Genomic DNA, 121,947 nt, shown 5'->3' on the forward strand with positions numbered 1-121,947 from the left:
ATTCCATCCGTAATTTTAGACGACTCTTGGAAATATGTCTCACCCTCAATATTCTTCCGGTGTTTATTTGAATGAAAAAAATTCCAACTCGCAATAGATTCAAATTTGAAAAAGTTTAATATCGAATGAAAAATTTTGAATTTGCAAGAATTTCGATCTGACCCAAAATTTATAAAAGCTTTATTTATAGTTGAACAGACATAATAGACATTAATAATTAATATAATTTTATTATATTATTTAAAATAAAAATAAATTATAATTGTTTATTTTATGAAAATGTGTTTATAAGCATTAGATGTTAAAATTTTATTATTTAATATTTTATTAATAACAAACGTAATTAATAATAAATTTTATGTTAAATTATAAAATGAAATAAATTTTTAAAACATAAATTGAATATAAAATATTTTAATATTATAATTATATATTTATAATAAACATATTATAAAATTTAAATTTACTAATAATATAAAATATATAATCACATAATATATTAATTTAATAATACGATAACTAATGTTATACTTATCACAGATGATTATATAATTTATTATACAATATTAATAACATTACTAATAAATTTAATTTTAATGATTTAAGAATTTACATTTTAATTTTAGTTTTTATTGATTAATGTTTAATATTTTATTAATATTATTTATCTTTATATTAATTTTAATTTGGAAAGGGCTTATTTTTATTTAAGTTAGGCTTTCAATAAAGTTTTAATTGGGATTAGATTTTGGTTTGGTTGGATTTGGGATTAAATATATATATATTATATATAAAGGTTAGTATTCGATGCATTAGTAGTATATTTGTTTAATTCCACACTCAGGTTTAAAATTTTGCTATGTGTCTCGCTTTATATATATATATATATATAATATTTTATTATATTTTATAAGACATTTTCATCACACCAACCTTACTTGTGGAGTTTTTACTATATATTATATATTCCCTATATAGGATAACCGCAATTATGGTTAATTTGGTTTAAACGGTTTTGAATTTCAAAATCGAAACCAAAATGACAACATCAAGTCACTGATTACTTAACCCGACCATATATATAAACTATTAATATATTAATCAATTATATTTAATCATTAATTCATATACATATATACTATTAGTATATTGTATATTATATGATATAGCATTATATAGTATAGTAGGAGGGTTAGCTTTCAATGTACAATGTGTACATAGAGGATATTTCATTCAATATAATAATAAATAGATTATGTACTAATATTATAGTATGTGATATAGTAATACATAATGTAATAATATATTTTAAAACTATTAATACATATATATAACAATTAATTGGTCCAAAATCAGAACTAAATTTACCAACCGATTTGCTTGGATTGGCTCGGTTTGGTTGGAATCGGTTTTAGTTGCTAATTATAATAGATTATATACAATTGCATAATATGTACTATTACGTAATTTATTAAAATATTATATGAGGAGGGATCCATTTACCCCTGTGTAAAACTAAAATAATTTACACCATTTTGTAACTCTTTGTACGATAAATATTTTAACAATCCAACCGTTGAATTAATTGATATTGTTGTACTTGTCATGCATATAAATTTTCTAATGATTCGATATCTCTATCAATTGATCTAAAATACTATATATTTTTAATATTTATTGAACAGTTGAATTTTTTTATGTTAAACAAGTAGTTAGACATTTTTAATTTACATCAAATTTGACATGCATTATCTATATAAATGAAATATAAAATGTGATGATTGGTTTATTAAAATATTAATCATACAAAGATATACAAAAGGATGTAAACTACTTTAGTTTTACACATGTCTAAGTGGATCCTTCCTTGTAGTATATAATTATTACCAAAACTACTAATACATATATAACTATTATTATATTATAAATTATAATAATATATATAATATTGCATAATATTATAATATAATGACATTGAAAATCTTTGGGGCGTTATAACTTCTTCCCTTTTAAAAAATTTCATCCTTGAAATTTACGTAAGTTGAAAAGCCAAGGATGTTATTGTCTCATCGCCTTCTTACTCTCCCAAGCGACATCTTCAACCTTATTGTTTCTCCATAATGCTTTCTTCAATTATATGTGTTAGATCTTGAGTTCTTTAATCTCTCGGGCTAAAATTTTGATATGTTCTTCTTCATAAGTCAAAACATATAGAATCTCAATTGTCTCAAGAGTAATGACATGATAAGGGTCTAGCCGATACTTTCTCAACATCGACACATGAAGAACATTATGAATCCTCTCCAAGTTGGGTGATAAAAGTCAATCAATATGCCATAGGGCATATATGCTCAATTATCTCATATGGTTCAATGAATTTTAGGCTTAATTTTCCTTTCATGCCAAACAGGAGGACCTTCTTCAATGAAAACACTTTTAAGAATGCATTTTCACTACCTTTGTAGCCTGTCCTTTCTTTTCAAGTTTGCATAAGACTTTTACTTGTTAGAAATTGCTTTCAAATTATCCCTGATTTTCTTCACTTTTTCTTCAATCTCTCAGATCAAGTTTGGGCCAACTACCTTGATTTTACTCAACTTTGTCCAACACAAGGGAGCCCACACTTTCTACCATATTTGCTTCATAAAGCGCTACTTGAATTCTCGTCTAGTAGTTGTTATTATAAGCAAATCTCATAGATGGTAGATACTTTTTTTCAACTCCTTACAAATTCAATAATAAAACTTCTCAACATGTCTTCCCGTATCTGAATAATTCACTCTAATTAACCACCCATTCGAGGGTGAAAAGTTACGCTAAGATTGAATCACATACACAAAGCTTCGTGAAGTTTCCCCCAAAGTCTAGAAATAAAACATGGATCTCTATTAGAAATAATAAATTTACAGTTTTGGTCATAATTTTAAATTTAAAAAATCACCTAAAATTTATTTACACTAAATTTTATTGACATGTAATATTTAAAATGAACATAAATTCATAATTTGATCATTTATTTTAAATGTGTTCCTGGTCATATCTTAATGACCTTTGACACCTAAAATGATAATTAAGTTGACAGAAAAAACTTGACTATATGTGTTTTAAAGTTTAAAAATCAATTAAAGGTATGAACAATAATTTTAAAATGATAACTTTTAAAACGTTTGATTAAATTTACCCTTAACAAATATATACTAAATTGATTTTTCGAAACTATTTTTTTCACGAAAAACTGATATTATATAAACAATTTTAATAAGGGTAAATTACATCAACAGTCACTCAATTTTGATGCAGCTGACAAAATAGTTACTCTAGTTTCAATTCAGTCACTCAACTTTTAAAAAATAACAAAACAATCACTAACGTTATCAAAAAGTGACAAATCAGTCACCCATTAACATTTCTCGTCACTGTCTTAATAAGACTACTGACGTGGCCAGTTAACTTGCCACGTTGGAGGAGCAGTCAAAGGGTCAAACTTTACATTGGTTTAGGGAAAAAATAAAATAGGTGGGTTGGTTTAGGGTAAAAAAAAACACAAATTGATTGTGATTAAGGAGAGGAAAAGATTGGTATTTTTCATCTGCAATTTATTTGGTTAGAAATCGATTAACAGGGTTAAGGGTTATAAATCAATTGGTATTTTTCATCTGCAATTTGTTTGGTTAGAAATCGATTAACAAGGTTAAGGGTTAAGAATCGATTGGTATTTTTCATTTACAATTTGCATTTCACTTTGTTGTGAGGTTTCCCACTTCAAGATTTCATCTTTTCCTCTTTCTATTTTTGAGTTTTATTCAAAAATAAAAAATTATTTGTCCTTTCATGAGGAAGATCTGATTTTTTTTTTCCGTTTCCTGTAAGACCCAATCCTAATATGTCATTTTTTTTTGTGCTGAAACCCCTCTTCTCTATTTGGGATACCAAAATCTACTGAACCTGAAATAGGTCTAAATCCAATACATATTTATTCAAGATCCATACTCTTTTTTTTAACATTTATCGTCCCTCCAATGTGATTGTTCTCATGAAGAGGTCACTCAAACCCTTGATAAGCATTCTAATGCTTGTTGCATTGACTGCAACCTTAAGCTTTCGGATTGCCGGTCCTCACTGCGATGTCTTTACTATTCCAATTGGGTTGGAGTCAACCAGGGTCATAATCCAACCCCCACAAACCCAAATTTTTAACTCCATTTTACTCAAGTTTGCATCTATTGATATAGGTGAAGCAAAATCCAAGCTTGAAATAAAGTAGTTGTTGGAAAGCCACTTTCCTAATCAAGGAAGGCAAAGGAACTTTGCAACTTCGAGGAGCTTCAATTATCATGATGCCAAATCCAAAAATTCTAATGGATTACCGGTATTATTGAGGTCCCCAAAATTTTATAGTATTGGTTAAGATTTTAGGAGGAATCTACAACTTTGGGCAAGAAAAAAGATGAGATCTTAAAGTGGGAAATCTCACGACAAAGTGAAATGCAAATTGCAGATGAAAGTTAAAATAAGAATCATGGTCAAATCTCCATTTTTTTCTATTCTTCTTCTCCTCCTCTTCTTCTTCTTTTTTTCCCTTTTTCTTCTTCTACTGTCTAAACCCTAAACTGGTGCTAAAAGATGTCGTTTAAATTGGTGCTTAACGTCCAGCTAACTGGTTAATGACAGCAAGGAGCCGTCAACTGCCATGTCATTTTTCTGTTACGTCTGTAACAGAAAATAGTTAAAAGGATTATTTTGTTATTTTTCAAAAGTTGAGTGACTAAATTGAAATTAAAGTGGCTGTTTTGTCAACTGCATTAAAATTGAGTGACTGTTGGTGTAATTTACCCTTTTAATAAAAACAAGAAATGGTAAAATGAAGCTTTAGAATTGAGAGTATACCGCGCACAAGTGCTGTTATTGAGAAGAATGGTGGCAGTAGGAAAACAAGCGTAGAAGACACTACTCAGGGCTAAAGGATTCCACAAGCATTTAACATGTGATTAGTTGGGTACAAAAGTTAAAAGAATAGAGGAAATAGAAAAAATAAAAAAATTTTGAGTATGTCTGAGAGAATAGAAAACAGTAAAAAATGAGTATTTTTTATCTTAAGCATAAAAGTTAATCTTTTCAAATTTAAATGATTAAAAAAACAAAGAAAATGAAAAAAATGTATATGTTAATTCAAAATTTTACATTTTTCACATTATTTATTTTCTTTCATTTTCCATCTTTACAATCAAACAAGATAAAATTATATATATATATATATATATATATATATATTATCTCTTCAATTTTCTTTCTACTCTATTTAAGTTGAGTTGAAAACAGAAAAGCAGGTTTACAGGCTGTACAGCAATATATATATATATATATATATGTATGTATGTATGTATAGGACCCCACTCCCCTGCCCCTACAACACGGAAAAGGAGCGCGGCAGTGTATATCCAAAATATTCCAAGAAGCAATAAGTCATTTATCAACAAAACAATCCTTCTATTGAAAATCAGAGATGCTGTGGTTTAGAGGGTCAGTTTAGCCCACCACTTCTCTTCTTTCTTCATCTCCACCACATTTTATTTCCCACAATTCACCACTTACCTCTTTTACATTAACCCTTTTAAAAGTGTTCAATGATCATAAAAATTAACTTAACATGAAATAATGAAATGAGAGGAAAAATATGCCAATGCTCAATCTCCTTTGTCTCAGACGGAAACGAGCTTTCATACAATAAATTAGTAAAAGCAAATTAGAACATTATCCATCCACTGAATTTTCTATCATCAAGTTGAAATAAAATAAAAAGGCAAGCCAAGACCGTTTCACCCGCCCCCCATCCACATCCACAATGGTAGATACACCATACAAAAATGATTAAATAAATCGCTGGCACCGAATTCCACAGTACCAAACCAGTAATGCAGTTAATCTACTTTTCCAGAAATGATACCAAACCGGTAAAGAGATGCTTAATATAGAATACATTAATAGCTTTGAACATCTATAAATTAAAATTCACATGCTTGGTGTCGACGTGGTAAGCTCTAAGCACCACTAAACAAAACAAAAAGCATACATGAAAGATGTACCAAGGCTTGGAGTTAGAAAATCCCATCATTTTTAGTATCTTCTAGATGCAAAATAGTGAAGATTCATTTTAGCATTGCCTAAATTCCAATCACAACCTAAAAAATTACAATGAACATTGATTAATCACGATAAACTCAGTTTTAAAACAGAAATCATATAGATAACATAAATGAACACAAATCCACAAAATCTACTACCTTCAGGGGAAGGTTACACATCATTCCAGAACACAACACCTGTTGCTGAACATTAGAGGAGAAACAAGCTCCTTTTGTTTCTCAATCTTCTTTTCTGAATCAACATGGGGAAAATCCCAACTCCATACCACCTCCGGGAAACTGCACATGATATCATTCTTGTTCATAGCATGGAATCAGTTCTTGCAGGCAACCTCCTGAAGAAATTGAGAGGCACTGAAGGAAGCTTATGGCGGAACCTTGGATGCCTCAAAATGTAAAATCCTGCTAGAAGAGCCACAACCTGGAAAGGTGTGACATACAAAACTATAGCAGCAACCAAACAGAAAATTACGAATAAAGCGGTGGCTCTTGGGTCTCTCCAGCTTAAAAGAGATTGCAGCCTCTCACCCTGTGTGGCTAAATCACCAACCACCGTCTGAATTCTCCCAGCAATACTTCTCAGTCGATCATATCTCATCCTGACAATATCTGATGGGCGGGAAGTAGGAAATGTGTCAAACTCTTCATCCAGTTCATCAGGATGTGCCGAATCTGCATGAGAAAGGCGTGTGTCCATGTGAGGAGGATGTCTTGGTCGCCATCTATAATACCAAACCCCAATCAAGAACAGGTAGAGGAAAATTGTAGGCAAAATAAGCTCTGGATAGAGGACCAGTATGATAAACAAGATGTGAATCAATACTGTCGTAATTGGGTTTTTCCAATTACAGATCTGATCAAACCATTTTCCAACAGCAATTAACCCGCCCAAAACATTCATAATTCTGAAGAAGTTGGCTTTGCTTCTCCTCATGCTCCACATGTGAGAACCAACATCTAGCATATACTCCACCACCTCTTTTCTCAATGGCGGCTCTGCTCGTCCTAGCCTCATTGACACAATCTGTGTGGCCTGGTGCCTCAAGCTATCAAGCTGGCTAACAGTCAATGGATGAAGGTAATGCATTTTTGGCAAGAGAGGATGCGAGTACATATGCATCATATTAAGCAAGGAAGAGCAAGAGAACCTCACAGCCAAGTGAATTTCACCCATCTTTTTTACCCCATTTGGATGTAGCACCAGAAGTGGATATGAGTGAGTATAAACCCGATCAGTTTCAAGAGTGGAGAGTCGAATTCTCACCTTCCCGATCTTAGTATCCTTTGCTCCTGCAGCCTTATCTCCTCCATGTAAATGGCAATTATCAAACACCCCAATAGTTATGACAGTACAAGGATCAAAAACCTCCCATGTATACTGCTCATTCCACTTGGGTGCAAAGCTATCGATGATTGTCCTTGTTCGTACCCATTTTTGACCATATTTTGCAACACAATAAGCATCAGTCGTACCTCTTCCGTCTTTATTCTTCATTGGCATTAGGCCATGTGCATTAAGAATCCCCAATTCCAGAACCCCGATGCTAGACTTCCACAACTGTTTTGCAGTTGGCCTAAGATCACTACTGTAATGGGTAGACTCATCCAGAACATGATAGCCACCTTCCAAACAAATCCTCATATGAATTCTGCTAGCAAACTTGGTCTCTTTCTTCTTCTCTCCTTCTATAATAACATGCTTCTCAAGATTAAACCACCTACTATTCACGGCTTTATGATCAAGCCTCCTGTCTACATATTGTAAAGGAATTGCACACTTACCCAAAACTTCATCCTTATTAGGAGCAACCCTGTCTTCTACACTCAAAATTAGAGGCTCCTCAAAAGGTTCTGCTGCCACGAACATTAGATCCTCATTCCACATTGGATTAATACCCCTGGCCTGAGAAATCCTAGTCCTTAAAGCCTGATTTCCCAAAATAGCCTTCACAAAAACTTCAGGATACCGACCCTTGTCACCTGGCTGCAAATCCTGAGCCTCAATCACATTGACCCTCAAATACCAAAGCTTTGGAGAGAGATATACTTTAGATCGAATATTGGCCAGACCATCAGCTCCGCTAACAAAAGCAGCATCAGAATGCCACGCTTCAGGAAATGCTTCATCAGCTTGAGTTCCCATCCAAACAGCCAACATCAACTCCCCCTTAACCTTATGTCCCTGCCTATCCTCCAACCTATACCACTGCGGTGCCAGTGGACTATCTGGTGGAACCCTTTTGGGAATCTCATTGAGATCAAAGAAAACCTTCCCAATGAAGTCATCCTTCACAAAATCCTTGTCTTTAACTGTAACCTCAAGCAATGAAGCCTGAAGCCTATCTTTCGAAAATGCGAACACCTGATTCCACTCAGGATTCGACTTTTTCTCAAAAAAGCGAGTTTTACCCAAGTAGTTTCCAAGCTTAACCTCAACATAAGGATCGCAACTGCCTGTAACATCTTTCCCTGGCAAATCCTTCGCCTTTACAACCCGTACATACAAGTATTGCATCTGCTCTACCAAGTCATAAGTACTAGTAAGCTTGTCGCCACTGACCTTTCCACCACCAAGGTGGGGATTGGTCTCTTTGAGGGCGAAATCTTCAGGTGGAGGACGGGGCATCATCTTTGGAAACAAACAAAGAGACCCAAGAAAAACCTGGAAATAAAGTCCGATGGTTAACCACGTATCCCCCCCAATAAAAGTTCAATATCACCCGTTAAATAACGAAAGAAGGAAAAATCAGTTCAAAAATTCAAATGTTTTGAAAGAACCTAAAAGATCGGAACAAATTCGTCATTAAAAAAAGGGGGGAAAACCCTGAGTTTCCCTAAATGCCATGGAAACTAAAAAAGAAGTAAAAAAGAAAGAGAATATCCAAAGATTCAACATTTAAAGCGACACCAAATATTATAAATGAAGTTACATCCATTTAATTATATGAACTCAAAACGACAATAGATTATACATAAAACGCAAAAACCAGTCATAGAAGGTAAGCATGGAAGACAGACATGCACGAAACTTACACCAGTTTTTTTAAGTGAGAAGCGTAAACAGACTGACTCCCTTTAAGCTTTCAGATCTGCCAACTTTGATTCCTGAAAAAGCATGAAAATATGAGAAATGAAGCTTTTAGATCCAACTACCAAGAGATGTTAAAAACAGAGCAACTACAACTAATCCCTGTTTGGTTACTGAAAAAATGCATGGAAAATATGTAGATGTCTAACTTGTTTTTTACTCTAAACTAACAGGTTAAAACAACCATCCTAAGTCATGGATCTGATCTCCACTTCCATAACCAAACCTTGTTCCATATTTGTGTCTATAACAACAAAGTAATCATCATTTACTTCTTACATCGACCCTTGCACAACAACAAAAACACTCCCCTTAAGAATATACCACACTCACCAACAAAATCAAAACAAGAAAAAACAAACACCAAAAAATAAAAGATTCGCATATTCGGCTTGAGGATTTTATTTTTTAAAAAGATACCTACGATAAAACAAAGTTAATCGGAGAAGAAAAACATACTGAAATTTAGGGATGATCCAACGGTAGACGACGGCCGGCCTTTAAGTTTCGGGCTTAAGTTGTAAATTTAGAAATATCTAGTTTTTTTTTCTTTTTTTGGAGAAATGGAGACCAAAACTGTAAAGTGGATGTCCAAAACAAGGGCTAGTGATAAGAGAACAAGATTGGGCGGCGACCGACGGTACGCGCGGTGGCTGACGGTAGTAAATAACAGCGCTGGAATTTGGAGAGTTCTGAGCTACTGATTTTTTCAGTTAGAAGGGTATAGAGAAAAAAGGAGAGTTAGAAAGAGAAAAATGAAAATACAGGACAACAAAAAAATATTTTTTGATTTTATAGTTAGGTTTAAAAAAAAAAAAAAGGCAGCAAACTTGATGGCGAACCCGAGGAAAAACGACCCGAGACCCGGGTCCATATGTAACAGCAAGAAAGAGAGAAGAGACAGGGAAGGTAGCGAAAAGAAAAAGGGCTACATGGGAAAAAAACAAACGTCAAAATTCTACTCTTCTAAAGACGTGAATGAGCGGTAAAAATTTTGGTGGGTTTTAAATAAAATTTTGATACGAAAGAAAGAAATTTATTTTTCTTTAAAATTCAATTTAAAAAAACAAATAAATGGAAAGGGCTCCCACAGGCAGCAGCATTGGCAATGAAGTTGCGACCACCACTACGACTCCAACTGCTGCACAATTGACGAGAGAGAAGGCAACAAAAACAAAAGAGTGAGAAGAAGAAAGCAAGTTTACAGGCTGTAAAGCAAGAAAAAATAATATAAAGAGACACAGAAAAGAAAAAGAAAAGGTCCCCACTGCCCCTAGATTACAGTAATGGGGCAAAAGGGTAAGGGCACCATATCCAGAGAATTCCAAGAAGCTATGCCAATGACCCATTTTTCTACTCACATAGTGTCCTAGCGGTCAATTTTGGCTGTTAAATATCAGACAGGCTCCGGCTTAGAAGGCACTTTTTTAACCCATTCATTTCTTCTTTGCCTGCCCTGCCCATCCCCCACATCTTCTATCTCATTTTATTTTATTTTTGTCAATATAAATATAAATATCTGAATATTTATAAATATAAATAATATATTGATTTTTATGAATAAAAATAAAAGAGACAAGAGTCGAGCACAAGGAATATACGTACATGTCCTTGTCACTCGCTCCCCGAACACATCCACATCTACAATCTCATTAGCAAATGGGAAATATACCATAGAAGAACAAATCGCTATCACCATGGCATATTCCAAAACCACCAATACAACATATAATTCATCTGATTTATCTTTGAAGATCGCTTTCGTAATGAATCTAAATGGAAGCGTTTAAACTATTCGGGAAAAAAAAAGCAAATCGAGCTCAATTACATCGACGATAGTCTCATCAGCGGATGATTGAAATTAAAAAAAAAATCTCTTCTTTCAAAACATTTTAAAGCTAAAAAAAACAAAGAAAGAAAGAAAAAAGGGATAAGAACAAGAAAGCAAGAGAGAGAGAGAGAGAGAGAGAATTTGCTTTTGCTTTTGGTTGTCTTGGTTGGTTGGGATCTAATGAATCTGCTAGAGAATTTCACTCCCTCTCTATTTTTCTTTTATCTCTGTATCTGTTTGGGTACAATAAAAGTGGGGCCACATTATTTTACGCCTTTTGTTTAAGGTGAATTGTCAGAATCAACCCCGTTGTGGAGAGTGGGAGTGGGACACGGATAAAAGTGATGTCATCTCAAACCATTTTTTTTTTCTTCGCCTCATATAATATTGGATCTCCTCGGATACTTTGTTTGGTTTAGGGGCAATGTTGGGAGTTCGCTACTTTTATACTCTTTGACGTGTTTTTTCTCGAGAATGGAATGTTTGAACTTTGAAGGTGGTTGTTTAAGCCATAATAATATATGTTTTTTTGTTTAACCTATAATATAATCCCCTCATTATGCGACTTCATGTGAATGTTTTGAAATATAAAATATCTATAGGCAGGGAGTGTTGGTTTAGTGCGCCTACCGTATGCTTTTCTTCTCTTTCCTTTTTAAACTTCTACCTAAAAAATTATTTATATATTTAGATAAATATATTGAAGGATTTCAAATTCTGTAAGTAATTTCACAATAGGGTTTTAACAACTCAATTTTCTTTTTAAATTTCATTTAAGAGTTGATTTTTAAAATTCTTCCTAATTTTAAGATAAAAGACTTAAACTTTAAATATTATTTTTGTATATTTTAAAATTTTATTTTATTAAAACTACTTAGTATTTTTTATAAATATAATAATATTCATATTGAATTTTTATATTAATTATTTTATTTTATAATCTTTTAAATTGTAGATTTTTAATAATCCAACTTTTCTTAAATTAATTATTTATTCAAACAAAGTAATTACAAATGAGTATTTTGAATTATTGGATTCTAAAATGTTGATATTTTGAAAATCTTAAAATTTCAAAATTCTCTATGCAAACACGCTCTGAAAGCATGAACTTGGGAAATTCTTTTAAATTAACAATAATATTTCTTTATTTTCATCGTATTATTAAATTGATATTTAAAAATTATTATAATATTTAATGATTAATTATTAATATAAAATAAAATTTGTGATAATTATAATTTAATAACATTTATTAGAGTCGGGTGAATGTATGGTTTTTCTCCACTCCGCACCACCACCATCGTCTTCTTCACACTGCACCACCACCATAATCATTCAACCCATTCAAGAACTCAAGATTTTTTTTTCTTTATTTGTATTTTTCCAAAGGTGCTAATTTTATCAGGAAAAAAATAAAGAAAGCAATAGTCAACAAATAAACACTTAAGCCGAGTCGAAACAACATCAGTCAAGCAAGTACACGGCAGCAACATACAAATCAGCAATACACAGAGAAACACTCAAGACTAGGAAAAAAAAAAACAAATTTTGGCACAACAGAGAAAAGAGACGAGATGCAACAGAAGCAACAACCAAAGGATAGCAGGAACAGAATTTGGGGTATCAGGTTCTTAAATCTTTTGAGTCTTCGTTCGAGAACCCCAACAGTGGGAAGGCAGGGAGGACCGAGGGAAAGCCATAACTGAATTTCCAAGCCTATCTAACAGCCAATGGCATAAATCGAGTTTAAGGTAGTTTGAGACTTGGGTGTTGGTTTCATGGAGTTCGAGGTTATGCTTGTGAAATCTAAACTGGAGAAGAGACAGAGGAGGCTTGGAGCTTTCTTTTGATCGGTAGTCCGAAGCCGGAGTGTGGCGGTGTGGCAGTGGAGAGGCTGAGAAGCTGCTGGGGTTCGAAAGAGAAAGAAAGAAAGCTTTTTAATTTTCTAGGAGAAGGTGCAAAAATTAATTATTTAAAAGTTTTATTTTTAATTAATAAGAATTAAAAGGAAATTAAAAAAGAATTTAAATGTTTTTAAATTTACAAAATTTTTAAAATTAAAATTTGTCCTTTTGTCAATAGTGAGAACTAATTTAATTGAATTTTATAAAATTTTAATTAAAATAATAAATTTTGTGAATATTAAAGTCTAAATTTCTTGATTTTTTATATTTATGATCAAATTGATAGAATATGTAAAAATTAAAAGCTACATTTGTAATTATACCAATAAAATTTTACATCAACACTTTCATTAATATTCAAACAACTATTAATGTTTAGTGACAGAGAATATTCAAATTTATATAATTTAATAATTAAAATAGGAAAAATTAAAAATTTAGTAACTAAAATAGCGACCATTTTACCATTAAAGGCCCATTTCTAACTTTATTTACGGAAATTCGCCAATTTTTTCATTATTTACCAGAAATGGCTGATTTTAGAAAAACGCATCCACATAGGAGCATTTTTGGGAGAAATTTCAGCAAAACGCATCCTTGGGGGAGCGATTTTGCCATGTCAGCACAAAACGCGCCTACGTGGACGCGCTTTGTTGATGTAGCAAAATCGCTCCCCTAGGGACACATCTTAGCCTGTGTTTTTCTAGGCTTAGGGCTTTTTGCATGTTTAGTCCCTTTAGTTTTTTGGTTTAGGGTTTTTAGGGTTTTGTTAAAATAATTTAAGGTTTTTTGGTATGTTTAGGGTTTAGGTTTTTTTTAAATTAATTAAATTAGGTTTTTGGGTTTTAAATAAATTAATTAAATTAGGATTTAGGGGTTTTTAAAAAATTAATTAAATTATGGTTTAGTTTTTTTAATAATTTTATGTTTAGGGTTTAGGGAAAATTTGACAATATAAAAACTTTGGTTTTTTTTCTACAATAGTTTCTGAAAAAATAATTTTGAGAAGACGGTTCTGAAAAGATAATGTAAAAAACGCTTCAAGCAGTATGCACTTTCAGCAAAATTACTGAAAAAAGCTCCCACGTGTACGCTTTTTTTCTAAAATAGTTATTGAAAAAGTAATTTTGAGAAGACAGTTCTGAACAAATATTGTAAAAAATGCCTCAACCAGGATGCACTGTCAGCAAAATTACTGAAAAAATCACCCACGTGGATGCTCTTTTTCTACAGTAGTTCCCGAAAAAATAATTTTGAAAAGATGGTTCTGAACAAATAATGTCAATAACTCTTTAAGCAGGATGCACTTTCAACAAAATTACTGAAAAAAGCTCCCATGTGGACGCTCTTTTTTTACAGTAGTTCTTGTTTGGCCTTAGATTATAAATGAGTCAAATTTCATTCTCAGGTTGCGTAAGTTACAGCAAGAAAAATTGAGGCTAAGTAGAATAGAAATTGAAGATGAGTGAACGTATTAGTGATGTTATTTACTATGATGGTGAGGTCTGTGACACTAAAAACGGAGTTATCTTTTATCGGAGAACACAGCGCGACCGGTTTTTAACCAGAACATAGATTTGACAGAACTTCGTAAAAGAATTAGGCGTAAAATCTTCGGAACGACGCCAATGAGAATTTCATCTATTAAGTATCGATTTTGTGCTTCGGTTGATCCCGTGACATATGACTTATTTGATATCAAAGGTGGACGTAGCTTGGAGACGATAGTGCAGACTCATCTCGCTAGTGGATCACCCTATCTTGAGTTATATGTACAATTTTCATCGCCAGATGAAGCATTTGCGACTTCAACATCTACTGCTGTTTGAGAGCAATACACAACCCCTGCCTGAAACTCTGTTAGTGGAAGGCAGAACACGGAAGCTCCAGTGTTTAGTAGCAGTATAGAATACACAACCCCTGCACGATACTCGGTTAGTGGATGGGACATGCACCTCGGTGGGTCGATGTCCGATGCTGAAAATACGTACTGGGAATGACATCAACTTCTAGTAGTTGGCAATCCACATCTGATTAGGGATGTTATGAAACGTCTATAAGAAGGGATGATGTACTCCCTGTGACATCCACCGGCGAGGGGACCTCGTACGTTGCAGATGATTGTAGGTTGGATGATGAGTCCGATGTGGATCCACCTCGAGAGCTCGGCCCCGATAGTGCCAAAGTTGCATTATTTTTTGAATTGAAGCTTGTTCCAACCGAACCTGAAGATGTTGAAGGGGGTTCAGATGAAGAAGAAGAATATCTGCGATTCAAGGCGTACTTGTCTCCAGCCCACATGCATAATGTTGATCTATCGATAGATGATGCGTTGGAGTTTCTAGATCTACCATACAAAAGGCGTGAGCGTACAAGTTCGTCATTAGATTCGGGTAAATTGGAAGTTGGTAAGGAGTTTTCCAGTAAGGATAATTTTCTTGGTGCATTGAAACAAGATAGCATCATGAACGGGGTTAACTACAACGTAGTTAAATCCAAATCCGAAGAGTTCGAGGCCAAGTGTGCAGTGCAATACAGTACATGTTCATGGAAAATCATGGCTTCGGTTAGGAAAAAGACAGGCTTGTGGGAGATAAAAAAGTACAAAGGTCCACATACATGTTGTAAAGCTCAAAATCTGCCCGGGCCCAACACATTCAAAACAGTCCAATTACAAAATAAAACCCAAAATGTTAACAGTTCACTTACAAACCAAAAAAAACCAGACCCAAAATTAAATAAACCCAACTGGCCCAAAAGAAAAAAAAACTAACTCACAACAAAAACTTTCAGCAGCAAAGGATGAGAGAACCCTAGCAGCATGCACGCCTTCAGTAGTGCACGCCGCTCTAGCTCCTCGTCGCCTCTGCCTATGTGTGTCGTTCCATCTCCTCGCACGCCATCGTCACGCATCTAACACCTGCAGAGAGCAATAAACACGCAAGCACAAGAAGACAACAGAAGTATACAACAGAAAAAAACAAGAAAGTAGAAACAAAAAGTTGTAAAATGGCTATAAAAAGCCACAATGAACAATAGTTCTCTCTTCTGGACTTTTGACGAAAAAAATCAGAAAACAAATAAAAAGGTTGTTGTTCTTGTTTTTTTTTTCTTGTCGATCCATTTGTTTATTTATTTTTTTTTTTACAAATTGTTTTTTTAAACTATTAATAAATATAAGATAACAGGGAGAAGAGGGGTTACCTGAACCGACCGGTAGCCCCGCCGTTGGTGTCTCTTCACCACCGTGGGATCCGAACACAGGGGAGGGCTAAGGACCCCTTTTTCTCCAATTTTTGGCTTCAAGGACTCGGCCTTTGAAGGCGCTTCAAAGTGCTAGTCGATGAAGCGTCTTCGCGCGATGCCGGCCACCGGACACAGTGGCACTACGGCGGCGGATGTGGCCTGTTTCTGGAAATGATGAGAGAGGGGGAGGGAGATTTCTGATTTTTTTTTAAATGAAAGAGGAGAAATGAAGTTTTTTTAAAAAAAAAAATTGGTTTAAATAGCAACAAGGAAACGACGCCGTTTTGGAGTGTGGGTTCAGGAGCCAAAACGACGTCATTTTGGCCCTGACCCGAAGACCCGACCCAGTGGCGTTAAGGATCCGTGCGTTTCTGTTAAATGGGCTATTTATGCCCTTGGTCCCTCCTCATTATTAATTTGTTTTGATTTCATCCTTCTGCTTGTTTATTTATTTTTTTATTTTGCCCCGCAAATTTTCTGCTCGTCTCAGTTTAGTCCTGCGCAAAACGACGCACATAAGGGACGGGGATATTGCCCAGTCAGTCCCTTGTTCTTTGAGCGCATCCTATTTTGGTCCCTGGCAACCCTTTATTTATTTGCAATTTAAACCCCGAATTCGGGATTCGATTTCAATCTCGTCTGTAGTTCTTTTTTATTTTTCCTTTTTTAAAATTAATTTATTTAAAAAAAAGGAGCTCTCCTATTATTATTATTATTTATTTTAAGTTTTAAACATGTTATTTATTTTAAAATGTTTTACTTAAATTTTATTTACATTATTTGTTTTAAAATATTTCGTAAATAATCTTTTAATTTTTTTGTATTATTTTAACAAAGAAAAGAATATTGTTTTATATTTCTTTATTTTTTGGTATTATTCATTCTTTTAAACTGGCTCGTTTATTTTATGTTGCATCCTTATAATTTTTATCTCTCATCATTTATTTATTTACTACTTTTCATGTACTTTCAAATTTTAGTTTTATTATTTATTGTCATTGTTATCGTTGCTATTATACTATCATTTACATTATCATGAGTGTTATCGTTCAAGCATGTTAACTTTACGATTCATTAATATTAATGCCATGTTTATTATATCTCATTATGTAAATTATGTCATAATCATTTCAATTGTATTGTAATATCGTTATTAGCCGTATGATTCCTCCGTTTTTTTTAAACGATTGCTCAAGGAATAACCGAATAAACCATGCGCTTATTAATAAATATTTTATCAACTTTCCCCATTTATTAAAAAGGAATCTTTTAAAAATAAAGGCAGTATTTCGCGTTTTAGGAAATTCGATGAATTGTGTCCTAACGTACTGGGTCTCGATTTTCTCGTTAAACCTAAATAGCAAAATATCCTTTTAAATTTCCAAACACATAAAATTTCAAAAAAAAAGGTAATATTCTATATTTAGAAAATTCGAGAAATCGTGCCCGAACTTACTGGGCTTCAATTTTTCTCGTTGATTCTAAGTAACTAAATATCCTTTTAAAATTAAAATAAATGAGGTTTAAACAAAAAATATAGGCAAGCTTACTCTCGAAAATACGAGGTGTCGTGTCCTAACTTACTAGATGAGACATCTTGTTACTTCGAGATAAGGAGGCATTTTCCATTTTGATTTATTCTAGTAATTTTAAAATAACGCAATATAAAGAAGGATCGTATTTTTAAATTCTTTTCGAGTTTTTAATTTTCGACACCAAGACATTAAATAGTCAACTAGGTACCAATTTTGGGCGTATCAAGGGTACTAATCCTTCCTCGTGCGTAACCAACTCCCGAACCTGTTTCTTTGAATTTCGCAGACCAAAAGCATTGTTTTAATAAATTAAATCGTTTATTAAAAACAACCACTTTTCGAGGTAACCCAATCACACCTCATCAAAAAAGATTGGTGGCGACTCCCATTTTCGTTTTCATTTAAAATCCAAGTCGACCCCGTTTAATCAAAAAAATAATGTCAACACATGTGTTGTCAGTACTGTATCACTGGGTGTTTAGGGTTTTTGAATAATACTGTTATTACATAATGTTGCATTATTTAACGTGTTTCGTTGACAGGTGTTTCACAAGATCATCCCAAGATGGATTCAGATATGTTAGCTAGCTTAATACTACCGACGGTGAAGGTGGATCTCAGGATTTCAGTGTCGGTCTTAATTTCCAATATTCGTAGCCAATTGAGGTACACACCCTCTCACTGCAAGGCTTGGATAGCTAAGCAGAAGGCGTTAGAAAATATGCATAGTGGGTGGGACGCTTCATATAATGAAGTGTGACAATGGTGTCAGGTGCAGGAGAGGTACGTCCCAGGTTGCATAATAGACCTTGAAACGACACCTGCGTACTACAACGATCGGTTGCTCCGTGGATGCCAAGTGTTCAAGTGTCTGTTCTGGAGCTTTAAGCAATACCGAGATGCGTTTGTGTACTGCAAGCCATTAGTACAAATTGATGATACCTTTATGTATAGTAGATAGACCCATCGGCTATTGCTAGTTGTGATACAAGATGGCGGTGGGAGAATCCTTCCAATTGCGTTTGCAATAACACCGGGGGAGTTAGGTGATGATTGAGATTTATTTCCTTCTAGGTTAAGGAGGCATGTCTGCCCCCAACCTGATATTTGCGTTATATTGGATCGGGGCACTGGAATACTAGTTGCAATGAGTGACAAGCAAGCCTATAGGATCGCACACACTATTGGTATTGTTTAAGGCACGTTGCATCCAACTACTATGGACAATATCGGTCTACCACTAAACGACTGCAAGTGACCAACATAGGTATTTAATCTCTATTAATATAATTTTATTTGTAATATTTAATTTATTCTGAATAGAAGAGTGGTATGTAATTTTCACTATCAACTTATATTGACAGGGTACGATATCAGTAAGGATCGTTTTCATGAGATGTTGGCAATTTTATGTTCAGTTAACGAACAAGGCATAGACCACCTCTGTAACATACATTTCGAACAGTGGACACAAACATACGACGATGGCCTACGATATGATCATATGACATCAAACCTGGCTGAATGCAGGGAGGCCATGTATGGTGCAGAAAGGTATTGCCAGAAATTAACAAGGCAAAGGCGCGGGCCAACACCATGCACACAGTGTGTCACAATCACAACAACCTATGATTTCGTGTGACGGAGCTTGACAGACCAAACCAAGGTATTACAGGTAGGCAATATCGTATACACCTAAGAAATAGAACTTGCAACTGTGGGACATTTGACGCCATTTGTTATCCATGCACTTATGCAATTGCAGCTTGTCAGAATCTCCGTTTGGATCCCATGAGATATGTCGACGAATTGTACAAAATATAATACATGTACAATGTGTGGAAACACGTATTCCCACCGGTCCTAGATGAATATAAGTAGTCGTCTGTATCGCTTGCTCCGTTTAAGTTGTTACCGGATAGACAATTGCATTACAAACCAAAAGGTCAACCTTGCTCGAGTAGAATACGTAACAATATGGATATCCGGGAAAGAACGAACCAACAGAAGTTGTGCGTATGGTGAAGGAACCCAGATCATACAATTCGATCATGTCCAAATCGAAATAGTTGATAGTTGTTGTAATAAAACTATGTTGCATTGTTTCTATTTTATTAAAAATATTAAAATATTGTCTTATTCAAAAGAACTTCTATTTTATTAAAAATATAAAAATAAATTACTATTAAAATATTTAAAATAACTTTTATTTTATTAAATGAAACAATATAAAAATAGTTTGTACAAATATATTAAATATATAAAAAATTACTATTAAAATATTAAAAATAACTTTTATTTTATTAAATGAAACAATATAAAAACAGTTTGTACAAATATATTAAAAAATCAATGTTGGTGCTGGTCAAAATCAGTGCCATATGGGGGTCGTCGATGGTTACGCGTTGGATTCCTCACTAGCTTAGCTTCCGGCGGGGGTTGTGGTTACTCCAGCGGGGGTTGTGGTTATGGGTGTTGGGAGGATGACCCACATTGATAGAATAAAGAATGCGGAGGTGTTTGCATCACCCACGGTGGAGGTGTTTGAATCTCATAAAGCGATGAGGATTGGTAATGAGAAGAGTTCCTCGACGGTGCCTCGTGCGATCCCTCCTGCTACGGTGGCCTATATATCGTCGGTTGAGTCAGAGTCATCAAGAAAGGATATGTATCGAGCTATGCATTCCAACTTGGCATAGGACTGGGAAAAGGAAACATATAAGGGTTAGGATACATATAAGAGCTAGGATACGCACCTGACATAATCTGAAGAGGCTGTGATGTAGGTGTCGTCGGTTGAGGAGTTGGGCCCGGTAATTGTGTGGGCGCTGTTGATGGGCCCGTGCCATCATTCATTCTCCTTAAATTTAAAGGGCCCCGTCGTTCCCTTCCGACACGAATTTTTCGACACCACTGCTCTTCTAACAATAAATATGGCTTGCCATGGATCCTAAACTATGGCATGTAATCCAGCGTGCACGTAACTCTGGAACGATGATCGATTCTCGAGTAGGTATATGATCATACCGATTTTTTCATATTTCGATATATTTCGACCAGAATATCGGCCAATTCGTATTCGATTACCGTAAGTCGATTTTGTGCTCATCATCGAGCACCTCAGGTGCCACGGGAATCGGTTGTTAAAATCTAAATTACTGCAACACTCTATCCATCTGGTGCATCTCTACAGTAGCACAGTTGACCAATGAGACCTTTACATGCCAAATGTTCAGATTTTGAAATAATTCATCCGGAATTACTACCCTAATTTCTGAATCCTCATATGCTGTCTATTGAAACTATATGAACATGATAATAATATTAGTTATATACATAATACTAAATCTTAAATATGAAACAACTATTTTATGTATATATATTATTTAATACTTACTTGCGCTTTAGACCGTTGGTCTAATAGAAGCCGTATATCTTCAAAAGTGGTAGGTATTCCAACATAACTCGCCGAATGGTTCCACTTAATTAAATAAAATTTTAGCATACAATTATATTTTAAATCTATGTAATAGTTGTAAAATCTAATATAAATTTTACCTCATTATGAGTGGGACTGTATATGGGTGGTCCACTCGATGACTTAATAATGGAAAGTGAAACCGAGCTCATGATTGTAGTAATGATAGACAACCTCCGATTTTGGCTTTAGTTAGTGGTGTCGCCCCGCACATCTCTCGGTACAATGTTGCCAACACGAAAAACCTCCAACTAAATTCTCTAATTGCTCTAAAATCAACGAGTTTCAGTAGCCACCTCAGATGTACGAGGTTTCGTGACAAGTCCAGCATCAGATAACCTCCACTCATATTAAGAATGTATGCTCGAGCATATCGTATTCTCTCTACTTAAGTCGAATCATTCCCCGAGTTCGAGAATGTGTCTCGTAACTAGCCCCTTTTGATCTGACCTCTATAAATATTATCCTGAATCACACCCAAAAAATCGTAACATACGGCTCCCTAATCAGCAGATTGAACGGACTCCGTGAGTGCGGACCCATCCACTGCAATCTCAATTGTAATTGCACATCCTCCAAAGTGATGGTACACTCTCCGCATGGAAGATGGAATGTGTGCGTCTCGGGTCTCCACCTCTCTATCAACGCATTGATGAGTTTTGGGTCCAACTTGCACCCCCGGCTTATAGTGGCCACGTGCCAAAAACCTGCTTCCCGCAAGTAATTCTCTATCAACGATGATGGAGGACTAGACATATTTCAAATATAGCATTGTAACACCCGATCTATAGACTGTTATAAAAAATTATAAAATTAAAATTAATTAAAATTACATAAATGAAAAAAATATTAAATGATTTTGAAAATTTAAAATTAACCCTTACCATTTTCCTTTGTTCGACGGAGATATATTTATGACCAAGACGAATTAATTCCCCGGTCATTGCTAACACGATCAAATATTTTTGAAATTATAAAAAATACTAATTCAGAAAAAAAAATTAAAGAGAGCTTTTTTGCCAAAATTAAAGAGAGCTTTGAGAAATTTGAGAGAAATTTGAAGAAATATTGTGCGAAAAAATAGTAGAGGGTTTTATAGTTTTTTTTTTATTGTTGGACTCCTCAACGGTCAAAAAATCAAATAGCCGTTGGGAAAAAACACGGGCTAAAACACGTCCCTGGGGGAGTGATTTTTCCACGTCAGCAAAGCGCATCCACGTGGGTGCATTTTGTGCTGACATGGGAAAATCGCTCTCCCAAGGATGCGTTTTGCTGAAATTTCCCCAAAAACCCTCCTACGTAGACGTGTTTTGCTAAAATCGACCCTTTTCAATAATTAATGAAAAAATTAACTCATTTCCGTAAATAAAATTGGAAATGGACCTTTAATGGTAAAATATCCAAAATAGCACTAACAATACTCTAATGACCATTTGTATACTTTACTCAAATATAATCTTAAATCCTAAACTAAAAGCTATAAAACTATATCCCAATCTAATCAAACAAGCCAACCCAAAATACATGTTACTTAACTTTAATTACACCTAAATTAGCATCAAAACATTGTTCTCCACACGTTGAATCTTTAATAAAATAAAATAAAAACCCAAGTCAATTGTGATTTATAAAATCCATCTTCTTTTCTTTATTATTATTTCTTTTTATGCACTTTAATCTTATGTCTAGAGAATAATCACTTATTTTTAATGTGTGTGTGTCTTTTTACCATCATCATCATCATCATGCTTATTTTTCTTTTTCTCTTACATTGATGCAAATTTTGCTCTTTTTAATTTATAATTTTAAAATAATTTTTTATATTCTTCAAGAAATTCAATGTTACTAACAAAACGTGAGTCTAGCATGCCTTTGTCTTACATCGTTAAATATGATTTAAACTTGGATATGAAAATAAGTTCATATTTCAATTGAAGTCAAACTTGAATACTAACAAAAATTTTTAGCATCTTACTTAAGTTAAGCTTGAACTTGACTTGATACATTAATAGGTCTACTTGAATTATCAAACTCATATAAAGATGCAATTGGACATTTAGATTAATCAAGTTAGGCATGCACTTTTGTAAGTCTTCATTGACAAATCGAAGGTACATATTGTTGCCTAGAATGAGGAAGTTGTTATTGATTAGTGTAGAATAACATAAAGAGTGATACAAATCAGTATGTGGACTATGTATTCTAGCTTCGAGGATAAAGGTGGATCCAATGAGTATTTGCATGTGCCAACAAGACCAATAACGAGGGCACGAGCTAGGAAAATTTAAGAGGTAATGTAGTGGTTTGTTATGTGGATTTTCCCTGATTGGTGGCGATTGATATTTTGAGAAGTAGATTTTCCCTAATTTGGTAACATTGTTGGAGTAGTAGTTGTTGGCTGGCACGAGAAATCGCGAATGAGAAAATAAATGGCATTTGCTAGATTTATGGTTACACCTCCACATATTTGTGGCAGCCCTGCAGATACTGACAATGGAGATGCCGGCAGTGGCACTGTAGAAAAACACAATTCTCAACTCTCCCCCGTCTCATTTGGTTTGATATTGTGTTTTATTCCAAAATTTGTCGAGGTTAAATGCTTAAATTTGGAGAAGCATATGGAACTGTGGATGCTACTTATTATTATTGTTTTTTTTTAAGTTTTGGTAGATTAGATGAGTTATAATCTATTTAATAAGGGATTGAAGATTATGACCCGTGTGAAAGTAAAAAAATTATAAAAAAGAATTGTCATGTCATCCTCTACGCAAGCATATAATCATATAGGTAGAATTGCAAAATTCACCTTAACATTTGTGAGTTTTTTTTACCTTGGCTCTTAACTTATTATTCTCATTCACAAACGTTATAAAAAATTTCAAATATGATTAAAATTAACGGAAATTGTCAATCAACTAACAGTTAATATATATTTTTGTCCAACGTGACATGGCAGTTCAAGTGATAACCTTATTGACATCGCACGACACATCATTGGTGGTTTGTAATTTTGGGTTAAATTAATTTTAAAATTTATTAAAAATATTGTTTTTAAATTTTTTTTACTTTTTTACTTTTTAATTTCTTATAGATTTAACCCTAAATATTATGTCATCGATGGCATGTTATGCCACATTAGCAAGTCCTGAGCTATTATGCCATGTTGGACAAAAATATTGACAATTATTTAATTGAAGGTTTCATTAATTTTGGCCATATTTAAAATCTTTTGTAACGTTTAAGTGAGAATGACAAAAAACAAAAACATTAAAGACCAAAGTGAAAAAGCCCACAAACATTAAAGGTGAATTTTGCAATTTTGTCAATCATGCGTTAAGGAATTATTGGATGACAAATGAGCATAAGGGCTTATTCAAATATTGTGTAGTAGTCTGAGGTTTTTTTATTATATTTATAATAATATCTACTATGTGAGTGAAAATAATTATGTAACAAATATATTCATGAAAATTGATATAAAAATGAAATGATGTTTTGATTGAAATAGTAAAATTAAAAGTTTGATATAGATGTGACTCAAATTCAAATTTCATTATAGTATTATTTTATTAAAATGAAAAAAACCCACCTTATTATTAATTTTATTACTTGTATTTAAAAGGGTATTTTAGTAATATTTCAATTAAGTTAGTGTCCAGTTAATTCGTGACACCAACTCAATGAAAGGCCTAATATAAGTTACTAGAAATTTTATGATACGCATATACATGTGGAAACCACATCTTTTGAATATGTGTGTGTTTAAAATACATATAATTAATAATAGAACATAAGGTTTAAAACTAATAATAATAACGTAATATAATATGTATGAAATTAAAATAAAAAATTGTGAGTAAAATAAAATTTAAATAGATAAATATATCGATTAAAAATATTAAACGTGATGTTTGAAACTAATAATAATACATATATAATATGTACAATATTAAAATAAAATAGTTTAAATTGTGAGTAATATGAAATTTTAATAGGTAATCACATCGGATTGATAATATTAAATGCACTCTAATTGTTTATCAAGAATTCTCATTTTTCTTGAGTTGGTATTGAGTTGATTTGTGATACCAACTCAATTAACGACATTATGAAATTATATTTCATCACATCCATGATATGGATGAAAGAAAACATTTTATATTAATAAATTTATTTCAACAAATTATTATTGGAGTGGTAAAAAATTCGATTCGAATTTGTTGGTCTTCTCAAATAGTGTTTTCACTTGTTTTATTTGAAATATAACATGAAAGTATAAAAGATAATAATACTAATTATCCTTTAAATAAAGGGTATCTTAATAATTTTACAATTAATTTGACGTCAACTTGACTTACGGCACCAACTTAGTTAACCATTTTAGATATAGTATAGATTAAGTGACATGACTATTTTTAACCATTAAGATATTATCCGTGTCACAATTTTAAATCTTAAAATTATATTAGATTATAACACACCTATGATACGAGTAAAATTTTGATTTATATATCAAATGAAGTTTTAGTTTAAATGGTAAAAATATTGATAATTATAGTGTTGTAGGCTTGAATACCATCAAGTGCATTTTTCTATACTTTACATGATTAATTAAAATAATTTTCCATATCTCTCGGGTGCCTTTGTTATTCGAATATGACACAATATTTTGCCTTTTCGAAGAACCAAAAGTTTAATGCTACATTCTTTTGGAGATACTTCTGACTAATTATTGCTAACAATTTTTATTTTTTTATTAATAAATTTTCTTAAATGCTACTTGATTGTAGGGGTGTGCAAAATTCGGGTAAAACCGAAAAATTTGGTTAACCGACCGAATTTGGTTAATCGGTCGGTTAACCGAATTTTTTCGGTCGGGGTCGGTTAATTATTTTTTAATTTTTTGATTAACAGTTAATTCGGTTCAAAACCGGTCGGTTAACCGGATTTTTTCGATTTAACCAAAAAATTAATAAATAAAATTATAATATATAAATAGGCCCACTATTCACCTAAACCCAATCCAAACCCAAGTATCCAACCCAACCCAATTACCCAACCTAACCCAATCATAAAAATTACAAATAATTTAAAAATAAAAATAAAATTCTAAAACTAAAACTAAAACTAAAATTAAAACTAAAGTCTAAAAGTCTAAACTCAACATTGAACAGACGATAGAAAAAAAATCTAACCTTCAACTTCAAATCCCTAATTGAAAACTCCCAAAATCTCTGCCAGGCCAGCCACCTTCCGTTCGGCACTCCGGCATCTACCAGGTCACCATCCATCACAGGCGAGTTGAAGTAGGCTTTTACTAGCTCAAAAGTACTTTCACCAACTAAAGCCTCCATTTCTACAAATTCTGTTTTAAGAATGAAACTAGCTTGATATTCATAATCCCAATAGATATCAGCTAGTATTTGTATTTACGAACTGCTTCATTTTCATCTCTGCACCCGAACCCGAACCTGTTTCATCTTCATGTAATAACCCTTTGATCGCTTCATGTAATAGCAATGTTCTTTTCTTGCACAGTTGAGATTTGCAAACTGTCCAAAAAAACATAATTAATAAAGCAAAAAAATAAAAATAAATTGTTTTTATTGAATATTTTGATTGAAAAAATAAATGATTCTCATAGTTATGGCTGGGAGCCGTTGTCCAAATGTTGAAAATTCAGCATATAAATTCCTTGATTTAAAAGCCATAAACTGCTATTTTAAATGAAGGGAAGTTTGGTTGACATTTTTTTTACAATTTGGCTACTGTTTATAAAGTTTATATGTTGACCAAATATTGCTGGAAAATTAGCATACATACTCCCTTGTTTAAAAAGCCTTGAGTTGTTGTTTATTGATTTTAATGCTATGTACTGTTACTGTTTGCTTGCTGTCATAAATTGAATTAAAGCTGTTGTTTGAGTGTTTCAAATTGAGCATTTTCATACTGTCTTAAATTGAATCAAGCTACTATTTTAGTGTTTCAAATTGAGCATTTTCATACTGTCATAAATTGAATTAAAGTTGGTGTTTTAGTGTATCAAATTGAGCATTTTCATGCTGTCTTAAATTAAATTAAGCTGCTGTTTAATGTTTCAAATTGAGTATTATTATGTTGTCCTAAATTAAATTAAAGTGTTGCTTCAGTGTCTCAAAATAAGCATTATTATGCTATTGAAAAATTGTTAAGGATGCTACTTGAAAAGGATATTTCATTTCATTCCAAAATTTAAGTATATTTATTGCCTTAATTAATGTCATATATTGCTCATGTTATGTTGTTTAAAATGTGTAAATATTCATTTAAGCGTGTTTTAAAGTGTTCAAATTGTGGTGGTTTAAAAGATTATATTAATCTCTCACATTTTTAACATAATCCAACTCAACTATGTTTTTTTCTAAAACTCAACATCAAAATTTGTTTAATATTATAAATGTATTTTAATTTATTATATACTTTTTTTCTTGCAGAATGTCAACCGAACCAACATCTATTGAGGGTAGTGTTACACCTCCTACTTTGATAGATTCTAAAAATTCGAGAGTTGGAGCTTCAAGCCAAACAAAGGAGACTACCGGGAAAAGAAAAGTCACTCCTCAAAGGTCAGAAGTTTGGTCTCACTTCACTAAGATTATTAATAGTGAGGGTGCAAGTAAGGCTAAATGTAATTATTGTCAAAAGGAATTTTGTTGTGATATGAAAAAAATGGTACAGGGTCATTGAAATATCATATTGGTTCATGTAAGAAAAATCCTAGTAATGTTGTTGACACTAGTCAAGGACAACTAGTTTTACCTAGAAAGGGAGTTGAATGGGGGGAAGGGAATCTTTCAACTTGGAGATTTGATCAAGAAGCATATAGGAAAGGATTAGCACAAATGATTGTGATTGATGAATTACCTTTCAAGTTTGCTGAAAGTGAAGGTTTTAAGAAATTTATGTTTGTGGCATGTCCTAGGTTTCATATTCCTTCACGAACTACTATGACTAGGGATGTCTATCAATTGTATTTAGATGAAAGTGTCAAGATAAAACAACTTTTGAGAAATTCTTGTTCTAGAGTTTGCTTAACTACTAACACATGGACTTCTTTGCAAAGAGTTAATTATTTGTGTATCACTGCTTACTTTATTGATAACGATTGGAAATCGAATAAAAAGATTTTAAACTTTTGTCCAATTTCTAGTCATAAGGGTGAGTCTATTGGGATGGTGATTGAGAAATGCTTGTTGAATTGGGGGATTGATAAGTTGTTTACTGTTACTATTGATAATGTAAGTTCAAATGATGTTGCTATTGGTTATTTGAGAAAGAAATTTAACCCTCGAGGGGGTTTAGTTCAAAATGGTAAATATCTTTATATGAGATGCATGGCACACATTGTGAATTTGATTGTTGTTGAAGGTTTAAAGAAAATGAATAAATCTGTTGAACGTGTTAGGGGGGCTGTTAGATATGTGAGACAATCTCCAGCTACATTACAAAAGTTTAAGGAGTGTGTTGTGGTGGAAAAGACAGAGTGCAAGAAGATGTTGTGTCTTGATATTTGTACTAGGTGGAACTCGACCTACTTAATGTTAGACACTACTCAGAACTTTGAGAGAGTTTTTGAGAGATTTGGGGGAGCAAGATACAAACTTTAGGGCTAAACTTGAAAGGGGAGAGGGTTGGCCTAGTGTGGATGATTGGGATAATGTTAGAAACTTGAGGGATTTCTCGGAACATTTTTATGAAGTCACTTTGCGTATATCTGACACTTCATATGTCACGTCCAATAATTTTTTTGATGAGCTTTCTGAAATTGATATTCTTTTACGAGATGCTCAGTTAAATAGTAGTGTTGATTTCAATGCTATGACCATCAAGATGAAAGAGAAGTATGATAAGTATTGGGGTGATATTGATAAGATGAATTTGCTTATGTTTGTTGTTTGTGTTTTAGATCCTAGACAAAAACTAAAGTATATTGAATTTGCACTTAGTGAAATGTCTAGTTCTGAAAAAGCTTGTGAAATGATGCAAAAATTGAAGGAATCTTTGTATGAATTGTTTGATGAGTATAAGCCTCCACTTCATAGTACTTGTAGCCAATCGAGTGAGCCAACACATGTTTCTCTCGGTGAACCACAACAAAAAATGAAAAGGCGAATGCAAACTTTGTATAAAAAGCATGAGTTGGAAATTTATGGTGATGATAAAACATCTGAGTTGGATAAATATCTAGCTGAGACTAAGAAAGAATTTGTTGAAAATTTTGATATTTTATTGTGGTGGAAAGTGAACAGCCCTAGATTTCCCACTCTTTCAAAAATGACCAGAGATGTGTTAGCTATACCGGTTTCTACGGTTGCTTCAGAGTCTGCATTTAGCACCGGGGGACGTGTGCTTGATCAATATAGGAGTTCTTTAACTCCTAAAATTGTAAAAGCTCTTGTGTGTAATCAAGATTGGATTCGAAAATCATCATCACAAGAAGACATCAAAAAGATTGAAGAACAAATCCAAGAGCTTGACAAGATTGAAAATGGAATATTTATTGTTTTATTTTAATAGTTTCAATTTTTTTACCATATCACTCCTACTTATTTAATTGATTCAATGTTTAGACTTTTCTTGGAATGCATCAGAGCCTACCTTAAATTCATGAACTTTCGTGAGTTGAAGGGTATGCTTACTATCTTATTCTTGTTAACTTATAATCTATTCGTTTTATTATATTATTTGATTTTTTAAATGCGTATATTTCTATTATATGCTAAATTTTTGCACATGTTTTTTTTTTTGTAGGTTTAATGCAAATGGAGATCTTTTGGAGAGAAGAAATGGATACAAATGGAGAATATTGAAGACTTACATATCAATTATGTGTTAATTTCAAGACTTATGTAATGTTAGTGATTCAAAGACTTATGCAATGTTTTTAATTATGTAGTGATTCAATTCGGTTAATTCGGTTAATTTTTAACCAAAAATAAAAAAATATAATTTTCAGTTAATTCGGTTAATCGACCGAATTAACCGAAAAAATTTCGATTCGGTTAACGGTTAAAAATTTTGAAAGGTCGGTTAATTTGGTTAATGTTATTTCGGGTCGGTTAACCGACTGAACAACCCTGCTTGATTGAATGTACATAACTACTGGATTTTATTTATAGAGTCAACCTTAAAATTTAATTAATATTTAACTCTAATATTAATTAATTGATAATTAATAGAAAAAATATTCTTTTTTCTATTCTATACTTAGAGTTATATTGAAATTAAAACTCAATTTTACATCAATTTTTTTAATTGAGTTAGTATACTATTTTACGTCTAAGAAACTTAGATTAAATTATAATTCAATTTAAGATTAAATTATAACAATATTTTGATGCGACTATGATTTGTCAAGTATCACTACTACTTTACATTTAAATGTGAATTAATAATTTTAAATTATAATTATATTTAGATATCAATAAAATTTGTAATCGTCACGTCTACTTCTCACACATACTACTTTAGGTTAACATTTAGATGTGCAATATAATTTGTATTTATCACAATATTTAAATGACAAGTAAATATTTTAAATTAAATTTTATTTATTTTGAAGTGTCAATCTAGAAAAAAGGGTATGCTCGTCGATTCATAAGTTTCTTTAAACTCATGCTTTTATATATATTATGAGTTTGTGTAATACGTTCATTTTTTGAAGTTCGATTTTGAGCTGGATTTTAAATCAAGTCATTCTAAGAATTCAAAACAAGAGAGTTTCGGGAATGATCGAAATGTTGAATTAGTGGATTATTAATTGGTTTGTGTTCATTAATTAGAGGTATTGATTAGTTAGAATTGTAAAAATAGAATTTAAGGCTTGTGGATTAAATTGTAAAGGTAGCAAAATTATTGAGATTAATGTGAGAAAACTAAAAAGTAAATATTAGATGGAAGAGTAGTCCTTAATTGGTATTTTACCCAAGCCCTTAATAGCAAAATTCCCTTTTTGAAATTTTATTAGGAGGGAATGATTACCCATTCCATTTTCACACGTTTCTTCAAAAATCACCAAAAATCCTCTCAAAATTCTCTTGCGTTTCAACCTAAATATTTGATTTTCATTTATCCAAATCAAATTGTAAGCACATTTTCAATAAATCCTTTCATAGAATAAAGTTTGTAGATCAAGATTTCCAACATTTTCTCTTCTTTTCTTTTTAGCTCACGTTAGCTTGGATACAAGAGGAGGAAATTGATTTTTTATTTCTTTATTTAATCTTTGAAGTTTTTTTTAACAAGAGAATGAGTTTTTCTAGCCTTTATTTATGATTTCTAAATATTGAAAATATTATTTTTGGTTTTCTTACCATTTTGAGATTTTTTAAATCATTTTTTAACTTTTTTTTAAGTAGGGTGAGAAAGCTTTGATATGATGACTTGTTATTTTTGACCTGGATTCATATTAGATTTAAGTTTAGAATTATGTGGGAAGGTTGAATTTTAAGTTAGATTTGAGTTGGGAGCTTTTTATCTTAAAATGACATTGTTGAGAGTTTGAAGAGTTTTGGAGAGAGAAAGTGTGTGAACTCGAATTATTGGTGTATTTTTAATTGTTTTGGAGTTCATAGGCTTAGTTGTGAGGTTAGATTTTTGTTTCGGGTGGGTTAGATTAGAGTTCACTTTGAGTTATCGAGAAAAGCAAGAAAGTGTCTTGCTACATTAAATTGCATTTCATTAATAATCATTTTAGGAGAATTTAATGCCTAATAGGTTCTCTCTCTTTTTTTCTTCTAATTTTGTTTCATTGTTTTGGTTATGATTTGTAGCAAAGGAAGTGATCAAATCATCAAAGGCTAAAGGGCAGGAAAAAGTGATGAAGGCGTGAAGATTGGTTTGTGCTAGCTTAAAGTCAACATTATAATATAGATTCAATGCGTAATCTAGCTTAGAACTTGTTGATGATGATATGTTTTTGATTATTTGTTAGTTAATGTTTGGATTACGTTAAGTCAAATGTATGAATTACGTTTGTATTTTAGATGAATGAATGGTTAGCATGTCATAAGGTTTTTTCGTCATGAAGGAAATATTGTCACTAGTGTGCATCCTATTAGCACTTGTGCGTGTTTACATTAAACTCTTGTGTGCATAAACGGAGTGTTAGGGTAAGATATGTTTTGACATACATTGGTGCATTTTTATTCATTTGACACTTGTATGCATCTATGTGGAGTGTTAGGGGTTAAATTCGTGTATTTATTCTTGATCCATAATTAATTAATAGGGACATATAATTCAATAATAATTATATATGACAATGATAAATATGAAATGAAATTGATGATGATTGCGGTATATGAAAATAATACATGCAATATTGAGTTAGTGTCAAATGTGACTTAAATAGTAAAGAATTGTCAAAGAGAAACTAATTGATGCCATAATGACTACATGGAAAATTTTAATTGTTGATTCCTTAATGCGCTAACATGCTCTATTGCTTAATGGTTTTATATTATGAAATTGGTTTTTGTTAACATCATTGAGCTTTAAAAACTCAGTGCTTGGATTGTTTGTTCTGTGCACAAGTATTGAAAGCATGTAGGAGTTTAAATTAGGGTTTGCAAACATTTGGGCTCTCAAGTCTCAACTACACTTGCTAAACTTTTATAATTCAATATTTTTGTATTAGTTTTGGACATGTACCTTGTTCACTAGGTGAATTTTGAGAGTATATTTATGTGGTTTTGATATAATTGGTATATATGGATATTTCTTAATATTTTAGTAGTTTTGGTTTGGATTCGTAATGCAAATTTCAATGTTGATTATGTGATTTTTGGTTTATATTTTACTTCACTAGTGGATTTATGATGATCAAGTATTTATATATTTTAAACTTGTTTCAGTATATAAAATGTGCTTGCATTGGTTTGGTTACATGTTGAACATGTTTAGGTGTTTTTAGGGGGCACGGTTATATTATTTATATTGCTTAATTTTTGCATTTATGAGTATTTGTCTCAATACATCAAGAACATGTCTCGAGACCTCAAGAATAAATTTAAGTGTTTCATGCATTTCTTGGTAAAAGTCTCAAGACATAGTGACATTGTTTTGAGTCATAAAACATCAAAGCTAAATTAGTGAAAATTTAGTTCAAGATCTTTGAGACAATGTAACCATGTCTCGAGAATTCAAAATTTGAAAATAGAGGAGACATGTCTTGCAACATGGCTTCACTGTCTCGAGACATTGCCTTACATTTGATTAGTTTAACCTAAAATTCGTAGCCTGACTTTGTGTTTAATCATCTTTGACCTTGGATTCTAATGTGTGTAACAGCCCGATTTTGGGCCTAGTCGGAACAGTGGTTTCGGGACCACAAATCTGACAAGGAAAATTTTATTTTTCTTATATTTTTATGGTCTACGATTTCACGGAATGATTTTGTGAAAATTTCGTTCGAAAATTTCGACGTTTTGGCACTCAATTTAGTCAAAAGAACTAAACTGTAAAAAATGAAAAAGTTGAGTTCTACATGTTAGAGGTGTTCAATTGTTATGAAACTTTAAATTGGAGGTCCTTATATGGTAATTAGACCATTGGTTAAGTTGGTAGACAAAAATGGGTATGAGATAAGTGAAATAGGAAATTTTTAAGTTAGGGGCAATTTGGTAATCTAGTAATTAAAATGAATTAAAAGTGACAAAGATGACAAATTGTGCTCATCTTCTTCATTTGGACGAAATCAGCAAGGGGGGAAGACATTTTTAGGGTTTTCAAGCTTCCAAGCTCCATAGTAAGTGATTCTAAGCCCCGTTTTTAATGTTCTTTACGTTTTTGGAGTCCCGATAACTTGATTTTGCTTATTCTAGCAATAATTTAATCTAGGGTTCATATTTGGAAAAATACCCATATGTGAAATGTGTTTATTTTGATGTTTTATGGTAGAATATGAAGCTGGAAATTATGTTAAGCAACTTTTGCTAAGCGATTTTGAGTGAAAACGAGTAAAACGACATAATCGATAAAAATGCTAAATGTTCATAAGTAAGTGTTAGAGTGGGAATTTGATGTTGTCATAGAAGGGAAAAATGTTCAGCATGTCATAATACATAAGAATAAGGGATGAAGTTTAATTTACGAGCTTTGGGGCAAAAGTGTAAATATGCAAAAGTTTAGGGGCAAAATTGTAATTTTTCCAAAGTTTGAGTCAAGGACTGTTTTGATAAATTCGAGTACTAAATAAGTCAAATGTGTTATTATAGATCAAGAAAGAAGTGGAATCGACTTGACAGGAGAAAAGAAAATATTAAAGACTAAATTGCTAAATTTTTATATTGTTGCATCAAAGTAAGTTAAGTGTAAATAATAGTTATATTTTTTTATAAATTGTGAATTATATTTGATATGTGAATTAATATTGAATGTGGAAGGAAAATTATTCATGAATTATTCAAGTGATAAAGTGTTTAAAAAAGTGTTAAGTGTAAATTCGGTTGAACTTAGGAATAGAATTGGATATAAGTGACATGTCAAGAGAGATCGGTGTTCTGATGTTACAGTGAGTCCCGGTGCTGGGTGATCTAGCATGTGTTGCAGACACTGACGACTTGTGTGAGCAGCCGTGGACATTTTCGGTGTTATTGATCAGTGGTAGCTTCGGCTACATATCAGTGGTAGCTTCGGCTACATTTCAGTGGTGGCTTCGGCTACATTTCAGTGGTGGCTTTGGCTACATATCAGTGGTAGCTTCGGCTACATTTCAGTGGTAGCTTCGGCTACATATCAGTGTGGCACTTTTGTGCTAATTCTCTACGTATCTGTGTATATTCCGAGTGTTCAACGGGAAATTGACTAAGTGAAAATACATGAGATCATGTAACGATTAAGTGTAATTGAATAATGAATATATGTGTGGAATTGAATTGAATATTGACTTGAAAATGGAAAAGTGAATTTTGAATTGAATGTGATTAAAAGTGAAAAAGTGAAATTATGAAAAAGTAGAATTAGCAACAAAATAGTTTTGGACAGTAACAATAGTGTGACTTTGAAAAATCACCAAAAATGGTGAAAATTGAATTAGAGAGTGAATAAGAGATGAAATGAAATCTTAAGGAGTCTATTTTTACATAAAAGAAACATAGAAAGAAAAAGAGTTATACATTTTGAGATATTTGAATTTTAGTGAGGCAAGGCAGATTGATTTCGGAATCCCCTGTTCTGACTTTGGAAAATAATTAAAAATTGTAAAAAAATGATTATGAGTTATAATTTATATTCTTAGAATCCTTAATGAGTATATTTTCAAAGGGAACAAACATAAATATCATTCGAGTTCTGTACAATGAGATAATTCATTTTTAGTGAAGAGAGGTCAGAGATGTTGAGCAGTGAAATAGGGGTGACTTTAAAGAATAAACTGTACTAATTGGCCAAATAAAAAATTCTGAAAATTTTATGGAAATAAGAAATGTGAGTATAGTTTCAAGGGAAATTAACAGATCTTAATTTGGAGCTTTGTAGCTTCAAATAAAAATGATTTAGTGACTCTGACTCAAATAGACAGCTTTGAATTTAAATATAAGTGAATAGTAAAATTATGTATAATGCTATTTAAGCATGTTTTATACATAAATGATGTGGAATGGAGAGGAGGAGGAGGACAATAAAATGTATGAAAGAATTGTGTATAATGGTCATATGCCCGATTATAATCGGTAAATGTTAAATTGAATGGTAAATACGTATTGGTCTTGAAGGAACTATTGCAGATTGAAAAGCAATTGATCAAATGTTTAAGAAATTTAGTCATGATATATATATATATATATATATATATATATATATATATGTGACAATAATGATATATGGATGATTATATCATTGAGTTGCATTGATTAATTAGGTTTATGTGATGGAAATGTCAAGAACAATTGTCTTTGATATGTGATGATCATGGTTTAAGCTCATATGAGAAAATAAAGTTTCATAGTATGAGAGTGTGGTATTGAAATATATATATATATATTGGATTGAGAAATTGATTTGAATTGTGAACATGAAAGATTGTGAATTGAATAAAATGGAAATGGAGCTTTGAAGTACATGAGTAAGTATCGGGTCTCGTAGGCCCTATTTGTTATGAATATAATATTTTGAGGATATGTTGTAAAGAATTATAAAAGCATGTTAAAAATTTGAAGAGTTTAAATTTGAATGAAATTTTGTAACTCGGTTTAATACGTTTACATCTGTAAGTGTTCTAGTAATGTCTCATACCCTATTCCGGAGTTGAATAAGGGTAAGGGGTGTTACAATGTGAGCCTGTTTGAGTTTATTTGAGTGCATTTGATATTCATAACATCTATTAATCAAAATGGCCATGCTTGATTTTTTTAGTTTCGATGAATCGATTTTAATGTTTGTTTGAGTTGTTTCGGCAACGATTATGGTGACTTGTGTATCAATTAACTTTTAAATTTAGTGTAGGGTGTTACATTTTGAATGAGGGCCAAATAATTTAAAATTAAAAACTATTATTTTAATCATTTTTAGTTAAAAAAAATGAAAACAACTTTTTTATTGTTTTCTAAATTTCAGATATTTTTATTTTCATTTTTAAAAATTTCAACCAAACATATATTTTTGGTTTAATGGTGCAAAAAATCCTCAAACTTTTTTAAAAAAGCAATTAAGTCCCTTTTTTTTTGCACTCATTTGGGCACTTGAACTTTCAAAATGCATTGAAACCTTTTCAAAAAAGTAATTAAGCCCCTACTTTTTTTTGCACTCAATTGGGTACTTGAACTTTCAAAATGCATAAAAAAGACCTCAAACTTAAAAAAAAAACAATTAATCCCTAGCTTTTATTAAAATTAGAAAAAATTATAAAAAATTAAAATCAATAAAAGCTATAAATATTATTAAATTTGAATAAAAATTCAAATAATAAAATTTATTAAAGATTAGAAAAATATAAAAATAGTAAAAGAATATAAAAATTGTAAAATTTTATAGAAATCGTAAAAATTATAAATATAGAAATACAAAAAATATAAAATTTTATAAAGTTGTAAGAAAATTATAAAAATGTAAAGAAATATAAATTCCATAAATTTTTTATAAAATTATCTTACAAAAAAGTATTTTATAATTTTCTATAATTTTATTGATTTTATTTTATCATTTTTCGCCATATGTCACGTTATGTTATCACACGTCTTGACTTTAATTGAAAAAAATTAGGTGTTGTTAAATTTTTTATGATTTTTATAAAATTTTACATTTTTTATTTTGTACGGGTTTTATAAAAATATAATTTTTAATAAATTCTAAATTTTAAATTTTAATTAAAATTTAATAATTTTCTAAAATTTATTATTTTTAATTTTAATAAGGGCAGGGCTTAATTATTTTTTAAAAATTTTGAGAGTCTTTTGATGCATTTTGAAAGTTTAAATATCTAATTGAGTGAAAAACAAAATAAAGGCTTAATTGTTTTTTTAAGAAGTTTAAAGGTTTTTACACCCTTAAACATATTTTTTCAATATTTTTAATTTTTCAAAAACAAAACAACCTTTATTTTTTAAAATAAAATGCTCTTACCAACTTCGTAAAATTCACTAATTACAATAATTAAACAAAAATATCATACATATAAAATTATAAATAAATACACTCAAAATGTGACATTAATTTATTTTTATCGCTTGCGAGTGTTACACCCAACGAAATCCTGCAACGTAATTAGTTGCGCTATACCCGTCCGCATCACACCCAACCCTCACCTTCTCTTCCCTCCAACAAAATCATTAATTTCTCGAAGATCTGCACAACAAAAATTGCTTTTTTTCCTCACTGAACAAAGCGATGACCGACCCCATCGGACTATCAACGTCAACGATTCCGAATCCAAGTCCGACCACTCTTCTCCACCCGCGACGCGAGCCTTTCGAGCACGGCCTCCTACCAATGCAGAAGCTCATATTCACTGACCCACTCCAGGCCCTAACCTCTCTGAAGCAAAAGCTCGTATCATCCTCCATTCAACGAGTCGACTCGGCGGCCCTCGCTGACTCCCTCCAGATCTCTTTGGACCATGCACGTCTCGTCCTCGACACTCTCGCCTCGGTGCTCCACTCCGAATCCGACCCTCTCGTCACCTCGCGCTTCGACGATGTTGACTCCGTTGGTGCTGATTTGCTTGATCTGATCCTGTTTTTGTACATTCAATCGTATAAAAGGCTTTTGCCGCGCTTGCATAAGGATGCGGCTGCTGTTGCTGATGTTTGGCCTTCCACCTCAGCATTTGACGGTTACTTGTCGGCCCTTTCGCCTTTGCAGGTTTTGCGGTTGACCATTTTGCTATCTGTTTTGGTGAAATGTGGTTGATTTTTTTGAATTGGATTTGTTGTTGAAAATTATGCTGTTATATTATACTATTGTGTTGGATTCATGGCTACTTTTAGGAGAATGAACGTCTTGGACGCCGAGGGCTGATAATATTCACGGAAAATTGACTCTTGATTGGCATTTGGAAAGAACCTATTCCGTTTAATGTCTAGCAAATTGAAAGATTTCTTTTAGGATTATATTTAACTTTTTGATAATTGCGGCGGCTCTGTATTTCGTTACACTTGTTACTTGCTTTTTGTTTTTGGAAATAGGGAGCATTAGGACTTTTCAGATGCAAAAGTTAACAAATCTTTTCGAAGAATTGTTTAACTTGTCGATACCAAAAAATGCATGATTATAGGTTTATGTGGAACAACTATGTTTGAAATAAAATTTACTTTTTACTATTTTTCATTTAAATAAAATAGAAGAAAATAAGTTGCAAGAATAAAGTACAAACCAAATAAACCACAAATTTAGCAAACCATTAGAAAACGGAAAGCGAATTGTATTCCAATGTATGAATTTTAACATGTTTAAAAAACGATATCCAATTCATTGCTGCATTTTGATGGCTTTGAAGTTGGTCTTCATTATGAGTTGTTTGTAATATTTGTTGTCCTTTTCTTTTTAATTCTATATCCAATGCATTGCTGCATTTAAGTAAGAAATTTTGATGGGTGCTGCTAGCAAATGTAATGAAATTAATTGAGAGCCAATGTCTTAAATTGCTTGGTTTGATTGTTCATGTTTTATTGCTTCCATCTGCCTGCTGTTTTAGGATTGCTGTAAAATATGATTAATGCAGCTGGCACTATATGACTTGCGATGTTAAATTTTATGGTTTCATTTGAATTTAGTACCTAAAACAGTAGGATTTGATATAATTTTTGTTTGTCCCATTTTCTATCCAGCTAAGTATCTCATTATGTCTTATCAGAAAAAAAGAGATTTCATTAATACGGATTTCACCATGTCTGCCAACTTTTGCACTAATTATAGATCTATTCGCTGTTCGAAGTTATAGCTGTAGGCTATAGTCTTTACTTTGTAGCAAGTTAAAACACTCACGACTTAACCTTGATGGTTCTTCTCATTGAAGCTTGTTCGCTGCAACACCCGTCGGTTTTTGCCATCACAGGCTGATGAAGAGGCCCATCAGCTGTCCTATCTACAAAAGCACTTGGCTAATATTCTGTCTCTTTTGTCAGAGCCCGTGGAGGGGGAAGGTGAAGAGTCTCTGGTTTGTAATACGGCTTCTTTCTATGTGTTGTTTGATGGGTGTTTTTTTCTAGTATTTGTTCCGTTTTGTTTTCTCAATACAAGAAAAACTGGGATATTATGAATATAAGTCAGGTACGGAATTCTTTTTGTTTTTTGTTTCATGGTGATTTTTTTCTTTTTGCATTGTAACTAGTCATTTTCTTTGTATTTCATCTATAATTTGCAGTTATGATATGGCATTTTTTAATTTCAAAATGTTGTAATTATAGTTTCAAAGGATAAAAAGTGAGCCTGGGAGCATTAATTTAGTGGTTGTGCTGAGTAGATCAAATATTTATGTAGAATATTAATGAGCCCAGATGTAAATCTTTTTCTTTGTAAAGTGTCTCTGTGCGGTTTATGTTCTAGTCTTTGAAGGCAGATCCTGGTTTGTGTTATGATATAGCTCGGCAAGTGGCAGAACAGCATTTTTATTTGTTATGAAACAATGCAATCATTATTGTGCTTTTTTTTTCTCTTTATGCATTTGTTGCCTTGCTTTAGGGTTGGTTTGCAACCTAAAATTGGTTTGTTTTGGTGTTAAACCTGATTCTATGTTGCAAGGGAAAGTTGGGAGCCTTATTCGCATGGCCAAGATAAGAATGTAGACAGTTTCAACCAAAACAGGACAAAAGACCTTGCCAGCTTTTAAGCAATCAATCACAGATTTGAGCTGAATTTTTCCTTGTAACATTTCGGAATATAAATTTGGTGCTTTTTTTATTCTTTACGTTCCTATTCTCTGTTCCTTTCTTAACATGTATGGCTTTGTGCCCCATTTTCTATTATGTTTTGATTGGTTGTATTCTTTATTTTACTTCCTCCTTGTTATCAGCCTGTCTGCTGTAACTCTATTACCATGTATTCTTGATAAGTCTTTCTCGTATTTACATATCTTACTCTATTTCCATTTTTTTGCTTGTTATTAGCTTTTATCTTGTCTTGGTTTATTCACATAAGTACTGTTTCTTCAGGTTATATCCATGGAAGGGTTTGAGCACCTTGGGTTTCTGATTCAGTTTGAAGATAAGGGATCTGATGGAGATTTCTTAAGCCAAGCAGCTCCCATTTTTGCTAATTCAGATCCAGACATGCCTGCTGTTCCTGTTCCAGCATCACAAGTTCTTGGTTGGCTTCTGCAGAACATAGCTTCCTCTTTGGAACATGTTACTGAAAAGAATCCTGCGAAAGAAAATGGTCCTCCAAGTGGCTCTGATCAGGATGTTGTCAAAGCCTCACCAAGTGTAAGGAGTCCATGTTTCATTGAGGGGGTCTCTAAATCATCTTATGTAAAGCAGGCATCTGATCTTAAAAATTCTTCTCTGAAGGTTAGCTTATATTTGCAGTGAATTTTTTCATGGGGTATATTTTCTGTGTGGTGTTTGTTTTGCAATTTTCTTTTAAATGCACCCTATGTCTCTGAAAGACTGAAACTACTTTGTGGTCTGGGTTCTTATCTTTATCTCCAACTCTAGTGTAATTTGAGCAACATATGGAACTTCTTGTAAAGAAAAAAAAAAAGAGAACTCATATTAGGTAAGCATCTTATGGATATTAGGTGGATGTCTATTGGATAGTGGGTGCATATTTTATGGAGGAACTGATATGGAGACTGCAGTTTAGGTGGGGTTGTTTGCTGTTTTGTTGCTTGCTTATCATCAAATAATAGGAATGGCTGAGAGGAATGAGCAAAGATGCTGGAGTTCTTAAATATAATTGAACTTGGTTATGTTTTCACTAATTGTATATTTGTGCAATGACGATGATGCGGAGAGAAAAGGGTGATTAATGATATATTACTAGGCTTTGAGGGGTAACATTCCTATATGATATGACACAGCTATGTGAAACAAGAAAGATGAGAATAAAGAATGGTTTTATGTTTGGTGCAATTACTCCTATCTTTTTGTTGTCCTGGACCTCGGGACTTTTTACACATTTGCTAAACTTTTAAAGTTGTTATTATAAATTCTTCCTAGATTGATTGGGGTTTCTGTATCTATCACTTTGCTGTTAAACCTTGTTTCAGATATTAACTGCAGCATTTCTGAATGTCAGGCACCAGCTGCAATCAGTTGAATATTGGCACTGTCTTTGGTCAAAAAAGTTTGTGATTTCTTGTAACCAATTAAGTAGAATAAGAACCTTCATTTGCTTGAGGCTAAAAGCTTTTTTCCTTTAGGTACCTCCCTTTTCTGAGCAGGAGTATTGTTTTCTTCCCATATGGTGCTTTTGCTTCTGTGCCTCCTTGCAATCAATGCCATCAATGTCTTTGTAATTGTCATATTACCGATTAAAAGCTTAAAGAAGCACAATTCATTTGCTGTCTTTTCAGTAGCGATTGCCATCCACCCAATTATTGATGAATACTCACCTTCATTACATTAAAATAAAGAAAAAATATTTTGATAACTGAAAGTATGGAGATTTGACTCTGGAACTTTTCGGGAAGGTGTACTCTAATTGGATAATGCCAGCGATTATGTAATTCTTGATTCTTGTTTGATATTATGTACTTTGTGGTCTAATACACCTCAAACTCTGCATGATCTTATAATTCCAGGTTATCAATTGCCATGATTCAGTTATTTACATTCTTGCGCCTTTGAGATATGCCACCATTTATGGATGCTCTGATGCTACTATAGTTCTTGGAGCTGTTGGCAAGGTATCAATCACCTTTGTGCTGTTACTATTTGTGTTGTACTAATTTCGTAATCAGAAGAAATTTGCTCTGCTATTGTAATGTTCAATTTGGATACAAATTTGTTCTCTTTTTTATTCTGTATTGATTTTTGGAATTGCTGCAACCATTTCTCTGGTTTTTGAACTGAGACTCTGAAATAGATTTGTTTTGATGTCTCTTCATTGGTTTACATATTTACTGTTCATGGCTGGAATGTCTATGGTGTAATGTAAAGACATCGATGTTCTCCCTTTGAAAATCTTTCTTGTTAATGTTGCTTGGTCCATTTTATTTTAAATGCTTATGCACCAAATGTACCAGAACTTGTAGAATAAAAGTCTCTCTTCATCCCTGCTGAATTTCATTGCTATTTGAACTAAAGGGAATTTGCACAAAATAAAATATGGCCATGCAGATGCATGCAATCACTTTCTATTGCTAAGATTGTTAGATCAATAAAAGATATTTTCTTGCCTTACCTGGTATAAGCTCATTTGATCTTTGTATGAAGTTATTAAATGTTGATGCTGGTTCCACTTATGGTTTTCCCTCTGATATTCTTGTTTTCAATTATTTTTCTCTCACGGGAACACTCTTTTTTGCTCCACCCACCTCCTGTCTTTCCAGATTTTATAGTAATTTCTTGATAGATAATCAACCTGATGTTTAGACCCCTTAAATATCAATCCATTTCCTGTTCCAGTAATTATAAATTTGATTCATGGATGAATATTATATGATTTTGCAATTGTAGGCAGTACGAGTCGAACACTGTGAAAGAGTTCATGTGATTATAGCTGCAAAACGGGTCTGCATTGCCAATTGTCGTGAGTGTGTATTCTTTTTGGGAGTGAATCACCATCCCCTTATTGTTGGCGATAACCACAAGCTACAGGTGAGTAAACAACAATCCCCTTTTGCTGGTTATGTGATCACGCTTGAGTTTTGAGAAGAGATTAATGAACTTATTTCTAAGTAAATGCTGACTAGTCTTAGTTTTGAAAAATAGATAAATTTACAGGGGAAAGAAATCCAATTAGTTAATATTAGCTTCTGTTTTCTTTTCCCCGTAGAATTGGCTGTCTCACTCTCTTTGCCACTCCTGGGGACCTTTGGTCCTTTCAACTTCAGCCAAGTCAGCCAAACTCAGCACCCTAACTGGTGGTTGGTGCTGTTTGGCCCTGAAGTGCGCACCACCCTTTTTGTTTTCCTTCGACTTCTCCATGGTCTGTCACATTTATGGTTCATTACACCCAATAAAAAATTGTTTATACTAAGTTTTTATTCATGTAGCAGGTTTTGACAACTTGGAAATACAGTTGTATTTATGTTAAAAATTGATTTTGGCTGGTCTTAGTTTCATGTTTGAAAACTAAACATGTTTCATTGAACTAGCTTTTATTCATGTAGGTGGGTTAATATTCTGCTGAAAGCATGACATAATTTGGTTGAAATTAGAAGGGTTTTATATTGGTAGGTTTCTCTACTACAGGTGAAGAAAGTTGGCAGGTTTAGAGAGGTCTCTATCCATGTATGATAGCACGAGTCTTCACCTTTCTTGTGCTTTTTGCTATTTGGATAAATGTCAATGCAAGATATGCAAAACCAACAATCTCTAAATAGAATACCAGAGAAGTTAAATATAGAAAGATCTCCAGTGAAAAGCTAAATATGATATTGGATGCTAAGTTGCCACACCACAAAAGTTAGCATCCAAATAATTCACAAATTCACAAGCTTCAAAAAAGAAAATGTATTTATATAAACACAAAACAATACATATAAGTTCAAAAAACTGTTTTACATTCCAATAAATCATATTTTGTTCCTACTAAATGAACCGGATAAGACTATCCCTAATGAATCAGAAATTTGTACAAGTAGTGAATTGCGTTCTAGTTTTCGATCCTTGTACTAGGCCGATCCGCATTCTAGGTTTTATCTAAGCATACAAAACCCTAAGTAAGCTCAGATAAAAAAATTCAAATAGCATATTATAATTCAAATGTGAAAGCTTCTCTTTTTAACATAAATTTCTATTAAAATAAGTCTGCCTCAAATGTGATGTTAATTCTCCATGGTGAACTAGAGCCAGGCTGAGAAAATCACGTGAGACTTGATGGTAACATTTCTTTGTACTATTTATAAGATGAGAAGAGAAGAGAAGAGGAAGGGTTTTGATGTAGTGGGATGGTTGGCTAGATTGCTGTTGAGAGTGAGAGGTGAACGATGCCTGAAGGTGACTGCTTCTTGTTGTTGTGGCTTTATGGGTGCAAGTGAGAATTTATCTCATTTTCTTTGTTTATGTTTTCTTTTAGCGTTTTTAAAGCTGTTTTGGCCTTCTCTTGTGGATGATGTTAACCAAGATTTTAATTGTAGCAGCTTGAAAAGAATTATTACCAGAATATCCTGTTAATCTTTGAAGAAGATGGGGTTAAAATAGCAGTTCAGGGGTTAGCTGAACCAACTATGAACCAAATAAATAAAGATTGATCAAGTTAAACATTGGGCATAAATTCTATTGTAAAATCTTTTGGTGATATGGTCAATAGCACTGTGTGATGGAGGGCATAAAGGATGCATCAGGCGTGCATATTGTACCTTATCTCTTTGTGAGAATATTTTTGGAACTATTATAACAATTTGATCATTCTTGGTGTGTTGTTACGAAGAGAAGTGATTAAAGGAAATTATTTTTACCGCTAAACTTCTGTAGTCTATTAATACTTTTTGAGCTCATTGTTTTGTATTAAGAATTTAATTACTTTGTAGTATCATCATCTGTTGGCAATTTGTTGCTGTCTAATCCATTCTGTCTGTTAGTCTGCAATGATGGAGAGTTCGGGAGATTTCATTATCTGGCCATTTAGAAGATTTAGGTTTTCAAGGGATATTTAATTCCTCAGTGGTTTGATTTTAGCATATTTAATATCAAATGTCCTGCAAAATAGAATAAGAACACCCTGAGAGGAATTCCTTGTTTCTTTCTCTGGCTGGTAGATATCGGCCCTCGCAGGTCTTTGGCTATATTATATTATAACGGACAATTTTCACTTTTTGAAGCCATGTTTGGCATCAGTATGAACTTTGACACTCAGGGACTGACAAATTTTGGAATTTTTTTTTTTTTAATTTCATCAGGTGGCACCGTATAATACATATTATTCTCGGTTGGAAGAGCACATGACTGAAGTTGGCATCGAGGCAACTATCAATAGATGGGATGATACTTTGGAACTTGGGATGATTGATCCGCACAATTCACTATCTCATCCTGCAGGTGTTTCTGATGCTCAAGCTGAGTCAGCTACACGACTAGATCCTGATCACTTCACAAAGTTTCTGGTAACTTGTGTATTTTATAGCTTAGCTTGGGGTTATTTTTGTATCTTCCTTTTACCCTTTTAATGGTTGCATTGTGTTTGTACATGACAAACATATTTATATATGCAGATTCCAAACTGGTTGGAAGGTGAATCCACTGGGTCAACAAAGGATAACCCATTCCCCTTAACTGATCCATACTTGACATCTCAACAGAAAAATGTAAATGCACTAAGCCCAACTGATGAAGAGGAAGTTTGACTTAATGGTTTGAGTTTGATTTCATTTGCATGATAGAAGCAATGTTTTTGTCTGTTGTTGTGGAATTAGCGGTTGGTTTTATTGATCTTTCTAGTACAGTATTAACGGAATTTTTGTTTCCTTGCTAACGTTATCTACAGCAAAATAATTTAGGTGAGACAAAGCAAATATTGAGAGAAGCTCCCCTTGAAGAAAATCTAAAAAGAGAATTATCATGTGCTCTTCATGTATACTTCAGAGATTGGTTATACGGTAAATCAATCATATTTCTGTTTTATTAAGTTCATATGTGGTGGTTTTGTTTGGCGTTTTAGGTTTTATTCTTGGTATTAGTTGCTACTACTTTCCTCGTCCAGAGTTCATTTGATGATATAGGATGATCCTTTCCTGAGAATTTAAATATTTAAATAGCCTCTCGTTGAACAAATTGCGTATTCCTGTTGATTTGTGAGAATGTTCCCATGTGTTATAATTTGTGCGTTCTTTTTCCCTTTTAATATTTGATTAATTAGGCGGTCAATTCCTAGATAAAGGATTGCATAATTCATTCAAATTATGTCATGTAAATCGTTTTGTTGAGATTTGTTGTACCTAAAACGTTCTGGCAATTCATTAATGATTTTTGTAATAAATAGTTGGGTTTGTTTTGTTCTTTCCTAAAACTAATTTTGTGACGTCATTTATGTATGCCTCTGAGTTTACAGTCTAATCTTAGCGGGTGTTTTAGAGGTTGATACTTGTATGATCTTAGATTAGTAAACAAAGGGGTGTTGTTAATTTATGTGAAAACTTAAAATGGCAGCCTCGGGAAACATTCGGCAGCTGTACTGCCAACAAAGTGACTGATACTGGCATCCGCAGGATTATATTACGCAATGGTACATGATTTAGATGAGTGGATGCGGTTTATGGTTTTGTTTCTGTTTCTTCAACCCTTTTGCCAGTTCCCCAGGCTCATCTCTTTTTGTCGTGGGTTCCCTTCAACACCCAACACTCAACAGGCAGCTGACAAATGAGACACCCTTCCAATTTGGAACGTCACATAAATTTTTATGCAGGATTGGCTCTGCTCTTTGCGCGTGCACCCCAGCACACCCAAAAAGAAAAAAAAAGCAATCAGATATTACTCATTTGCTAATCTCTTTGTAATATTTTTGGACGGAAGAAAACAATAATAATAAATAGAATCCTACTGTAACCTTTGTTAACCTAGGTCTTCACAGCAGTGTTATGAATTTAAATACTCACTCTTTATTCCAACGTTTGTTCGTCCCCTTTATCCAAGGTTTGTTCTCTCTCAGTTCTGTAGTCCATTTAGATAAGGTTAATTGAAGTTCAAATCTTACAAATTTCCACTGAAAGTTGTCAACATGAATTACGTCTTACTATCCCCAAAATCATGAACACAAACATGCGAGGAAAAATCAATTTATTCACTCCCCATTCGGCCAAAGTCATCATTCAAGGCCACGTTACAATTTGTTAGAAAGCATTATTGTTTAATTTGGCGAAGCATGATTTTTGTTTAATTTTGCGAAGCATGATTATAAATAAATTTATGTAGCAGATGAGGTGATGACTTATGCTCAAACGTTGTTCAGCGAGGTACGTTTTCATAATTGTCTTTGAGCAACTTATAGATAAAATTGCTGTCGAGATTATTATATTCGGAGTTAGATTGTATTTTGCCTCTTATATTCAAAATATGAGTAATTGACTCTGTATGTTAGAAAAAAGCGCAAATTAGCCATTCCATTAAAAATTCATTCATACGTGTTGTTAAGTAATGATTTTGCTTTTTTCAATTTTCTTTATGTAAGTGATGTAGAATTAATGGACAAGTAGGATTAGGTAAAAGAATTATGAAAGTCCTTGTAGTGAGAGCTGAATTATATTTTGCTTCCTCTACTCAAAAAATGGGAGAAATTATTTCCTATACGTTAGATCAAAGAGCAAATTGGTCAATTTTTTTAAATTTTTATTAATTTCTATTGTTAAGTGATTACGTAGATGATGGAGCAACCAAATAGCATGTCATATGTATCTCATGCTGACAGGACATTTTGGCATGTCAATAAAAATTAATTTTTTTTAAAAAAATCTCAAATATAAAAACCATCTCTATGATGAACTTGGGCAAAAAAAAAATTATAGTAAAAGAATATTAAAAATAATGTTGATAATGAACTTAGACAAATGATTTTTTAGGTTCAAATGAGCTTGAACAAATGTGACGTTTATAGTGCAACTTACCTCAATCTTGAGTAAGTGAGGGATTATGAGTGCGTGACTTGTATACTTTGATGTATTGAAAGCTTCGGTTCAAAATGGTAATTGAGTCGAAAGATAGTATGTTGGGTATATGGCATCAACATGACAGCTTCGTTTACAATACTGGAATTCATAGCCTGATAAAGGGTAAATGATTGACATTACATAATAGATAAAAAAATAATGTGGCCACAAGGCATTTGTTGACGACAAATGATTTAATTCTTATGTGTTAGTAATTGACTTTTTCATAAAGAAAAATGTAATGATTACCAAGAAATAAAATAGGATTATATTGGGTAAACAGATTTAACCCAAAGAGATAAAAAGAATATCTATGAGGGTAACACACAGATGATAGAATCATTACATGAGCATTTGATAAATAGCTTTTGTAATGGTATATAATAGAGAAAGCTTAGTCATGATATTTTGGAATGACCTAATGACTAAATAATATAGTAATTAATAGACGAATAGTTAAAACTTAATTACAAATTTGAGCCCTAATTATATATATCCAATTGGTCCTAATTTTGGATAAATTCAAAATTATTTGAAGCAAATACAAAGTCAAAATATTCCAGCTCAACATAACTTACGCATCTAAAAGAATGCCAAATGGTGAGTTGTTTCTTACTTCATTCCTTGTTTCCCTTAATGAAATTTCTTCATGCAAAAGACTGATGAGTACTTCATTCCAATCCTCCTTATAAAGCACACCTTTTGCTTTGAAGTAGATTATTTTCTTTTGCTAATTTTAATGTCTTTAATGGGTGGGGTAAAGGGTCAAAATTAAGAATATCAGACTCAAGGGAACCCTCGATAGCCATAATATCATTAAACTCATGTTTGAACTTTGAATCGTGGATGTCCCGCAAGGAATAGTTCTTCCGAAAACCATTGAATACAAGTATGAAATCCTCTAAAAAACTCGACCTAAGTACCCCAAATTCAATAGGTTCAGAGACTGTCATCTACACCATTATTTTGATACACGACAAATCATGCATATCAACATTCTCCCTTTAAATGCAAACAACAAACTGGGAACTGAGTGTGCGATTAAATCTTAGAAAGCAAAGGCATCCTAAAAAGGATTAATTATCCCGAATTAAGTTAGAAGTGCATCCTCGATAATGATATGCAAGAGTTATGAATCGGCAGGTCTTTTCTTGGTGGTGTATGGGTAATACTCTTTGCCTGTGTCTATTCTTGTTGTCTGACCTCCAGCATCAATCACAGCAGAGGTGACAGCCAGTGCTGTTCCGGCAGAAATGGCTGTTGAGATGCTCCTGCCTGCGAAATGGACAGCACCTTAATGCATTTATTGAACATTAACAAGTAGACAATCAAACTGACCGACATTAACATAGATAGAGAAACCAAGCTGGAATTCAATAATCAACATATGACAACGAGAGTCCCCTTTGTTCTCCTTTAAACTACAAGTTATGGAAACCCTGTCCAAAACAATGCTTTTACATGACCCTACACCACAAAAGATAAAATTCAGTCCCCTCCTTCCCCTGCTCTCCACTCAAGGATTTTATCACAACTTATCTTACTCAATTCTTATTGTCAAGTCATTATAGACTCCCCAGACAAACAAGCAACAGCAGTAATGTACAATTCATGCATTTCAGAAAGAAGAATTTAAAAATCTTAAACTAAAAGGAAACTATAGGATAATCAGAAGAATAGATTTTTTACATTTACATGCCACATAACTCCTACCACTTTATAAATAACAACTACGTAAACGGTTTAAGAAAAACCAATGAGAAACAAAAATGATTCTAAGCAACAAAGAAGAATGTGAGTATAACTTTAGCACCATTGTACGGATGGTGGTGGAGATCCAAAGAACCATCACAAGCTTCAATTTTGAAGAGGTAAAGCTTTCTAAGAAAGCCATCATCCATATCACTGAAACACAAAAATTAACATGATCTGGTATGGATGTAGAATATATACACAGTATAGTTTTCATTTGCCAGCCCAAAAGAGGGGTCTTTTGAGTATCTCACAAAGTTTTGTGTACATTAATATTGCATAAGAAACATCCAAGCTACGTCATATTTTCATAATTGGTTTCTTTACAAATTAATAAAATCAGATAGCAGGTTTTAAAATGCACTAAATATTCTAACTGCCTAAATAAATATTTACCTTTGAAACCAAGAATGGAAGCCCCAGCCACAAAACCACCAACAGCACCGTTGACAAAGGATCTTTTCATCCTATAATTCTGCAACAGCTGCTCAACACCAATATAGACTCCGCCAATGGCAGCAAATGTCATTCCATAATTGCCCATCATCTTCAGTGTCCTTACAAGCCCTGGTAAGGCAACACTTCTCTCAACACGAGGCACATCATACCATGTAGCAACAACAGTTCCCCAGATAGTTCCAGCAACAAAACCTGTAGTTGCACCCTTGATTGTTTTCATCGTTGGAGTGTCATCATCCTCATAATACCTAAGCTCTGAAGGGTCCATGGATATCTTCTTACTGCATAACAGCCAATATCACCAAAAATAACCCCCCCCCCCCAAAAAAAAAAAAAATTCAGAAACTGGTTCAGCATCAATAATTGTATCTAGCCTATCTTTTATTGAAAAAGTAAATGACCAAAGTAAATACATGTAGAGACCACCAAGGACTTAGGTTCGGGCCACATAAACGAAGGTAGTTCTCTCCATCCCAGATTCCCCATCCTACTTCCTAAGATTTAAGGTAGAGAGTCTTCAGCCTTTGAAGTTTGAATGTCAAAGTCTCACTGTTGGGTATCCCTTTGGGGAAACAACAACATTCGTATCATCTAAAGCAGATTATAAAAGTAGGCCTTCAAATAAATTACACCCCAAAAGAAAATTGTGGACTCAACGCATAAAATGAACATTGTCATAATGTCATCCCTTCATAAGAACATAGCAAATCCCTTACAACTCGAACAAAGCACAAGAATTCAAAAAGGTTTTCATGCTCTAGAGTACAGGGAAAAAGGGAAATTGAGTAATGGACAAACATTTTTTTCAGTTTAATGTGAAGATTTTAATCTTCAGGAGTAATCAAAGCTACTGCCTAACTGCTAACCAAACAATGCCCATGCAACAAAATAAAAATATTTTTATCCTGATCCCAAATGAGAAGAAATTTTAAAATGTTAGCCTAATTAAAGCCACAATCACAGAGCGAATAAATTATATAAAAAGATAAGAAAAAGAAAGAAAATAGGAAGTAGATCAAATTGAGAATCCAAAAGGATTGTAAAAGATTTGTGAAAAGCAAACCCTAGAGTATATGCATCTGATTAAAATATATATTACAATATACTAAGAAAAGATTATTTAAACGAACAACTATCGCTAATTGAGGAAATAAGGAGAGAATACTACCTTTCTTATGAAATCAGAGAAGACAAAGTGAGAAAGAGTGCGCGTGTGGTTTCAGGTGAGAAATGTTTCCGAGGAACTCATTCGCTCAGGGACGATGCGCTACTAATATTTTCCATTTGCCTGTAATTTGTGTATTCTCCATTTTACCCTCATTCTTTCTATTTGGGGGTTTTTTTTTTTTTTTTGACCTTTTATACATTAGCTCCCCCACAATTGTTATTGCATTAACAACGAGCTCTTTATGTTTAAATTATTCTTCTTTTAATTAAGGGTTTGCGGAATTACGTAGAAGAAATAAAAGATACGGGTCTTCCAAAATTAAGATAAGGTTCCAATGAACAAAGTGCGTGCTAAGTAATTGTTTGACTCAATGTCTTTATGAAGCATAACTGTTATGGGACAGAACCAGAACTAATCAAAACGGTGATGTTCAGTTTAATGAAAACGGTACGTAGAAGCAGTTAGATAAAACGGGACATATTGGATAAGTTAGCTGGTTGAGGGTTATGCTACTAGCTTTAGATGATAGGGTGACCAAACTTTGAGAGTTCCATAGGTGATATGAAGGAGACTTTCGAGGAAGTTGATGGGCGTACTGCAAAGCTGGAATCAAGGCAAGATTAGCTCAAGGAACAAATGGCAAAGGCCATCAGTGATTATATAGATTCGATGCAAGGAGTCCTCAATACTGCTGTGGGTAAACTGACTGAGAAGAATGATGCTCTTGAGGCTATTATGTTGGTCTCGAAGGAACAAATGTTGGATCTGATGCTCTAAGTATAATATTTTCGTCTAAGTACACTTATAATTTTTCGAACATATTGGTTAATAAATTTATTCATGAATTACATCAATACTTTGTATATTATCCTCACATGTTTTTTGCACGCAAAGCAAAATGGAAGAGAATGTTACTTATTGATTATCTAATGTTTAAACTAATACTAAAGGGTATTACGTGGTCGGATCATAATATGGAAAAATAACTTATATCAGTAGATGAACCTAACCATGTCCTTAGTCTAATCAAGAATGAGAAAATCGGTTAAAAGACTAATAAACCATCTATCAAGTCCAATTGGGGAGATGATTTGTCTTGGGTATTGGAGCGGGTGACTCCTAGAAGATAGAGACATAGATATGACTGATTGAACTGACAATACATCGAACTGGACCCAAGAAGAACAAATCTTGAATCCGTTTATGGATTTATTCACTTGTGATGTTCATAATATGACATACTTAAATCTTGAGTGGATGACAAACTATGTATGCGTGACTCGTACACTTTGATGTAAATGAAAGCCTGAGTTCGAATAGATAAGGAGCCGAAAGCTGATATGTTAGGTGTACAACTTCTACAGTATGTAACGCCATTCACAATAGTGAAATTTATAGCTCGAGACATGAGTAAATGATATCCTCTCATTAGCATTACATGGTTGATGGAAAGTAAACATGGTCATGAGTTGTTCGTTTTTTTGTGATTGATGACTTGATCATTATTTGATAGTGATTGACTTTTCATGAAGGAAGATGTAATGGTTACCATGAGATAAATTAAGATCATATTAGGAGAACGGATATTATCCCAAAGAGATTAAGGATATCCTATGAGAGTAACACACTTATGACAAGGTCATTGAACAAGCATTAATCAAGTTGCTTTTGTAATGGTATGTCATTGGGAAGAGCCTAGTCATGATAATATAGTGAAATGACTTCTTGACTAAATAAGTTTATAATTAATAGGTGAAAAGCTGAAACTTAATTAAAAATTATTTAAACCTCAATTGCATATGTCAAATCGGTCCTTCCGATAGCTTATTGAAACCAGAAATGAATTTCATGTTGAATCAAATGAACAAAATTAAATAAAAATGGAGAAATAGGAAATATTTGGAAATTATGAAGGTTTTCTCCAAAATGAAAATGAAAATGAAAATGGAGAAATGAAATCATTTGGAAATGAATGTGGTTTTCTCCAAAATGTGAAATGAATTCATTTGGAAATGAATAAGGATTTCTCAAAAATGATCGGAAGATTGAGTTTATATTTTTGAGCTATTTTAAAGCCTAAAATTAAAATAAATCATACGCCATAGTGTACAAATTAAATGGTGAAATATTAAATATATTTTCTCAAAAATTTTATCACGGCTAAAATCGTCATAATTTTTATCAGGGGTAAATTGGAATGAGAAAATTATTTAATATAAATATTGAAGTTTATTTTTGGGAAATAGAAAAAATAAATATTGAGTCGGATCAAATTATAAAGTATTTGGTTAAAAGACCGGGAAGTTCTTGTAATTGAACCCGATACGAAAGAAGCCCAAAAGCCTCTTATGTAATAAAGGGGGACGACAAACCCTAGTATATTTAACTAAGGTTGCCGCCCTCTATATCCTAGTAGAACAAGGAATTCGGTTTTTTTAGTTGAAATAAACTTCTTTAATTCAAAAAGGGTTCTAACTTCTCTCCCTATAAATAGATAACACATATAAGGCTATTTATACAAAAATTTCAAATATAATTATTCTGCCTAAAAAAAAGAGACTTTTATTCTCTAAATGTTGAATATGTTTTTTGAAATAACGATTCTATCAATTTCTATTTTGAAGAGAGAGTTTTTGTTTTCACCCTAAAAGAAAAGAAAACTATTTCTGTGTTTGATTCATTTTGTTTGAGCCCAAACTCGAAGCAATTCGTGATACGAGAATAGAAGAGAAGATTGTTTGGTTGAAAGCCGGGAACGACAAGTATGATTTCTAAAATAGTCTGTTTTCAGTGAAATTGAAACAGTAGTTTTGGGATCACAAATCCAAAGTCGAAAGAAAATTTATTTTAATATTATTTTATGGTCTACATTATGATAGAAGTATCATATGAAAATTTTGTTAAGAAATTTTACCGTTTACATGCCTAGCTTGATAAAAAGGATCAAATTGCATAAAGTGTAAAAGTTGAATTCTAGTAGCTAAAGGTATCAAATAACTATGGAATTTAAAATTGGAGGTCCTTATATGGCAAATAAATCATTTAGAGGAGTCATTAGATAAGGATGATTATTCATCATTGGAATTTAGTAAATTATTAAGGTTAATTTTGAAAAGTAAATGATAAAATGATGATAAATAAATAAAATAAAACAAATTTTCATCATTTTCATCATCTTTCCTAAAAAAAACATGGAAACCCTAGCCATGAAAGTTGAGTTCAAGCAAGCTTATTTTGCTTAATTAGGTGAGTATTCTTGTCCCGTTTTTAATGATTTTTATGTTTTCGAGATCGTAATAGCTTAATCTAGCTATCTTGGGGATTAATTTGCAAAGTTATTAAAGTATTAGGGTTTTTTCATGGATGAGTATAGTTTAATTTTGAAGTTTTATGGTAGAAAATGAAGGGTTGTTGTTAGATAAACAACTTTTGTAAAGAGAATTTTGATGAAATTATGATTTAGGGACTAAATTGGAAAGATAAAAATTTATGGAAAAATTATGAATTTTGTGAAATACATGGGCTGCTATTAATATGTATGAAAATCGGCTAGGCTTGGAATAATGATTAAATTGAATGAATTTCACCTTCTGAGCCTAGGAACAAAATCGTAATTAATTAAAAGTATAGGGGCAAAATAGTAAGTTTCCCAAAGATGTGTGTTGGATTGAATTGAATATGAATTGTATTAAATTGAGTTAAATTCATTCGTATAGATCTGGATAGACCTAATACGGAGTTAGATCGAGGAAAAGAAAAAGTATCAGATTAATAGCCTTTGTATCTATAAACACTTGTCGAGGTAAGTTCGTGTAACTAAATTGTATATTTGTATGATTTGAATTGAATATTGTTGTATGGGTTATTTGTATAAAATGTCATGTATATTATTGATCACATATCCGACAAATACTGAGTCCCGTTTGAACCTTAAAATTTTGAAAAATACAAATGACATGTCATTAGGGTTGCCGAATTGATTGTGGTCCTCTATGTGTTGCGGATACACCACAGCTTTTATGAGCATCCCAATATTTGGCTCTCACGAGCTTCTCAATTAATGGCTCTTATGAGCTTCTCGATAATTGGCTCGCATGAGCTTCCCGATATACAACTCATATGAGCTTCCCATTTTATGGCTCGAAAGAGCTTCCCGTTAAATACTCGTATGGGCATACCTGTATATGAATTGACGGATTACAGATTTATACACCTCGTGTGTACTACTCATGTATCCAACGATATTTTAAATGGTTCAATGGGCTAATTTTTTATATAAGATAATATAAGTTTGAAACGAACTATTACCCGTATATATATGAAGTACATGGAAATGATATTACTTGATATACTGAAGCATGAAATGATTGTTACATGTATGTGGAACTTGCTTGATGACTTTGTTCATCCATGATGATGGGCTATTATATGTGCTTACATGGCTAACGTGTTGAAGATATGTGTTTAGGCTTTTGGCCAAGTTGATTGGAATATGTTTTGTATGTTTACCTTAAACGTAATTGAATGGTAAGTAAAATTCCATGTTATACGAACTTACTAAGCTTAAATGCTTGCTCTGTTTTATTTTCCCTGTTTTATAGTAATTTGGAAGCTCGATTTGGTTGGAAGTTGGTCAGAGTTACTTTACACTATCCATCGACCTATTTCGGTATATATAGTAAGTCAATTTTGGTTATAATGACATGTATAGGTTAACTTGGCCATTGATGACATATAAATGTTTTGATGAAACTAGCCACTTGAATGGATTGTGTTAGTATATTTTGATGTGTATATAAGTGGTTTTATCATGTTTGAAGTGTGAGTTTGATTATGCATATATATATGCATTTGGTTACCTAGATAAATATGAATATTTGGTAGACATGTTTTTAAATTGTCATTTGAGGTGCCTAAGAGCACATTGGTTGTATATGGCAATATGTCATGTTTAAGACATAATTTTGGCTTGTTTTGATTGATTTGTAATGGCTTGATGATGTCCAAAAATGTTGATTTAGGTGGATGACTAATTGGGTGAGAAATATGGCTAGGAAAATGACCTATTTTTGTCTACACGGATAGAGACACAAGTGTGTGCCTCAGCCATATGTCACACACGGCCCCTTGTATCGTAATTAGCACAAAACAAAATGCTCACACGGCCTAGCACACGGATGTGTAGCTTGGCTGTGTGACCCAAGTCAGAGAGCTCATAAGTTTAGACACAGGCTGAGACACAAATGTGTGTCCTTATTTCGAATGCCCATACGGCTTGAGACACGAGCGTGTCTCTTGACCGTGTGAGACACACGGCTTGGCCACACGGGCGTGTGTCCCCTACACATTTGAAAAATTTTAATGTTTTTCGAAAAATTCTTTAAGCACTCAATTTAGTCCCGACTTGTTTCTAATATGTATTTTGGGCCTCGAGGGCTCATATAAGGGACATTATGCTTGATTTCGATTGATTTTTTATATGAATGCTATATGATATGAAATATCTATTTATTTGTTTTGTAAATTTTGGTAATGCTCTGTAACCTTGTTCTGGCAACGGATACGAGTTAGATGTGTTACATTTATTGGTATCAGAGCTACGGTTTAGTCAATTATTGGACTAATGTAGTATATACGAGTCTAGCTATACATGCCATTATATAACCTGTGATAGTGTGATATCTCCTGACCATTTTAAACATGTTTTCATATAGCAATGTCATCCAACTAATCTGATTCTGAAGAAGCTGAAGGTAATGCTCAAGCCTCTGTGCAAAGAGCAGCTTTAAGTAGTAGGAGGCCTGTATCTGAGGGCTGAGGAGGAGAGGCTAAAGAAGCTTTTTTCCAAATGATGAATGAATGGTTTATTGAATTTGTACGAACAAATTCAGGTGGGCAACAACTTCCACCCCTTCTTGTTCCTCAATCGGTTTCTGATATACTTCAAAGTATATAACTTATTAGAGCTGATAAGCCTCTTGTTGATAAAATCCATAAGTACGGTGCAGAAGAATTTTGTGCTACAGTTGAGGATAATCCTGAAAGAGCTGAATTTTGGTTAAAAAATACCATCAGAGTTTTTGATGAATTATCTTGTTCTCAAGTTGAATGTCTTAAATGTGCAGTATCTCTGTTAAAAGAATCAGTTTACCAGTGGTGGAATGCATTGATTTCTGTTGTACCGAAAAAAAGGGTCACTTTGGGAATTTTTCCAAACTAAGTTTCGAAAGAAATACATCAGTCAGAGATTTCTTGACCAGAAATGTAAAGAATTATTGGAGCTTAAACAGGGTCATATGACGGTGTCCGAATATAAACGAGAATTCGTCTGATTGAGCAAATATGCTAGAGAATGTATTCCGACTGAAACTGTAATGTGTAAGCAGTTTGAAGTTTGAAGATGACTTAAACGAAGAAATAAAATTATTAGTCAGGATTCTTGAGTTGAAAGAATTTGTTGTATTGGTTGATCGAGCTTATAAAGCTGAAGAGCTGAGTAAAGAGAAAAGACAAGTTGAGATTGAAGCCAAAACTTCAAGTAAAAGATTTACGGAAAAGTCATATCAGTTAACATCGAAGAAATTAAAGAAATATCATGACCATTTTACTACCTCTGCGGGAGACTCCGATAGAGAGAGGGGTACCCGACACTCCAGTCCTAAATCTCAGGCTACATCTGTAACAAGTACGGGTAGTATTAGAAAGACCAAACCTAAGTGCAAGTACCGTAATAAGCTACATTTTGGTGAATGTAGAATGAAGAGTGGAGCTTGTTTTAGATGTGGTTCTTTTGACCACTATCTTATAGATTGCACGGAGAAACCTGAAAATGATAATATTAAAACTTAGAGGCCAAACAACACAGTTACGAGAGGTAGACCACCTCGTAATCCTAAAAATACGAGTGGTAACCGTGGTGTGACAAAAGACTCCACTGTAAGATCCGAAGCACGAGCACTAGCTAGGACTTATGTTATTCATGCACGTGAATGTGGTTCTGCACCAGATGTTATTACTGGTACTTTTTCTCTTATTGATACTGATGTAACTACTTTAATTGATCGTGGTTCGACTCATTCATATATTTGCACAAATTTAGTGTCTAGTAAAATTTTACCTATTGAGTCTGCTGAATTCGTGGTTAAAGTATCGAACCTTCTAGGCCAGTATGTAATAGTTGACAAGATTTGCAAGAACTGTTCATTAATGATACGGGGTTACTGTTTTCTGGTTGATTTGATGCTATTACCGTTTTATGAATTTGATGTGATATTGGGTATGGATTGGTTAAATTTGCATGATGTTGTGGTAAATTGTAAACAAAAGCATATAGTATTGAAATGTCAGAATGGTGAAATGCTTTGTATTAAATCAGATAAATTGGACGGGTTGTCTAATGTGATATTAGCTATATCAGCATAGAAATATGTGAGAAAAGGTTATGATGTTTGCCTTCCTTATGTGTTGGATACTAAAGTGTCTGAGTTGAAGATTAAATCAGTGCTAGTGGTTTGTGAATATCTTGATATGTTTCCAGAAGAGTTACTTGGATTACCGCCGGTCAGAGAAGTCGAATTTGTCATAGATCCTGTACTGGGAACAACATCGATATCGATAGCACTATACAGAATAGAGGTGATCATGGGCCGAGCCGGGCCCAGACAAAATTTTAGGCCCGGTTTCTAGGTTCGGCCCGGCCTAAAATATGGGCCTAAAAATTTGTCTAAGCTCGGCCCGAGAGAAAATTGCTAAACCTGAGCCCGGCCCGGCCCAAATTATATATTAAATATATATTTAATATACATAATATATATTTGATTAAAAATAATATATATTTGATTAAAAATAAAATATATATTTGATTAAAAATAAAATATATATTTAATATATAATTCGGGCCGGGCTGGGCCCGGGCCAAAAAAGTTTTACCCGAGCCCAGCCTATTTTTTAAACGGGCTTCATTTTTTTGCCCAAACCCATATTTTAGGCCTATATTTTTACCCGAACCCTCCTATTTTTCGGACGGGCTGTCGGGCCGGGTAGCTCAATCCATGATCACCTCTAATATAGAATGACTCCTACAGAGTTAAAAGAATTGAAAGCATAGTTGCAAGAGTTGACTGATAGGGGTTTTGCTCGACCTAGTTTTTCACCTTGGAGTGCATCGGTTCTGTTTGTTAAGAGAAAAGATAGATCATTAAGATTATGCGTTGACTACCGTCAGCTCAACAAAGTTACAATTAATAATAAATATCCACTGCCTCATATTAATGATTTGTTTGATCAGTTGAAAGGTGCTATAGTATTCTCAAAGATTGATCTTCGTTCTGGTTATTATCAGTTACGGGTGAAAGATTCGGATGTGTCGAAAGTAGTATTTAGAACTAGGTACGGACATTATGAATTTCTTGTGATGTCGTTTGGTTTAACTAATGCACCTGCATGTTTATGGATTTGATGAATAGAATTTTTAGACCGTATTTGGATATAGATTTGTTGCGGTATTTATTGGTGATATTCTGGTATATTCCCGAGATGAGACTGAACATGCCGAGCATTTGAAAATTGTTTTGCAAACTTTACGAGATAAACAACTGTATGCTAAATTTAGCAAATGTGAATTTTGGCTTCGAGAAGCTGGTTTTCTGGGACATATAATATCGGTTGAAGGTATCAGAGTTGATCCGGATAAAATTTCAGTAATTGTTAACTGAAAACCACCGAGAAATGTATCTGAAGTCAAAAGTTTTCTGGGATTAGCTGGTTATTATCAGAGATTTGTAAAAGGGTTTTTGATGATAGCTTCGCCGATGACATGGCTATTATAGAAAGATGTGAAATTTGAATGGTTTGATAAATGTCAGCTAAGTTTTGACCAGTGGAAAGCCCTGTTGACTAAAGCACCAGTTCCGGTTCAGCTTGAATAGGGTAAAGAATTTATGATTTTCAGTGATGCGTCATTGAATGGTTTAGGCTGTGTTTTAATACAGGAAGGTAAAGTAATAGCCTATGCTTCTAGACAGTTAAAGCCACATGAAAAGAACTATCTGATACATGACTTAGAGTTAAAAACTATTGTTTTTGCACTGAAAATTTGGTGACACTATTTGTTCGGTGAAAAATGTCATATATTTACCGATCATAAGAGTTTAAAGTATCTGATGTCACAAAAAGATTTGAATCTGAGACAGTGTAAATGGCTTGAACTGTTGAAGGATTATGACTTGGTTATTGATTATCATCCGGGAAAAGCAAATGTAGTTGCGGATGCTCTGAGTAGAAAATCTCTATTTGCCTTGCGGGCAATGAATACCCGATTGTCATTATCTGATGATGGCTCAATTTTAGCTGAGTTAAAAGCTAAACCAACATTTCTACAGTAGATTTGTGAAGCTGAGAAAAATGATAATGAGTTGCAAGCTAAATGGGTACAATGTGAGTCGACTTCTGATTTAGAATTTCAGATAGGACCTGATGATTATTTGTTATTCAGAGGCAAAGTTTGTGTACTGAAGAATCTAGAACTTATACAGAAAATTTTGCACGAAGCTCATATGGTAGAATGTGAGACTGTTTAGTGCGATCCAATATATTCGCAACCAATAAAGAAGAAATGAAGTCTGTTGAGAATAAGGTATTGAAGCTTGGATAATTATATTCAATTCTGCTAAGACGAAGAGGGATCGTAAGCAAAAATGGTTGATCTTTGTGGACATCAACATTGTAGACCGTAGGAAGAGTGCCATTGTTGATACAAGGGCATTTGATTTGTTCATATAAGAGAAATCCGTGGGTAAACTTGGTCTCTCAGTTAGCAAATTGACCAAGAGGATTAATACAGTAAATTCCAAAGAGGTCCCAATTGTGGGAGTAGCACAATGAGTTGAGCTATAAATTAGCAAGTGGAAAGACAAGGAAGACTTCGAGGTAATTCACTTAGATGATTACGATTTTGTTTTTGGCTTGAACTTCCTTGACCGAATTAATACTCTTTTGGTTCATTTTACCTATTATTTATGTATCCTGGATACTTGTCAACAACAGTGCGTGGTGCCAATGAGTCATGATAAAAAATGTGGAACCAAGGTACTGTCGTCAATCCAACTAGCCGAGGATGTTCTATGTGGTGAGAATATTGACTTGGTATATCAGAGTGCTAAGGATACCCTATTGGAAATGTTAGAGGTACAAAAAAGTGATATGAATACTGTTGAGTCATTAGTGGGGTTACCACCTATGAGAGAGGTGGGTTGTGCATCATGTTGGAAAATATGCCCATATTGTAGTAAACATGTAATTATTTTCTATGTATTTGAATGATAAATGAATAAATAAAGTTAATTTCACATTTCACTATTATGTCTTTTGTGTTTTTGTCTTTTATGTTTTGCATGCATAACAAAATTGTGACAAGCAAATATTAGCTCATTGATTATCTAAGTTCAAATTGACGATAAGTGGCACTTTAAGAATGTTTACATTACGAGAAAGATAACTTACTTTAGTAGATAATCTAAACAAGTCTGTTGTCCCGTAAAAGAATCAAAGTGAGTGTTCTATTCAAATATTTAAAAGAATTATTATGTCGTTTATAATTTCAATTGAGGAGATGGCTAGTCTTGGCTGTCAGAGCAGTTGACTCAACGAATAGATATATAAATGTATTCATTGGAAAAATGATACATTGGACTAGACTCAAAATGAATTAATTCTGAATTCGTTTGTGAATTAATTCACTTGTGACATTCATAGTGTGATTTACCTAAATCCTGAGTTAGTCACTGACCATGCGTATGTAACTCATATGCTCTGATATAAGTGGAGGCTTATGCTCTAAAGATGATCAATCACATAGCCAATATGTTGGGTGTATGACTTGTGTATGACATGACTTTACTAACAACAATGGAATTCATAACTCAATTAAAGAGCTAACGATATTCTTTTATTGGCATTGTGTGAATTGATAAATATGGAACGTGACGACCGGTTACTCGTTCTCGAATGAGCAATTTATCACAGTCATTTGTTGACAGTGGTCATATTAATCATTAAGAAGACATAATGATGACAATAAGATAAATTAGGATTGTATTGAGTGAACATATTTAACTCAAAGGAATCAATGATATCATATTAGGGTAACATACATATGACGAGGTCATTAGACAAAGCAATTGGATAAATTATTTTCGTAAATGGTATACAATAATGAGTTTTCAATCACGGTACTTCTTGTAGACTGACTCCGTGGTTAAGTAAATTGCGAATTATCGGACGATACTTCTAGACATAATTGCAATTACTAGAGCCTAATTGTATATGTCCAATTGGTCCCTCTACTAACTCAATAGAAGCTCGATCGGACTGTATTTGAATCAGAAAGAAATTCTACGACTTTGAAATAATTTAATGGAGTCGATTTATTTTATGTGGAATTAAATTGGACAGTCGTGAGAATTGTTCAACTAGAGAATTTGATTAAAGAATTTTATTGAAAAATTAATTTTGAAAAATCTCAGTGATTTTTGGGAAAATTAATTTTGATCAAGTAAAATTAAATTAATCAAAATAATTAAAATAAATATGATATTTTTGGAAATTAATTTTCAAGTTAGACAATTGACCCAATGGGTTAATTGAACTTGAAAGTTAGACTTGAGATTGAAAATTGGAACTGAGAACCAAAAACCTAAACCGAGACCCAAAGTTGGTTGTATCGGGCTTGACATGTGAAACCGAGTCGACTGTCCAACCGATGGGTGGACCAGACCTATTGGGCTGTCACTGGCTGAATCGAACCAGCTCGAGGTGTCATGAGGGTGTCGAGCCTGTGATGACACCATCGGGTATGGCAGTGCCAGTGATTATGACGACGACATTCCGATGGTCGACGGATGGTCGACAGCGGTGGTTCTTTGGTGATTGAGTAGTGGAAGAATTACACTCCTACTGAGACTTTACCGAATAATTTAATTTCAAATTAACTATTTCAAAAATAATATTATTTTACATTTAATACTTATCTTGATAGTATTTTATTAATTTAATATTAAAGTGATTAAGTTTAATTATAATTAAACTCTCTAAACTTTCTCTATATAAAGTGAGCCTTATGTCATTATTTTTCATATACTTGAGAGAGAAAATTCTTTGAAGAAATTATTTTAAAAAATTTTTAGAGATATTTTTCATATTTACAACTTAACTACAAAGTTTAGAGAAATTGCAAAATTACCTCACTGATAATTTTTATGAAAAATTTTCTGATTAGAAGCGAGCCCACACTTAGTAGACGTGAGCTTGAGGATAGTGAAGAAGACTACTTGGTCGAAGCATTGATCTTAGACGAATCGAAAATGTATAATTTTGATTAAATGTTTATTATTTTAGATATCAAATACAAGTTCTTGTTTTTGGAAAAAAAATTAAAACTCTAGTTTTCCCTAAAACATATTTTACACTGCGTTTTCTAAACCTGATTTTCCAATGCATCAAACTTTTATGGGAAAAGTAATGGTGCAAACTAGACAGTCGGACAGAGTAAATGTTATGAGCGAGGTACATCTCAAATACTTATCTTATGTTTTACATTTTTATTTACCGTTGGCTTGGCAAAAACATAGGGGTCCTTTCAAAGTTTTGAAGTGGGTAAGCCGAGAGACTTACAAATCAGAGTTAGAGACAATACCCAAGGTTAACCTGATGTTCAAAGTGAGTGTGCCAAAGTCTTTTCGTGTGGATCAAGAGGATCCTAATTGAGACCAGTAACAATGAGGACAAGTAAGAGTAGTGGTATAACACCCTTTGCCTGACTCGATCACTCGGTTTGAGCTACAAAATGCTATATTCGTTGCTGGAGCAATTTACCATCAAATTCATAGTAATTAATCTTTTACACATGCAATTCATTGACAATCACATTCATTTCATGTTAAATAAACAAATCCAAGCCTTAATTGAGCTTACAAAACCTCTTTTACCAACTCGAGTATGAAATATAACTAAATTGCAAAGTTTTTAAAATGTACGGATTGATATCGCCACTTCATCTAGTGCTCATTACAACATGGCCATCTCAATATGTCATTTCACAATGACAAGTCTTAGCTCATCACGATGTCACGTACTTTAATGGCAACGTCGCGACGTCTAAAATTCGAGGTCGCAACATGGCCCCTATTTTTGATAAAAATGATCCATTTGGTACCTATTTTATACTTTCCAACCAAACCTATCAATTTATGCATCAAGTACCAAAATCATTTGAATCAAAAATAGGCTAAGAAGATACTAAACAAGCTCAACATCCATATTTAACATCTTCTTATGACAATTACTATCTATGCACCAGCTAAACTTAACATTTCAGACCATGAATCAAAGCACAAACCAAGCTATTCAATTACCAAAGTTTACCTATGCTAAAGATCTTTAAAACATACCAATTCACATCCATTTCAAACACTTATATACACATATGCACATCTAAAGCTTATAAGCATTAAATATAATCAACAACTATAAAGATTTGGCCACATTTTCAAGCATGTTACCATCCTTACCTCATTTCATACCAATTCATATGCCATACATATTTCAAACATGTAAATCAAGATAATCCATTTCAACTAGGCATCATAATTGCCAAATTATCCATAATATACTTAATTACCATAAGTAACATAACATACCAAGCTTTTCAATTCACCACAACCCCTGTACATTAGAAACACATCTAAACATCCTATATGTACATGCCACAACCTTAAGTTCAAAATGACCAAAAAGCTACCAATTTGGTGATAGGATAGTGTGAGCTTTAGTAAGATCCGACTTGACGTGTTCTGTAAGGTGATGATTTACAAGGAAAAAGGAAAACAAACAAGGTAAACATATAAAATGCTTAGTAAGTTCATAGGCATTAAACAAAACTTACCTTATTTTAATATCAAATACAATTTTTTGAACCTAAGTGATGAAAATAAAATAAGGCTAAGGGTCTGTTTGATTGACGGAATTGATTTTCCGGAAAATCATTTCCAACTTTTCCAGCGTTTGATTGGCGGAAAACATTTTCCATTTGGAAAATGAACTCCAAAACAAGGGAAAATGGGTTACATTTTAGGGAAAATGTCTTACCCTTTCAATTTCCATGCTCTCCTCTCTATCGCCTCTTTCATTCCTTCCTTCATTTAGGTAGAAAAGCGCTTACATTTATCGATTTTCCAAGAACTTGTTTTTTAATTATTCAATACTTGTTTTTTAACACAATTACAAATAATTTATTTGATATTAGTTTTTTCAATTTATAACGATTAATATTGTAACTTAATAATTGAGTATTATTATAAATAAATCATTGCAATATATATAAAAATAATTTAAAATATAAAATTTATTAATATATATTAATATATGTAAAAACAACTTTTCTAAAAATATTTTCAAAAATGCAAGCGGTAGAAAATATTTTACATGATTCAATCAAACACCGAAAATATTTTTGATAAATCATTTTACAGAAAAGTAAAACATTTTCTAGAAATCATTTTACGGAAAATATTTTACTGGCAATCAAACAGACCCTAACACTATGTTTGGTTGGGTGTATTGGCTATGCCAATACACCCCTAATCGGTGGGCCCCACCTAATACATCTTTATTCCATCGTTTGGTTGAATGTGTTTCTAATACGGGTGTAATACAATACAGATCTAATCGGTGAAAACCGCCAATTTGTAATACAGCCCTTCTGCTCAGATTAGGTGCTACATCGTTTACCCTCCCTGTTTTACCCTCCCAATTGGCTTCCCATTTCGTCGCCTCTTCCTTCGTTCTACCTTCGTTCTACCTTCGCCTCCCGATTGGCTTCCCCATTCCTTCGCCTCTTCCTCTGTCTCTCAACCTTTTCTTTTCTTTTTCTTTACAACCAGTCACTCTTTCGATTTGCCAACCAGTCGAACTTTTTCTTTTCTTTTTCTCTGTGTCACTCCTTCCATTGCTCTCAATTGGTGTTACTGCTACTTAAAGGTAAAGGTTTCTAACTCTCTTTTGTTCTCAATTATCTTGTAATTGTTCTAACTCTCTTCTTCTCTCTGTACTGAGTTTTAATGGCTATCTGTATTTAACATTCCTGTGGATGCTTGCTAAACTACGTACGTGTCTTGAAATTTTTCTGTGGATACTTTACTTTCCACTGGATATAAAATTTTTTCAGCAAAAATAAATAATTATATTTTGTTTTGAAAAGTAAAATAAAATCTTATTTGTGTTAGGAATTGCTTGTACAGAATTTGCCCTTGAGTTCCAAAGGAATATCATCAATGGCCATGAATGTCAGAAGTGCCTGTTTCTCAGTTTTGAGTTGCAAGAAACCCAACCGAATAAGAGCGGTTGCTTCCGAGGATTTTGCCACTACCGCTGCTCTCAAAACAGATACAGAAGACAAATTGAAGTTAGGAGGATCGGAGCTCAAAGTGACAAGGCTCGGAATCGGAGCATGGTCTTGGGGTGACACCAGTTACTGGAACAACTTTCAATGGGATGGTAAACTTTTACATTTTTCAGCTCATTTTTCTTTGATTTTTTGCTTATTTTTATGGTGTTTTGTGTAAGTAATTTCATAAAATGAAAATAACAGAATAATGGGTTTTTTCTTCTTCTCTTCCCCCCCAATATTTTAATGTAATTCAGCGTTTTCTTGCTTGTGTAACGTGTTTGTATGGTTCAAAAGTTAAAAGGTTGTTTGATATCTAGATTTTGGATTATTTTACTCTTTTTTTCTCTCTAATTAAGTTTATATATTTGTATCCCTTGTATACTGGCAGGTTCTTGGATTAGAACTATTGATTTATTGTTTTCTTCTAATTACTAGGTTTAGTGTTAGATTTGATTTGTACAACTGCCACAATGTGTTGAGAATGTTCTATGTGGAGCTCTTGGTCTGCATTTGTTGCTTATGCTTTCTGCATATCTGATTGATTTGTACTTGCTGTGGAAGCAGATCAGAAATTGAAGGCTGCTAAGGCTGCTTTCAATGGAAGTCTTGATTGCGGAATTACGTTTTTCGATACAACTGAAGTTTATGGCTCTCCGGTAAAACACGAGATCATCTATAAATCAATTTATTTACTTTATTTATGGAAGAATACCGTTGATGATTCCTTTTTCACAGCTCGCCTTAGGTGCTGAAAATTCTGAAACTCTACTGGGAAGGTATGTGTCTTGAATTTCATTGAGGACAACGGTGTTACTTTAAAATCTCACCGAAGGTGGAATGTAGTACACAAAGTCAAATAATCAGAGTTTGGAAACAAGAACTAATGTCAAATGCATAAACTGAGTCTGGCATATATATTCTTTTTAACACAAGTAGGGTGCCATATCTTTGTTTCAGGTGCCCTTACCGGGAAATATAAACCAGAAAATCCGCCATCTGGACCTAGAGGCCGGATTTACACTCCGGAGTTTTTAACTAAGGTATGTCTCTTGAGTATTTCGTATCTCAATTTTAATTTCAGACTTGATTGCTAAGGTTTTTTTAAATATACAGCTCCAACCTCTCCTTATCAGAATTAAGGAAATAGGAGGGAACTATGGGAAAACTCCAACACAGGTTTGTTCTTGTTCTTTTGCTTGTATATATATATATATGCTTAAATCTGTTGATAGATCTGCTGCTTCAATATTATGGTCATATTAACAGCACTTAGCAAAAAGACAAGTGCATTAGAAACTCGATATTTCATGTGCTGCCCATTGGACACCAACATCTTTAGGCATTAGGTTTGATGGCGTTTTCTTTTCATTGCACAATATGTGACTCAGCTTAATTACAACCATGGACACTAGTCCGTCTACAACAACCTCATAATCATGGCCTACACCAGTTGGGAAAATCTTGGCTCAAGTTGGTGAAATAATTGGTACAGAAGTTGTCTTCTTTAAAGTATATTTGATTTCCATGACCCATTCCTCGACCAAACAGCATATGCAGTCATGCACTAAGATCACAATGAGATGAGAAAAAACCACAAAGCTTCGCAAGTGCTTTAAGTCCTCTTTGATGGCATTATCCTAATTTGGTATCTATGTATCATCTCCCCTGTAACTTTTAGATACACATCTGGAAGTTGTCACAAATAGGTGGAAACAGGCTGTTTTCTTCTCATACTTTTTCATCTCGAGTTGCAACTACTCGATGGGGTATTTTAAAATGTGCTGAGATCTTTTATGAAATGAGCTTTTTTTACTACAGGTGGTGCTCAACTGGTTAATAGCACAGGAGAATGTTGTGCCAATCCCAGGAGCCAAAAATGCTGCACAAGCTAAGGAATTTGTAGGTGCCCTTGGCTGGAGACTAAGCAACGAAGAAGTGGATGAGCTACGGTCACTGGCATCGGAGATAAGTCCTGTTACCGGTTTTCCTGTGGAGAAGCTGTAATTCTTTTTGCTTCGATTCAGGTTGACTTAATTCTTGAATGTTAAACATAGAATGAATAACTCATATTCTAGTATTGGTTCCTTTGAGCCTCATTGTTTGGGTGTTCATTCTGATGCCCAATTTATAGGATCAGATAATGGGAATTGTCTACTAGTGGTGTGTGGGGCAATGATTTCTACAAAAAAAAAAAAAGAAGAGAGTAATGGTTCCTCTTTCTCTCCCCACCCTGTTTGTAATAGTACCATGTAATGTATGTATATCTTTGTGGTAGTCCAGTCAAAGAAATTCAATCCTAGAAGCCTTACCATTTATTATAATGTATAACTTAAAAAATCAATTAAAGTTTAAAAAGGACACATTTGTCTCCAATTCTGAAGAGCAAAACCATGAGCTGTTTATGGCATAGTACAAATCTATAAGCTTTAGCATATAGAAGATTCATAAGCAGCCATGGAATAGCTTAAACTAGCTAAACTCATTTCCCAAGTTTTTTTAATTAAATAAAATTGAATCCAACACCGAATATAATGTTTTAGGCAATGCATTTCTTTAAATCAAACAAATAATTTGATCTCTCAAACCCAAAAAAAGTCATCCTTGAATGCTTTATAAGAAGTCAAAGTTATGTCAACAGATTTCCAATTTATTATTTCGAAAGTTACAATAATAACAAATTACGATATGAATTTCAAAATTTTAAGAAATGATATATTTCTTGGTTTATAAATTTTACTTTTTAAAAACAGTCAAATTAGTAAACAAAATTTATTTTCCAAATTAAAAAAATAAATAAAATTCTTGTCTTCTACTTGAGCCATACAATGTATGTTTGCTTGGTCCAATTCATATATTATGATTTGAGTCAATTCATATAAGAATATTAATTATTAAGAATTTTATTAAATTATATATTTTAATTAAAATATATTTAATGATAATTATGTTTAAATATGATTAAATTATTTATTATTGATATTAATAATCTTATTAAAATTTAAATAACAATAACAATAATAATTTACCAAACAAATTTCGCTAATTATTAAGAATTTTATTAAATTATATATTTTAATTAAAATATATTTAATAATAATTATGTTTAAATATGTTTAAAATATTTATTATTGATAATAATAATCTTATTAAAATTTAAATAACAATAACAATAATCATTTAACAAAACAAATTTATGCTAAGGGTATTCTAGTCATTTTAGTTTTTTCCATTATACTATTACACCTCTATTCCATTCAACCAAACGCAAGATTACTATTACGCCTCTATTCCATTACATTCAACCAAACAGTTGATTTACTATTACACCTCTAATCCAATACACCGAACCAAACGCACCCTAACTATTACTTGTGAAATTTACCCTAAACAATTTTGCTTAAAGTTGTAACTCAACTATTTTCAGTTCGTCATTTCATTACCAACATCAAAGGGCACCTCAAAACCCATAGACCCCGTTTACTCAACCGTTAATTTCGACTTTCCTATTGCAGATTTTTCCCGAGAAAAAAACCAATGCAAACAGCGGAGGACATCCGTAATCTCCCAATCGACATCACATTTTCTCGTCTTGGAGGTAACGCGCTAAACTATCACCTCAGTTAATCCCGAAAAATATTCGGTTTTCTCTATTTTCAGAACTTTGATGAAAACTACACTCTACAATTGATTTAACGATTTTTCTGTTTTCGTTTACTGAAGAATGGTTGGTAGATCGCAAGAGAATACCGTCTGATTGGAGAAAGAGATTGGCGGCGATACGATCCAAGATATCGAAGGAGTTCTCGGCGTTGCCTAAGGATATTGATCCCTATTTTCAAACCCTTGACCCTGAATGTTCGTTATTTCTTTTAATAGTTTTATTCTAGCCAATCAATTAAATTGACATATTTCGCTAAACGGTTGCGTGTACTTACAATTTATGTTTCATTCAAATTTCATTTATGCGATTGATATTAAAATTGATGAATTCTTTGGTTGGTTGTGAATATGGAGAGGAAGTTTCCGATAGCTTTGCAGCTTTTTGTTTGGGTTCTGTTCTTTTTTGCTTTTGAAGTGAAACTTTAAAATTTATGTGGATAGGAAACTAAGATTGGCTTTGCAACTTTGAGAAATAGTTGTAATTCTTTTAATTGTTTTTTTGTTCTCTATTTTGGAGGGAAGGGGGTTTTGGAGTCGCCCTTAAGTGTAGGGAATATGTTTACCTACTACTGCTGAGCTAAATACTCTGCAAGTACTTACATGGTTTAATCTCCTTCAATTGTACTTCTACATTGAAATTTTTTGTGTGAATTAGTCTTTCACAAACATTATAGTTAGCCATTGGTGCCACCACACTCTTAACATGTGTTGGAAGTTTGTAGGTGAAACAATTTGAGTAAATGGGCGTAGAATTGAGGAGAGTGGAGTAGAAAACTCTTTCCTATTTTTGTTGGGAGTGAATTGGGGAGATGGATGAATTGGAAAGTACATAGGCTAGCTATTATTAGTTTAACCATTGTGGCTTTATTTCAATTAAGAGGAGGAGGGGGGGGGGGGGTAAAAAAGGACCAAATCATTGATGTGAACTACCCTAATCTCAACCTTCATGATTTAATGTTATGTTTGGTATTGATTTTGAAATTTCGGATCTGGGTTTTATTTGCTATATAAATTGAGAGAAAGAAATGCTTACATTATGCATAAATTAGTTAAGATTCAATATGATTATATATTTGAAAGGTATAGAAACATGAATTTCAAATTCACAAAAATCTATAGGAACATGAATGTCAAATTCACTGTTAAGTAGGCATATAAATGTTCATTAATTTGTCAAATAATCATGAATACTGTATTCATATGTATTTTTACCACAATTTTCAGTATCATTGAAATCCAAGTTCCCAAACACAACCCAATGGGATTTATCAAGTGGGATTTCAGGAGTCTAGTTACATCAGGAACTGCCTCATTTCCTTTTGAAAGATAAACTCTCTTACAACTTTAAATAAACCCATTACCCCCATTCATGCTGCTCTTTTTCAAACACTGAATTGTCACCTACCATATTTGCGCTTTATTTTTGTTTTCTGGAAATCCCAGTCTTCACCACCAGTGATCGGACTAGATTTTTTTTAAAGGACTTGAAACTGACAAATGAAGACTGTGTAGATGATAGAGGAGGATACTGGCCATTAGCAAATCAGAGAACAGTGATCAGCACATGAAATGGACAAACACGTTTTCTTATGTGACTGTGCAATATATCATGTGTGGCAGGAAGTGTGTTGTTGGTTACAACCTTTGATCATAAGTTGATAAGTGAATTTATTTTTTAATAAAATAAAATTCCTTTTTTTGGGCACATGTTATCTCTCTATGTTTCTCTCTCTGCTTGAGATAATTATGTAGTGTGTGGTATGAAGTATCTCAAAAGATAGTTTGGATTTTATTGCTTTGACTGGTATTTGTTTTAACGAGCTTTTCTTTTTTATTAGAGTTTTCAGAATTGGTTACCGTTTTCCTGGTTATATGATAGCTACCGTACTGCTTTCAGGGATTGGTTACTTAGAGGCCAAGAAAATATATGATATTCTTCTTAAGTTGACTCCAGAAAGCCGGAACATATTTGGTCGGCTATCAGGTGCTGCTGTAAGACAAGAACTCTCTCTCTTTCTTTCTCTCTCTCTCAGTGCACATGCATTTACTTAAAAGACTCAAACACTTGCTTGCACACCAATGGAGTGAACCACTGGATCTTTGTAATAAATGCAATATCTGTATTAATCCTTTGGCAGGGATCTTGGGAAGCAATTGTGCATTCTTTTGAGAAAGATCATCTATACCTTGGCGAGGCTGCTCAAATAATTATTCAGAATGTAAACTATGAAATGTGAGTGCATGTTTTGTTTGGTTTTAATCTTCTTTGGAATGAATAACACACAAGTATTGCTTTGCCATTGATTGATGCACTTTGTTGATAAGTTTTCTTTAAAATGTAAAGCCCATTTCAGAAAAAACAGGTGCAAAAGATTCAGCAACAACTGGCTGAACTTGAACGCAAGGAAGCTGATATAAAAAGAAGTGCAGCTCTATCAGCTGCTAAATATGCTGAGGCTTGCCAAGAGCTTGGGTTGCAGGTTTTTATATTTATATTGATGGTAGCAACTTGCTCCGGTTTATATTCTTTTTTGCTATCAATGTGTTAAAGTGGCAGTCATTTGACATTACAGGGGAAAAATGTCAGGCTTGAACTCTTAGAGACTGCTAATTCGCTCCCAAGTACATTTAGCAGGATTCTAGAAGTCATCAATGGTGATTCTGTTTCACGGGGGATCGAGTATTATTCTAATTTTGTCAGAGATGCTCATACAGAAAACGATGTAAGACAATAATCAAAATCAGAGAATGCCTGTCTTTGTTGCTGTTTTTAGCTTTTCCTTTTGGTCTGCTTTGTATGTCGACTTTTGTGAGTTATATAATGTTGCTGCTCACTAAAATGATTTGCAGAAATCTTCACTTGCTGTCTTGCTGAGCTTGAAAGATATTTGTGAAAATCCTCCATCTTTGAGTGTTTCTGCAGCTTCTGAGACCCTTGATTTAGAAAATACTCATAATGACATAGACCTTGGGAGGGGAGATATAGATGTCAGTGCAGATGCTATTGATTGGGATATCTCTGTTGACAATGCTCAAATAGATTGGGATATTGGTACTTTGGAAGAAACAGATGATGGTGGTGGTGGTTTAGGCCCATATGAAATAGTTAATGCCAGTGACATCTTGCAGAATTCTTCACCAAGTGAAGTTGCTGAATCCGATAAAACCCCATTAGATAAAACAGAAAACCCTCCTGAAATTTCTGTGTCAGATATATCCTGGGACATAAGTGTTGAAACACCACAAGTTGATGTGATTGATGAAGTAAGCTTACCAAATATACAATTGGAAAATCAGACATATGCTCCTGATTCCTTACCTCTTACCCGAGGAACCAGGGAGGAAAGGAGCCAACTTTTGGAGACAGAATACAGAAATAAGATTCTGGATGATTTATATGAGGTATATGCTGATTAATCTTATAGGATTACCTGATTGGCTCATATTGCTGTAATATTCCTTTATTTTTTTGCTAATATCTCATTCGAAGAGAAGGGTTCATTAATGGCCGAGTCTATGTAATTTGGATTGATGCGTAATGAGTTTTGGTTTAGGAATGCCATTTTACCTTCTCTATGAATAAAATAAGAGAAGTAAAACAACATTGAAAACTCATCTAGTGCATACTTGTCATTATGGTGTAATTGTTAGTGTCCTTAGATCAAAGCTTATTTCTCATTCGAAGTTTTATGTTTGGTTTAATGTTGTTTTATCAGATGAAGGCATTTTTGAATCAGCGATTGGTGGAGTTGAGGAATGAAGATACTCTGTCCTTGCAAAATCAAGTCCAAGCAGTTGCTCCCTTGGTGCTACAGCAGCATACACCTGATGCCATCGAGACAATTATATCTGATGTTTCATTAGCGATTTCACTGCTGACAAATAGGAAAACACGGGATTTAATCATGATTCTCAACTCTAGAAGGTGCAACTTGATAACTAAGTTTACGTCTATATGTTGATTATTTTCTTATTTTTACTCTTTTGTTTCCTTAAATTCTCTTTTAAAAGAAATATGCATCTAGACTTTGTATGTTTCACAAGCAATATGACTGGACCGAGCTGATGAGCTGAACTGACTGGAATTCCTCTGCAGAAAATTGATGATTACTGATTAGTCCCTATGAAACAATTACGCGATAATAGTAATGTTGCTAGTGAATAGTGATATTCCTTTCTGCTTTGAAGAAGTTTTAGATTACTAATCTTCAATCTCACGATAGGGAAATCGCAAAATGTTGTAGTAAATTGATAGATTGGTACAGATTAATGTCAATTCCACTACTGGTTTCAATCAAGCCATAAAATGGCAGCTATGTTTTGTTCGAGCATCACAAGGATACATTATCAGATTACAGAATAGTTTGCAGAATGATAGTTATTGGAGATATGATCATGCTTTTCAGGTTTCTCTTAAATGCCTTAGCATTTTGTCCTATTATCAGTCTCCATCTCAAAAGTGTTATGTAGATTTGGGTTGCCCTCTTCAGGTCTTTGCTTTAACTACATCTCTGCCCTCATTAGCCAACCTTTTTGTGTATTGCTTCGTATTTCCAGCTTTAGAAAGTTTTCTTTTTTGGGGATAAATATTGATAGTGAGCTATAATTATATACAACACACCAACTTTGTTGTTTTAAGTTTCAGATTCCTAGACAGACTGGTTAGTACATTGGAGGAAAAGAAATATCACGAAGCAAAGTTAAAAGAAGGGTTGAAGGATGTGGCTGCCAAACGTATGGAGCTTCAGAATTCTCTATCTTCTTCATGGCCAAAGCAAGTAAGTTGTCTACCATATTGTCAAGTTGAATAGTAGTTGATTTATGGTGCTATTAAGCTTTAAAATTGATAGGTAATAAATCAAATTTGGGAATAATTAAACTGCAGGAAGCTGCACTTGCAAAAACCAGGGAACTGAAGAAACTATGTGAAAGTACCCTTTCATCGGTATTTGATGGAAGACCCGTTCATATAATTGGAGAGATCAATGCCTTGTTGAATACCGGTATTAGCGCGCATGATTTGACTTACAGTTAGAGAAGTGAAGTTTGAAGACCAGTTAACTTTGCCTGTTTGATTTAGGAAAAACTCGTACTCATTGACTGATCCTTTTAATTCCGGAAGAGCGTATTCATAATGATCGACTGGTCTAATTGTCATTTTTATTTTATTTACTTTTTATAATCTCGTTTGTAAAATCTATTTCACCAAACGAGATAAATTAAGTCATTAAGAATATCAAGCCTCATTTTCTTAAATTTTACAATCAGATTAACGGATTCTATTTTAGAATGTAAATAAGAATATGGAAAGATAAAATAGATGAGCAAAGCAGAGCTTAATGTTGTCATTCTATGCATTACCAGCCATCAAATTTAACACTGGTATGTATGAGCACCCCACCCCCAAAAAGAAAAAAAAGGGGGAGGGGGTGCACAAATGCCGGATGAGCGCCTCAAATATGATCTAAGATTTATTATGTTGTTTGCCAATGAACAAAGATGTGATGAAGAACCAACCTTGGCTATGTACCATCAATAGACAAGCTAGCAGCTGGAGAGCTACCGAAGCATGTTTGGGTTGACCTGAAAGATCTGTCGAAGAGTGGTTCAACTTCAGCTCCATCTATTGATGCATTGCTCTTTGTCATGCCCATCTTTTGTGATAGACGTGTCAGAGATTCCACGATTTCCGACATGGGTGGTCGGAATTCTTTCTCAGGCTGCATTTTCAGTTCAAAGCTACTTAACCATACATATAAATGTAATTGAGCGAACAAATGGCACACATACATACAGGTGTAAATGTATTTGAGCCTTACCCTAACCAGACATATCAATATATTACTAGAGATCATATCAGATTCTATGTTATAGAGATGGACAACCTAAGTCTTCACTGCTAAACTTGAATGTAAATGATCTCTCTGCAATACCTGAATGCATAAGGACACAATGTCTGCATAACCGGAGAGAAACCTGGGAGGAAATGTTCTTCTAATGCCAGGATCAACCATCTGTTGCAAAGACTCGTTATCATGAAGACGGATCGAAGCCCACTCCACCAAAGATTGTTCATCTCGAGGTCTTGAACTGTGTTGAAACATCCAAAAAAGAAAGTGTCAAAGAGTTGCCTACGAAAGTAAAAACAAGGATATCAGACACAGCACCTATCACAGGGTCTTCTTGCTGTTAGTAACTCCAAAAGCAGCACTCCAAAGGCGTATACGTCACTTTTTGTGTTATCACTCCCTGGTTGCCCGTGTTCAGGTGCAATGTAACCGGTGTTCCGGATGGCAATTTCAGAAGCCTGTTTTTGCATCAGTGTTAAATGAGATTTGTGGCCGAATGTAAGTTTTCGCACTCTCCAAGGGACTTGAGGAAAAAGTAAATGCCATGTATGCATATAATTTCTGTTTGAAATGCTACGAACTCCAGTAGTATTACAAATCAAAGACACGAATTGGAAAGAAAAAACTAAATAGCTGTTCTAATTTCTTGCTTTGGTTAATAAAATAACTTACTTACTAAAAAATTTACCCTTATTATTGGAAATGCTTAAATACCTAAATGTTCAGTGGACAGAATATAGTAAAATTTTCTGACAATTGCATGGTTTGATGTTACTATTGGTACCATTTACCACCTATGGACAGTTGGATACCATCTTCCTTCCGATTATTCATTCAGCATATTGAGTGAAGTTCTTTATCAACAAATGCAAGAGTAGATATTATTCCAAATTCAGTGAAAGTTTCCATGAACCCCTTCCAATTATTCCTTGGAAGTTCTTACCTTGGTTTTCACGGAATTGCTCGTAAGTGGTCTTAGAATTGATAACCCACAGTCACACACGTGAGGCATTAGTTCGTCATCTAGCAAGATGTTGGCGGCTTTTATGTTGCTATGAGAAGCTGGCGGCGAGAATGTAGAATGCAAATAGCTGCAAGCGTCATAAGATCATAGAAACCATCAAAAAGCAGAAGGGAAAAATCATAGTAGGATTATACAAAGCAGCCTTAAATAAGCAGATCACATATAACCCTATCTGTATAGCGTGTAAATATTACCCTATCTATATAGCGTGTAAATATTCTCCTATGGCTCTCAATTTCTGTTGTGTAGATAATACTTTTAGAGGCACTAAATGATATTAATTCACCTCATAGAGTACTCGGTGAATATACATGTACTATAAATAAAAATCTTGCAGCCAATGAGGTTGAAGAAAAGAAATGCTTGTTACAAGAACCATACGAAATACTTACTCCAAAGCCTGAGCAATACCAAGAGCAATACGAAGACGTAATCCCCAGGACAGTGGCTTGAAGACTTCACTGTGCAAAGCATCGTCAAGAGACAAGTTTCTCACATATTCATATACTACAAGATGTTGGCCATGTTCTACACAGTACCCAATAAGTCTTACGATATTGGGGTGCCTAAGTTGTGAGGCCATCTGAATGACATCCATAAATTTCTCTTCTTCATCGAAAGACAAAGATACCATGTTGATGACTTTCACAGCAAAAAACTGGAAAAAAAAAATGAACATTATAGACAAACAATGATAAAACCTTGTACAGAATTTTTTTTTGGGTAAATACCTTGTATAGAATTTTATTGTCACTTGAACATTATAGAAAAACCTTAGCAAGTTTTAGACTTACTTGGCCATTAGGAAACTCAGCTTTGTAAACAGGACCAAGTGATCCCTCTCCAAGATGGTTTTCTTCACTAAAGCTGTTCGTAGCTAATTGAAGCTCCGCCACTGTATACACTTTTGAATTCATAGCAAATTTGTTTTCTCCTGCGAAACTTTTTCTTCTTGATGTTTTCTCAGTATTGGTCAGAAGAACAGGGGGATTTCGCCTTGGGACCAGATTGAATGGACTGCTGATTTCCAAGAATGGTGGGCTTGCGGTTTGTGCAGCGGTAGACAAGTCTATTCGCATATGGGACGAAAGAAAGCAGGCTTAGTTATAACTATTGAGATAGGTGCAACTGATTTCCCCACATCTTAACAATGTCAAAAAGTAGAGCTCTCACCTATACTTGGACTAATTGGATGAGAATGCAGCGTGCTATTGCTGCTGCCCAAGCTTCTAAGTCTTTTTGCATTAGATCGCTTAATGTGGATTGCAAAGACTACTGCTACACAGACTGCCACCAGAGCCACACCAACAACCACATAAGATATTCTAAGGGGGCTTAGCTTTTTCTTCTTTGTTTCACTTGCTTCAGAGGAGGGGTAGTCCACCATAGCACTCTGCTGAGATGATGGTGGACTACTAATATTTTGCTCATGTGGAACATTGTCCAAAGGGAAATTCCACGGTGGGTACATGGCCGCTGTGTCAAATCTATTACCCCAAAACCTGTTAAGAAGTAAAAGAGGAAAATATTCATAGTTTAATTTGTTAGCTTGTCCAAGCTAACACCACTGATATTGCATCACTCACCATAAATTTGGAATCGACTGAAACTGCCGTGGAATCCTGCCACTAAAATGATTACCTTCAAGGTTCCTGAGAAATACAAGCAGGAGTAAATAGTAAAATATCATAATTAGACGCAAAATGTAGGGGAACCTGTCCTCATAAACGTACAGGTAATTTAATGGAAGCTCAGCCAAATATATCACCGATCCAGTGAAGTTGTTATTTTCCAAGAACCTATGCGGAGACCAAAGCAACATATGAAATTAACATGCCTGTACAATGGCTGAAAGAACATGGAACGTGTAAAAAAATTAGATTAAGCTGCATATAACTCACAGTTCGGTAAGATTAGTCAGTGATCCAAAAGATTTTGGTAGGTCTCCGGTAAACTTATTGTTCGATAGATCCCTAACATGACAGGTTAAGACTATTTTAGTCCACGGAGGTGTCGAAACTAGTAACAAGTTGGAATACATAAGAAGACGTTAGACAGGTGCAAGCATATTTCAATTCAGGATCAGAGTGTTACAAAACATCAGAGTCTTCTGTCACGATTCACTTCATCTTGGACAATTGTCAATTCAGATATTCGTTTCACTCAAACGTGAAGTCTCCAATTCTTTAAGGGAAACATGGAAAAATATGCAAATCAGTTTCTGTCAACAAACCTAACATGAAGCCTGAATAATATTCAGAATTCTTCGTTGTTTGCCTTTTTCCAAAATACAATTTATTAGTGGGCAATTCGCTTCCAAAATTCATTTCAAAACAGAAAACAACAGGTGGAAAAGCATACATTGTTTTCAGACTTTGTAAGCTAGTAAACACATCGCCAATAGGTCCAGACAGAAAGTTGTGGCTTAGATTCCTGAAACGAATATAAGTGTGTGTGTATGTATATAAGTACGCCAATGAACCAAAAATAAGCCAGCTAACTAGGTAGTTAGGGTAAAAGCAGCTTACAGATGCGTTAGATTTGTCAAGAAAGATAATGAGTGGGGTATATTTTTTATCAAGCTGTTACACGCTAAATTTCTGCATTAATGAAAAGAAACAGCGGAGAGGGGAAGAAAAGAATTAAAATATTTTGGTGGATAAAGTCCAAAATGAGATAAAAAAATTCATTTAACTTATAGAGATCAGGCATCTTACATATGAGTGACATTAGGTGGTAAGCCATAAGGAATTTCACCTCCAATGTAATTGGAGCTCAAATCCCTAACAGAGTAAAACCAACTCAAAGAGTTTAATGCAGAGTAGAGCTCCCTTACATTTTCTGAAGTACAAAGAAAAGTTACTCACAGATGCCTCAGGTTATTGAGATTATCAAGTTGGCCTAGATACCCACTAAGATTTAGTTGTGGAACTCTCCTGCAAAAGGGTGTGGAATTTAGGTAGTAAAAACAAAGCAACATTATTAGAGTGCATGATTTATTTAAGCTAAACGGCATTACAGATGTGTCACGGAAGACCCAGAACATGCTACTCCGGTCCAGACATCCCCACACGGATCCCCGCCGTCAAGTTTCCACCCTTTTAGCTGGGACGCGTTGTTTAGGGCCTTGAACAAACCATTTAAAGCTATGACTGAAAAATGGTAATATATATAAAAAGAAATGCAGATTAGCAATGTTAACGGTATAAGATTATCACTAAAACGATAACTAAAGCAAAGAGCGCGTACAATTTGAGATCAAATGGCATAAGGTTTATGAGCAACAAAATTTGTGGTACATAAAATCACGGTAAATCAATCACATCCTTAGCAAAAGAAAGGGGCAAAATGGATTAATCCGATTATGAGCAAATTATTTTCTCAATGTATTGAGGACAAAGAAAACGCGCAAACCTTTTTTTTTTTTTTTTTCCCTTTTTGGATGTATTTTTTATCTCCCGACAGTATTAAGACGATGATGCAGCGCAGAAGTTATGATCACTTTAACCAATCGGTTTTGAATGGACTTTTCCATGATATTTTAGTCATCAGATAACCACATTTTCCCGCCAGAATTAGGCCTCAGGTAAAATTTAAAAATAGAATCCAATGCAAAACAAAATCTCGATCCAGTCTTTATCTTTCTTTTCCAGTAAGGTAATTAAGTAACTAATGAAGTACTTGACAGTAAGAAGATGATAAACAGTCATATAAAACCATACAGAAAATATATAAAAGAAGTCATTAAGAAAGTGGAGAGGGAATAAAAAGATCGAAACGAAATTACCATCAAGTTTATCCGTAGTAGCATTAGATTCTGAAAACAAAGTCGCCAAGGAAACAAGCACAATGAAATAAAAACACAGCAGCTCCTTATACATTTTCGTCAAGAATCTTAGCTTTTCCTGGAAACGAAGAGGAAAAAAAGAGAGGAAAATGATAGGTACTGATCACAAAGAAAAAAACAGATTCCGAGAAAAAAAAAAAACAAACCGATATAAAAGGAAAGAAACTTTAATGATGATCAAATCAGACTAAGGTTGTGACTTGTGAGATTTTGGATTTGGCGGAAAGTTAAGCAAGTTTCTTGAAATTTCCTTGGTTTTCTCGGAAAACAAACAGAGTAATACCAGTTTTCGGTTACGGTTTTCGTGAAAAAGAAAAGCAGAGAATTTAAAGATAAAATTATTAACAAAAAAAGAGAGAAAAGTTGTACTTTGAGGAGTGTTTTTGACTTGAAATTGATGGAAGAGGCATAGTTGAAGAAAAGCGCAGAGAGGCAAGGCCGAGTGGCGGGGCTTATACAATCCACGTTAGCAAAAGCCGTTAAGGCTGTTTCAGTCAGGAAGCATGTTCGTTTCGGATCCGAAAATAACCGATTCTTTTACCCGGTCCGAGTTCAAGATGGCTTAAAAACAAAAAAGCCCATACTTTTGGGTCGAGAAACCGGACAGGAACTGTCAACTCCTTTATTCCGAACTTTCTTCTCTGTTTTCTGAAAGGTGAAAATGGCGGAAGAAGAATCAACCAGAATTCAACCAAGCAATGGCGAAGGCGAAGAAGATTATATGGGAGATTTGTCTCAGTTTCTTCCTCCTGAGCCTTCCAACACTTCTAAATTTTCTCTCAAAAAGGTTGCTTTTTTTTTTTCCCGTTCAAATGCCCAATTTGTTTCTCTTTTTAGAATTTGCAAATGAAGCTTCTGAATTCAGTTTTTTCTTTTAGTTCTTGCTTCTTATGAGATTTTATGTAAGTATGGCTTTCTTTTCTTTTTTGGCCTAAGTAAAAGGAGTCTTATCAGGGTTAAGGAAGAACTGGAACAAACCCTATTCTCTTCTGGGTATTAGGAAATTTTTGATAAATTGTGGGTTTGACAGGTTAGGGTTTTAGCATTTTGGAGAAGGGTATTTAGTTTTATTCTCATCGTATTGATATTTGCTAATGTAGCACTAACTAATCACACAGTGTATTTTTAGAAATGAAATCTGAAATACCTTTCTTCCCTTGCTATTTGTGGCGACTACTACATTCTATAGGTTTACTGAAAGTATAGGAATTCCTTGCAGATTCCTAATTCCAATCCTTTGAGTTCCCAACCATCGAAGAAAAAGTCCAAAACGTTGGACTGGCAAGAACATCGTAAAATTGAAAGAGAGAGAAAGCAGTTAGAAGAGGACCAGCAAACCTTAGCAAAAATAGATGCTCCAATACCACAATCTAACATTGGGTTCAAGTTGTTAAAGCAAATGGGTTACACCCCAGGCTCAGCACTGGGAAAGGAGGGCTCTGGTCGGGTTGAGCCAGTGGGGCTTGACATTCGGAGGTCACGTGCTGGAATTGGACGGGAAGACCCACTTAAGGAGATGAGGAAGAGAGAGGAGATTGAGTTCGAGAGAAAAAAGAAGAATGAGGAGGCTTTGATGGCAGAATTTGGTTCATGGCAAAAGTCACAATGGCGTAGTAGGAGAGTTGTTGTAAACTACAAGAAGGCAAAGGCAGCCCTTGATCAACTAGAGAATAAAGAAGTTGTTGTGCCAAAGAAGAATGAAGAGGAAGAGGAGGGGGGACAGGATGAAGAGGAAGAAGAAGAGGTAACAGAAGAGGTATGTAAAGTTACATATATATTATATACAAGTATCCGCACATATAAATACAGTATATTCTTGTACAAACTTATTTTAGACTAACTTAGCATATTTTGTTAATGCCTATGTTACATACAGTTCTACACTGGTATAGATTTGCCTCATTTCCTTGTGTTGCATTTATCTAGTTTTAGCAGATTTTCCAGTTGCCCTGTCCACATATTTCATACTTTACCAACAGAATACCTCAACTGAAGTGGATTGTGAATAACAAAGATTAAAATGTTCTGATTGAAGAATAATTTGGTTTGAGTATCTTGTTGATGATTTTATGTCGGTTTAATTATTTGACTGCTTTGTGCTAGTTAACATGCAAACTAAGTCGGCATTTATAGCTAGTGCTTTTATGCATGAAATGATTTTCTCTTTTAGTAGTTTAAACACTATTTATGAATTCAAACAGACATGCATCTCTGATATACATGTCTAATAATGTATCATAATCTCATTCAACCAAAAAACAAGTGGCTGAGCTACATTTTAGACCTAAACTACTACAATCTGATACGTTGTAGATAGAAGTGTGACTGTGAAACCGATTTATGTGTTCAAGTCACAACTAGTAACTTGAATTTAAGCTTTTGAAGGCCTAAGGTTTAGGTCTGAAAAGTAGCTGCACTGGTAGTATCAGCTTGCAGCATTAGAATATCCCCAGTCAACATGGGCTGCTTTGGTCTTGGTCATTGTTGCATTCAGTTGTGGTTATAAGTGTGTGATTTCACCAAGGACATCAAGCATTTAAGTTGTGGGAATCTGATTCCTTATCCCTCATTAGTTATGATCATATAACTACATTTAAGTTTCAACATTTTAGGGTGCACGTTGTAATCCTAAAAGTAGCTGAGCTAGTGGTCCTTGGGGTTTTGGGGTTAGATAAAGTATTGTTGAGCAAAAATATAGAGAGGATGGTTGTATTAAGCTGCATGCATGCTCTTGCTAAGGAATGATATTACATCATTTCCTTAATATGTGCTCCAAGGAAAAGGTATGTTCTAATGGAATGAGGTCAAAGTCTTCAGTCGGACTGTAGTCTTCTTGCACTGTTGTCCTCCTGAAAGGACAGCAGTTGCTACCAGAACTTTAGCTGTGTTCCTATTTGAGATATCAATAGCTAAGTAACTGTTCAAAAAGTTAGAGTTTGTCAACTTAGCTTTCTTGGTGGTATTGAACTTATATCCATGGGGTGGGTGAGTTCTGACCAGAAGTTGATGTTTGCGAACAAAAGATCAACAAACCTAGCTAGTCTTATGATGTCTGTTCTCATTCAGTTGATTGGCCAGAAGGTTGAAGGTAGGCTAGCACAAACTTGTGCTAGTGGTACATTTAGCTTTTAACTAGTTGAAGGCATGCTAGTGCAAAGTTGTGCTAACAATACTTTTGGCATTAACTGATTCTCTCATATGGTTCTTTTGCATCTGAATCTGACTAAGAGCCTTAGATGTTCTTTATTGTGAAATTTATGGTCTTTTTTCTGATTGTTTAACTGGAAGAGGATCTTATCTGCAGGATTTGCAAGATATAGTGATGAAATTGAGAGATGAATATCAGTACTGCCCCTTCTGTGGATTTCAAGTAAGTTGGATTCCTCTCAACATTTTTACCACTTTAAAGCTTTGCATTGCACTAGAAATTTAAGTTAAAACCATAATCGAAAACTGTGAATTTTTTGTTGTTTTATGTTTTAAACTTCCATTTGTTTCAGTATGAATCGATGGAAGCACTTTTGTCCAGCTGCCCTGGAACAAATGAAGATGACCACTAGGGTGGAGTTTGCTTATAGGATGTTCAAAAAATTTGTGTTTGAACCGAGTCTGGTGAAGGCATTCCACTTTCACCCAGATGTTTGAGGTTGCTGCTAATGGGGTTTGTGGAAGCAGGTACATTTCAGCGCTTTGCTAATCACTTTTTAAAGTCAACATGAGCAAAGAGCTGGGGTGCTGATGGATCAGTTGAACAGGGACTACAAAGAGAGGATAATATATATATGTATGTATGTATACACACACACACACACACACATCACACACACATATATATATTTGCAGCACTAGGTGATAATCTTTATTTTCTTTAATGAATAGAGACTAGGAATGGAATTGTAGAAGACATGAAGAAATCTATGGTTTTCCACCACACCATGAGTTGTAAGAATTCAAGAGCCGAATCACTGGGAAATTAATTAACAGATTTGTTTTCTTTCTTATTATGTAAGGTGAGTTGCAATTTTCAGATTAAGGTGAAAATTATTTTTCAGAACCACTGAATAGCATCCAGCATTTGCGGCAGGTGATGTGATTCCTTGCCAGAAAGTAAATCAAAATCAGCACTAAAATCTCCATTAGAAAAATGATCTGATTCAACGCTAACAAATTTATTTTTAAGATCAATGAAAAAAAGCTGAACTTACAGAGACGCATTAATGGCGAAACCATAATTACGACCCATCACAACAAAATACAAATACATTGTTTGACTATATTACCGATCTGACAAAAAAAATAATATTTACAAAAATATATTGATTCAAAAATATTTACCCAAATAATCAATGTGCTAACACCTAAAAGAATTTTATTTTTGAAAAAAAAATAGATAGGCATAGATCATTTAGTGTTTAAAATCCGAAAATTATTTTTTAATAGAAAATATAGTTGTGTCGGCTATCTAATTTTCATAATTCAATTTTACTGTTCATTTTAAATAATTTGGGTGAATCTTTTTAAACTAGGATTATTTTTGTAAATATTAATTTTTTTTAAGTCAGATGAATAAAATGTACAGATTGTTTACTACAATGCCTGAGTGAATCAGGCAGCAGCAAGGGCAATAAGAGGAATAAGAGCATAATTTGTTTTAGGTAAAAGGGAAAACCAAAGGATTCAGAGTTTGGGTTTATTCAACTCGAGTCCCACTTGAACATAAAAGCAGATGCCTAAGATACCTTAAGTCATACATGATATAAGAATGGGGACGAGAACTGGCCAATGACATCCACTGGAAATAGAAACTAAGGTGACCAGTGAATATGCTGCGTGCAAGTGTCATAGGCATTGGATTGCTCAAATTCCATATATTGCCTCCTGCTTTGCTGAGACAACTCAAGCCCCTCAAAGAATTGAGTGTTAATAGGATCCCAGATTTGACCCAAACCCAGGGTAGGGGCCATCTCTTGAGAGCTGCTACCAGAGTCATTGTTGGCCTTGAATAAGGATTCACAAATGCACCATAGAGGCATTGTTGGATGAGCCACTGAACATCCTTTGGGTAGTTATCATTTCATATACCCCAAGACTCGAACCTCCATTTTTGGTTGATTTGATTGGAGAGAGAGAGAGCTTGAGTCAATGACGATTCCAAATGAAGCTTGCTAGTGATGTTTTAATGATGTGCTCTAATGATCTTGGTGTTGGCCACCCTGAACGCCTCGGATAAGCTTTGAAATCCATGATAAAGCTCCCACCATCTCTACTGTTGCTTTCTCTACCATTCCCTTCTTGGAATTACGAAAATTTTAAAATCTTTTTCATCCATAGAATCTAACCAATAATTGAAGAAGAGAGCTAGATAGGCATGACCGGAGGATAACAACAATCCTAGTGGTGGTTTTTTATGTCGGTCATAGTGGCCTGCAAGCCACATCTGGCAACTGTGGTCGAATTCGGGAAGTTGATGAAATCTGGAAAGAGACTACAACAGAAGTTAAGGTTGATACACACACAAAAAAAAAAAAAAAGAAAACGATTGCTAGTTTAATCACATAAGAAATCGAATCCGATAAGAACTACAACTTGATGAACATACAATAAAGGATAACTCTTCTTTTACATGATCTCGATCGCTTTTATCTGAATGGATTAGTTCAGACATTCAAAATTAAGCTTGAAACATGAATTCAGTACACTTTCACTCATGGTCACTACATCAAAACAGGTTTTTAGCGGCATTTTTAGCGGCGTTTGTATAAAAAACGCCGCTAAAAATTGAGCATTAGAGGCGCTTTACGTAAAACGCCGCTAAAGATCGAGCATTAGCGGCGTTTCCAAGAAAGCGCCGCAAAAAATGAGCATTAGCGGCGTTTTTCTAAAAAACGCCGCAAAAAACCTAAGCCCAACGGCATCGTTTTTTGACCTTTCGAGGATTTAGCGGCGTTTTTGAAAAAGTGTCGCTAATGCTCGGGTCTTTAGCGGCGCTTTTCCCAAAACGCAGCTAATGCTCTGGTCTTCAGCGGCGCTTTTTTACAAGCACCGCTAATGCTCGGGTCTTTAGCGGCGCTTTGTCAAAATCGCCGCTAAAGCTTGGGTCTTCAGCGGCGCTTTTTCAAAAAGCGCCGCTAATGCTTGGGTTTTTAGCGGTGCTTTTTCAAAAACGCCGCTAATGCTCGGGTCTTTAGCGACGCTTTTTCAAAAACGCCGCTAAAGCTTTAGCGGCGTTTTTGAAAAAGCACCGCTAATCCCAAATTGATCCTCCATACCACAATGAGCGGAAATGAGTTTAAAAGATGTCCAAAACATTAACATTTAAACATTTGTTAAGAATTCTTCTTTTGTTTTCAATATAAATGGCTTAAAAAATGAAAAAAAGTCTTAAACTTTGTTTGATTAAAAATTTTCGTATATAAAAAGGAACATCTTTAAATTTATGTGGATGGTTTTTATTTAGTTTCATTAATATGGGGAGATTAAAGATTGATGGAGATTTTACCTAACAAATTATTATAGAAAGAGAGAAGATGGATTTAACACCTTTTGAGAATCCATTCCCCAATGAGCTGTATGGTGTATCTATTACGCATGTATGAATATATTTTCCTTCCACCATGTGCTGCCACGAAACTTAGAGCCAATATTGTGGATTCCCGGAGAATTAGAAGATAAAAGAAAACCTATGGGAGATTCTTGTAAGAGTTACTGGTTTAAGATTGGTTTTGGATTTTGCAGGAAAGATATGCTGCATCAATTACACATGTGGATTTAATACAAGTTGGATCATTTTCCTCATCAGCTAACATTTTCTTATGCTAGTTTAGATCCAAATCCACACACCCAATTTTGATTTGCGCTTCCATCAAACTAATTCTTTTTACTGTAAAAAACATATTATTTCAGTAATAAATGTTGAATCAACATTATTTTAATAATAAATTATTTTATTCCTTTTACTATAGTATTTTTTCCCATCATGTTGATTTAGGTATAGTTTGGATAGACATTGCGTTTACTTGTGTTTAGTATAAAAACAACAATGACGATAAAATTAGATAAAAGTGAACTAATCGCATCGCACTGGCCATCCAAATCCAAGTACCATACTCTTCTTTTAGTTTTTTTTAAACCCTAAATAAGAAAGACAACCTCATTTAGCGAAGTCATTAACCCCTTTCTTAAATTTCCATAATAAAACTCGTACCCTATTCAAAAACCCTATTTTAACAAAATTCAACTATCTTTGAATTATTCGTAACCCTATATTTATAATACAGACGTGGTGATCAGTTAGACCTTTAATTACTTAACATACTTTTTTTTATTGACTAGCATCTCTTGTTTTTATTGACTCCTTTAATTTTAATTTAATAATTTTATAATTTAATCTAAAGAGGTCAAATTCAATTATTGTTTTGATATAATTTTAATTTAACAAGAGTGAATCATACTTTATAGGATTTGAACCTTGGATGATAGGTTTTGAAGACTCACATGCTACCGAACTAAACTAATATCACTTTCTTATCATAATAAATAAAATTGTAAAAAAAATCCTTTTATTTTATAACCCTAATACAATACATTGTATGTCGTATATAATATGAGAAAATGATAGATTGAGCAAAATTGCATCATAGGTTGTGTTCAAAATTCAAATTCTTTTTGGTTTAGAGGGTTTTATGTTTGGTCAGTGATAAGTTTTTTCTTTCGTATGTGATTTATCTTTTCGATATGTAGGGTGAAATATTTAAATTGTGGAATGTTTGGTTTATATAAGCAGCTTAAGGTAAGAACAGAAAAGCAAGATAAAATTCGAAAGATGATCCCATTGTTGACTGATTCATTTACTGCGAGCTTCTCCCTCGTATTGTAGCGACACTGATTTGTTAGGATTTAAGGATTTACTTCAGATTTGTTAAATGATGAAATTTTATACAATAAATTAATATTTTTATATTTAAAAATATTTAATCTAAAACATTCGATGTACTTTGATGCATGAGATATAGTGAAAAACATTTATCTTCTTGTTCATGAATTTCCATTTTAATACGTCTTCAAATTAAATTATACATTTCTTAATTGGTGGAATCTCACTTTTGCTGTTGCTGCAATCTTTAACCAAAGAATGGAGTGATGTATGTACTGATAACAGTTCTAAAGGATTTGTTTAAGCAAGTAAAGGGATTGGCGTTTTTATAATAATTTAGGATAGGAATGGAGAAAATCCAAAGAATGGAGTGGCGTTTTTATAATATATTTTTTTATTTTTCGTGACCTTTAGTGGCGTTTTTAGGGAAAGCGCCGCTAAAGGTCCTGGTCACTCGCGGCGTTTGTCGAAAAAGCGCCGCTAAAGGTCTTGGTCTTTAGCGGCGTTTGTTGGAAAAGCGCCGCTAAAGGTCTTGGTTTTTAGCGGCGTTTGTTGGCAAAGCGCCGCTAAAGGTCCTGGTTTTTAGCGGCGTTTGTGGGAAAAGCGTCGCTAAAGGTCCTCGTCTTTAGCGGCGTTCGTGGGGAAAGCGCCGCTAAAGGTCTTGGTCTTTAGCGGCGTTTGTTGGAAAAGCGCCGCTAAAGGTCCTGGTCTTTAGCGGCGTTTGTGGGAAAAGCGCTGCTAAAGGTAATGGTCTTTAGCAGTGTTTTTTCTGGCGCTTGTCAAAGTGCCGCAAATACTTTTAGCGGCGCTAAAAAGCACCGCTAAAGGCCTAAAAAAGCGCCGCTAAAAGCCTGTTTTGGTGTAGTGGGTCCATCACTAAATCTATCGTTGGTGACTATCTCAGTAAGTAAAGCATTGACACCAATCTCGTGATTTCTTCAATTTTTAGCATGAAAATAAACAGACTAAAAAAAAGCAGTGTTGAATACATTTTTAAACATGAGCAAATATGATCTTTAAATAAATGTGGGTTGTATTCTCATTTTGGACATTTTATCTCATTTTAAGTATTGAGTTAGGGTAGCATAAAATACATGTTGAATATAAAGCTTCACTAATTAAAATTTTGCGGTAATTGTTAATAGTTTTGTTTAACTAAATTTATTATCTTTTGGAAACCAATCATAATGTAGATTTTAGATAAATTTTAGGATGACGATGATGATTAAGAGTTAGATGAAGATTATGCTTTGAATAATGATGATGTGGGAAAAAAATGATTGTTTAAGAATCATAATTATGATATAGTTTGAATATGGTTTAGATAAGGTTTATTACTATAAATATATATAAGATCTATTGGTTAAGGCCTTTAGGTAAGAAACAACAAAGCTTGTTTTAACATTTTTCTCTTCCTTTTAAGTTTTTTTGATGAGCTGCGTTAGATGGCTTCAAGTAGTTTTTTACCTCCACTACTTGTATTCTAGAGTGGAAACTATTAGACACAAGATGTCAAGATGAAGACATATCTTAGTGCTTTTGATCTTTGAATGTGGTTGAAAATGAGAAGGAATCACCTCAACTTCCGGCCAATCCAACTGTGACTCAATTAAAGAATTATAGTGAAGAAAGGCAAAGAGATACAAAGCCAAAAGTTGTATTGTCTCATCCAATTCTAATGGAATTTTCATTAGAATCATGGCATGTGAGATTGTAAAGCAAGCCCGAGACATGATCAAGGAGGAGTTTTAAAACAATGATAGGACCAAACAAATGCAAGTGCTCAACCTTAAAAGAAAATTTGAAGTCTAGAAGATGAAAGAGTTTGAAACTTTGAAGGAGTACAGAGATAGACTCATGAAGATAGTTAATAAGTTCAGATTACTTGGAGAGGAGATGGCATACTATAAAGATGTAGAAAAAAAAATCTTGTTAATTCACTTAAGAGGTAGAACTAATAAATGCTTTCAAGGTTCAAGAGCAAATCAGGGATATTAGGCAAGATGATTTGACAGAGGGTGTATTTATAGTCAAAGGGAAAGGCAAAATGCAACTTGAGGGCAAGAGCAACAAATTATGAGATAAAAGACTACACATTTGTAGAAATATTACTGGTACAAACCAATATATAGTGCAAATCTTGCAAACTTGGTCATAGAGAAAGTTTGCATTAATAAAATCCAAAAACAAGAAGATCAACAAACAATAGAGTAGCAGATATCCCACAACTATAAGATGAACAAGTTTGTGTTGCTTTATGTTATGCAAAAAAAATTTCCATAAGTGCATGGCTCATTGAAAGTTGGATACACTCATCATATTGCATTAGATATCAATTTATTCAAGGAGATGAACAAAACTTCTTGTTCCAAAGTTAGAATCAGTAATAGTGAGTTTATAAAAGTCAAAGAAAGATGAGTTGTGGTAGTTGAGACACCGTCAAGTACAAAACTTATTCCAGATGATTTATTTATACCATAAATATATCAGAATCTCCATAGTGTAAGACAACTATTAGAAAGGAGATTTATTTGTACCATAAAAATATCAGAATCTTTGTACTGTAAGACAACTACTAGAAAAGAGTTATTCTTGGTGCTTAAAGACAAAGCATGCATCATTTGTAATCCATCAGGCTATTAGCTCTTTACTATCGGCATGAAAGACAAATCTTTCTTCTTAGACTTGATCAATCTAGTTCATCAACATATATTGGTTCTATTAATGAATCTGGATTGTGGCATAAAATGATGAGTTACTTAAACTACAAGGCCATGAAACACATGCATAAGAATGAATCGATACTCAATATGCCTACAATTGTAAATACTCTAAATTTTGTGAAGTTTTTCAGCTTGTGAAGATAAGAAAACTTCCTTTATTAGTCAACAAAGTTTGGAAAAGGTTGTAATTGATTCACATTGATGTTTATGGGTCGATGAAAGCTATATATTTGAATGGAAACATAAGTTTCATTATTTTTGTAGGTGATTTTATTAGGATGTTTTCATATACTTATGAAACATAAATATAAGGTAATAAAAGTTTTTTTTTTGGGTGGGGGTAAAGCCTAGATTGAAAACCAAATTGGGAATCAAATAAAATAGTCATTGTAATTATATATTTATTCGAACAATTAAATTAATTTTCAAATAGATTTTAATATGGCAAAATCGTCATGATTTTAACAAAATTAAAATTGAGTTGTATAAATTATTTAATTATTTAATTTGAGTGGCTGCGTGTAATAACACTACAATTGCCATAGAGTGTTTCCACCTCAATCTCGTAGTATTTTAAAACACCTTGGTCTGATGTGCCTAGGTGTACCACAATAATGACATATGATTTTGGAATAGGTATGTACCTTCTTGTCAGTCTTAATCATCACAACCTTGGTAGAACATTCTTCAATTTCACCTTGATTAGATCATTTCACGAACTTAGTAGGACTCTTTATGATGGTTTTCCCTTTATCAAGAAATCCTAATCCACTCCTTCCAGGGTCACTCTTACCAGTAGAAAAAATTTTATCCAGTTTGCTGCTACCTATGTTTAATTTCTCTAGCATCAATTTTGTTTCAACTAACTTCTTCTTGGTATTGACAAGATTGTCCAGTTCCTTGGTAAGCAAGGACTCATTAGCCTCAACTTGTTTAATTTGTTTTTTGTTTTCTTCCTTCTTAGCATTCTCTTAAGCCAATTTTGAATTAAAATCACACACCTATTCCTAATCTCCCAGCATAATCTTATACGTGTTCAGAAACTCTCCTTTAGAACCACCATTTGAGTTATTATCTATTTTAGCCTCTAAACCAGAAACTACATTTGAAGCAAAGGCTACATAAATGTTCACTTGGTCCTTATCAAATTTAGACTTACTAAAGGTGTCTTCATCACTCTAGGTCATGCATAAAGACTTCTTTTTCTTCTTAAAAGTGTTTGCACACTCAGCCTGAATATGACCGTAGCCAAGGCATTCATGGCACTAGATGTCTTTCTTCTTTTCTTTTTCAGCTTCCTCCTTGACAACAACACCTTTACTCTTAGTTTTAGGAGTGTTCTTCGAATCATCAAACTTCTTGAATCTTCCAAATTGCTTCTTAAAGGCCTTATTAAAATTATGAGTAAGCAGTGCAATCTGCTCTTGAAGTTCTTTTATGTCGATGGCTTTAGGACTAGTCTCATCATCAGCCACCTAAAGAGCAATATTTATTTCCCCCTTTGACCTACTCTTTGTAACACCCCCTAACCCCAAACCGTCACCGGAATAGGGTTATGGAGCATTATCAGACATATCGGATAGCTTATAACTAATTCACAAATAAATAACATACATAGCGTACTTTAATTAATACATCACCTAGATACATGCCGCATTATCAAAAGAAAGGTACATCACTAAAATTTCTTTGAGGTCAGGATTGCTCTGGATGCTGGACCAGACACTGGCTTTCTACTAACCTGCGCACGGAAACAACCGTACGTTGAGTATGGGAATACTCAGTGATATTACCATAATTCAAATTTATAACATTAATCGATAAATTATATACATTTTTATTTAATGTCTACAATTATTCATTATTTAGCTCATACTTTAAATCATCTTGATCATTAATAACAATAAACAATATTTCACTATCTCAATTTCATTGGATTTTTCACATCTCATTCCAATAGTTCATTTCAATTCATATACAATTCATTCAATTTATCACTATATTCAATATCAATTCTATTGCAATTTGTACTCACTAATATCATATAACAAACATTTATTCTTAATCACATCATGAACTTTGGGTTCATATATTCAAATCTCATATCTCGATTTCCAATTCACATATCAATTCACAATTTCACTTTCTCATTTCTTTCTATAGTTCAATCAATCACACTTATTCAAAAGTTCTCATTTCAATTATTTACCCCTATTAACAAGACTCGGACCTTGATGGATACACGGATCCAACCAAACACACCAGAATATCCAACCTAACACACCCGGAATAATATAAATCCTCCTTAACACATCAGTATATCATATCCTCCCAAACACACCAATAAGGCATTAGATGCCTCTTTGGATAAACCGAAGCATATAATAACAGAATCATCTTCTCGGCTGAACTACAAATCTCCTCATCACATCACAAATCTTATGGCATGCCATTTGTATCCAATCTAGTCTGATAAGTTAATAGGGTATTATTTTACTTTTCCAATTTCAAATTCATTTCCACAACAATTTCAAATATTCAATCAATTCAAAACATCTATTATTTCAATTCACAAACAATTCAATATCATTTAATTTACTATCGATATTCACCTTATTTTTATTTATTAAACATATTATTCAAAATTCAACAATTACTATTAATAAATTCAATACCAATACGTATTTTTTTATTCAATTCAATCATAATACTTACCTCAATTTGCTTATCATGTATATTAATTTAAATTATAACAATTAATAATTAAATTCGAATTATGGTAATACTAACCGAAATTTTCTCGAATCACTCCTTGTCCACCTTCTCCTTTCTTTTCTCGGACAATAACTCTTGCACAACATTAGCTATGTAATTAAACAATTAAAAATCATTAATACACAATTTCATCAAAATATTTCCATTTATACCTAAACTTTACCTAAATTCTAATTTAATCCCTTATCAATACTAATTTTATTTTCCCAATCTAACTCCATAGTCACTCTTACTATAAACTCATTTTAACTCTTCATTTTCACCATAAATCCCTAATTTTGAAAGTCTCTCAATTCAGGTCCTATTAATTCCAAGCCTATAATTTATTTTACAAATCAACCTTTTACTAACTTCTAACTTGAAATTCAATCAATTTAATCCCTAATTCTTCAATTTATTCAACATAAACAACATCTAAAAATTTACTAACTTTCAAAATTTCAACTTAAATTAAGTGGTATTTTATTCTAGGATTCCAAAAATATCAAAATTACAAGAAAAAGGACTAAATTGACTTACCAATTGAATTTGGAACTTTTGAAACCCCTAAGCCGTGGTTCTCTTTCTTTTCTTTCTCAAATTTCGTTATGCTTCTCTGTTTTTTGTTTCTCATTTCTATTCTTTCTTTTGTTATATATATATAATAATAATATAATATAATATAATATAATATAATATATATAATAATATAATATAATATAATAATAATATAATATCAAAACATACTTATTAATTAAGTAAATTTAATATAATATATATTTTAAATTAAAAATATCTTAGATTTTTCAATGTTAGACCGCCTCAACTTTAGAAAAGGCATAATTTCCTATTTGGTCCTTTTAACTTTTCTTTAATCTATAATTAAACTTTTGTCTCTATTGCAATTCAATCCTTTTCATAATTAACCTCAATTTAGACAAATTCACTTAATTAAAACCTAATTAACTACACAACTAACTTAGTAATATTTATAATAAATATTTACGAGTCGATTTATCGGAACAAAGTCCTGGGAATACATTTTTTTTCAATTCGATCTTTTTAATCAATTAACCATCGGAACATTAAAATTTCTTAACGAAACTTTAATACTACCCTAATGACACTCCGTAAATATTTATAAAAATATTTACGACTCAGTTTATAATATCGAGGTCTCGATACCTCGTTTTCGACCCAAATAACCTAATAATTTCTTTTAAATCACAAAATGCACTAATTCAAAAATATTTCTAAAATCATGCTTAACTTATAATTATTAATTAATAAATTTTTCTAACTTTTTCATCGAATTTAGTGATCTCAAATCACTGTTTTGACACTACTGAAAATTGGGCTGTTACATTTTTGATATTCATCCAAGTTCATCTCAAAAGTTTGTAGAGATTCAATCAACTCATCAATTTTCAAGTTACCCAAATCTTTGACGTCTATTATAGCAATTACCTTAATCGAGAACCTTTCAAGTAGTGACCTTAGAACCTTTGTCACAAGTTTAGAGTTGGAATACTCTTTCCAAGGGCAAACACTTAGTTAGGCAAATCACACAATTTTACATAAAACTTGCCAATAATTTCAGAATCTTGGATTCTTAGAGCCTTGAACTTAGTCATTAGCATTCACATCTTGGATTGCTTAACAATATTTCTTCCCTCATGAGCAATTTAGAGAAATTTTTATGCTTCATTTCCAATAGTACACTTGGAAACACGTTTGAACTATTGCAAGTCAATGCCACAGATATGACATACATGACTTTAGAGTTAGCATTAACAACTCTCTTTTCTTCAGTTGTCCACTTAACTCCAAGTTTAAGAATCTTTCCAACTTTAGAATTGATAGTAGGAGCTTGTTAGCTAGTGAGAATAAAAAGCTATACCCTCTCATCAACAAACTTGATATAGACTTTCATTCTAGCCTTCCAGTAGAGATAATTTTCACTTTCTAACATAAGGGGATGGGTTATTCAAGATCCTTCTATTTTCAACAAATAACAACACCAGCAATCACCACTAGATACATTAAATGTTAAGCTCTAATACCAATTGTGGCTACCTACAGTTGTTGTTTGTTGAATGAAAAAATAGTTAATGGATGTGTTTGATTGTAGTGGCCACTACGGCTTGGCACTACAAAAAATATGCAAACAGAAACATAAAGAATACTAAGATTTGTTTACATAGTTCGTGTAACAACCCACCCATTATAGACCGTATCGATATGTTGTTTGGCGTATATTTGATTAAGCTAGGGGAGAAAAAGGATGAGATTGGTGAATCGTCTGTTCAATGTCTGGGTGGCGTATTGCGTGGATTTGATAGTACACCCTTTTTGCGAAACGAGTCATTGAAATTCGCCATTTGGCGAACTCTTTTGTGAGACAACCCGCCAACTCTAAATACTTTCAGCGAACTTGTTAGTTCGCAGAGCGATAGAATTGTTTTTCGTATTTTAGCAAGATAATGACGACTCGGTAGAGTTTAGTTGAGAACTAGTTGGAATTGAACTAGAATACTGTTGATGACAACTTGATGTGTTTAGGTACTAAATGACTTGTTTGGTTGACTTATTTTAGTGTACAAGTAACATTTTACTACTCACAAAATTTATTAGTGGTAATAGTTATGTTTGGTAGATAATTAGGCAAGCATATTCTCGGAATATAGGGCGATAGTGGGATTTTTTTACCTTTCCACTAGGCTTTGTCCCTACTGTCTGTGCTATATAGGGATGTCGATAACTAGCATGTTTCACCTTTGTTTTTCTCTGAGTTCTTCCCTTAGTCTTTAGAAAATTTTAAGTTATCTTCGCTAGAGAAGACGATGAAGGTTTTCAGTAGCTAGTAAAACGCCATTGATAAGTACCAGCTTACTGGTAATTCCTGGAAAACCTTTAGGATGACAACGAGGGAACTTACGTTTTTGCATTAGTGCATACATGATTAAGTTATAGCAGGAAAATAGTCTAATGATTATAATTGTTTCTTATTTAGCTCAAGAAGCTAGTGAAAGTCTGAGCAATCGAGGCAAATGACCAATAGAGTAGATTTTGTTCTGAAGTTTGCTGGTGAGTCCCTTCTTACTTCTTTTGAGTTATGAAAAATTCTATGATATGTTAGTTGTGTACGATAAATTGTTTCTTCTGTAAATGGGTCGATACATGGTGTTTGGTTGCGTGTGTGGTCAACTAGTGTGTATGAGTGAATATGGACCTTGTCGATGTAAAATACCCTCCTTGTTGCACAAGCTCAGTACCAATCAACTTGTGATATGTGAAAATATAGAAAGAAAATTTATTTGTGATGCCTCCGGTAGGGCAGCTATATTGCAAACTAGGCAGGCAAATCACGACCCAACCTTGCAAGAGAACACATGTTCAATTTAACAAGGACATTATGGTGAATACAAATATGAAAACGATGGATATGTGATTCTGATTCTGAAATGTGAGTCTGAGGCTGGCACAAGGATAGGTCACATTTAAGCTAACATGATTGTGAGAGGTAAGTATAAGTTGGTGGTATGTGTCTGCCTGGATACTATGGGCATTATGTTTAAATTGGTGAAGTGTTTTCGTCAGAGACTGCGACTAATGAATCAGCATATTGTGTCTGTAAGACTAAGTCTTATGAAATGTTTGTAATTCTCATGAGTACTGTTGCTTGTGGATTATTGATGTTCTTGTATTTGTTTTGTGTCTATTTGGAACTCACTAAGTTCAAATGAACTTACTCTGTTACTTTTCTTTCTTAGGCGTTTTGTTGTAGAAGAAGATCAATAGAAAGGGACTATGCCAGAGCTGCATCTGCGAGTGAGCCATTTGTCTTTTTTTTTTGTATCATGCATGACTATGTGGCGGATGGCGTATACATATGTTTTGTAATTAACTTTTACAATTAACTACGTCATTTGTATCATTTTTATCATAAAAGAGAATTGCTCATTCTTTAAAGGTGTATGCCAAACCTTCTTGAATTGTTGATCATAAATTTTATGATTTCGATATAAACGTCATAACCAGATAGTAGTTGAAAATATATTTTTCTTTTATAAATTTTATTATTTTCTCTAAAGATGCGTTATCTAATGAAAGAAGAAAATTGGCTTTTATGCTAAGGAAAATCTTCATAACTGTTTTTCCAAATTTTTTAAGTTAAGCTGAATGATTTGAATTCGTTAGTAATGCCCTAGTTCGTTGGGCGGTCTATTTGGCTGAATGATATACTCCATGGTTTCCTAACAAGCTAAGGGATGTTATAGTTTGGGTTACTTACATCTGTGAAGCCTAACTTAGTGAGCAATTTCACTATCTTTAATCCACAATAGAACAAGTGAATCACACTTTATCGCTGCTCAAGTATAAAGATCTCACATTTGTACCTAAAGACTAGAACACTTAACTCTAAATCCCCCTCTGAGAATTTGAGCAGTAGACACTTAATGTTTACAATTTAATTTGCACCCTCACAAAAAATAGTTCCTCAATGAACGAATACAAGTGCTCTCAATATGCTCTCATACATAACCTAGACAAGCCTTGTTGCATCTATCAATTTCAACTTACTAACATAAAAACTAAACGAATACAAAGCAAGTCCTTGAAAATAGCAATTTCAATAAAAAAAGCATAATTTGATAAAGATATGACCTTCCATAATCAACATTACAATCCTGACCAATTCTCCACAAAATAAGGGTTGTCTTGATTCATTCGAATCTAATCCAATCTTCACTAACCACGGATTGGTTTCCATATATGGACTACAATATCTTCAAAATATTAGCACAATAACTAGTCTCAAGATTTTGCTGCATAAAATTGTCAACTCAAATATGACAAGTATCATCACTACCTCTATGCCAGTTTGTAGTGGGCATTGTTGAATGCCACTTAACAAAGAATCACACAACCTACCTCGACAATTACTTAACGGCTTGTCAAAGGCTTTAACGAAAAACTATATTTCAAAGTTTAATTGATTGATAACTTTCTATTAGGAACTCAATTGATTACAGTTTTTAATTAGTAACTTGATTTTTTTTAATTATCTTACACTAGATTTTTTGGCATTTAAACTTATTTTGAGTTACATCTTTTACCCTATACATGCAAAGCATGTATTTTATTAATTAAAACAAAAGATAAACAACCAAAATGAAACAAGCTTCTTCTAAGTTTTAGAAATTTCTTCACCTATTTATAAAACAATTTAAACTTCAATTTGGGTTTTGATACATTGTGGATATATAAATCTATACATTATCAATAAATCATATAACCACCTCATTAATAAAACTTTAAAATAAATAGATATGTATTTATATACTAACAGTACATCAATACAAAATATAAATATTATTTTCCTTCGAACAAAAAATATATTAATTGTTTATCAAAGAAAAAATTCTAACTTCATTTAACTTTATTACTGGCAAACTATTAAAGGAAAGAAAAAAAAAAGAGTTCTAGGGCAAAGTATTTATTACGTAAATAATTGAACACACATTCAGTTGTCCATAGTCTTGAGTGGTTGAAGTCATGGTTGAAACTCATTTGTATTATTATTATGTTTTAGTTTTGACAGTCTTGTTGTTGTGCTTTGTTGACATGCCAAGAATGGCTTTGCATTGGATTTGACAGTCTTTTCGAGGCTCTAACATGGACCGGAAGTTAGCACATTTTCTGAAGTTTCTGCAATTGAGGAATCAAGGTCGCTAAATGATGGATCATGTTCATAGGGTTTGATGTCCACACCTTGGTTTTTTAGGAGACTTTCATTTGCCTTCTGTTGTTGCTCATCAATCATCATCTTTAGTCGCCTTCCTTGTTCTTCAATTCTCAACTGTAAATTTCGCTGAAACTGTAAAGTCAAAAAATTTCAATAATCTAAAACAAGTTAATATCCAGAATAAACCCAAGTCTTGGATTCATGAATATTCGTGTCCAAAATGAGTATACTAAATTTCCGAAGATTTATAACCCATGTTCACATTCCAATATGTGTAGAGTTTGTTTTAGAGACAATAGAATAAAAATATCCAGATAAGATGCTGAAGGCGAATGGTGTACCTCTAATTGTTCGTTAAGACGCCTTTGGACATCTAACTGAAGTTGCAATGCCTCCGTCAGGTGCAAACCACTGCCAAACACTCGACACATTGCATACATTGTCATCAAATTGCAGTCTAGAATATGTAGCATTAGAATACGAAAACAATTTGATGGTAAATTTCAGGGAAAAAAGAAAGGGAGATGTATTTGGATTGATAGAATACTAATGAGAGAGTCAAGGAGTTAGGAAGCTTACGTTTTGACATCAATCTGAGTTAAATCAGTTGTGCTTGTTCTTCCCTCTGGTTTCCATGCAACATGAAAAGGGTATTATCAGTCTGCATGTATATATATAAAGTTTCTATTTAAGTCTAGCACAATTTATATTTCACAAAATCGTGTCTACCACTTGTGTTCGACATACATTAAGACATGGATATTTAGTGTCGTCTTTCAAATAATATATGGATAAATTTAGAAAAATTAAGTATACTTGGTATGGGTATGATAGGGCACATATCCACATTCACCTATACTCAAAATAAAAAGGCCGCCGTCTGCTTGTGAACATCCAAAGGGGCTAAGAGACAATGCTATTATTCAACAAATTAAACGACTAAAAGCAATCGACTGAAATTTATACTACATTAATGTTATAATAATATCTCCCCAATTGGGATCAGAGTTAGAACATTTGAATTAAGCTTTTTAACACTCGTTATGGGAGTTTATGTTGTTTATTTAGAATACCTTGTGTAAATTCTGGCATGTATCTTGCAGTACGGTATTTCTGCAAGTTAAGACAGAAATCAAAAGGAAACAAATCCAGATATTAGCATTATGGTCAACATTCAACACCCAAAGTTGTTTTTTAAGAAATTAAAAAAATACCTGCAAATGGCTTTTGACATGAAAGATGGTCAAACCTTGAGTATCCATCAGTTTCAGAATTGTCTTTGGGGTTGCCTCTGTTAAGACGATGATACCAAAAAGTAATGAGTAAACTAAAATGATGGCAGATATTGAAATTTCTCAAGATATAACCAAGTAATAATCATACTCTTACTTACTCTCACATCCTCCCAGACGTTTAACACATTCCACGAACTTTTCATGAAGATCCTGTGTCCACCTTATTCGTGTTTTGTTACTTTTATTACAATAAGCCTGCAAGGAAACAGTTGGAGATATTCAACACAAATTCTTCTATTAAGAAAAAGAAAAGAGCAAATTACTTACCCTTTGATCCTGATTTACTCGGGAAGGAAAGGAAAAGTGAGTTTTAGCGTTGCTGCCTGGAAATTTATAGGATCTTTCAAAGGATTTCTGGTATTGGTCGAAACAAATTTGTGATTTTACTAAGGACTGCAATGTATTTCTGAAATCATAGTTGGGTTCATCTTGAGCAATCGATTCAATGGAAGAGTAAATGTTGTGTTGGGGGCAGAAAGAAGAAGTATCCAATTGAATGCGTCTTTCAGTTGCATTAAAGGCATATGCTGGGGTCTGGAAACCGCTCATAATTGGATTGGATGATGATGATCCGTGATTTAGCTGTTGTGGCACTCCCTCCATGGCAGGTTGAAGGTTGCAGTTCCTGTTGAATCCAAGGCTCTGCCTTGCTAGCTCTTGGCAATCAGTCCTCTTGGTGTTCATTGACAATCTTAACCACAGCAGCTAATAGATGCAATTTTCTGAATCTACTGTTCAATTGGGATGCATAAATAGGAAACTGTATCTCATTTCCTTCTATTATGAACGGCTTAAAAGATTAAAAGCCACACAGAATACGTGCAAAGATCAAAGAAAAGGGGTTGAAGCATAACCAACCATGGCAGTGTTGAATTAAAGATGTATGGTAGAGAATTTCTCTTTCATACCCCCCAATGACTCCAGGTTTAAGATATTAATATAAATATGAATGTAAACACAAATACAAATATATAAATATTGATAAGCTTAAAGCATTCATATTTTTAGATTTTAAATCTCAAAATTTGTAATCCCTTTAATATTGTGGAGTTGTAATAACATAATATATGTACATTAATACTAAAAGTAAAAAGAAAAAGAAAAAAAGGCTTGCTTTATAATTGAAATTTTTTCCATTTTGAAGAAAAATATTTTCATTAATATAAAATATACATAAACATGACATATAGTACAAACGACCAATAAATAAAACACTACAAGCTCTTGTACAAATACCAATGTTCAAAAAAATAAAGCCTAAAAAAGGAGAAAAATAAATTGACAATAACTACAATATTGAAAGGTTTAGAAATTAAGAGATACAATAACTACAACTTAGTCTCGTCGTCATGAAATCAGTCAAATGGCAAACTCAGTCAACTAATTAACCACTGCAATAGGCCTCAAATAGACCTCATGAAATAAGTGATGTATAAAAAGTAAGTCTTAGATAATACTTCTCATAATCATCTCAGAGTTCAATCTCGCGATCACCATCATAATGCTCTCTAATAAAAAGGCCTCCTAATAATACTAACAACATACTTGCTTTAGTAGAGCAAGTATATATCGTAAAATACAATTAGAAACAAAACTAAAACTATTGCAGCTTTTAAAGAAAATAGAATGGACAAAAAAACTAAAAATTAAGTAGCTTTTAGAAAGAAAAAATTATCCAATTTATAACTATCACGAAAGTGGTCAAAAAGATATCGAAAGAAGGGACGTATTATTTATTTTAATACTTGAATTATTATTTTGGTTCAGTTTATCTAAAAAATTCAATACTAATCCATAAAAAACACAACAAATAATAAATGATACTTTTGAGATAAATGATATAAAATTATAGCTTAAATATGAAAATAAATTAAAATGGAAATACCGCAGCGAAAAATAAAATAATTGTTGACTAAATAGTGAATAAAAGTTACTTCTAAAAATAGAAAATGAATATATATGTTATTATATGTTGACTGACCGAAACGCTTCGCTCCGTCTGTGCTTGTCCGGGGAAGTAATTGGAAATATAAAAATAGCTTTTCAAAACACCAAAGGAGCAATTTTGAGAAAGAGCCGAGACACACAGGTCTTAAAATACCCAAGGATTTTGGGGTTTCAGGTTTCAACTGAGGCATATATTATTCAACAATTACCACACCCAAATTAAGAACTCTTTCTTTCTTTCGTCTTTCAACCACTTCTTTTTCTTCCCTCCCACAATAATAAAATCTCAACCCTAAAATCAGTTCTTCTCTATATACATATTTTTTTCCTTTTGGATTCCAATGTAATATCTCAAGTTGACAAGTAGTGATATAAATTATCCAAATTTATTGATAGTATTATTTTTAATGAGGTGATAAAATTAATCAATATATATATGCCACATATAAATCATATATGGACTATTTATGCTACTTCATTAAAAACAATCACTATTTGTATGTTGAGGTAACTTATATCACATTTGTCTATTTAAGGTAATGGATACCAAATTAATATAAAATGTCAAATTTAAATATTAAATATTATATTAAACCTATTATTATTTTTAAGAATTGGTATTTGATAAATTTAAAGTTTAAATCCTAAAATTAGTGCATGGAATAAAAGACTTACACACGTAGAGTTGTTATTTATCCTTATATTTTATTTTAATTTTAATATAATTATCATAACCCTACATTTAAAGCATAAAATAGTAATCTGAATGCTATAGCCCTTTAAATAATATATCTAAAAATCGAATTTAATTCCAATTAGTTCTTTCTAACACTTCTAAGGAGTCACATTTAATAAATTTGGAATTTAAAAATCTTAATATTTTTATTTATTTTTAAAATAAAAATTCATTAATTTATTTCATGAATGGGATCATATAAATTGGGTAAAAGAAAAAACAACAAACACTGTTATTGACGGTGAAAGACAAGTTCTATCAACATGACAAGTTCTTCAACCTCAACATCAATAGATTATTATAGCACATATTGATAATCGACTTTGTCACAACTCAAGCACGACATATCTAGAGTGATCGCAATTAACTGTCACGTTAAGACAATCAGCCTAAAATGGTCCAAAGCGATGGGCAAATAAATTCAGCACAAGAACTGAGCATCTACCAAATTAGAGAGGATGACAAAAAAATCGTCTCTAAAAGCAAGACTAATAAACGTGCTATAAGAGCATATAAAATTTTTTAAAAGTGAAGACTTATTGAGCAATGGAAAAAAATATAAAACTCAAGAGAACCTAAGTCCAAACCGACTTGTGAAATTATTTATTAATCTAAAATTCTCTTAAAACAAAAACAGATTACGAAACCAACGAAGAGCCACTCATTTTCCAAAAAAAAAAGAACTGCTGGTGGTTGGTGGAATTTCAACGATGACATGCACCATTATCTGTCTGTCACAATTTGTGAAGACAACAAAAATACCCACAAGATAGATTGTGAACTGAAAAAAGAGAAGGCACATGGAATTTATGAGAGAAAAAAACGAAAGAGAAAATTAGTGGGAGAGAGAAAAAGGTTGGATAGCACCACCTCAGGACAAAACAATGGGGAAAAAACTAACCACTTAAAAAAATTAATTTTTTAAAATCAATATGCTAATATTTTAATTTTTAATTTTTACTTATACCATAATGAAACTAAAGACCCAATGTTATCTCCCAACTGATGTTGAAAAATTTTCAAATCTGAAATGTTTAAAAATTTCCAAATTTGGAATGTTTAATTAGCATATAAACGTTGGATCATAAGATAATAAAAAAAGAAATCATAATACAAAACAGGGAAAGGAAAAGACAACAAAGCTCCCACAAAATCAAGTTTTAAGAAATTAAAATAGAAATGGGAGACTCCCCATTCCCCACATCACATCTAAACAACGAATGAAACAAAATGAAAAATGAGAAGAAGGTGGCATTTTCAAGAGTGCAGCAAGGCCACCATAAACGAGGATAAAACCAGGACAACTCAGCTTCTAGATTAGGATGGAATTATTATAATACCTTCAATAAAATAATATCAATCACATTAATGATCACTTTCTCCTTTATTTATTTCCAATCATTCTTGTACTTTCCTATATGGCATTTTTAAAAGACTTGTTGTTTTTACGAACTGGAGACATCTAGCGGCAATAGGTTCAATTTCTTGTTTAATTTTAAAGTTTATAGATTATAACAAAGCATAATTGTTAACGAGGCCGTAGCAGTGTTTGCAAATCTTAAATCTCACTTTCTACGAGCTTTTTTAGAATTATTTAATTTAATTTTGAATATATTTCAATTATAAATTTTATTACACTTTATAATATTTGTAATTATAACGAAACACGATAACTTTAATCTAAAATTGTACTCTCTTTTTGTTTTTAATTTCACAAATGAGTAAATTTAATATGCACCAAAAATTTTCCAAGTGTTAACCTTCTTCTTCGTTATATAATATGAAGTTTGAAATTATTAATTCAAAAAGTCTAAGTAAAACTGTATGGTTTCATACTCTTTTTTTTTTTTTGCAACTTTATAAGTTAAAATGGGCATATAAAACTATTAATCAAGCAGAATATCGAAACATATTGACAAATATGATTCAACATTCTTTTTAGTGCTCGTTGGAACATAAGCAAAGGGATTGCCTTCTTCATTCTATTGAAACCCTTAACTCACTTGATAGGTTCAATCTTCCAATGCATCATGAAGCCATCGTTGAAGAATATCCTTAGTCTATCTCAAGCTTCAAAATAGATGCTATGTTCAAGATTTAAGCATTAATATTGGAAATTCGATTTTGATACAAACTATTATTTTTAGGAAAAAGGAGATTTCGTTAGAATAGTTGCAATAATTTTTTTTAATATTACGGTTTCAATGTTCTTTTCACAATTAAAAGAACTCGATTTACCTCTATCAAAAAGATCTATAGACTAGCATCTTAGGCATTTTCAAGTTGTCTAAAATTTTCATAATTTAATCTAGTATAACAACTTGTTTTTTGTTGATGTTGGAAAATTTGATTTTGGGATCTAATTTCTTAAACCAAATTGTTCTGGAAATTTTAATCAAGCTGTGACAAGATGAATACAGAATTAGGGAATAAAATTATTAAGTAATTAGTTAGATAAATTAGTAACTAGTGAATAAGGACTCAATTGAAAGATGCCTAAACTAGAGAGATTGGATGAGAGTTTAAGTAAGTCCTTAATGTGCAATTTAACCAAGGCCATGAAGATAATTTAACCATAATTGAAATAAGTTGGTGGAAAGAATTGATCTCATCCATCCATCTCTACTAGCCGTTTGCTAAGCCATTATCAACCATAGGATTTATTATAATATAATTGAACATAATAATAAAAGAAATAAAAGATGAAAAACGAAGTGGTCATCTTCATTCTCATCAAACGGAAAATCCAAAACAAGAAGGAAGAAAAACTTTGCATGTTTCTCTCCATTGCCGAGAGCTTTGAACCGTTTTCAGGAACTCTTTCTTTTCGATTATAATTAGAATATTAGGTGAAAAAGGTAGTGTTTAGTAAACCCATTGTAATTAGATGACGAATTGTTAAGGTTTTGCTTAATAGCCATTAGTAAGGTAGATAGAAAATGGTTAGAATTTTGACAAATAGTTGTGTTTTGGATCAGGGATTCCTAGGGTAGGGGGCTATAAGGTTAAGGTTGAGAGAATCGTTTGATGAATTTTTTTTAAATGATGTCTTTGTTAAAAATCAGAATGTTTGCATATTCAAATTATTGAATGTAGTTAAAAGACATAATTGGGACGTCGAATGATAAAGGAAAGACGAAGACGACGGACGAGCGACGATTTTGACTTGTGCTAAAACAATTTATTATTTATTATTATTTTTTAAGTATCAAGTAAAATATATGTATTAACATAATACACATATTACAATAATGAAAAATATCAAATTTAAGTAGACACTTAAAAAATCTTTTTTTTTTTTATTATCTCAAATTGGAACAATATGGTAAAACAATTAGACCTAATTAGTCGAAATTCAATTAATAGAACAACACAAGTGAAGAAAATGTGTAGTTTGTTTATGCACCTTATTAGGGGTATTAATTAATAAACAGATAAGCATTAATTAGAAACAAAATTAAATAAAACCAATGGAATGAAAGTATTAAGAAGCAACATTGTATTTGCAACTCAAATGGGATATTTTAAAACGAAAAACATTGTATTTGCCCCTTCAAACTTCGGAGGGACAGGCACCCCAATCAGTTGACCGCCCTGCCCCTACTTTATTTATTTATTTGTCTTTTTTCTTTTTGGGCCAGCCTTTTATTTATTTGTTTGCTTTCAATTTTTTTTTCTCATTTGCTTATTTTACTTATGCTTGAAATGATTAAAATTCGGTTAAATTTTGTTATTATTCTTTATATTATGAACTTAATTTGTGTACTTTTATTTGGTTACTTTTAGTGTTTAAATTTTAAAATTTCAGTCATTACCAAATAATAATTGTTAAATTCATTAAGTAAATTTATGTTATTTTAAAATTTGATCTACTAAACATATTATTGTATCGTAATATTATGTCAACTTATTATTCTCACATATTACCCACTAAAAATCTAGTTAATGGATTATCGACTGTCATTTGCATTAAGACTGAAATTTCAAAAATCAAAGAGTATAATGACTTAAAATGACCAAATTTTGAAAAATACAAGGACTAAAATTGATCAAATAAATGTATAAGGACTAAATTCTCAATTTTTACAACATATAAAGACTAATAGCAGAATTTAACCTTAAAATTCAGCGTTTAGGATGATTAGTACAGTTTAGAGTTTAAGATTCAAATTTAAGTTGAATTCTATATCATACCGTAAATTCGAAAATGTCATTTTATTATTTAAAAACTATTAAAGCTATTTCCTTTTAAATCAAATTTTATTTATTAAATAATACTTCAACCAGGTGAAACTATTTTCAATTTAAAATATCTTATTTTAGGTCTAATCAATTTGAATGGATAACTCAAAATTTCAACATATTACCACCTTCCCAGGTCCTTTTCACTAATGTTGACCTATTGGTTAATTATCCAAAATCCCAACTATTATAATATGCTTATTGCGTTTTAATATAACGTTTGGTACATGAAATTAACACTTTTTTTAAATTTGGTACATAAATTTTTTCTTGGTCCAATTTGGTACACAAACTTGACACTTTTTCCTAATTTGGTACCTAAACTTGACACTTTTTCTTAAGTTGGTACTTAATATTTTTTGGGATACAATTTGGTACCTAAACTTGACTCTTTTTCCTAATTTGGTACCTAATCTTTTTTTTTGTTCGATTTTGTGCTTGAACTTGTCAAACGTTTTACAAATTACTCCAATATGCTAACAATGTTATTTTTTTTATAAGGTAGCAAAAATAATCAATGTAAGATCGACATGTGACTGATGATATGATTTTTTTTTGTATTTATATGTTCAATTACTTTTAGTTTTAATTAATTAATTAATTATTTTATTAATTGAAAATAATGAATTTCTTTTAATTTGGGTTTTAAAACTCTTTTTCGTATTTAATATTAATTAGTTAAGCATAGCTCAATACCTTTTTTAACATGAATTTCCTCTAATCTGATAATATTTTGTAGCATAACAAAAAAAAATAGCACCGTTAGTGTTTTGCATAATTTGTATAACATTTAATAAATTAAGGTGCCAAATTGAACCTAAAAAACTTAGGTACCAAATTGGGCCCCAAAAAGTTTAGGCACCAAATTAAGAAAAAGTGTAAAGTTCATATACCAAATTGGGCTAAAAAAAATTTAGATATCGACTTTAAAAAAAATACCAAATTCAAGTACTAAATACTATAATAAGCCTTTATTTATTTATATATTTATCAACTTTTATACTTCTATTCATTTATAATTGAAATATCATAATTTATCATCCAATTCGTAAAATAACGATAATATGGTAAAAGTATCAAGGAAGCTTTTGTATTTAGGGGTGGATTGTATTTCGACCTCTCTACTGTAAAAATGGGCAAATTAGCCTTTACACATTTCGAAACATGCAAATTAACCCTTCTGTTATGACATGGAACGTTAAATTAAATTGTTAATTACTAATTTGGTCTTGAACTATAGCTAAAATATCATTTTGATTTTTTTAAAAAAATTAATCATAATTTTAAAAAATTAAAAAATCTTAGAAATAAATATAATTTATTAAAAGTATTAAAAATATGTTAAAAATATTAAAATTTTATTAAAACAAAATCAAACCTAAATTTATTAAAGTAAAACTTACATTCAAACAAACTTTTTTTTTGTAAATCATGGTGTTTTATTTTCATTTTTTTATTTTGAAAATATTTTCATTTCCAATAAAAATCTCGATTTGATGAAAACTATCTAATGCAATGAGACGCTAAAATTATCTGTTGAAGACGCTCTATAATGCAATTTTAAAAGCACTCATTTTAATAAAATCATGGCTTTATTACTATTGAAATCCAATCAAACCAAAGAACAACCCATTTATAGTAAACAAAATCTTTCGATTTTGCATCTCTCTTTGGTGACAAAGAAGAAGATGAAGACAAGAAGCTCCTTTCGCTATTAAAATTTCACTTTTTATCTTTTATTTCGTCCTATAAATCTAAAACATTATTTTTTAAAATTCAAAACTCATGGACTCCTTGTTCAGAATCCAAAATTTATATTAAAATTTAAAACTCATAAATGATTAAACTCAGTAATTTAAAGATTAAAGCTCCTTAGGGCATTAAACAATAGGATCTCTAAATAGGAATGCCTGTAATAATTAAGGGATGCAAAATGAGTAATCGGAATTTTATAACAGTGATTATAAAAGCATAGGAGGTGCAAAATGAGTATTCACTAAAGTAAAAGAAAGTAAACATTAAATAATTTTTATGTACCTTTTAGTTAGAAGCATGAGTAATGAAGATGAAACCGAACATTAACGAAAGTAATATAAATTTGAAAGTGAGTATTCAAAACTTTTAGTTAATTTTTTCCTTCAATCAAAGCTTTATGTTGATTCTTTAAAATGAAAAAAATAGAGTTTTCAAACTTATTGTTAATACAAATTAGTTTTGAGGGTAATCTTTATTTTGTTGGTTTTCAATGAAAAACTTATTATAAAATTTTCACTTACATCAATTCACTCTCTGTATTATGAAATTTCCAAATTTGATTTCCTTATATATATAAGACAGACTATTTTAAAAAAAAGTATCAATTAATTTTAAATTAGATGTCATACATAATGGAATTCACAATTCATGTATCTATACAACAAACTTGGATTTGGATCCAAACTAAATTAGGCTTTGACTTTAATATTGGGCCTAAATTTGGACCCATTTTAATTTTCCTTTAATTTTAAAATAAAATCTTATTTTAATTCAGAATTTATTCTTAATGATTTTCTTTTGGTTTTCTTAGAAATGCTCCAAGATGAAATGTGGATAATAATGTTTGCTAAAAGGATCCTTAAATCCAGATTATTTCAATTCGGCTTAAAATTAATCTATAATTCAGTTTAGTCCAATATTCACTTAACAGCACATCTTCAGTACATTCGAGGCTCAAACACTAAGAAATTTGAATTAAGAAGTCCAAACAAAATTAGATGGATATAACTGGTGTTTTGAAATTGGTAAGATTTATTGTTAGGCTAAATATTCAATTTAGGGCCCAATTTCCAAGAGTTGCTCACATAAGGGCCAAAATTTTTAAAATGGTCATATAAGGGCCTAATCTTTACGAAAGTGTTCAAATGAAAGTCAAACCTTCCAAAATGAATGAATAAGAATCGAACATTCTTGAAAGTGCTCAAATAAAGGCCAAAACTTGTTTAAATTGCTTAAATAAGGGCTTTTCAAATGTTGTATATCAAGTTTCAAATTATAATTTTTTTTATCATTTTTTCTTTTCAAGTAATATTTGATTCAGTTGCTATGAGTTTTATTGTAAACATGTCAACATTCACCTAATTTTTACTGCAAACAGAATTGAAGTACGTGAAAACCCTTATTTAAGTCTGTGGTAAAGATTAAGTCCTTCCATAATCATTTAAAAGATTTGACCAAGTGTATATATTTAATGGCCCTAAAAGTTATAAGATTGTAAATACCATAATTACTTATGGAATTTTATTTTTGTCATTATTGTGAATTATATAATTTGGTGCTTTACCATATTTGGGTTTAGAGTTAATTTAAACAAGCAGTATTTTCAGTTACCCGTTGTTAGGTTATAATAGTAATTAGTAGGGGTCAAAATAAGGGCAAAATTAATTTATTGTTCATAATTTAACAATTTTGAGATTTTAGATTCTATTTTTTGTAAATTATTTATTGGTTCTCTTTATTTTATTTTGGATTAAGTTATATCATTAATAACTCTTATGTAGATTTATTCTAATTTAATTTCTAATATATTATGATTACCGGTTGAATTATGCTTTGTAATAACTAGATTATAATTATTTGGACATATTATTTATGATTGTATTTGTTATAATACTTATAGCATTTAAAAAAGTAAAATACTTGGACATATCTTTAATCGAGAGGTTGGGGGGTTTGATCCCGCCTATGCAAATGATCCACATTTTATGGTCAACCGTTTACTTCTTTGAAGAGCACCATCGATAAAGAAATTAGTCACTGCTACTGAAAGTAGACACCTTGATTTTGAAAAAAAGAAAACTTTGTTATGAAATTTTAAAGCGATGACATTCACTGAATATTTGATGATTGGTGGTGAATATGGTGATGTAGAAGCAAGGATCATTTGTAGTCCCACATACATGTCATGTGCATGGAAAATCAACCAAATTCATAGATGAAAACGATGGGAAATAGGAGTTATCTCATGCGCAACTTCTCCTTTAAACTTCCCATGTGCAAATGATTTTGTTGCAAGTTTTGATGTCATTAAAACAAAGCTGTCAATGATGAAGCCCTCCTTTCTTTCTTTCTTTCATCACTTCCATTTCCATACGCATAACTCAAAGAATTAATATGAAATTTGCTTATGTATGAATCTCATGGCCATCAAAACAGCTTCGTTCTTTTGATTTCAACATACATCAGCTGAAGAAAAAGAACTGTACAATCTCTCTGCATGCGCTCACATTTGCATCGCAGTTTATTGTTTTTTCTCAATTATTTCACTTCCCAGAATTGGTAAGTTCCAATCCCATTTCTTTTTGGAGTCCATCTTTAAAAGAGAAGCACAAAAGGAGTAGGTACCTCTAATCGGATCAATCTTGTTTGCTCTGATAATTTACCGACATTTGTTTCTAATTTGCTGCCTAATTGAAATTATTTTCCAAAGCAAATGTTCCGTACCATTAACTTCAAAAGTTATGTGACTTAATTGTTATCAAATAGTCATAATTATTAAGTAAAGATATATGTGGAATAATTATTTTTATTGCTAAATACGTGAATATTAATTTGGATAGTTATGCCTCTATGAAGAGACATGAGAACTCCAATAAATAGGAGTCAAATTTAATTTATTTGGTACACCAAAACATATAAAAAAAGTTTCATTCTATTCTCCTCCATCTTCTTACATTCCTAAATTGTTTTACAAAGAATTATTGTAGAAGTTCCTTATAAAAATTGATACACTTGTTATACTTCTTTCAATAATTAGTGGACTATTTTTGTCAATGCAAAATATTGACAGTTCTCGAGATTCATTTGTTTATAACATTTTTATACACCAAGATATAGGTGGGAGTGAATAAAACCTTACAGATAGTACCATTGATACATGCCTTAACGCCTTCATTAACTTTTCAAAATTTTATTTTTATCCTCGCGCAATAACAACAAATCATAATACATATATATATTTACTTTATTTCGCTATTTGCTTGATCTAATTGTTATTAGAGGTGATAATCCGATGGATTTAAGATTGGTTATTTTGGATTCAAATTGTACAATTTCTAACCCTTTTGAAGTTTGGATTGTTTGTACCTTAAATACAATTATATATTTTACATAATTTAAATACTTACATGCCAATATAAATTATTAATTTTTTTATATTTTTAACTATACTTTTATCATCATATAAAATTTAAATCTTTACATAAATTGAAACATTTGATTAGATAAAGAACAACAGATATAATACATTATATAAGTCTAAATAAATTATAATTATAATTATAATAAAATTTTGATAAAATATAATACTAAATAATAAAGAAGCACAGAGTAATTAATTCTTTTAACTCTAGGAGGTGGCTGCTTAAAGTTGACTGTTCAGGCTCTGTGTCCGTAGCCGAATTCGCCATATAATCGGCTACAGCATTGGCTTGGCGATAAACATATGCAAATGTTACTTCCCATTGTCTCCTACAAAGCTACCTATGAGTGCCGTATTGTAATCATTGTTGAAAAATGAGTTTAAAAGGTTAATTATTGTTAAATTATGACTTTTCACGCCTTCCTTTTTAACTCCTGTAATACTTCTTTGTCGTTTTAACATATACAAAATGTATTATTAAAATTTTCATTGATTCCATTTGAAGTAACGCCTCGGTAAGTTACTCACTCCCAACATTGGATTAGATTAATTGGGAGTCATCCATCCACTCAAAACACTTTTTTAGTTTGAATACACTCCTACTATAATAAGAAGTACATTTAGACACAATAACATTGTATTGATAAGGCCCCGCGATATACACTTATGAATATTCTTTACATATTTAGCAAGATTAAATGATACCAGTGGATAAGAGGATTTCGCCTATATATATATATATTGATGAACATGAAAAAAAATCCGATCTTATAGCACCCTAAAGTTACTCTAAGCATTTGTTTTCTCGATCAGGTTGTTCTCTCGTTCTTGTTTCGGCTCTTGACCTTTTTAGGTGAACCGACTTCTATTGCATCTCCTTAGTCTCCTCCTTATCCTCTTCTCTTGTTGTACTCTATATCAACAAAACTTTTCTTCCAAGTGACGTTGATCATAAACTCCCCACAGTTCCACTTGGAGTATGGAAGAGATGCCTAAGTTCTTGCTAAACCCATGAATCCACTTGCCACATGAATCACCTAGGATCAGCCAAGGAGGCTCGCTGCTTGCCATATTGGTAGGACGACGACCGGTCTAGAGTTGCTTCATTGGTCTGCCCTCGCCGTCAAGGTGTCTTTAGAGCCTGGCTTTGGTGGTTTCTAGGCCTTACAATGTATTATTAGATTTCGTTAAGCTTGCTCGGTGACATTGGGACACTATAATTCAAATTGCAGAAGCTCAAAGATGGACTACATTTATTTTTATAATTGCAAGATTTAAAACAGGGCATGGAAAGTTGAAATGTTGGAATTTACATGGGGAATTGCTCTAATTGCGACAAGTTATTCTGGGTGGGAATATTTTAAAAGAAAGGTGATGTATGTATCTTTATGTAACAGATTTAAAGTTGTTTTTTTTTTAATTTATTCTCCCTTTGCTTTATTTCACAGTGTGCCGTAACCGTAGATTCTCTTAACACCATCTAATGTCAGAAGAAAAACACTGCTAATCTTTTGCCTGTATTACTTTACAAATTCATTGCCAGATGTTGGTTTAATTAACATGTGATAATACGACAACTAAAATTGTCTCTAGACTTTACCCCCCTTTTTTTTTTTTGTGAAGCATGTCGCCATTTTTTATGTCTTAAATCTTGGATGTTTTCGTGAAACAAATCCTGACAATTTACCTGTATTAGGCTCAACTTGAACATGTTGATAAATGTTTTATTGTGACAGGTAGCTGCAATCTTCCAAAACTTGCTTTTCGCATCGGATCTCAGTTAGTCAATTATGGATTAGATTCTCCAATATATATATATATATATATATTTAAAAATGGAAGAATAGGAGTAATACAGGTAGCCATTACCACCAGGATTTCCTTGTATATTGGTTGGATGATAATTTTTGTTCAAATTGGAGAGTATTTTAGCTTTCAAACAATTTAGTTGCCTCTCCCTTGAAATGGTTTTAAGAGCAAATCAAATCGAAGCAGTCAGAAAATGAGCTTTTTATTAGCTTCAATTTATAACAGGGTCATTTATTCTTTATGATTTTAACTGTCGAATGATTAAAATTAAAGTTTTAAATATAATTTAATAATACTTTTATAATTTTATAAAATTAAGTGATTAAAATATAAATTTATTAATAACTTTTACCCTTAACTTTTTACTAAAATGTTTTCCAAGATAATGTATCATGTTGCAGAGGAAATTAAAATTCTAATAAAAGGCGATGAACTATGACTGCATTTTGTCTACAAATATACATGTTAATCTGCTTAATTAGGATTAAGCTCCTCTTAACATTTATTAAGATTTCTCTTGCCAAGTGATGTATGGTACGAGAATTTGTTACCTAACATTTTATGTTTACCCTTGATTTTTTATGAAATATATAGCATATTTATGTAAATAAATAATATTTTATAAAAGAAGAGTTCAAGAAGAAAGAAAAGAGAATAAAGGGATAAAAGAAAAAGTGAATTCAATCTTTGAAGGTTTTCCTTGTGGGTGATGAGCATCGAGAGAGAAAAGAATGAGCAATTGTGACATAGATTAGTTGGCGACAGAGGGCAACAGAGGAGGAGACTGTAGCAATAGTACCACCAAAAAAGGATAGCAATGGCGACGGCGAGCACAAAGGGTCAATGAGATGTTAGTTATTGCGGCAACTGGGAAAGTGACAATTGAGAGGAGGAGAAAAGGACCAAATTATAGAAATTGTAAATCTAAAAGTTATTTAGAATTAGGATTAAATTGATAGAATATGTAAATATTGAGAACTAAATGTGGATTATACCAATTAAAAAAAATCACATCATTATTTCGATTAATAATTATTTAACAAAATCATTATTTCTATTAATCAGCCTAAACAAAAATACGCTAATAATCCGTAAATGTATATTTTACCTATTAACATTATATCATATGTATAGTCTCTAACAATAAAATTCAAACATCCCAAAAATACCTATTAGGTGTAATCATATATATATTATTAAAGGGTTCTAAATAAATAAGTGTATTTACATTACAATTTTTTGACAAGTGACTCTTTACTCCTTTATTTTTTAATCATATTAAATAATTTACTTTAAACATAACTTGATTGTTATATTTATATTATAGTTTATTAGATTTTTTAAATTAATTTTATTATTGTTGTTTTTAATAATAGGAATTTTTTATTACGGTTAATTATAATAGTTTTTCATTTATTAGTACAAAATTTTATAATTGTTTTTAATAATAGGATGATTTATTTTCTACATGTTATCACTATTTATGATCTGACTCAACTGTTTATGACTTGACTCCACTATTCATAAAATTGACATTCTCAGCAGACCTTAAGCATGTTGGGCACGTGTACCGTTCCAGCTCGCATGCTAGATATCACAGTCTGGGACTACATGCGAAATCCTTGAATATATGCAAGCTAATACCGCAAACTCCCTTGGCTGTCCTCTCATTGCATGCGTTGCGTGTATCCATCTGGTGGGGCCTGGCCGGGTCGAGGACTGACATTCTGAGCAGACCTTAGGCATGTTGGGCACGTGTATCGTTTCAGCTCACATGTTAGATCTCGCGGTCCCCTACATGCGAAATCCTTGGGTATATGTGAGCTGGTTCCCCTCAACTCATGCGAGTTGAAACTGCAAACTCCCCTGACTTTCCTCTCACTGCACGTCACGCACATCCATCTGATGCGACCCGAATCTTATCTAAGCTTCGGGTTGGTGACTATTGGTGTATAATAATAATTGATATTTCTATTTATTATAATTATTTTAACATAATGTTTTCAAACTTTATAATAGAACATATATGTAATGTCCCATTTTTGCCCGGGGCCTAATAAGACCCAAACAAAACCAAATAAATAATAAAAAACCTGAAGCCCAAATCAAACAGCCCAAATAAAAATTAAAACCCAAACCATTACAGACCTCAACCCAAAGAAAATAAAAAAGGATTGGTGGCGACTCCCATTTTTGTTTTCAAAATAAAAAGTCGACCTTTTCACAAAAAAATGGTTTCAACTGACATGGCGACTCCGCTGGGGACCCAAAATAAGAGAGTCAAGCCACGAGTTGATTACTTTTTGTCTTTTTGTCGAAAATTGAAAACTTGGTTTAAATGTACGATCCTTTCGTTGCATTTCATCCGTCTTTGTTATGATCTTCATCATCATGGTTTATAACTACTGTGTTGGTTTAAGTTTTGGTATCTTTCTGCACATTGAATCGCATGATCGGTTGATCTTACCTTTTTAAGTGGGAGTGAGAAACTATTCCTTCGTGAGGTCTTCACCTCCATGCAGGATAGTGGATCGCTTTCGGGATACATCCGTACCTATATCTTCCAGTGATTTTCATCTCCGTGCAGCCATAGGGAAATGTATTCCCCTAAACTGAACTCGGTCCATATGAGCCTATGATGGGTGAGGATCAAAGAATCTGCTGGTTCAGGTACCTTTACTGTAGAACCGAACTGCATATAGTGAGCCCTAAGAGCCTACCCTAGGTAGAACCACGCCAATCCCCTAGTGTCATCCAAATAGGCGCTCTTTTTGTTATTCAAGTTTTTGTACTGACGTGTTTTCTTTTGTTTTGGTTGTGATTGCATTGCATTTTCATCATAGAAAAGAGGTGTTGATTCACATTCAGTTGCTCAATAGAGAGCTTGTCATGGAAAATGGATTTCTTGATAAAGTGGGAGACAATACGGTCGTCCGAATAAGGTCCGAGAAAACATAACGAGGGAAGGATGATAGTCTGATGAATGAGTACACGACTTTGCTTCGTTGCCCGAGGATTCAAGCTGACAAAGATTATTCGAGAGCCTCCAACGTTCCAACTTTCTTAAAATAGCTAACGAGCATTACGAGGATGAGCGAACAAGGGGTCACGGCTCGGATCAAGCAAAAAAGAGATAGAAGAGGCACTCCTTTGAAGAGTTCGTGAGATTCGATCTTAACATATGGATATGAGGAAAAGGATCGATGTCTTCACTTTGAGTATTAGGGCAAGGCCATATATGTAAATATCTATTTTATGTAAAGAGATTTATTTTCTAGTAAAATTGTTCTAATAAAATTGAATCAGAATCAACGCCTCTTTTTGCATTCATTCCATTCATCTGCATTACATTTCATTGAATGCATTAAATTTCACAAGAGGACCCTAATTAATTGAAATTGTTACAGTTACCCTGGAAAATAACGAAAATCCACCAACTAAATATCGCTACAGTACCCGCCGCAAAGCTAAAGCAATGGATCAAAGATTAGAAAGATCTCACAGTCTGGGACTACATGCGAAATCCTTGAATATATGCGAGCTGATACCGCGAACTCCCTTAGCTGTCCTCTCATTGCATGTGTCGCATGCATCCATCTGGTGGGGCCTGGCCGGGTCGATGACTGACATTCTGAGTAGACCTTAGGCATGTTGGGCACGTGTATCGTTTCAACTCGCATGCTAGATCTCGTGGTCCCCTACATGCGAACTCATTGGGTATATGTGAGCTGGTTCCCCTCGACTCATGCGAGTTGATACCGCAAACTCCCCTGACTGTCCTCTCATTGCACGTCACGCGCATCCATCTGATGCGATCCGGATCTTATCTAAGCTTCGAGTTGGTGACTATTAGTGTATAACAATAATTGATATTTCTATTTATTATAATTATTTTAACATAATGTTTTCAAACTTTATAATAGAACATATATTTTATTTATATGTATCATTAAATTTTTATGTTAATATACATTATTTCTTTTTAAACTTAGTTATATTGACAAATATTATTAACCCGTATATCACATTCACACCGCAATACAACCTAATTATATGTTGATTGAGCTCTATATGATCCGAACCATACTCCAACGATGTCCTTATATATGGAAACTTCTAAATCCACTCAAAAGGCAGCACGAGTAATCCTAAATCTGCAAATACCTCAAAAGTCAAGTGGCAAATTAGTAATCAACACCCTTTATAAAACATGGTTCCGGGAATCCCCTGTACCAAAAATTAAAAGAAGAAAATTAAGGCATGGTTGGCCCCTCCCTCTCCTTTCAAGCCTTGTCCATGAAATCACCATCTTCTTGTTTTTCCTCCATAAGCTCCATGAAGATGAAAGCTCTAATTCAAACCCTAATCTACACTCAGGCTAGTCGTCTCATTCGAGCATTTTCCAAAGCAAAATCCATTGTCATTCAAATTTACAAACAAAACAATCCTATCCAATATCTCATTTCCATCTCGAAGACCGCAGAGAAGAAGTACAAGCACAACAAGCTATTCTTTGGTTCATTCAGGCTGCACTATAATTGGTGCTCTTCTCACGTCACACCAGTTCCAGCTCCAGTTCTTGAAGGGTGTACCACTACTCATTTCTACTATGATTCAACCTGGAATTCGGCCATTTCAACTCATGATCAGAAAAAGGAGGATGGTTTGGAGTCGGAGCTTTCAGGTTACCTTCAATGGCTTGAAGAAAACAAGGTTAACAGGGAAGCTAATAAAGCAGAGACAGAGGTGGATGATATTGATCGGTTAGCAGAAATGTTCATCGCAAGTTGTCATGAAAAGTTTATGTTGGAGAAGCAGGAGTCTTACAGGAGATTCCAGGAAATGATGGCTAGAAGTATGTGATGAAAGTGAAAGTGAATGTTTCCTAATTATTACCTGTTTATTTTCTTTTTGACATATGCATTGGTTGGGGTGAAGAAAGTGTATGTGTAATTTCACTGTGAGGGACGGGAGGTTACTTTGTTTTTAATTTCTTCATTTTTATCCTTGTATAATTTTTCATCTACTCTATATATAAATATTTCGAGTTGTCAACGATAGGGTATTTGCGCAATTCTTGTTCATTGTTTAATTTCCACTTGTAAGGCTACTACGAGTACTGGATCTGCCTCTACAGTCCTTGAATAAAACTGACTCAAAACCAGTGTTAGTGATCGTGTTTTAGATCATATTGCAAAATTTTGTAATTATACTTATAATCCTAAAAACTTTTACAAACTCTTTTTAAGATATTATTTGATTTTTCGTTTGTTTATAGGTTAAATAGATGTACTTGTAATTTTATATCTGTGATAAATCAAAACATCTTCAGATGAAACCAGTGAAAATTTTCAGTTTTTTTTTTTAAAGTTTAAATTACTAATATCAAAGTTCTATATATATGGGTATAAGTTGATGGTCATTAAATGAAAATCCCTGCCATTATTATGTTCATCATTTTGTTCTGGAAAGTTTACAAGGCTCAAGTTTTCCCAGTCATGAAAACTAGGTTCTCCAACTGCTTATATCTCATGCTGATTGCAATGATCAGTTGTTCATATCACTTTATTGACTTCACTTTGATGTCATAAAAAATTGTCATATTGTTAAATTTATATTTTTAAGAAGTAATATATAATAAGCAAAAAATCAGTAAGCAAAAATTAAATTAGACAATAAATACTGTACTCACGAATCGTTGTAAAAGTCATGGTAGATATTAAGATTGGGATTTTTAAAACTACAAGAAAGTTAAAAAGTGATTGAGAAGGCCCTTTCTCACAAGAATAACACATCATTTTAGCAATTCCTTTAATCTTTCCAGTGGTCTATATGCCTGATAATGTTCCTTGCTCTATTCACTTTACACCTAATCTCATATGATCAAAGGCACGACGCCATGGCCGTGGCATGAAGCTGACATAAGATACCAATGACGAGGTTTTTTCTCCAACGAAACTAGTTGATCCAAAAATGTCTTGTCTGTTGTAGTAACAATAC

The 121,947-nt window shown here is 32.9% G+C and overlaps 8 protein-coding genes, 1 long non-coding RNA gene and 1 other non-coding gene across 15 annotated transcripts; 5 read left to right on the top strand and 5 right to left on the bottom strand.

Moving 5' to 3' along the window:
- Positions 1-6,136: 6,136 nt before the first annotated feature.
- Positions 6,137-10,011, bottom strand: LOC105799537 (FT-interacting protein 3). Its single transcript, XM_012630161.2, has 3 exons — positions 9,691-10,011; positions 9,177-9,248; positions 6,137-8,805 (listed from the first exon to the last, which is right to left on the bottom strand). The coding sequence occupies exon 3, from the start codon at positions 8,770-8,772 to the stop codon at positions 6,445-6,447; it is 2,328 nt and encodes a 775-aa protein (XP_012485615.1). The 5' UTR covers positions 8,773-8,805; positions 9,177-9,248; positions 9,691-10,011; the 3' UTR covers positions 6,137-6,444.
- Positions 10,012-37,951: 27,940 nt separating this feature from the next.
- On the top strand, positions 37,952-47,407 carry LOC105799538 (uncharacterized). Of its 2 annotated transcripts, XM_052620964.1 has the most exons (10): positions 37,952-38,562; positions 39,716-39,856; positions 40,851-41,204; positions 42,440-42,544; positions 43,317-43,457; positions 43,636-43,788; positions 45,704-45,907; positions 46,016-46,108; positions 46,288-46,399; positions 46,950-47,407. In XM_052620964.1, the coding sequence occupies exons 1-10, from the start codon at positions 38,089-38,091 to the stop codon at positions 46,991-46,993; spliced, it is 1,821 nt and encodes a 606-aa protein (XP_052476924.1). In that variant the 5' UTR covers positions 37,952-38,088; the 3' UTR covers positions 46,994-47,407. The 2 variants fall into 2 exon arrangements, with proteins under 2 accessions (XP_052476924.1, XP_012485618.1); XM_012630164.2 differs by lacking the exon at positions 43,636-43,788 and having other exon boundaries at positions 37,954-38,562.
- Positions 47,408-49,228: 1,821 nt separating this feature from the next.
- LOC105799539 (outer envelope pore protein 16-3, chloroplastic/mitochondrial) lies at positions 49,229-51,989 on the bottom strand. Of its 4 annotated transcripts, none has more exons than XM_052621473.1 (5): positions 51,822-51,987; positions 51,067-51,147; positions 50,591-50,934; positions 50,256-50,347; positions 49,571-49,717 (listed from the first exon to the last, which is right to left on the bottom strand). In XM_052621473.1, the coding sequence occupies exons 3-5, from the start codon at positions 50,919-50,921 to the stop codon at positions 49,658-49,660; spliced, it is 483 nt and encodes a 160-aa protein (XP_052477433.1). In that variant the 5' UTR covers positions 50,922-50,934; positions 51,067-51,147; positions 51,822-51,987; the 3' UTR covers positions 49,571-49,657. The 4 variants fall into 4 exon arrangements, with proteins under 4 accessions (XP_012485622.1, XP_052477433.1, XP_052477432.1 ...); XM_052621472.1 differs by having other exon boundaries at positions 51,067-51,215; positions 51,822-51,986; XM_012630167.2 differs by lacking the exon at positions 51,067-51,147 and having other exon boundaries at positions 51,822-51,989.
- Positions 51,990-66,592: 14,603 nt separating this feature from the next.
- On the top strand, positions 66,593-69,574 carry LOC105797690 (uncharacterized oxidoreductase At1g06690, chloroplastic). Its single transcript, XR_008188612.1, has 7 exons — positions 66,593-66,854; positions 67,115-67,370; positions 67,828-67,919; positions 67,999-68,039; positions 68,221-68,303; positions 68,377-68,439; positions 69,082-69,574. It is a non-coding gene; the product is annotated as an uncharacterized oxidoreductase At1g06690, chloroplastic (transcript).
- A 1,112-nt stretch (positions 69,575-70,686) lies between these two features.
- On the top strand, positions 70,687-76,179 carry LOC105799541 (CDK5RAP3-like protein). Its single transcript, XM_012630170.2, has 10 exons — positions 70,687-70,858; positions 70,984-71,118; positions 72,821-72,915; positions 73,062-73,156; positions 73,268-73,403; positions 73,497-73,646; positions 73,774-74,325; positions 74,640-74,848; positions 75,569-75,701; positions 75,809-76,179. Exons 1-10 carry the CDS (start codon positions 70,798-70,800, stop codon positions 75,956-75,958), a joined length of 1,716 nt encoding a protein of 571 aa, XP_012485624.1. The 5' UTR covers positions 70,687-70,797; the 3' UTR covers positions 75,959-76,179.
- Positions 76,180-76,219: 40 nt separating this feature from the next.
- Positions 76,220-82,155, bottom strand: LOC105799540 (protein STRUBBELIG-RECEPTOR FAMILY 2). The gene is made up of 16 exons (XM_052620825.1): positions 81,584-82,155; positions 80,816-80,948; positions 80,664-80,732; positions 80,514-80,579; positions 80,325-80,396; positions 80,158-80,229; positions 79,698-79,769; positions 79,530-79,595; positions 79,383-79,448; positions 78,970-79,298; positions 78,591-78,865; positions 78,189-78,454; positions 77,716-77,863; positions 77,091-77,230; positions 76,857-77,013; positions 76,220-76,643 (listed from the first exon to the last, which is right to left on the bottom strand). Exons 1-16 carry the CDS (start codon positions 81,675-81,677, stop codon positions 76,446-76,448), a joined length of 2,223 nt encoding a protein of 740 aa, XP_052476785.1. The 5' UTR covers positions 81,678-82,155; the 3' UTR covers positions 76,220-76,445.
- A 62-nt stretch (positions 82,156-82,217) lies between these two features.
- On the top strand, positions 82,218-85,647 carry LOC105799542 (uncharacterized). The gene is made up of 4 exons (XM_012630171.2): positions 82,218-82,430; positions 82,863-83,399; positions 84,948-85,013; positions 85,144-85,647. Exons 1-4 carry the CDS (start codon positions 82,305-82,307, stop codon positions 85,201-85,203), a joined length of 789 nt encoding a protein of 262 aa, XP_012485625.1. The 5' UTR covers positions 82,218-82,304; the 3' UTR covers positions 85,204-85,647.
- A 7,667-nt stretch (positions 85,648-93,314) lies between these two features.
- On the bottom strand, positions 93,315-95,610 carry LOC128032418 (uncharacterized). The gene is made up of 3 exons (XR_008188539.1): positions 95,534-95,610; positions 95,030-95,103; positions 93,315-93,980 (listed from the first exon to the last, which is right to left on the bottom strand). It is a non-coding gene; the product is annotated as an uncharacterized LOC128032418 (long non-coding RNA).
- A 4,694-nt stretch (positions 95,611-100,304) lies between these two features.
- Positions 100,305-102,974, bottom strand: LOC105797936 (myb family transcription factor PHL5). Of its 2 annotated transcripts, none has more exons than XM_052620623.1 (7): positions 102,305-102,974; positions 102,136-102,232; positions 101,957-102,033; positions 101,816-101,855; positions 101,322-101,367; positions 101,084-101,153; positions 100,305-100,856 (listed from the first exon to the last, which is right to left on the bottom strand). In XM_052620623.1, exons 1-7 carry the CDS (start codon positions 102,719-102,721, stop codon positions 100,668-100,670), a joined length of 936 nt encoding a protein of 311 aa, XP_052476583.1. In that variant the 5' UTR covers positions 102,722-102,974; the 3' UTR covers positions 100,305-100,667. The 2 variants fall into 2 exon arrangements, with proteins under 2 accessions (XP_052476583.1, XP_012483256.1); XM_012627802.2 differs by having other exon boundaries at positions 100,305-100,874; positions 102,305-102,972.
- A 17,220-nt stretch (positions 102,975-120,194) lies between these two features.
- On the top strand, positions 120,195-121,002 carry LOC105799544 (uncharacterized). The gene has a single exon (XM_012630172.2). The coding sequence runs from the start codon at positions 120,208-120,210 to the stop codon at positions 120,808-120,810; it is 603 nt and encodes a 200-aa protein (XP_012485626.1). The 5' UTR covers positions 120,195-120,207; the 3' UTR covers positions 120,811-121,002.
- The last annotated feature ends 945 nt before the right edge of the window (positions 121,003-121,947 follow it).

Source organism: Gossypium raimondii, chromosome 9 (genome assembly GCF_025698545.1).
Source record: "Gossypium raimondii isolate GPD5lz chromosome 9, ASM2569854v1, whole genome shotgun sequence".
Lineage (NCBI taxonomy): Eukaryota > Viridiplantae > Streptophyta > Magnoliopsida > Malvales > Malvaceae > Gossypium > Gossypium raimondii.

Coding starts and splice junctions, on each gene's coding strand:
- LOC105799542 (XM_012630171.2), top strand. CDS start 82,305: ATGGCGGAAGAAGAATCAACCAGAATTCAACCAAGCAATGGCGAAGGC. Junction 82,431..82,862: donor CTAAATTTTCTCTCAAAAAG/GTTGCTTTTTTT, acceptor AATTCCTTGCAG/ATTCCTAATTCCAATCCTTT. Junction 85,014..85,143: donor GCCCCTTCTGTGGATTTCAA/GTAAGTTGGATT, acceptor CATTTGTTTCAG/TATGAATCGATGGAAGCACT.
- LOC105799537 (XM_012630161.2), bottom strand. CDS start 8,772: ATGATGCCCCGTCCTCCACCTGAAGATTTCGCCCTCAAAGAGACCAAT.
- LOC105799538 (XM_052620964.1), top strand. CDS start 38,089: ATGACCGACCCCATCGGACTATCAACGTCAACGATTCCGAATCCAAGT. Junction 45,908..46,015: donor ATCACTTCACAAAGTTTCTG/GTAACTTGTGTA, acceptor TTATATATGCAG/ATTCCAAACTGGTTGGAAGG. Junction 46,109..46,287: donor TGACATCTCAACAGAAAAAT/GTAAATGCACTA, acceptor CGTTATCTACAG/CAAAATAATTTAGGTGAGAC.
- LOC105799541 (XM_012630170.2), top strand. CDS start 70,798: ATGCAAACAGCGGAGGACATCCGTAATCTCCCAATCGACATCACATTT. Junction 70,859..70,983: donor CACATTTTCTCGTCTTGGAG/GTAACGCGCTAA, acceptor CGTTTACTGAAG/AATGGTTGGTAGATCGCAAG. Junction 74,849..75,568: donor ATGATTCTCAACTCTAGAAG/GTGCAACTTGAT, acceptor TTTAAGTTTCAG/ATTCCTAGACAGACTGGTTA.
- LOC105797936 (XM_012627802.2), bottom strand. CDS start 102,721: ATGAACACCAAGAGGACTGATTGCCAAGAGCTAGCAAGGCAGAGCCTT. Junction 101,856..101,956: donor ATGTCAAAAGCCATTTGCAG/GTATTTTTTTAA, acceptor CTTAACTTGCAG/AAATACCGTACTGCAAGATA. Junction 100,875..101,083: donor GTCTTAACGAACAATTAGAG/GTACACCATTCG, acceptor TTGACTTTACAG/TTTCAGCGAAATTTACAGTT.
- LOC105799539 (XM_012630167.2), bottom strand. CDS start 50,921: ATGGACCCTTCAGAGCTTAGGTATTATGAGGATGATGACACTCCAACG. Junction 50,348..50,590: donor TTCCATTCTTGGTTTCAAAG/GTAAATATTTAT, acceptor TTTGTGTTTCAG/TGATATGGATGATGGCTTTC. Junction 49,718..50,255: donor CCACCACCATCCGTACAATG/GTGCTAAAGTTA, acceptor TCCATTTCGCAG/GCAGGAGCATCTCAACAGCC.
- LOC105799540 (XM_052620825.1), bottom strand. CDS start 81,677: ATGTATAAGGAGCTGCTGTGTTTTTATTTCATTGTGCTTGTTTCCTTG. Junction 80,949..81,583: donor TACTACGGATAAACTTGATG/GTAATTTCGTTT, acceptor ACCATTTTTCAG/TCATAGCTTTAAATGGTTTG. Junction 78,866..78,969: donor TCCAATTAGTCCAAGTATAG/GTGAGAGCTCTA, acceptor ATATGCGAATAG/ACTTGTCTACCGCTGCACAA.
- LOC105799544 (XM_012630172.2), top strand. CDS start 120,208: ATGGTTGGCCCCTCCCTCTCCTTTCAAGCCTTGTCCATGAAATCACCA.